Consider the following 110538-nt stretch of genomic DNA (forward strand, 5'->3'; position numbering starts at 1 on the left):
GTTGGTTCATCCATTCAATTCATTCATAGGAAAACTATTTCATGAGTTCTTACCACATGCTAGGTATTGTGCTCAGCCCTGAGGGCTACAATGAAGAAGACACTTGGGCTCAATACCACATGGTGGTTCAGAGTCTGGACTTGAAAGTCAGACTTGCCTGGGTTGGAATAAAATCACTTAACCCCTGAGCTTCAGTTACCTCAGCTGTAAAATGGGATGATGACTTCTCCTATCTCATACAATTGTTGTGAGGAGTATTTGCCCAGCACTCGGCACACTGTCTGGTCCACTCAGTGTAGTAGACTGTCTTACCACAGCACAGGGAGCTGCCAGGCTCTTCCTACAGCCTCAGCCTGGGTCTGGACCCATCTTGCTCTGCCCTACTAACCAGCAAGTGATCAAGACTAAGAATGGGGCAGATACAGAATCAGAGACAAGGTGAAGAAATAGAGGGAGAAAGGAAAAAACATCAGGTAGACTTAAGCAGATAGGAAGACCCACAGAGCAGGTAAGCAAAACAAAACTTCTCGGTGCTCAGAAACTCTACCAGTTGAAGCAGGTGGTCAGCTCAGCCTGCAGGACTCTGGAGCCATGGGGAAAGGGCTACTTATACTCTAGTCAAGGAGCCTCAGGTGATGCAAATGGCTAAGCGCTCAGCTACTAACTGAAAGGTTGGTGATTCTAATCTACCCAAAGGAGCCTTGGAAGAAAGGCCTGGCAATGTACTTCCAGATGATCACAGCCATCGAAAACCCTACGGAGCACAGTTCTACCGTGAAACACATGGGCTCGCCGTGAGTTGGAATCAACTCAACAGCAACTGGTTTTCCTGGTTTAATCTAGTCAGAGCCTCTTCCATGATCTTGCAACAATCGCCATCAACTTCTCTAGCCCCAGATGCCAGGATTTCAAGGGTGAGAATCACCACGAAGGGGACAAAGTGCTGGATTTCATGATGGGGGCAGACATGGTGGCTATGGTGGTACATTCCAGGCCTTTTGACTTATACCTTCATTACCAGGCACAGGCCCTTTCCCTTCCAGAATTGTCCAGGCCTTTCTTAGCTGCTGTTACATAGTTCAGAAGATCAGCCAGACCATAACAGCTTACCTGTTTCAGGGAGAACTCTTAAGGCCTCACAGAACAACTGTGGGAGAAAGAAAGCACAAGAGTGGCCGCTGTCACTAGAATGAGCAGGTGCCAGCTTACATATCTGAGTTCTGAGCATGGTAGGGGACTGTGTCAGGACTCACTCCAGCTTCACTTGAGAGAAAATCTACTTCACACAGAAATAGGAAAAGCAGGGTCTACTGGCTCAGGACACTGAATAAACCAAGGAAGACAGGGAATGGCAGAAGGAGGTTAAAAAGTAAATACAAAAAGACTTGCAGAGAGACTGAGAAGGGGATGAAAACACAAGCGGGTCGGCACATCCAGTCATCCCTGTTGGTCTGAGAGGAGAGGCACACAGAGAGAAAGAGAGAGAGCTGGGTGGGCAACCACTTCCCTCTTAAGCTTCCTCGGGCTTGAAGTTTTGATGTTTGTCCAGGTTGGATTCTTTCCCAGATAATTCTCTGTAATTATGGGAAGAATGAGAAAGGTGGTTCCCTTCATGGAAGAAGTCAGTAAAGAGGGAAGCTTAAAGAACCCAGGGATGGGTAGAACTAGGATCTGAGAGAATGGCAACAAATGTCTGAAGTATTTGAATTTGAATTAAAAATTTGACGATGAGAGCGTACAAGACCTCCTCACCTGGGAAATGATATATGGAGGTATGTGAGACCAGGATGTGTCTCACATATCTTCCTCAAGAGCTGAACATCTCCCAAAGAGAAAACGTCTGTTTACTCTATGACCAACAGAAATGAAGTTGCTACCTACCAATAAGAAAGTAGTTTGGGGACTTAACAGGACACATTGAAAAACAAACATGTCCTGTGTGGTGGTTGCACGGGTGTTTGCTCTGTAATTATTAATTAAATTAGACTCTTGGGAACATGGAGCGAAACAAGTCAATCACAAAAAAAACAAATACTGTATGCTCTCACTTTTATGAAATGGCACGAACAGGTAAGTATAGAGAAACCAATGTTCATTAGTGGTTACCAGGGATGCGGGGTGGAGACAGGGATTCACTGTCTAAGTAGTAGACACTTGTTATTTTTGGTGATGGGAATGAGGGTGAAGTGTACACATCTTGACAAAGGTAAACAATGCCCTAAAATGTACACAAGAGAAAAGGACCTATTGGTAATTGCTATAAAAAAAACCCTCTGCCGTCAAGTCAATTCTGACTCATAGTGACCCTACAGGACACAGTAGAACTGCCCCATAGAGTTTCTAAGGAGCGCTTGGTGGATTCGAACTGCCAACCTTTTGGTTAGCTGACGTAGCTCTTAACCACTATACCACCAGGGTTTCTGGTAATTGCTATGGCATATATAATTTTGAAACAACAGCAAAAACAAACCCCCCCCAAAAATGTGCAGGTATATGGGTACGGAGGCATATACGTGTTGTTTTTGTTAGGTGCCGTGGAGTCGGTTCCCACTCAGAGTGACTCTATGTACAACAGAACAAACCACTGCCTGGTCCTGCACCATTCTCACAATCGTTGCTATGTTTTAGCCCATTGTTGCAGCCACAGTGTCAATCCATCTCACTGAGGGTCTTCCTCTTTTTCGCTGACCCTCTACCAAGCATGACCTCCTTCTCCAGGGACTGGTCCCCCTGATAACATGTCCAAAGTACTTGAGGCAAAGTCTTGCCACTCTCGCTTCCAAGGAGCACTCTAGCTGTATTTCTTCCAAGACAGACTTGTTCATTCTTCTGGCAGTCCACGGTATATCCAATATTCTTCGCCAACACCGTAATTCAAAGGCATCAATTCTTCTTCAGTATCCCTTATTCATTGTCCAGCTTTTGCATGTATACGAGGCGATTGAAAATATCATGGCCTGAGCTGGGGCCACTTAGTCCTCAAAGTGACATCTTTGCTTTTTAAAACTTTAAAGAGCTCTTTTGCAGCAGATTTGCCCAATGCAATACATCGTTTGATTTCCTGACTGCTACTCCCATGGGCGTTGATTGTGGATCCAAGTAAAATGAAATCCTTGACAAAGTAAAAATATGTATATGTGAGTATTTATGTGTGTACATATAGTTGTATGCATATGTATACGTACCATATTTTTACACAAATAACACCCACCTTCTACTACATTTGTTTGCCAACTACTCTCTGCCATGGTTAGGTATTTTCATGAGCACGCTATGCAAAAAAAATTAGCATAGCATGCTTACAAAAATATCTTGCAGGGCTGGAGTGGTTGGCAAACAAACATAAAAGATGTGAATTATTTCAGTAAAAATATAATATATGCATCTGAGTGTATGCACATATATTCATACATATAATAAAGCACATAGGGGCACAGTCACAGACACTTCTTAGACGTAACCAAACACCTTGAAGGATTGGTTTTCTGCGTTTGAAGGATTAGGACCACACTCTCATGAGACATCTCAGTCAATTGGCATAATATAGTCCATAAAGTTATGTTCTACATCCTAGTTTGGTGAGTAGTGTCTGGGATCTTAAAAGCTTGTGAACTGCCATCTAAGATACAGCTATTGGTTACTACTCATCTGGAGCAAAAGAAAAAGAAGGAGGCCAAAGACTTAAAGAAAAAACTAGTCTACAGGACAAACAGTCTACACAAACCACGACTTCGTCTACCCTGAGACCAGAAGAACTAGATGGTGCCTGGCTACCACTACCTGCTGTTCTAATCAGGGCAACAACAGATGGACCCTGATAGAATGGGAGAAAAATGTAGAACAGACTCTCAAATTCCTAAAAAAAAAAAAAACAAAAAACTAGACTTAATAAACTGGTTAAGGCTGGGACTCCCCAAGACTATTGCCCTGAGATACTCTTCAAATCTTGAACCAAAGCCTGTAGCTAAAACCCCTGTAGGCACCTTGTAGCTAAATAACGGATGGGCTCAAGAAATAATGAATGTCACCCGTAAGTACCCTACTCCTTTAAAAAGTCACCTATATGACCAAATAGTCAACAATTACTTTAAAACAAAGATAAGAATGTAAGGGGGCAAGGAAATGAGATTAGTGGAAACAGAAAAAACGCAATAGAAATAATGAGAACATTCACACATTGTGAAGAATATAACCAATGTCACTGAACAATTTGTGTAGAAATTGTTGAATAAGAACCTAAAATGCTGTGTAAACCTTCACTGAAAACACAACAAGATATTATGTTAAAAAAAATTATACTTTTGTTTTATGTACTGGTACAAATGTCTTTTTTATTTTACAACTCTTAATTGTTGCAGGAAAAAATGAGTTTCAGAGAGTAAACGATTGTCAGCAATACTAGAGCCTATGGGAGAGGCCAAGAGAGAAAAACAGGAACTATCAGACTCTAGAATGCGATCACTTCTAGAGTGCAGGGGCCTCTAGAATACATCTAGGATCCAGTTCCCAGGCTCCATAGCCTGAGAAAACAACTTCCCATATTACCGGCTCCCAGTCCTTTTTTGGTTTTTTTGGAGTTCTTTTGGAGGTGCTCTGGTGGCGCAGTGGTTAAGCGCTCGGCTGCTAACTGAAAAGTTGGAGGTTCAAACCCAACAGCCACTCATTGGGAGACAGATGTGGCAATCTGCTTCTGTAAAGATTTACAGCCTTGGGAACCCTCTGGGGCAGTTCTACCCTGTCCTATAGGGTCTCTATGAGTTGGAATCAACTTGAGGCAATGGGTTTTTTTTTTTTTTTTTTTAACAAACTCTGTTTTGCTTTCTTTCTATGAATGTCATGAAAAGGGGATGTGACAAAAGATTTGTTATTAAAAAAAAAAAGAAAAGAAAGTCATTGGGTCTAATAGGGTTGAAAATCACTGGTCTGGATAATCCCTTCAGACCCTAGGAGGCACAAGTGGTTTGCAACCGGCTGCTAACCTAAAGGTTGGCAGTTTGAACTCACCCAGCAGCTCTGTGGAAGAAAGGCCTGGTGAACTGCTTCCATAAAGATTGTTGTTGTTGTTAGCTGTCCTCGAGCCAGCCCCAACTCATGGCAACCCCATGTGTTAGAGTAGAACTGCTTCATAGGGTCTTCTTGGCTTCAGTCTTTACAGATGCAGTTTGCCAGGCCTTCCTCTGTAAAGGTTACAGCCCAGGAAATTCTAGGGAGCAGTTCTACTCGGTAACACAAGGGCTTGCCTTGAGTCTCAATGGGCTCTATGGCAATAGGCTTTGTTTTGATTTGATTTGATTTTAGATAATCTCTGGAGGCCCTCTGACAATGACGCAAGTTTGGATTTGACTCTAGACACCAATCCCTCATCCACTCCCAACACACCCAGAGATATAACTAGGCCTACAGGGTCGCTATGAGTTGGAATCAACTCGACGGCTATGAGTTTTTGTTTTGTTTTGTTTTGGTATTTGAGAAATAAAGAAACAAAGGCTGTACAGAATAAGGATTGGCTCATTCAACGTCCATTCCAACTTTTTTTTTTTTTTAATTCATTTTGGCTGCCGTTGTAGTTGTTGAAAATATACACAGCACAACATGCACCAATTCAACAATTTCTACATGTAAATTCGGTGCCATCGATTATACTCTCCAAGTTGTAGAACCATTTTCACTCTCCTTTTCTGTCTTGTTCCTCCCCCATTAACATAAACTCACTGCCCGCTAAGTTTCCTGTCTTTGGAGTTGCTATCGTCAGTTTGATCCTATATACTGTAGATAGTTCTTAAACAAACACAATGTTCAAGGCAGACATTCTTTACTAATTAAGCTAAACTACTGTTTGCTTTTTAAGAAAACTTCAGGGGTTAATTATGGTTTAAGGTTTAAAGACTATCTCAGGGTTCAACTCTTTCGTGAGTCTCCCTATTTTCAGGAATGAAAGCTAAAAACTACATTTCCCAGACTCCCTGAAGCTAAGGCTTTGGTTGGGATCTGGGTCTCACCAATCAGATGCACTCTCACAGGTCTCACAGGAACTAAGTCAAGGAGGGCAGCAAGGTGTAAGCTACCTATTTTGTGGGTACAGACAGTGGCAGAGGCAGCATGGTCCTGCAGTCAGCAGCTTCCTGAATTGTGGCTTGTGGCCAAGGCAGTGTGACATGGGGAGGACATTTTTTCCCGGTGGCTCAGCTTAGAGTCTAATCCTCCATCCCTTCCAGTGATTTTGTAGACCATCTAATCCTGGCAATAAATCACGTCCTACTTAAACCAGCTAGAGTGGTTCCTGGTTTTGCAACTGAACCCTAACCAATACAGAGGATAAGAGAGATACGAGGACTTGCCTGAGGTCAAACAGCCAGCTGATGGCGAAGTAGACATTCAAACCCAAGACTCTTGAGGATATGACCTCTTGCTCCCCCACTCTCAAGCAGCCCTGGCTCCCAGGATCCCCGGTGAGGGGCCTGGGATAAAAGCACTTCTCCAATCAGCATAACACAGTTCATACTGAAAATGTCCTACAGGCTACTTTGCTGAGTAATGTTTGGGGTCTTAAAAGCTTCCAAGTGGCCATCGAAGATACATCCAGTCTGGAGCAAAGGAGAATGAAAAAAACCAAAGACACAAGGACAATATCAGTCCAAATGACTAAGGGACCACAAAAACCACAGTTTCCACCAGCCTGCACCCAGAAGAACTAGGTGGTGCTGGGTTACCACCAGGGACGGTTCTGACAGGGATCATAATAGAGGATCCTGAACAGAGCAGGAGAAAAATGTAGAACAAAATGCAAATTCACAGAAAAAAACCAGACTTATTGGTCTGACAGAGACCAGAGGAACCCCGAGATTACAGCCCCCAGAAACCCTGCTAACTCAGAACTGAAGCCACTCCTGAGGTCCACCTTTCAGCCAAAAATTAGACAGGTCTATAAAACACACATGAGGGACATCCTTCTAAGTTCAATCAAGTGTATGAGACCAAATGGGCAACATCTGCCCAAAAGCAAAGACAAGAAGGCAGAAAGGGACAGGAAAACTGGACGAATGGACACAGAGAACCCAGGGTGGAAGGGGGAAAGAGTGCTGACACGTCTTGGGGATTGCAACCAATGTCACAAAACAATTTGTGTATAAATTTTTGAATGAGAAAGTAGTTTGCCCTATAAACTTCCACCTAAAGCACAATAAAATGTTCTTTTTTAATCACGTTTCAAGGAGATTCTGTGGGCTCCTTGCCTAAAAATGGTTGAGGTGGTGGAACGTGGTGTTGAAGTATAGAAATGCCAGGCAGATGCTCTCCTTGAGGAACAAGCAGGCAGACAGCCTCCTATCCATGCCTGGGGTTCCAGAGGGCTGTGGTCATGAGTGGGTTGAGTGAGGTGAGCCTCCTCTGGATCTTTCACAGTGGGAATGTTACCAGAACAAGGTTCTTGCCTCTCACTGGTCAAGAATGAGCAGGTAAGGCACGTAGTTTTCCACACAAGCAAAGCTTTATTGAAGAGGCTTGCAAGCAGAGACGAGAAGGGCCTAGAGCAATGCCTGAGTTTTTAAAAGTTCTTGGGCAAGAAAAGATTCATGTTTATTCATAGGCACAGGCAGGGATATGTTAACTAAGGTGTGTGTGTAGCAGCTTTCCAAGATGGCCCCTGTCCTGGAGGCTTCTGGGGTTTGCAGCAGGACTTATTATGGGGTGTCACGCCTGTGCAGTCTCTCGCTCCCTGGGTTTGATTCCCCAGCTGGGGCTCTAGCCTCTCGCTGCCCCTGGTGAAAGGTCACACAGCGGTCACAGGTGGATGTTCTGCCCATGTCCCTGGGCCTGGTTTTCTCCAGCTGCTTCTGAAAGGCAACTTTAAAGAAGTTTGCAGGCTATTTTTAGATACCCTGCCCCACTGTTTTGTGGAATGGCTTTGTTTCTGCGCCCTGGCCCGTTTCTTGTTACTTTGTGTGCAGATTTGGGGGCCTCTCTGTTCCCTGTCTTACTAAGGCTCTAGGTTCCACTCTCAACCCCCTATTACCTCCCAGGTAGTATAGTCTATTTCTTTTACTTGCTTCTCCTCTAACCACACCAGTATCTTCACTACTTCTCAAACTTGCACCTTCTGATCTCAGGGCCTTTGCTCCCTGTCTTAGGAATACACCTTCCCAGACACACCCTGGCAGCACTAGAAGTTGCCTTATTGCTAGCCATCCTCACAATTGTTGGGGCCTGAGCTTCATATACTGGCATCACGACAGGAGAGAGCGAGGCTATAGCTCATCCCCTCACTGGGTTCCCGGTTGCTGCACTAGAGCTTGAGGGTTGCTTCGGGCCAGTTCTGGACTTTCCTGGCAAGATAATCCATAAATCTTTAGTCAGCTTCTGGTCTGTTTGCTTCCAGTCAATGCCGTGGACTCATTACCAAAAGCAAATATCTTCCCGTGTCATTGTCTTTGTTGATTTATACATCTTCTCAGCACTTCACGTATGCTTTCAACCTGAAAGCTCACTCACACCTCTCTGCAGTCCTGGAAAATTCTCCCCCATTATTTCTTTGAATATCTCTTTTCTGATTTTCTTTTCTCTCGTTCTAGAACTCCACCTGGATATAAGTCACACCCTTTTATTCTTTCCTCTGTGTCTCTGAAGTTCTCTGTTCTTATAAATCTTCGCCACATTCAGGAATAAATTCTTTAGAACTATCTGATTCATCGTCTTTTTTTTTTTTTTTTTTAGCATGGTCAATCTAGAGTCTATTCTGTCTACTGAATTTTTTATTCAATGACTGTAGTCTTTATTTTCTATAATTTTCATTTTTCAACATCCATCTGTTCTTGGTTCAAACTTGCCTCTTTTTTAATTTTATAACCTCTTGTTCTTTTTTGGTTTTTGCTACTGTTTTTTTTTAGTAACTGAATGGTGCGAATGGTTAACATCTGGCTGCTAACCAAAAAGTTGGAGGCTGGTGCCAACCCATAGGCAAGTCAGAAGAAAGTCATGGCAACCCACTTCCCAAAAATCAGCCATGGAAAACCTTATAGAACGGTTTTACTCTGACGCACATGGGGTCACCATGAATTGGGATCCACTTGATGGCAACGGTTTGTTTTCCTGTTGTTGTTGTTGCGCTCTTTGTATGGATAGCGTTGCTCTTATTTCCTTAAACCAAAACCAAACCAAACCCATTGCCGCTGAGTCGATTCTGACTCATAGAAACCCTATAGGACAGAGCAGAACCGTCCCATAAGGTTTCCAAGGTTAGCAGTCAAGCTCTTAACCACTGAGCTGCCAGGGCTCCTTTGCCTCCTTAAGGGTCTTAAGATACTTATGTCTAAGTGACATTAGGCTGAGATTAGGCTGTTATTTGTGTTTTGTTGGCTATCACTTCAAAATGCCTTTTATAAGCCCAGAATCAAAATGCCTTTTATAAGCCCAGAATCCTCTAACACAATAAAACCATTTTCCTCTCTATTGGTTAAAAAAAATTAAATTAATAGAGTATTACAATTAAGCAAGTTATACCAGGTTCCGCTCATAAATTTTATATGTTGCAACAAATAGAACAGGAAATAATTGCAAAGTACCCTTGAGAAACTCTCTGTGCAAATATCGCAGAGCAGAGAGGGCAGTGCCTGCGGAAACTCGCCTCAGGGAAGTGGTGGATTTAAAGTAAGTCTCCCCACAACCAATCATCTGTGCATCAAGAGAGGTTAGGAAAGAGGACAGAACATCTCCCTCTTTGAAGATAAAGTTATAAGAAAGCTCCACCATCACTACACCCCCACCCCCGTAAAGGTAGATTTTTTTTTTTTTAGTTCAGTTTTTTTGTGCCAGAAGGCTCAGAAATTCTTTTTTTGTGTTTTGATGGTAAGTAACATATCTTATACTGTGACAGTACAAACAAAACTATAACATAGTTTCAAGGTTTATATAGATGATTTCATATAGTCTTGATTATTATATAACCAAAGCCAGGTGCTGTCAAGTTGATTCTGACTCACGGCGACCCCGTGTGTTTCAGAGTAGAACTGTGCCCCACAGGGTTTTCAATGACTGTGATCTTTCAGAAGTAGATTGCCAGGATTTTCTTCTGAGGCACCTCTAAGTGACGTCAAACCACCTACGTTTTGGTCGGTCACCAAGTTTGCGCCACCCAGGGGCTCCTGATTATTATATGGTGTAACTAAAAGTTTTTGTCTTTCTCCCTGTTTGAAAAGTTGGCACGAGGGCATGTGCTTGCCTGTGCCCTCCGTCCACATAAGTTTATACCTTTCTTTTGTTTGTTTTAGAATTTATTTTATTTTTCTTATTATTTTTGAGGGTTTTGATTTTTTGAAAAGAAAAAGAAATTTCTCCAAACAAGGGCGGGAATCAAGGTAGTGATGATTAAATATTTTTGGGGGAACAAACTAAGAGGGCAGAAAAAAAGAAGTATTTAATTGGCCTCTAGATATCTCAGTGTTCTAAAACTTCAGTCTCGTGGCTGATGTTAAAATAACCAAAACTAGCCTTGGCTCAGGAAAAAAGAATCTCACTTCATTTTCTGTTCATCTTATTTTCATCCATACTCTTTCCCGTTTTAGAGCCCTGGTGGAGAAGTGGTTAAAGACCTGGGCTGCTAACCAAAAGGTCAGCAGTTCGAATCCACCATCCACTCCTTAGAAACCCTAAGGGGCAGTTCTACTCTGTCCTATAGGGTTGCTATGAGTCAGGATCAACTTGACAGCAATGGGTTTTTAGTTTTGGGGTTTCCCATTTTAGTTTGTGGACTTACCTACAATGGGAGGTATTTTTATTTCCCTTCTCTGTGCCCACCCTTCCTGGCCCATTCGTGGTTTTATGGTCTTCTTCCTCCAGCCCCCAAGGACCCTCCAGGCCAGAATCAGATTTTATATTAGCGTCTCAGAGCCATCTTGACCTGGTTACAGTTAGCTCTAAATCCTAAAAACCACAGTATGTTAGCCCCGGAAAGGGGCTATATATAGTCTCAGAGATCATCTTGGCTAAATCAACCATTGATCGGAGAAAGAACACTGTGTATCTGAGAAGAAGGGCCTTCCCCAGGGTCTCCCCACCATTTAGTTACCCCTCTATGATGATCCCTGGAAGTTGCTCTGGAAGGCCACACCCCTCCTGACCTTACCTGGCTCCTGGACTCCCAACTGAAGCTTCTCCATCAACTCCTCCTACGTCCTGTTTACTCACTCAATCTCTCAACTGCGCCTGCTGTGTGCCTGGCACTGTGCTAGAGCCTGAGACTAGAATAAGAAACTTATTGATGCAATGCAGCCAAGAGATGAACTTTGGAATTAGAATGACCCGAATTCAAAGTCTGACTCTGCAATTTATTTCCCGTGTGATCGCTGGCAAATCAGGAGACAGACCTCTGTTATTTTTGGCAACCTATGGAGTCTCTGGGTGGTCCAAATGGCAAATGCATCAGCTGCTGAACAAAAGGTTGGAGGTTCAAGTCCACCTAGAGGCTCCTCAGAATAAAGGCCTGGCGATTTACTTCCCAAAACATCACCATTGAAAACTCTATGGAGCGCAATTCTACTCTGACACACATGAGGTCACCATGAGTCAGAGTTGACTCAAGAGCAAAGGGCATATAAAGTGGACATAACCATGCATCCTTTGTTTAGGACTACTGAGAGGAACAAATGCCAGGACATCAAAGGGCACCCAGCACAGTGCCTGGCACACAGTGAATGTTCTAAAGTAGTAGCTGTTGTTACAGTTCCCTTCCTGCCCCCTGGAGCTCAGAGCGGACGTCAGGCTCTTCTGTTCTCAGAGGCTCCTCTGCGGGGAGGTCTTTCTCAGGCCAGCTGACCACCAGCCCAGTCTGACCCTGTTCTCTATGTCTGCAATTCTCCATCCACTGGCCTAGATGAAACCATCTTTAGCCTTGACTGGAGTCCCCCTATTTCCTTCCTCAGGCACCCCAGGCTCTCTGAACTGGCAGCCCAGATACTAGGGTTCTTGGGGCTTTGTCACTGGCCCACTGAGTAATCTAAGCCAAGGTACTGCCTGTCTCTGAGCCTCAATTTCCCATCTGTGCAAAGAGCATGTTGAGTTAGGTAAACAAGAGGGACTTACCCAGCACTTCCCAGGTTTCCAAGAAATGCCAAGCTCCCTGCTTCCTCCTAGGGCCTAGACTCAGGATTACAATCCCCCAGTGGAGGTGAGCCCTCATGCTCATGGACCTAGCTTAGCCACGTCCAGGTAGGTTTCTTAGGGGTGATGTGGGAGGAGGGCTCCTTCTTAAATGGAGCCATTCTACCTGCCCTCTGATTCCAATGGGCCCTGAGGCTCAATCCCTCTGCCAGGGTTTCTTTCGATGGGGCCATAGATCCCTAATGGGATTCATAAATTCCAGGGAATTATATGCAAAATATCATGTGCATTTTTAGGGGAGTAAGTACACACCCCTATATTGGAGTCTCAAAATGCTTTGGACCCCAAAAAGGTTATGACCCATTTCTGGGAGTCTAGCTTATGCCTCAGTCTGATCGGCTCTCTCTTAGCCCCTGCTCTACCATCCATCAGGAGGGCAGGGGGTGAAGGCTGATCACCTTGCTCCTTGTCTGTGTTGGGTGCTCCTCTGCTGTTCCCAAACTTTTCCCTTCTTTTTTGTTGTGTAATTACCTGTAAGCTTATATTTCCCTGCACTGAACTGAGAGCCCCTTGAGAATAGGGACTCTATTAAGTCTTGGTGGTGCTGTAGTTGTTGTTAGGTACCGTCGAGTCGGTTCCAACTTCTAGCGACTCTTTGTACAACACAATGAAACAGTGCCTAGTCCTGCACCATCCTCACAATCATTGTTACCCTTGAGCTCGTTGTTCCAGCTACTGTGTCAATCCATCTCCTTGAGGGTCTTCCTTTTTTTCACTGACCCTCTACTTTACCAAGCATGATGTCTTTCTCTAGGGACTGGTCCCTTCTGATAACATGCCCAAAATATGTGAGACAAAGTCTTGCCATCCTTGCATCTAAGGATCATTCTAGCTGTACTTCTTCCAAGACAGATGTGTTTGGCCTTCTGACAGTCCATGGTATATTCAATATTCTTTGCCAACACCAGGTACCCACTCAATAATTATAGATGTAGGTTCCCTTCATGTTTGATTCATGTCTTTATCTTAGGTGCAAGGCATGGGGCCTGACACATAGTAGGTGCAGAGAATAATTTGGGAAATGAATGAATGAGCAAATGAATGCACTCAGGAAGGACAGATCCACTCTCTATCTGTGCCTGTTCCTGGGCCACTAGACCTGGCCTAGGGTTTTCTGGTTTTCTTGGTTCTTTATTAGAAAAGGTCCTTGGAAAATGTTAACAATCAATATACTAGGCTAACGGGATTGGAAGATCCCTCCAGTCTGAGACTGAGGGAATGGCCAGATGCTTGCATGGTTGTGGTGGCCACAGTGAAGAAATTCCTGTTGAGCTGGACGAGAAAGTGAAAGATCAGGTCATTCAAATCCTGCCCGATAATGAATGGGTGGCAGACATGACTGCAAGGTCTCCTGCGCAGAAGACAATCAGCCACTCCCCCCTTGGGTTTCCTCACCTCAGCCATTTCTGACTTGCACGTTGAAAAAAAAAAATTTTTTTTTTAAACAACAATTAGATTTCCCAGGGTAAATTCTGTGGAGGCTGGTAAGAGGGTGCTTCCCCTCTCCCCCAGGGATGAAATCTCTACAGAGAGGGTTTAAGGTTTTAGGGAAGACCTGAGATCTGGGGACAAAGGTCTACCTCTCTGGCAGACGGGAGAGGGTGAATGCCTTCCCACCAACAACCCACCCAGAAATGATTTGTGAAGCTGTCAGAGATATACTAGAGCGTGGCTGGCCGTCCCTCAAGGGCTCAGAGGAAGACATCCCATTTACCAAATTGTTAATTAAGGAAGCTGCAACTTGTCATGAAGAAATGATGTGGGGTACCGACAAGACTTTGAGAAAAGATTTTCAGAGATGAAGCATCTGTCAACCAGAGCTGAACACTATCCCCTAGAGGGCCCTGGAGCCAGAGAGGGAGTCTCTCAACTATCAAAGAAAACGGGAATTGTTTTCAATCTGTTTAGTCTTTAGGTATAATTTACATTCAATAAAATGTGCAGATTTCAGGTGTACTATTTGATGAGTTTTGATAAATGTATACACACATGTAACTACTGCCCAAACAAGATAGAGAACATTTCTATCAACCCAGAAAGTTCCTTTATAACCAGCTTTCCCAGGCCTACACAGTCTCTGACCTACTTTCTTACACTATGGGTTATTTTTGCCTGTTATAGAATTTTCTGGAAATTGAATCATATAGGATGTAATCTTTTGTATTAGGCTTCTTTGGTTCAACAATGTTTTTGAGATTCATCTATGTTGTTTCCTGTATCAGTAATTTTCAGCTTTTTTATTGCTAAGTTGTATTCTCTTATGTGGCTATAGCACCATCTCTTTATCCATTTTCCTGTTAAATAGCATTTGGATTGCTTCCAGTTTGGGGCTGTTATGAATAGAACTGCTATGACGATTATTTTTCAAGTCTTTTTGTGGGCATATGTTCTCATTTCTCTTGAGTGCAATTGCTGGTCATAGGATAGGTGTATATTTAACTTTATTTGAAACTACCAGTTTTCCAAAGTGGTTGTACCATTTTGCTTTCCTACCTGAAGTGTGTAAGAATCCCAGTTGCTCCACATCCTCACCAACACCTGATATAATTGGTCTTTTTTATCTTAGTCACTTTAGCCGGCTGTTGTTTTTAGGTGCCGTAGATTTTGACTCATAGCAACCCCATGCGACAGAGTAGAACTGCCCCATAGGGTTTTCTAGGCTGTAATCCTTTTTTTTTTTTTTTAAATCTTTACAAGAGTATGAAGTGATATTTCATTGTGGTTTTAATTTGCATTTCCTTGGCCATTAATGATGTTGAGTATTCATGTGCTTATTGACAATTCACATATCTTCTTTTAGGAAATGCCTGCACAAGTCTTTTGCCCATTTTTATTAGGTTTTTTTCTTTGTATTATTGAGTTGTAGGTGCTCTTTATATATGTATCCTTTCCCAGATATATAATATTATTTTCTGGTACATATATTGTGATTATCTTCTTCCAGTCCCAGGATCTGACTTTTCATTTTATCAATAATTTCTTTTGATCTTTAAATGGGGAAGAGACAGTCTCTTCAACAAATGTAGCTGGCAAAACTGGATGTCCATGTGTAAAAAAAAAAAAAGAAAAAAAAATGAAACAAGACCCATACACAAAAACTATCTGAAATTGGATCAAAGACACAAATATAAAAGCTAAAACTGTAAAGATCATGGAGGAAAAAATAGGGAAAATGCTAGGGGCCCTAATATAAAAATATATATATATATGGCATAAATAGAATACTAAACATAACTAAGAATACACACACAGCACAAGATAAATTCGGTAAATGGGACCTCGTAAAAAATCAAACACTTACACTCAACAAAAACTTCTCCAAAAGAGAACCTACAGACTGGGGAAAAAATTTTGGCTACAACATATCCAACAAGGTACTAATCTCTACAATTTATAGAAAATGGCAACATCTCAACAATAAAAAGGCAAACAATCCAATTAAAAAATTGGCAGAGGGTATGAACAGACACTTCAAACGGCTAATAAAATATGAAGAAATGCTCATGACCATTAGCAATTAGAGAGATGCAAATCAAAACTCCAATAAGATAGCATCTCATCCCGACACTACAGAAAATAGCTGGGGACCGTGGTCTCGGGGGACATCTAGCTCAACTGGCATAACATAGTTTATTAAAAAATGTTCTACATCCTACTTTGGTGAGTAGCAGTTGGGGTCTTAAAAGCTTGTGAGCAGCCATCTAAGATACTCTCCTCGTCCCACCCCGACTGGAGCAAAAAAAAAATAAAGAAAACCGTAGACACAAGGGAAAGATGAGTCCAAAGGACTAATGGACCACAACTATCACAGCCTCCACCAAACTGAGTCCAGTACAATTAGATGGTACCCAGCTACCACCACCAACTGCTCTGACAAGAATCACAACACAGGATCCCAGACAGAGCTGGAGAAAAATGTAGAACAAAATTTAAACTCACAAAAAAAGGACCAGACTTACTGGTCTGGCAGAGACTGGAGAAACCTCAAGAGGATGACCTCTGGATACTCTTTTAATTCAGTACTGAGACTCTCCTGAGGTTTACTCATCAGTCAAAGATTAGACAGGCCTATAAAAACAAACAATAACACATGTAGTTCAACCACATATACAAGACTAAATAGACATGCCATACCAGGAGCAAAGACAAGAAAGCAGGAGGGTATAGGACAGCTGGACAAATGAAAATGGGGAACCTAGGGTCAAGAAGGGGAGAGTGTTCACACGCCGTGAGGTTGACAACCAGTGTCACAAAACAATTTGTGTATTAATTGTTTACTGAGAAACTAATTTGCTCTGTAAACTTTCACCTAAAAAACAATTAAAAATAAATAAACAGAAAATAACAAATGTTGGTGAGGTTTCAGGGAGATTGGAATTCTTACAGACTTTTGGTGGGAATGTAAAATGGTACAACCACTTTGGAAAACAGTACGGTGCTTCCTCAAAAAGCTAGAAATAGAAATACCGTGTGGTTGTTGTTAGGTGCCATCAAGTCACTTCTGACTCTTAGTGACCCTCTGTGCAACGGAACAAAACACTGTCCGGCTCTGCACCATCCTCACAATCATTGTTATGCTTGAGCCCATTGTTGTAGCCACTGTGTCCATCTATCTCACCCTCCACTTTACCAAACATGATGTTCTACTCCAGGGACTGGTCCCTCCTAGTAACATGTCCAAAGTCTGTGAGATGCAGTCCTCGCGTCTAAGGAGCATTCTGGCTGTACTTCTTCCAAGACAAATTTTTTCATTCTTCTGGCTGTCCGTGGTATATTCAATATTCTTCACCAACACCACAACTCAAAGGCATCGATTCTCCTTCAGGCTTCCTTATTCATTGTCCAGCTTTCACGTGCATATGAGGCAATTGAAAACAGCATGGCTTGGGCCAGGATACCATATGATCCAATAATCCCACTCCTAAGTATATACCCTAAAGAAATAAGAGCAGTGGCAAAATAGACATATACACACCATGTTCATTGCAGCATTATTCACAACAGCAAAAAGATGGAAACAACCTAAGAGCCCACCAATAGATGAATGGATTAATAAACTGTGGTACATACACACAATGGAATATGATACAATGATAAAGAATAATGACGAATCTGTAGAAACCTATCGCAACGCGGATGAATTTGGAGGACATTATGCTAAGTGAAGTAAGTCAATCACAAAAGGACAAATATTGTATGAGACCACTACTATACAGTAACAACAAAGGTTTACACAGGAAAAAACATTATTTGATGGTTACTAGGTGTTATGGATTGAATTGTGTCCCCCCAAATCTGTATAAATTTGGCTAGGTCACGATTCCCAGTATTATATGCTTGTCCACCGTTTTTTCATCTGATATAATTTTCCTATGTGTTGTAAATCTTACCTCTATGATGTTAACAAGGCAAGATTAGAGGCAGTTATGTTAATGAGTCAAGACTTAATCTACAAGATTAGGCTGTCTCTTGAGTCAATCTCTTTTGAAATATAAAAGAGAGAAGCGAGTCGAGAGATGGGGGACCTCATTACCACGAAAAAAAGAAGAGCCGGGAGCACGTATCCTTTGGACCTGCGCTCCCTGCACTGAGAAGCTCCTAGGCCAGGGGAAGACTGATGACAAGGACCTCCCTCCAGAGCAAACAGAGAGAAAAAGCCTTCCCCTGGAGCTGACACCCTGAATTTGGACTTCTAGCTACTAGACTGGGAGAGAAATGTTTGTTAAAGCTATCCACTTGTGGTATTTCTGTTATTGCAGCACTAGTTAACTAAGTCACCAGGGATGGGAGGGGGAGGGAGGGAAAATGATCAATTAGATAGAAGACACAAGTTAATATTGGTGAAAGGAAAGGCAATACATAATATGGGGGAGGTCAACACAACACGATCAAGGCAAGAGAGGACACTAAGAGGAACACAAGAATAAAAGTGGAACTACATTAACTACTATAGCTTAGACAATTCTGCAGCAATAGTATTAACAAACAATAATGTACGAATGAACAAATAGGTAGATATGCCAAGAGGTGTGGGAGGATGTAAGGAAACACACCCACCAGCAAATATAGGTTTGGTGGTGGATATTTCTACATAAATGACAGTAGGTGTGGCTCATATACAGCACACAAGGGATGTAGTCAGGGAAACTTCTTAGACATAACCAAACACCTCCCAGGATGAAGTTCCTAGGCTAGAAGACAAAGGGGGACTTGGGGGACGTCTATGTCAATTGGCACAGCATAGTACATAATGGCAGTGTTCTACATCCTACTTTGGTGAGTAGCATCTGGGTTCTTAAAAGCATGCAAGCAGTCATCTAAGATACAACTATTGGTCTCTTTCAATTTGGAGCAAAGGAGAGTGAAGAACACCAAAGATTCAGGGAACAATTAGTCCAAAGGACTAATGAACCATATGAACAACAGCTTACACAATCTGGAGACCAGAAGAACTAGATGGTGCTTGGCTACCACTACCAACTGCTCTGATTGGGATCACATCAGAGGGTCCTGGGCAGAGCAGGAGAAAATTGTAAAACAAAAAATCAAATTCACACACACACAAAAAAAAACAGACTTACTGGTCTGACAGAGACTGGAGGAACCCCCAAGACCATGGCCCTAAGACACCCTTCTGACCTGGAACTGAAGCCGCTCCTGGAAACCACCTCTCAGCCAAACAGTAGCAAAGCACATAAGATAAACAGTAACACCTGAAAGGAGCGTACTGTTTAGAACAATCAATTATATGAGATCAAAAGGCCATCACCTGCCCAAAAGCAAAGATGAGAAGGCAGGAAGGGGTAGAAAATCAGGAGGGAAAAAAATGGGGAACCTAGGGCAGAAATGGGGAGAGTGCTGACACATTGTGGGGAACAAAACCAAGGTCATGTACAAACTATAGAAAGGGAAGCTAATTTACTCTGTAAACGTTCACCTAACGCACAATTTAAAAAGAGGAATTTCTTCTGAAGATCAGAAGTTTTTCATTCATAAATCATTTTCAAGGCTCCACTGCAACTTGAAAAATAACAGCTACTGAGTCCATCCGACTGGCTGTCTTTGTTCCAATTATAAAAAAAGGATAAGTTCTGGGTTCAACTCCACATGCTGTCTCTCATTTAATCCTTGCAGTATTCTTATGAGTTACTAATGGTACTTTTATGGTCCCATTATATAGATGAGAAAACAAAGGCTAACAGGTATGTTCCCATACTGAATCCAAGAGATATCTTGGACGTGAGGGAGCAGTGAAGGTTTCTGTGGCCACATCAGTGGTCAAAGAAGAGGGCCAAGGGGAGGGGCACCATTGTAGTCTTCCTAAAGCAGATAATGAAGGGCTACACTTAACAGCTGCTGTGTGTGCGAAAAAAAAAAAAGCACTGGTGACCATTATGGGTGAAGGACCAGACTCCTTCTCTCTTTTGAGGGGTCCCAATAGCCTTGCTAGTGTTGTCATTAAGAGTTTGGCTGCAAACCAAAAGGTTGGCAGTTCAAATCCACCAGCTGCTCCTTGGAAACCCTATGGGGCAGTTCTACTCTATTCTATAGGGTCGCTATGAGTAGGAATCGACTTGATAGTAGTGAGTTTGTTTTCTGGTTTTAATAAGCCCTGAAGGGCCCTGGTGTGTGGTGGTTAAGTGCTCGGCTGCACACCCAAAGGTGGGCAATTCAAACCCACCAGCCACTCCTCGGCAGAAAGATGTAGCAGTCTGCTTCCATAAAGATTACTGCCTTGGAAACCCTCTGGGGCAGTTCTGCTCTACCCTATACGGCTCCTATGAGTAGGAATCGACTCAGTGGCACGGTTTGGTTTTTTTAATAAGCCTTGAGAGTCTTGTAGAAAAATCCAGTGCAAACGGGACGAAGGCTCAATGATATAAATGATTTATATATCCCACCAGTAGGTGGGACGAGGGATGAGAACCAGGTTTAATTTAATGTAGGAAAAAAAAATCAAATGAAACATTTCTCACATCTAGATATTTTAGGACAAATTCATACCATAGAACAAAGTGCTTATTTATAAGCCCTTTCCAATGCTATTACAAACTCCTCATAAACATCGCTTTTATGTCCACATGATAGAGCACGTGGTGAAAATACACACCATGGTTTACTTACCCAGCTTCCTATTGTTGGATGTTTACGTTGTTTCCAGTTTTCTCCAATTATAAACAATCCTGAGATGAATGTTATGCCCAAAACTTTTTTCCCTATTCTATATATTTCCATCTTTCCATACTTCCTGGGATAGATGCTCAGAAGTGAAATTATTGGGTCAGTGAATACCAACGTTTATAAAGTTATTGGTGCTTATTGCAAAATTGTTTTCCAGGAAAATTATTCTAATTTGCATTCCCATCTGCGTGCCTCAAAGAGACTGAGCAACATCCTTGGTAACTAGTTGGGTTTTATATGTCCCTTAATAGTAGGTAGCACAAGGGGCAGGCTCTAGACATCATACCTGAGTGTTGAGGGAACTGGCAAGGTAGCTCCTCCCTAGAACAAATTACATTATGTTCCAGACTCAGAAATCTCTCCAGTAGTGGTGAGAACTCCTAACTTTGGTTCTAGGCTCTACTCTGTCACCTGCTGGTTATGGGACCCTGAGAAAGTCACTTCTCCTCTCTCAACCTTCCTTTACTTACCTGCAAAATGGGAACAATAATGCCTACTTCTGGGGAGGACTGTGAAGAGCAATTGAGGTCATGTATGTTCTCAGTGTGTTATAAACTGTAAGCTCCTGGGTTGACTTCGCCCTGTCTTGTCTGTGTTTGGTTGATCCACTCAGTTCCTAGAACATAAACATCTCTGAGGAAGTTGATAAGATCAAGCTTGGGAACCAAAACAGATGAAGACTCTTAAAACCAAAAAATAGCTTAGCTTAATTAGTAAAGAAGGCGGTGCTCTTTTGAAGAACTATCTGTATGGGATCAAACTGACAACAGCAACTCCGAAAGGTTACCTAGTAAGCTTGGAGGGGCAGTGAGTTCATGTTAATGGGGGAGCAACAACTGGGAAAAGGAGGGTGAGAATGGTTGCACAACATGGAAAAAGTAATCAATGTCACTGAATTGTATGTGTAGAAATTGTTGAATTGGTGTGTGTTTTGCTGTGTATATTTTCAATAATTAAAAAATAAGTAATTTTTAAAAAGATGAAGACCTAACCCTAGACCCAAGGGTGACCCCAACAAAGGTCCAACACTTTATCAGTTTTGAGAACAAACACTCCAAAAGCCCGGGCCCTATGCTTCAACCCTGCAGTGATTCCAACCATTGCCCACCCCAGGCCCCACCCAGGATTCTCCGATAGGGCTTGTGATTTAGTGTTGGTACCTTTCCTCCATTTCAAATTGTGCCCCCTCAAGCCTGCTGGGAATGAGGAAAATGCCACTGCTAAGCCATATGCTCTTCCTAACAGAAGCCCATCCGCCTCAGTAAGACCCAGCCGGGAGATCTAAGATGAACTCTTTTACTAGCGCTTCCCCTCTGTGGTCTTCCTCACAAAAAGCCCTAAACCTGGGCTAATCAAGGGATGAAAACATCAGACGAATCCCAGCTGAGGGACAGTCTACAAAAGAGCTGACCCGTGCTCCTCAAAACTGTCAAGGTCACCAAAACAAGGCAAGTTTGAGACACTATCACCATCTAGAAGAGCCTGAGAAGTTGCGACAACTAGATTTGGTATCCTGGATGGGATCCAGGAACAGAAAAGGGACATTAGGTCAAAACTAAGGGAAAGGGGTGCTGAGATTCTGTTAAGGATGATGAAAACATTTGGGAATGGATAGTGGTAGTGGTTGCACAAAATGGTGCGTGTAATTAATGTCACTGAGTTGTACACATGAAAATGACTGAAAAAGCAAGTATCTTGAGGTATACGTATATATACATACATATCAGGGAAGTGAGAGAGCAGTGAAGGTTTCTGTGGCCAAAAAATAGGACCAAGGAGAAGCGCACCACTGTAGTCTTTCTGAAGCAGATAATGAAGGGTTACATTTGACAGCTGCAGTGTGTCCAGAAAAAAAAAAAGCAATGGTAACCATGGTGACCATCATGGTGACCATCATGGGCTAAGGATATATATATAAATAAAATAATCAGAACATGGAATGTATGAACATGTTCCTTACAAGCAAGGATGGCAAACTACGAGACTTCGTCCCACATACTTGGGATGTGTTATCAGGAGGGACCAGTCCCCAGAGAAGGACATTATGCTTGGTAAAGCAGAGGGTCAGCGAAAAAGAGGAAGACCCTCAACAAGATGGATTGACACAGTGGCTGCAGCAACAGGATCAAGCATAAAAACGATTGTGAGGATAGGGCAGGACTGGGCAGTGTTTTGTTCTGTTGTACATAGGGTCACTAGGAGTCAGAACCGACTCCATGATGTTAACCGGAATAAGGTTCTTGCCTCTCACTGGTCAAGAATTAGCAGGTAAGGCATGTAGTTTTCCACACAAGCAAAGCTTTATTGAAGAGGCTTGCAAGTGGAAACGAGGAGGGCCTAGAGCAATGCTTACCCTCATCTCACAGAACAAAAGACGGGGCCAAGTTTTTAAAAGTTCTTGGGCAGGAAAAGATTCATGTTATTCATAGGCACAGGCGGGGATATGTTAACTAAGGTGTGTGTAGCAGCTTTCCAAGATGGCTTCTGTCCTGGAGGCCTCTGGGATCCGTAGCAGGACTTATTATGGGGTGTCGCGCCTGTGCAGTCTCTCGCTCCCTGGGTTCAATTCCCCAGCTGCCCTTGGTGGAAGGTCACATAGTGGTCACAGGTGGATGTTCTGCCCATGTCCCTAGGCCTGGTTTTCTCCAGCTGCTTCTGAAAGGCAACTTTAAAGAAGTTTGCAGGCTAATTTTTTAGATACCCTGCCCCATTGTTTTGTGGGATGGCTTTGTTTCTGTGGCCCTGGCCCATTTCTTGTTACTTTGTGTGCAGATTTGGGGGCCCCTCTGTTCCTTGTCTTACTAAGTCTCTAGGTTCCACACTCAAGCCCCTATTACCTCCCTTATAACATAGTCTATTTCTCTTTTACTTGCTTCTCCCCTAACCACACCAGTCTCTTCGCTATTTTTCAAACAGGCACCCTCTGATCTCAGGGCCTTTGCTCCCTGTCTTAATGGCACCTAACAACAATTTTATATATATATATATATGTATATATCATGAAAATATTTTTTTTTTAACTAAGGAAAACTGAATAAGGCATGGACTTTGGTTATAATAGTGTATCAATACTGGTTCATTAATCATGACAAATGTGCCATACTAACATGTCAACATGTAAGATGTTAACAATAGGGAAATAAATGTGGGGTATATGAGAGCTCTCTGTACTGTCTTCACATCTCTGTAAATCTAAAACTATTCTAAAAAAAGAAGAAAAATTTTTTTTATTACCTCTTTACAGATTCAGAGCCCTGGCGGCACAGTGGTTGAGAGCTCAGCTGCTAACCAAAATGTCGGCAGTTCGAACACACCAGCCACTCCTTGGAAACCCTATGGGGCAGTTCTACTCTGTCCTGTAGGGTTGCTATTAGTCAGAATCGACTCGACAGCATCAGGTTTGGTTTTTTTGGTTTACAGATTTAGTTAAATTTCTTAGCCATGGAAACAAGTCTTTTGGAGCAGAACTCAAGAGAAGGGAACTCAGGGTTGAGAAGGGAGAGTGTTGACATGTCACGGGGTTGTTAACCAATGTCATACAACAATGTGTGTTCTAACTGTTTGATGAGAAACTAGTTTGTTCTGTAAACCTTCATCTAAAGCTCAATTAAAAAACAAAAACTCTCAAGAGACATGTCCATAAAAAAAAAAAAAGTCCATACCTACTACTAATTCCTTTCCTCCCATCCTCTCTGACATCTCCAATCAGTCTGCCCTCCACCACTGTCACATCAGTCCACTGACAGTGCGTTCTTGTCTAGGTCACCAGTGGTCTCCAGGGCACTAAACCTAACAGCCAGTTCTCAGCTGTCATCTTAGTTGACCCCTTAGCAGCATTTCCTTGATTTACTCCTTCACTTGGCTTCAGGACATCAAAATCTCTTGGTTTTTCTCCTTCCTCACTGTTCATTACTCAGTCTCCTTTCCTGGTCCCTCCTCTTCTCCCCAACCAATGAATATTGGAGGGCCCAGAGCTCAGTTCTTGGTCTTTTTCTTTCTTTTTATCCATTTTCTTTCTTTTGTGACCTCATCCAGTCTTATAGCTTTAAGTCCCAGCCAAATGCTGATGGGAGTCTCTGGGTGCTACAGTTAACACACTCAGCTGCTAACCAAAAGGTTCATAGTTGGGGTCTACCCGGATATGCCTCAGAAGAAAGGCCTGGTGATCTACTTCTGAAAAATCGACCATGGAAAACCCAGCGGAGCACAGTTCTACTCTGACACACATGGGGTCACCACGAGTCAGAGTCGCATCAACGGCAACTGGCTTTCCTAAATGCCGATGGCTCCCTAATTTCTATCTTCAGCCCAGACCTCTCTCCTAAATTCCAAACTCATATACCCAACTCCTCCCTGAGGTCTCACCTTAGATGCCTCATACACATCTCAAACTTAATAGGACTGAAGCTGAACTCTGATCCTAGCGGCCAAGCTGTGTCATCCCCAGTGATTCCCATCTCAGCAATGACGACTTCATTCTTCCAGTCATTCAGACCTTACTTTTACACCCTCTATCCAATCCATTAGGAAATTCAACGCATTCTACCTTCTAAATATGACTATGAAATTGTGTATAAGAAGTACCTGTCACTTACTAAATTATTAATTCACAGTGGGGGAGGGGTCCACCTTTCCTTCCACCTCTTAATATTAGGATTTGACACAGACTGACCCTGGATTCCATCCCAGTGAGGGCGCTGCTCCTTCCAGGTGCAGGGCTGCAGAATATTAGCCTCCAACTCTGAAAGCTCTACCTCTACCCCACCTAGTTCCTATTTTCTCTAAGCACTGTGATTTGGCCTCCATTCCAGCCTAGGGGTCCCCCTTCCCCTCTTGCCACTGCATCCCTGCTCCTTTCCTCTGGCCAACGCCGGCTCCCTCCTATCCCCACAGTGTGCATCTCTTCCTGTATACTTCACCTCTGGTGTAGGAAGTCCCCCCAGTCGGCCCCTAGTCCCAGGTTATATGTCAATCTGGACCAGCCTCCTTGCATCCTTCCCCATTGCAGGGTCCTAGAAAATCCCTCTTAAGATCCTATAAGCCATAGAGGCAGTCCCTGTCTGTTTTCCTATCTCACTACCATTTATTGAGGCAGCACTATGAAGTGCGTTCCCAGTCCTTACCTTCATCCCTTCCTGGCCGTCTGATGGGGAAAATAACACCTACTTCATGAGCCAGGGAGCCCTGGTGGAGCAGTGGTTAAGAACTAGTCTGCTAACAATAAAGGTCAGCAGTTCAAATCCACCAGCCGCTCCTTGGAAACTGTATGGTGCAGTTCTACTCTGTCCTAGAGGGATGCTATGAGTCAGAATAGGCTTAATGGCAGTGGGGTTTATGAACTAACTCAGAGGATTAAATAACATAATGAAGGTCAAGGGCGTGGCGTGTGGCAATCACGGAATAAGCCTTCGTTATTGTTACTCCTGCTCTCTGAACCGGCTTCACATGCGTACCCTCGTTTATTCCTTGCATGTGGGGCTGACTTGTACAAATAGGGATATGCCACCATGATCTCTAGGTGACAGGGTTTGCACTAAACTACTAACCTAAGGCGGCACAGTGGGTAAGAGCTCAGCGGCTAACCAAAAGGTTGGCAGTTCGAATGAATCCACCAGACGCTCCTTGGAAACCCTATGGGGCAGATCTACTTTGTCCTGTAGGCTCGCTATCCCTCAGAATGGACTCAACGGCAATGGGTCAACTAACCTAAAGGTTTGAACCCACCTAGCGGTGCCATGGAAGAAAGGCCTGTCGACACGCTTCCGTAAAGATTACAGCCGAGAAAACCCTATGGAGCGTTCCATTCCGTAACACTCCGGGTTTCCATGAGTCAGAACAGACTCTCCGGCAATAGGTTTGGTTTTTCTCTACTTTCTCACCCATTGTGTGTTTTCTGTGTCTGATATAAATATTTAAACAGGTAGGAGAAGGGTGGTACACACTAGGGATTCTGTAACCCTTGGCCCTGGTGCCCAGGGCCCAATTGCAGTCCCCGTCAGCGGCAATGCAAGCACATATTAGCTAGTGATTTTTTTTTAATTATTAGAGCAGTAATACAAGAACCTCTGATTACAGGTAGCCCCACCTTCCTCTCTGGAACCCACAGAAAACAAGAAAGGAAAAAAAAAGACAGCATTACATATTTAATGAAATTAGAAACAAGTGTCATTCCTGAGGCAATTGTTTTTGTTTTTATTTTTTTTTATGTGGCAGAGAAGGTGATGGGAAAAACAAAGCCCACCAGGAAGGGTTCAGTCCCAGCTTAAATGAAACCTACCTCCCAGCACAGATCCTAGCACATCATTGGTGTTCAACGGACATTATTCATGACGGAGACTTATTTTCTCCAGAGAGAACGGCTGCTAAACCTAGCCAGGCTGGGAGCCAGTGGGACAGGGGCATGAAGAAGAACCTGCATGAAAGGCACCCACGTGCCCCGGAGGGAAGGAGTCCGGTCCAAGTCAAAGCCATGGAATCAGATCCTGAAGCAGTATCAGCCACGGGTCAGCCAGGGGTGAGTGGTCAAGGGGACCCACAGGAGGCATGGCTAATTTGGGGGTTGGCCCCTCTTCCTCTGGCATCCCCAGCCCCCAGTCCAGACCCTCCGCCTGGTACCATCCTGAGATTGGAGAGGGTGGGGCAGAGCTGCAGTTCTGACAAAGTGCCATTCTGTCTGGCGACCAAATGGTCAGAACCCCACCTCATCCCTTCTCAGCTGCAAGAGCCCCAGCCAGGTGGCCGAGAGACCAGGGTCCTACCCAGCACTGTGGGTAACTCGACATCTCATCCTGGGCAAGTCACTTGCCCTCTGCAGCCCTGCATTTTCCCTGCTGTAAAATGGGAATGACCACTCCCCCTTGTCTGCCCTCTGCTGAGCTGTGAAAGATGGGAAGTTGCTTTGTGAGTCGCCCAAAGCCTGAGTCACGGTGACTATTAGTATCAGTACCATCATTATGGTTCTTCAATTCTCACATCAACTGTCGTGGACCGCCTCTCTGCCCGTGGCCTGGAATGCAGCTGAGCTGACACGGAAAGGCTCCCCAGCACCCACTCAGTCCTTCCCCAATTCCACTCCCCACCCAGACCCTCAGTCTTTTAACAGCTGGTGTTTGAGTCAAGGGAAGGCCCCCATTTTCACCTGGAACATTCTCATTACTGACCACCCTGATGAAGTGGAAGAGCCCTGGACACAGATGTGTTTGTTCACTGGGTGACTTTGGACACATCTCTTCCCCTCTCAGACCTCAGTTGCCTCATCTATAAAATGGACGTGATAATACTAACCTCACATGGTAGTGTAGGCTAAAGAGCCCATCTCAGTATGTGAAAAAAGGATAGGCTCAGTACATATACGTGGCCTCAGTGGCCTCAAATCCCACCAGGAATGATGCTCCCTTTGGGCTAACCTTTCTTCTCTTTCAGCAAAGCTTCTTTGAAAGTAAAGTATCCCTGGGCAGGGGACATAAGAGCCACTAGTCCTTCAAGGTACTGGGGAGGCCTTGCAGATGTTTCCTCCCATTCTGAAGTGAGATGATGAAGATCAACACTGTGAGGCAGGCCTGGCTTCAGAGGAGGGGGTTGCTGAGCAGGAGGGAAGCTGGCTGGCAGGCCCGACCCCGCCCTCCACCCCAGAGTCACCTACTCCTTCCTACCTGGCCCACTGAGCTCTCTTATTCTAAAACCTTTGGCCAATCCTGCTTTGTTCAAACAGAGGCTCACACCTGGCGCTGTTAGAAGCTGTGGATTTAGGCCACGCCCCATGCAGCTGTGTGCCTGCGGAGATGGGTGGAGCCAGAGGCTGGAGTCTTAGGGCTGGACAGTAGGCTCTGAGAAGCAGGTCATTATATCTTCTGGGGAGTGTAATTGAGCTGTAGATTGCCCAAATACCCATCAATTAAAAATAACACTTGCCATCATGTAGATTCCAATTCCTGGCGACTCCATGTGTGTCAGAGTAGAACTGGGTTCCACAGGGTTTTCAATGGCCGATTTTCAGAACCAGATCACCAGGCCTTTCTTCTGAGTGACTCGACCCTCTAATCTTTTGGTTAGCAGCCAAAGGTGTTAACTGTTTATACCACCCAGGGACTCTGGGATCAGATCTGGAATCCACTTACAAGCTCTGTGGCCTTGGGCAACTGGCCTCTTTGAATCTCGCTTTTCCCTTCTGTAGGTTGAGGGGATCGAAGAAGACAATGCAGTCCACAGCACACTGTAAAACCCGTTGCCGTCCAGTTGATTCCAACTCATGATGACCCTGTAGGACAGAGTTGAACTGCCCCATAGGGTTTCCAAGGCTGTAATCTTTGTGGAAGCAGACTGCCACATCTTTCTCCCACGAAGTGGCTGGTGGGTTCCAACCACCGACTTTTCAGTTAGCAGTGGAGCACTTAACCACTGTGCCACCAGCGTCTTCGCTCTCTTTTCTCACTATCCTGGGTCCAAAAAGCCCTTGGAGACGGCAACTGTGCCAGCTGGAGAACAGAAGGGCCGTAACTAAAGTAGCAGGGTGGAAAGGCCAAGAGGCATGGAGAAACTGAGTCAGAAAACAGGTGAAAATCCAGAAAGGAGGTTGAGGGGATTGGCTGAGGTTACAGGCCCTCTTGGCCCTTCTCTTTCCCAAGTCCATGTCCGATACACATTACCAAGTAAAAGACACAGTTCTATGAGTGACATCTCTGCAAACCACTGCTGAAGGTAGTTGCCCTTTTAATTACTCAAAATCTCCAAGAAATGAGGACTGACAGGGATTGGGGACACTACTCCCCTCTGCCTCCTCAGCCCCCTCCATGGAACCTGGAATCAAGACATCCCCTTCCCCAAAATGTAACTCCTCTGTGCCCAGTTGTGCAGAGTTCTGAAAGCCAGGTTCTCAGCATCCTTGGTGCAGGGCACCTGGGGGCTCTGGCCCAGCGTCTGTGCCCAGGCTCTGTGCCTTCTCTTGAGCAGAGCTTTCTTGGCCATGATACTCTCCTCCCACTGTTACAGAGGTTCTTACTTTCTGTTTGGGGGTTAATGGATGTTTGTTTTACTCAGTTGATGAGTACTTTGCAAGCCTTTTGTCCTTTGAAGGAGGGGTGGGGGAGTAAACAAAGAAGCAAAGACTAGCTGCCTTTAAGTAAGCCATGACTAGTGATCAGGAATTTTGTCTTACCCAAAAGGGTAAAGGGGGTAAGAGGAAAGGGGAATATATGAGAGAATCAGGGAATGGGCAAGGGAACCAGTATCTCGTCAACACCGACCCGCAGCTATTAAGTGGTAGAAAAAATATAAAACCCTGGAGCGTGCTGCCAATGCCCAGGGGCAGCAACAGCAGCTTCTAGCTTGGGATGGTAGAAGCTGCCAGAGTGTGGGGGCACAGGAAGGGGTGGGGAGGGATCTATATGGAGAAGGACCTGCCTAGCTCATCAGTCCAAGTGCCAGATGCCAAATACCAGAAATGGCTCTCTGGCATCTAGCTCCAAATCAGAGCTCCAGCGCCACCAAGTGGCTTCTACGGAGAGTGCAGGGAAAAAAGAGTAAGTGAGAAAACCAAAACCAAACCCGTTGCTGTGGAGTTGATTTCGAATTACAGTGACAGAGTAGATCTGCCCCACAGGGTTTCCGAGGAGTGCCTGTGGATTCGAACTGCCGACCTTTCGGTTAGCAGCTGTAGCTCTTAATCACTATGCCACCAGGGTTTCCAAGTGAGGCAGAGACCTCAAAGAAGGTGGTGCTGGTCACACCAGGGAGAGGGAAGGGAGAAGCCTCGCCTTTGCCCTCAGTGTCCCCCAACAGCTGAGGACTCTGTTCCAGTCAGACCTCCCAGACTGATGCCCGGTCCAGCCTCTGTTTTCTCACTGTGTAATCTTGGGCAGGCAACTCTGTCCTCTTGACCTGTTTCCCAACTGTAAAATGAAGGGGTTGGGCAAAGTGAGGTCACACCAGGCACTATGAGTAACACTTTAGCTCATCTGATCCTCACGTCCAGGTAAGATCTCAGTCATTCCTGTCTCCCACACCAGTCCCTCCTGGCCACACACATTTCTGCTTCACTCACCTGTAAAGTTCCCCATCGCCACCTGCAGAAATTTCAGCCACTGTTTAAGATTTGGCTCAAAGGTCACCTCCCCTGGGATTTCTCCCTCCTTATCTGCTCTCTGCTCTATCCTCTCATCTGAAGTTCCTTCTTTCTGCTAAAGGGACAGTCAGGGGTGCCTCACCCCTCCAGCCCTGAGCTCCCCAACTCTAGAGCTTTACTTAATCAAATGTTTCTCCTTCATCAAGGTGCAAGACATGGAAGTGCTTAAGCGGGCCTGCTCTAAAGTCAGTCGCTCAGGCTTCAAACCCTGTGTGGTACAGAATCACGGCCCCCCAAATATGTCCATGTCCTAATCCCTGGAACCTGCAGGTGTATTACCTCACATGACCAAGGGACTTTGACTGTGTGATCAAGGATCCTGAGATGGAGAGATTATCCTGGATTATCCCAGTCAGCCTTATATAATCACAAGGGTCCTTATAAGAGCCATACAGTAGCAACAGAACCTGAGAAGGAACTGTGACCATGCAAGCAGAGGTGGGAGTGATGCAGGACCACGAGCCAAGGGATTCAGGCAGCCTCTAGACAGTGGAAAAGGCAAAGAAGTGGAATCTGCCCTAAAGCCTCCAGAAGGAATGCAACCCTGCCAACCCATTAGAGATCTCTGACCTCCAGAACTGTAAAATGATAAATCTGTGTTGTTTTAAGCTGCTACATCTGTAGTACTTTGTTATGGCAGCTATAAGAAACCCAAACCCATTGCCATCGAGTCAACTCCCAGCGACCCTATAGGACTGAGTAGAACTGCCCCATAGGATTTCCAAGGCTGTAATCTTTATAGAGGAGCCCTGCTGGCATAGTGATTAACAGCTAGGCTGTTAACCAAAAGGTTGGCAGTTTGAATCCACCAGCCGCTCCTTAGAAGCCCTACGAGGCACTTCTACTCTGTTCTATAGGGTCACCCTGAGTTGGAATCGACTTGATGGCAATGAGTTTGATTTTGGTTTTTAATCTTCACAGAAACAGATTGCCACACCTTTCTCCTGAGGAGTGGCTGGTGGGTTCAAACCACTGACCTTTGGGTTAGCAGCCAAGTGCTTGACCACTGTGTAACCAACAGGGTTAAACTGTTCCCCCTCCTCCCATCACACTCAGGGTCTGTGAGTTCCTGATAAGGCACTCCGTGTAACAGTCCAAGGTCATCTTACCATTCCCCTGCTCAAGGCCACTCACTACCCACTGCCACCTTCCCCTCCATTCGGACACAAGCAATAAGCCACAAAGCTGTCCTCAGATAAACTCCATGAGTCATACCCCTAAAAAACACACGCCCCCAGCCACCGTACTGCATCCCCCCACTGCACCCCCATACATGTTAATTAGTTCTTGAAATTGCCTGCATATTCCCAGAAACTTCATGAATTGTGCTTAAGTTCCCTATCCAAACCCTATAACTGCCCTGGAATCCCCAACCTCAGGGAGCTTGATTTGAGATCCGTGCTTGACGTGCTTGCAACAAAGTCTACTTTCTCTTTCTCAAAGGCCTGGTGTCTCTCAAATGACTCAGGTCAGGCAAGGCAGGACCCACCCTCATCGGATTACAACCACATCACCAGGGGCTCCTTAAAGCAGCCATAGGAAGCTAATATTACACCCTGGTTCAGCTACATACTAGTTATGTGTCTTTGGAAAACTTACTTAAATCTCTCTATGCCTCAGTTTCCTCATCTGTAAAATGGAGGTGAAAAAGAAAGCAATTTCTATCTCACAAGGCTGTTGTAAGGATAAAATGAGAATGTCTGTAAATCACTTAGAATAAAGTTGAAGGCTAAATAAATATTAGCTATTGTTTTAAGAATAATTAATAAACCAAAAACCAAACCCACTGCCTCAAGTCAATTCCAACTCACAGCGACCCTACAGGACAGAGCAGAACCTCCCCATAGGGTTTCCAAGGTTGTAAATCTTTACAAAAGCAGACTGCCACATCTTTCTCCCCAGTAGCGGCAGTGGGTTCCAACCACCGACCTTTCGGTTAGCAGCCGAGGACTTAACCATTGTACCATCAGGGCTCCATCCATTATTTTTTTTAATAATTAATAGCTACCATGAATTGATGTACCATTAATATGTACCAGACAGTGTCAGATGCGTTAGAACAATTTCCTCAATTCTCACCATCATTCTTTGAAGTAACAATTTCAATTACCATTTTACAAGTGAGGAAACAGAGCCATAGAGTAATTTGCCCAATATCACTCTAGGATGGGAAGCATTTTAATTTGCAGTTTCTTGCAGACACCTAGGAAATAGAAGGGGCTTGTGTTCTCTGTTGATGAGTTTCTGGGGAGAGGGGAAGAGGTGGCCGAGGGAGGGGCACAGTCTGGGCAGGTAGAGACCCTTTGGGGTAGAGGTCCTGGCTGATATACCGTCTTCCCTTAGAGAGAAAATCCACGCGAAACTCACCAGCCCACGACCCCCATCCTCCATATAGGTGTTCAATTACTGCCTCCCATCTCCTGGCCAACTCCCCCCGCCCAGTTCTAGCAGCTTTTGAGCTAGGTTCAGGGGCACCAGGAAATAGGCATGGCTAGAAACTGAAGTGTTAAATTCGCTAAGCGGAGTGCGGGGCGCAGACTTGCTCAGACCCCCAAGGGGTCCTGTTGAGCCCCCTTCCTTCCAGCATCCTGCATAAGGAGCCATCTGTTTTCGGCTGAATAAACAAGGAGAGAGAAGCAGCGCCCAGGCCCCCTGTCCCCTCATCTCCCCCACCCACAGCGGGACCCCAGTACAAAGCGCCTTTCTCCGCGAAGACGCCGCCGGGCGCCGCCGGAGTGCGCTCCGTCTAGCCTCCCCTCCCCCTGGCGACACAGCAAGATCCACAACCCAACCAAGGAAACCAGAATTTTTTTTTTAAGAGAAAGAAACCCAACAAAGATCTTAGCGCAGCACGCGGCGAGGGCTTGCGGATCTAGCACTCCGCTCCTTTCCCCCCACGCCCACGCCCCGAATCCCTCGGTCCCCCGAAGTCCGGCTTGCGGACCAGGCGAGGCCAGCTCGAGCGCAGCGCCGGGAGCCCGCCAGCGCCTCCTCCCGACAGCCCAAGCCCGCGGGCCAGGCTCCGCTGGGCCTGGGCGCCCCGACGGCGCACGAGGGTACACGGTCCACGAGGCTGTGCCCAGCCTGGCTCCGGGCCACCCGCGGCTCTCACTTCTGGTTGGCCAGCTGGTTCTCCAGGGCCTCCAGGCGCGCGGTCAGCTGGGCCAGTGTGCGATTAAGGAAGCTGTTGGGATTCGCAAGGTCTCTCGCCTTCCCTCCAGCCCGCGCCCCCGGCCACAAAGGATATGGTTCTGGGTCAGACTGTCGAGCGCTCCTAGCGTGCGGCCCTGGAACTCCATGAGGCTTTCGCAGTCACACGGGCTCCGCAGCTCCGTCCCGGCGCTGATGCCCTCCTCTGCAAGCCAGGCATAGAGTCAACCCGTTGCCATCGAGCAGATTCTGACTCATAGCGACCCTACAGGACAGAGTGGAACTGCCCCATAGGGTTTCGAAGGAGCGCCTGTTGGATTCGAACTGCCGATCTGTTCGTTGGCAGCCAAGCTCTTCACCACTACGCCACCAGGCATAGAGTCAGGAGAACAGGAAATTGAGAAGGCGGCCAGCCCAGCCCTGGCAGGGCCATGATACACCCCACCCGCCTGTGGTTGAGTATGTGGGCTTTGGATTCGACAGACCTGGGCTGAGTCACAGCTCTGTTGTTGGAAAACTCACTTAACCTTTTTAACCCCAGTTTCCTCATCTGTAAAATGGATGCAATGAGAGTACCTATTCATTAAGGAGGTCACTATGAGTCAGAATTGACTCCATGGCAACTGGTTTGGTTTTGTTTGGTGGCACAACGTTTAATCTGTGGGCTGCTTTTCAGTTGGCAGTTTTATCCCACCCAGCAGCTGCACCGGAGAAAGGCCTGGTGAGCTGCTCCTGTAAAAATTAAAACCTAGAAAGCCCCATGGGGCAGTTCACCTCTGTCACACGGGTTGCTATCAGTCGAAAATCGACAGCACCTAACGAGAACCACCTATTCGTTGGGTTGTTGTGAGATTTTATTGTGTACGTGTGCATACACATCTCAGAAGTGTTTCCCAAACTTTAATGCTCACTGAAAGCACGGGGAAATCTTGTTAAAACAGAGATTCTGACTCAGAATGAGGCAGGAGCTGAGCGTCCTTGTTTCTAATAAGCCCCTGAGTGACGTTCATGCTGCTGATCCACGGGCCACATTTTGAGTCATAGGAGTCCACAGTCACACTCTCCAAACGAAACCTTCTGCAGCGGTAGAAACATTCTATGCATGCAACATGCAACATCGTGGCCACTAGTCACATGTGGCTATTTAACACTTGAAATGTGGCTAATGCAAGTAAGGAACTAAATTCTTGTATTTTAATTAATATAAATTTAAATAGCCACAGGTGGCTAGCAGATAGCTGTTTGGATAGCACAGCTGTAGAGCAGAGCCTTGCACACGTAAACCACTACATAGTGTTTTTCAACTAGTGGTTCTCAAAGTGTGGTCCCCAGACCAGCAGTATCAGCATCACCTGGGAATTTATTAGAGATGCAAACTACCAGGCCCCACTCCAGTCCTACTGAATCAGAAACTCTGGGGTTGGAGATCAATAGCCTGTTTTAACAAACCCTCCAAGTGATTGTAGTGCACACTAATCCTTAAGAACCACTGATGCATGTCTATTTCTCCCCACATTTCAAACATCACCTTACAATTAAATTTGGCACAATTAAATCTAACTACACATTTCTTTTCTTCGCAATATATAAAATAATGGTGCATTTTACAATGGTTGGTATATCAGATTCACTGAGATGCTGTAAATTTGTGCCACTTTTAATACTACAGGTAGTGAAGCACAAGGCATGGAAATGAGCCTTCCATAAAAAGCTGCTGTTATGATTTTAGAGTTATTTCTTAGCCTTGTATGTACCCTTAGCAAGCTGCTGTATGTACGGCTGGGTATAATAGCACTGGTAACAGTCCTGCAATGATCCCTAGTTTTACAGATGGGGAAACCAAGGGCCAGAGAGGGGGAGGATCTGCCCAAGGTCATGCAGCCAGTTGATGATGATTCAATGACAGAGCCCAGATTACTTCAGAATTCTCAAGCTAGAGGCAACCTTGAGCAGCCAACACCCTCCCTTTAGAGAAGACAAAAGTTAAGGTAGGGGTAGAGTTTAAATGTCTTGTCTGATGTCTGATGTCCTACATCAGAGTAAGACAAGAAGGGCCCAGAAAAGAGCTGCTAATCTAGTGCCTCCACAATTCCCTGGCTAATTACTAGAATTAGCCTATTTCTGTTGTTCTAACAACAGATTCCTCAGGCCCCAGCCCAGCCCAGCCCAGCCCAGCCCTACTGAACCTATCTCTGGAGATGGAGCCTGGTAATCAGAAAGAAGCATCGTATCTTAAACCTGGGTTAGAGTCTAAAGAATCCATGGTAAAAATTATCCTCGAGAAAGTCCCTCTATCACCTACCATGTACACACAACTCAGCAGCCCGTTTCTCCTGCAGAGAGAGAGTTGGTCCCTATTTCCTCAGCTGAGCACCCGATGAAGACAATGGACTGAATTTATGGGTTACGTTCTCCGAAACATACATGTCTTTGTGTATTTGAACCACACTCAGCCCCACCACTTTGCCAAGTCCTTAAAGCTGAATTCTAGCAAGTCAAAGGGACATAGGATGTGATTTCGCTGACGAATGAGGGGTTTGGTGTGCCTTTGAAAAAGTTCCCCCAAGTAATTCTGAACACCCACTAATTTGGGAGATAGCCTAGTCTAGTGCTTCTAAGGGAAACCCTAGTGGCGTAGTGGTTAAGACCCATGGCTGCTAACCAAAAGGTTGACAGTTCATATCCACCAGGTGCTCCTTGGAAACTCTATGGGGACAGTTCTACTCTGTCCCATAGGGTTGCTACAGGGTCACTAAGAGTCGGAATAGACTCGATGGCAGCGGCTGGGTTGGCTGGAGTGCTTCTAACACTTTAATATGCATAGGAATCACCTAAGGGTAAAATCCTGATGCTTTTGGTCTGGAGTTCCAACAAGCTACAGGTGATGGCCGTTCTGCTGTTCCGCAGACCACACTGATTAACAAGGCTGTCCAGAATCTATTCCCTGGCTGTAACTCCACAAACGCGGTGTGGGTGAACTGGAAGAGATGCACTTGGTGGGGTAGGATGGAAAGGCAGGGGTCCCGAGACAGATGTGCTCACCCGGACAGATGCTGCCTTTGAGGTTCTCCAGCAGGTGCGCCATGGTGCTGAAGTCCGGGGAGTAGGACACATGCAGCTCCGATGGCTCCGAGGCGATCTCCCGCAGCTCCTCCTCCACCGCCTTGCCCACGCCCACGGCGTACATGACAATGCCTGCCGGGTCCAGGGATTCAGGAGGCGCCCTGGCCCTGTGCGAAGCCACCTCCCCGCGCCCAACCAACTCCAGCCCGGTGCGTCCCGCGCCAAGCTCACCTTCCTCCTTGGCGCGCGCCGCCCACAAGGAGATGTCGTCCTGGGAGCGGCCATCCGTAAAGACCAGGCCGACGCGAGGCACGTTGAGGGCGCGGGGCCGTGCACCCTGCGCTTCGGAGAAGCTGTGCTCCACCAGGTGGCGCAGCGCCATGCCGGTCATAGTGCCGCGCTCCATGTACTCTATCGCCAGCACCGCCTGCTTCACCTCCGCCGCCGTCCCGTAGCGGCCCAAAGGGAACTCGGTGCGCACGCGGCTAGAGAACTGCACCAGCCCCACGCGCGTGCCCTCGGGGGACACGTCCAGGAAGTCCACGATCTGGTTCACGAAGCGCTTCACCAGCTCGAAGTTCTGCGGGCGCACGCTCTTGGAGCCATCGACGAGCAGAACCAGGTCCACATGGCCTTCCCGGCACCCTGCACGGCGAGGAGAAGGGCTTGGAGGCCGGGAGGTGATGGAGAAGAGGCCAGATCCTTGGCTGGCAGCAGCCATGTATCCATCTAGTCATTCATTCGGCAAACATTTATTATATGAGACACCATTATTGAATCCTGTTGTTCCAGGCACTGTGCTGAACACTTGGTGATGATGCCAGGCACTGTGCTAAGTGTGTGCTATTATTATAACTGTTATTATTACTACTACTATTATCACCATCATCTGTCATCGTGATATACCAAAAAAACCCACTGCTGTCAGTAGATTCTGATTCATAGCGACCCTATGAAGGGCGGCTGGTGGGTTCCAACCACCAACATTTTGGTAAGTGCCAAGCTCTTTTAATCACTGCACCACCAGGGCTCCTAGTCATCATTATAGCCTTTGCTATTTACTGAGTGTTTTTAAAAACTATTTTTTAAAATAATAATAATAGCCACCACAATAGCTGTATCATTTATTGACCATCTGCTATGTACCCGGATAAAGTTCTAAGCACTTTGCCAGTATTAGCAATGACAACAGCAACATTGTTTATTGACAGCTTACCATGTGCCAGGCACTGGGCTAGGTGATTTACAGATGTTTTCTCAGTACCCTTGGTATTATTCCCATTTCATAGAATCTGAGGTCCTGCAGGCAGAGGCATAGCTAAGGTATGGCAGGTGGGATGCATGCCCTGGGCGCCACTTGAGAAGGGGTGATAATGAGCAGCTTCTATTGGCCATGGACGTTTCCATCCACAGCTGTGAGAGATCATTCAGCAATTTAAAACTAATTGCCGTAGACACTATTTTCCATAGATAGGCCCCTGCCTGAAGTATAAAGTGATTTGCCCCAGATTTCATGGCTAGTAGTGGCTAAGATAGGATTTGAAGCCAGGTCTGTCTGACCCCAAAACCCGTACTTCCTAATTACTCCACAATGTTGCCTTCCCTATCCTGAGCCAGGGACTGTGCTTGGATCTGAAGGGGGCATAACAATAAAGAAAACATAATCCCGATCTATGAGAACTCAGGAGAGAGAGGAGCAGTCAGACGTGCCACATGCTTCAGTTGTGGAAAGTGCTTTATAAAACAGAGGGACATGCAGAGGTCCATGGGAGCCCAAAACGGGAGTAATTCATTCTTCCTGGAGAAGTCAAGGAAGACTGCATGGTGGTGGTGACATTGGATTTGGTCTTGAAGGGTGAGTAGGAGTTCTCCAAGGCAGAGAGGAACATTCTAGGATAGTGGGAGGCAGCATGTGCAAAGGCATGGAAGCTGGAAATCTCTCAACACCTTCAGGAACAGCGAGGCCAGTGTGGCTAAAATGTTAGAGTGTGGTGGCAGGAGACAGGCTGATGGGCTGGCCAAAGCAACATTGTGAGGAACTAAGGTCATGTGTTCAAACTTTTTTTTTTTATCTCAATCAACAGTAAAGATAATAATAACAGTAAAAATACATCATCACTCATTTCACACACTCATATTTAAAAAAAACAGTCTTGCAAAACAATCCTTACTCTTTCCATTTGCAGTAAATTCTATTTTCTCTTTCATTATTATTTTTTTTACTGCTGGTTGTAACCCACTAATCTGATTTCATTATCAACTAATCAGTTACCACTTGCCATGAAGTCAGTTCTGACTCCTGGCAACCCCACATACATCCGAGTAGAAATATGCTCCACGGAGTTTCCAATGTCTGAATTTTTGGATCACCAGGGCTTTCTTCCAAGGTGCATCTGGGTAGACTCAAACCTTCAACCTTTTGGTTAGCAGCCAAGCACCTTAGCCATTTGCACCACCCAGGGACTCCCATTATCCACTAAGTGTGGCTGAAACCCACAATTTGGCATTACTTGGTCTTTATTCTATAGGCATTGGTGAGCCACGGAAGATATCCGAGCAAGGAAGGAATATGATCAAATATGTATTTTTGAAATTAACCCTGGCAGCAGGGTAGAGGATTAAGGGAAAAGAGAAGGAGGCAGGGCAGAACACACTCTGTAACCCTCTACCCCAAACACACATAAAGACACTCACATCACAGGCTCAGGCCACAGCAAGGGCAAAGCCAAAGGCACTGAGAATGTCAGCAGTGGCAGACAGAACACCCTCCCACCAATAACTCACGGCTGCAACTCTTGCCATCTGCCTGGAGCTGCCGCCCCTCAGGGCACAGGCAGCGATAGGAGAGGCCATCACTCACACACCGGAATTCACAGCCATGGTCCACACCATTGCAAAGGTCCCGGGCTAAAAGGAGAGAGAGGTCAGGACAAGTGAGAGTGGGCCCTATCAGCTTAGGTCCCCCACCCCTCCGCACAAATGCAGGAGACCTCTCCTCACCCTGACAGCGCCTCCCATCGGACAGCAAATCATGGCCCTCTCTGCAGTGGCACCGTGGCCCACTGAGGGTGCTGACACACTCGTGCTGGCAGCTGTGGTTCCCGAAGCTGCAGTGGTCGATAGCTGGTAGAAGCAAGAGAGAATGAGGTGTCACCTCTGATTGGAGACAGGGTTCAGGGTGCTAGGTGAGGAGGCTCACTCACCTCTGCAGCTCCTTTGGTCCCGCTGGAGCACAAAGCCAGCTCGGCAGCGACAGGAATAGGAGCCCGGGGAGCTGACACAGTGGTGTGCACATCCGTGGGTCCCTTGGGCGCACAGGTCAACAGCTGAGGGAGAGGTGAGCTCAGCATATGCCCTGGAGCTGCTCTTCTCAGCTCTGACCACACAGCCACCTGAGAGCTTTTAAACAATACCTGTGCTGCCAGACACCCTTTAGGCTCAGTAATGAAGGCACTCCTGAGGTTCCCCCCTCAGCCAAAGATTACACAGGCCCATAAAACAAGACTAAAAGGGCACACCAGCCCTGGGGCAAGGACTAGAAGGCAGGAGGGGACAGGACAGTTGGTAATAGGGAACCCAAGGTTGAGAAGGGAGAGTGTTGACATGTCGTGGGATGGTTAACCAATGTCATAAAACAATATGTGTACTAACTGTTTAATGAGAAACTATTTGTTCTGTAAACCTTCATCTAAAGTACAATAAAAATTTAAAAAATACCTGTGCCCGGGCCCCAACTCCAGAGATCCTAATTTAATTAGCCTGGGGTTGTACCCAGTTTTGCTGTTAGGTGCCATGAAGTCGGTTTCTACTCCTAGCAACCTCATGTGACAAAGTTGAACTGTCCATAGGGTTTCTTATACGAGTTTCTTATTCGACTCGACGGCAACAGGTTAATCTTTACAGGAGCAGATTGCCAGGTGTTTCTCCCGTGGAGCTGCCAGTGAGTTCAAACCACCACCCTTTTGGTTGGCAGCCAAGAGCTGATCATTGTGCCACCAGGGCTCCTTGGGCAGTACCCAAGTATCTGCAATTTCTACATGCATAGACCTCCTTCCTACTGGGCCAGCTGACCCTCCCAAATCAAGCCGTAGGTGTATCCCAGACCCAGCGTGCCCACTATTGAGCCAGGCACAAGGAGAATCCACAGTTATATAAGACAAGCCCCTGTTCTTGACGTGTTCATTGACTTACAGAGGAGGACCAGGCTCTGCCACTTTACTTGTCTGAGCCTCCATTTCCCCATCTGAAAAATGGGAATACAGTGAAAGAGAGCAATTGCTATTCATAACTTCCTTGTGAGGAAGCAGGAGACCTGCTCCCCTGCCCAGCATTTTGCTGGTTTGAATGTGCAAGGATGACCTGAAGCTGAGAGAGGTGAAGTGTCCTGCATAAAAAAGTGAGAATAATTCTGGGTTCCTGGGAGAGAGATGAGGGATGGAGACAGGAAAAAAGAAGAGAGATGGTAGGAGGATTAGTAAACTGTGTGGGTGGAGGCTGCCAGTGAAAAATCCCCTTAACGGGGTGGCTGAGAACTTAAGAACAAGGGTGTCTGTGACACAATTATGATTAATGAGTTTTTCTCTTTAGTGTATATGTATGTATGCATGTTTGACTTTTCCTAGATGTAACTCATGCCCCTGTCCACCCCATCTTTAGCAAAATGAACATATGCACAGTTACATACACACACACACGCCCTAGTGTGCACAAATGTGTAAACCATGGAAGGGGCTCATTTACATGCATGGAACACCAACAGCCTGCGTGTGACTGCGAAATTGAAAGAGGATTCATAAACTGAACGAATTCAGCAGAATCTTGGAGCTAGAGGTGAGCACCAGAATGTAAGCCCTTGAGGAAGTCCCAGAGGCCATGGCAAGGCTTTGAATGTCCACAGGTCACCAAATGGGAGTTCAAGCCAATCTTTTCTAAGTTTCTAGACACAGGACGACCCCAGCTGCCATCTGGATTAGAGGAATAACAGTACCTTTTCTCCCAGGTTGTTGTGAGGCTGACTGATAATGTATGTAACTAGCACAACGTTTGATATTCATCTGGGACTCAGTAAATGCTAGGTATAGGAACCCTGGTGGCACAGTGGTTAAGCACTGGGCTGCTAAATGAAAGGTCAGCAGTTCAAACCCAGCAGCCACTCCACGGGAGAAAGATGTGGCAGTCTGCTTCTATAAAGACTTACAGCCTTGGAAACCCTATGGGGCAGCTCTACTCTGTCCTATAGGGTCACTATGAGTCAGAAACGACTCAATGGGAACAGGTTTCATTTGTTTGTTTGTTTTGGGGGGGTTAAATGGTAGCTGGAATTACAACCACCGGGGACGGATAAACATACACCTGAAAAAGAAAAACCCAGTTGTATAAGCAAGGCACTGTATGTCATAGCTTCTCAGAGTCAAAAATGAAGAACTAGGACTTGAAAGACTCAGAAAGGCAAAGAAGAACAGCCAGGGCAGCAGGTAAGGAGCAGAGGGGTGGAGACAGGGCTGAGCAGCATGGGGAGAGGGGCCTATACTGTACGTAGACCCACCAAACTGAAGGCCCCAGCAGAGTCTAAGTACCAGAAACTGTAGGAATGAGCCAGTGAGAAGACACAAACAAGTGTGAGCAGTCGACTGGAGTCGGGTGGGAGACTGGCCTGAAAGAGCAGAGAAAGTGAGTGTAGAAACAGGCCTAACTAGGGGTCAAGGTTTCTAGCCCTGGTCCCACCAAAGACAATGTAACCCCATGCAATCTCTTCTCTTTCTTAGGCCTGTAAAGTGAGAGAGCTGGGCTTTTACTTCCAAAGCCCCTTCTAAACTCGTTGGTTCAATATCGGGGCAATGGGGAGCCACAGAAGGCTCTGGAGCAGCAGGACTGTAGGGCAGGGGAAGCTCTCACCCAAACAGCTCTTGTTATCTGCTGCTAGCTGGTAGCCGGGGTTGCAGGTGCAGTGGTACATGTCCAGGGCGCTGACACATTGGTGTTGGCATCCATGTCCCCCCTCTGCACATAGATCCTTCCCTGAGGACACAACAGGACTAGAATCACCAGGGGACAGATGGGCAGGGCCCTTCAACAAAAGAGAGTTGGATAAGGATGGGTTCAGAGGCAGGCCTAGTCCTCAAGTTAGGATAAGACTTACTTGTGGGGGATGTGGGGGACAAATTCAGGTGGGAGCATTTAGGAAAAGAATAGGGCTTGAGTAGCTGGAAGGTATGTCACCAGTATTTCAAATACCAGCAGGATCACCCATGGTGGACAGGTTTCAGCAGCGCTTCTAAACTAAGACAGACTAGGAAAAAAGGCCTGGCGATCTACCTTGGAAAATTAGCCAGCGAAACCTCATGGATCACAACAGAATACTGCCCAATATTGTGCTGGACTGCGGTGTAGGACTGGGCAATGTTTCCTTCTGTTACACGTAAGGTTGCCACAAGTCAAAGCCAACTCAACGGGCAACTAATGAAAACAACAGCAGCCCCTGTGAACAGGTCACAGCAAGCGTACGTGGAGCTAGATGTGCCAATAGGATACAGGGGCGGAGTGGAGGTGCTAAACCCCGGTGGTGGGGAGAGGGGAAACCTGAAGACTGACTAGAACAGGTCTTCAGCATTGTGGGAGGAGCTAAAATGACAATAGCAGGAGCCATACCCATGTGTCATGACTCTTGGGAGTAGATTCTTGCTCTCAGGTTTGAGGGGTGGTGCTTGTGGGTGGAGCCTGGGCTGCGTTGGAACTTGAGCCCAGTCTTACGGCAAACCAGAACAGCCACAAGCTAAATTTTGCTCCTTGTGGGAGGAGCCTAAGCAAAAATGGACAGAGCTGCAATTCGACACATACCAAAAAAAAAGAAAAAAAAGACCATTTGCCATGGAGTCAATTCCAGCTCATCGCTATCCCATGTGCATCTGAGTAGAACTGTGCGCCATAGGGTTTTCAATGGCTGACTTTTCAGAAGTAGATCACCAGGCCTTTTTTCGGAGGTGCCTCTGGGTAGGTTCCAACACCAACCTTAGGGTTAGTTGCTGAGTGCTAAACCATTTGCACGACCCAAGGAATTTGACAGAAGCCTGTGAGTGTGGTAAAACGCTAACAACTCGATTCCATCTGGTGGGCGGGGCTGAAGCTGGAATAGGCGGGGCCACACTGGGAAGGGATGGAATTTACTGTCGCGGGAACCCGAATCCAAGCCACTGGAGAGTTCCAGGCTCGCTCCAGAGCTCCCCTGACTCACCGCACAGCCGGCCCTGGAACTGCAGCCCAAACTCTTGGATAAGATCGAAGGACTCGACAAGGAAGACATGCTCATTCAGCGGAGGCGACGCCATGGCGCGCAACGAGCCCACGTCGGCGCGCTGCACCCCTACAGCATAGATCTCAATGCCGCGGGCGCGCGCCTGAGCCGCCACCTCGGCCACGCGGTCCTGGGGCCGCCCGTCGGTCACGATGACGGCGACGCGCGGCACACGCGCCTCTGGCGGGCGCGCGCCCTCGGCCACGCTAAAGGCCACATTCATGGCGTACTGGATTGCCAGCCCAGTCATGGTGCCCTGGGCCAGCGGCACCAGGGCACGGATGGCGCGCTCCATGTCTTCGTGGCGGGAGAAGGCGCCAAGAGGGAAGACGCTCTGCACTTGACTCGAATACTGGATCACACCGACGCGCGTGGCGTTGGGCCCCACATCCAAGCCGCGCAGCAGGCCCACCAGGAACTGCCTCATGGTCTCGAACTCAAAAGGGCGTACGCTCCGGGAGCTGTCAATCACGAACACCAAATCTAGGGGGCCAGATCTGCACTTGGGACCTGCGGAGAGACCAGGGCAGGCGTCTTTCCTAGGTCAGCAAAGCCTCACCTCCCAGGACACCCCCAGGGAAACTCGGGGGGGAATGCTGCTATCCCCAGCATCACAGCGCCCATCACGGGCTTAACGGAGCAAATGCAGGTTAGATGCACTCAATTTATCCAGTGTTGGCTGAGGATAAATGAATTCTCTATCCCCCACCTCTGAGGGCTATTCTGAGGGGGCATTATCCATGGGAGGGGGGACTCAAATGCCTATAGGGGCCTAGCCAAAAAATACATATATATATATATATATATATTTATATTTATAGCTGTGGAGTTGATTCCAACTAATGGCTACCCCATATGTTACGGAGTAGAACTGCTCCATAGAGTTTTCTTGGCTGTAATCTTTACAGAAACAGATCGACAGGCCTTTGTTTCGCAGCACTGCTGGGTGGGTTCAAGCTGCCAGCCTTTTAGGTTAGCAGTCCAGTGCAGACTGTTTTCGCCACCCAGGGACCTCTAGGGGGCCAGGCAGGCAACACAGGTGAGTGAATTGGTTGGGTTAGGACAGTGGACACCCAGAGAGCCCAATGCCCTCCCAAAGTGGGCAGCTCCAGCTAAGTGTTGCCATGTGGGTGTGCGGACCCGGTGTCAGCAGATCTGTAGATTCTTTAAGACAAGTCCCAAATCAGGAATTTTATATGAAGTCTCCAGATTTTTTAATGTTTTCTACTAATTTTTAAAAAGTAAATGCCAAATAGGCATGAGCCCCACTTTGTGACATCTAAGCCACATCCTGGAGCCCTGGTGGCACAGTGGTTAAGAATTGACTGCTTACCAAAAGATTGGCAGTTTGAATCCACCAGTCCCCCCTTGGAAACTCTATGGGGCAGTTCTACTCTGTCCTCTCCGATGGCAACGGGTTTGGTTTCTATTTGTTGTTGTTTTTTTTTTTTTTTTTGGTTAAGCCACATTCGACAGATGGGGAAACTGAGGCCTAGCCAAGTGAAGCAGTGATCTAGAACCCAGCCCGGCATGATTGCAAAGCCTTTGCTTTTCTGTCTCCAGCAGGCCTAGCTGGCTGCAGCTGGAGAAGCTGCTTCGGCTCCCCTCCTCCAACTGGGAGGGGCTCACCTGTGAACTGGAGCTGAGTTTCCCAGGGCAGGAGGAGCAGCAACAGCAAGGGCAGTGGTGAGCACAGAAGGCCCCTCATGGCGCTGGGGGAACGGAGAACAGGTGTGTCAGAGCCTAGAGGGAGGAAGGGGAGTGGTAAAGCAATAGTATTTAAAGACTTCTTATTCTGGGTGATGGGCACTCAGGAGTTTATTTATTATTTGATTAGGGGTTTATTTTACTAATCTCTCTGCTTTTGTGTATATCTGAATTTTTTTCATGGTAAAAAAAGTTTCATCGCAGTATGATTGCTGGGAAACACAAGGAATTCCATTTTGTAGTACTGCAGAATATGCAAATAAGTAAAATTGATGTAGAGGTATACAAAATTTACAAAGAAAAGGGCCTTTACTATGTGCCAGCCAAAGTGTGAAAAGCTTTTCATGGAGTTTGGCGTTTCTAATTCTCTCAACAATTCAATGAGACTGAGACTGTTTTCGTCCCTACTGTACAGATGGGGAAATTGAAGCTCATAGAAGTTAAGCACTGGTACCCAAGTTCATACAGCGAGGAACTGCCTGTTCGGTCTGAGGACAAGGCGAGGCTGTCAGAGCCCCCTTCTCGATCCAGGCAAACCTCTGCAGACCTCAGCCCTACTCGCCTCCCCACACAAGTCCCCTCTGTGGGCCTGTTTTTACGACCACCCCCATCCCCATCCCCACACACACACCCCGCCCAAACACGGGCGGCCAGGCAGGGCCGCTCCCTTTCGCGGGGCTGAGTGAGGCTGGCCCGGGCTAGGGCCGGCTCTCAAGAGAGGCCGCCAGGGGGCGCTGCCCTGCTCTGGTAGCCTGGGAAGCCCACAGCTGCCCAGCAGGTGCCCCTGCCCAGAGCAAACAAAATGCCGGGAGCCCCAGGGCCTTGGAGATAAGGCCCCGGGCAGGATATATCCGGCGCAGGGGCCGAGGTGCAAGGGTTCTGGGAACGGCGGCACTGGCCAGAGGGCAGCGAGCAAGCGGCCAGGGCCTGGGAGCGCGGCCATGGACCCTGTGGGGGCAGCAGGTGAGCGCTCACCCTCCCGCGGCCCCCAGAGACGCCCCCTCAAAGTCACGAAGGACCCCCATTGTACGGATGGGAAAACTGAGGCTCAAGAAGGAGGAGCTCAGAGCTGTAAAGGCAGAACTAGGACCTGGAACTCTTGGCTCCCCTACTTTTCCCTCCTTAGTTACGTGGCGCCTGTTGTTACGTGCGGTCGAGTTGAGTTTCGACTCAGAACAACCCATGTGTTAGAGAGTACAACTGCCCTATAGGGTTTTTTTGGCCGTAATCTTTAGGAAAGCAGATCACCAGGTCTTTCTCCCGCAGCGCCGCTGGGTGGGTACGCTCTGCCAACCTTTTGGTTAGCAGCCAAGCGCTTAACCGTTGCAACACTAACCCTCTTTTCCTTCCATTCACTCCCTCCCTCCCACCTCACTACACTCCCTCGTCCCCTTTCCCCACCCCAGCCTCCACCCTGAGGCTGCTTTAGCCATTTTCCTGCTGCAGTTTCTTGGCAGAAGGGGCCCACCGCCCCTAACCCAACCGCAGCCGCGCCCCACCCCCAACTCCGTGAATGGGCCTATTCTGAGCAGGGTCGGGCCTGCAGCTCACTCCAGGCGGCCTTCCCGTCTGGGTTCTGCTCCACCTCTTTTGTCTTCCAGGCCTAGTCCAGGGACAAAAATCCCTCTGGGCAGGCTGAGGGCGACTGAAGGCAGATGTGCCAGCTGCTGGGAACACCTTCTCCAGCTTGGACCAGAGCCGAGGCCAGCACCCCCAGGAGCATGGGGGTCAAGGCACAGGGGTCTTTCACACTGCCCCATCATCTCCCACCTGCAGAAGCCTCTGAGCCCCCAAACCTCTTGGCCTGAGCCAACATCACGCCTGGCGCCGCACCCCACCCTAGGAATCCTAGAAAGTCAAAATACCAACTGCCTCAAAGGGCATCACTTTCCAATCCCCTTATTCTACAGAGGAGGAAACTAGGTCCAGAAAGGGAGTGTCTCAGCCAAGGTCACACAGCGACTTGGTGGCAAGGCTGAAAAGAGACCCGGGGGCTCCTCTGAGGGGTTAATCCTGGCATTAAAGTGAAAGACTTAGAGATGTCCTTAGGGTGGAGGGGAGGTCCTTAGGGAGGGAGGGAAGGGGAGGTCTGTAACTAATTCCTCAAGAGTTGTCCGAGCAATAAACTCCTTGGAGACGTTCTAGGGGTTCCTAGAGGGACGAGATTAGGGAAGGAGCCCCCAATTTGGGCGGCCTTGCTGGTGGGGACTCAATGTGGAAAGGTCCTTACAGAAGTGGGAAAAGCGCTACAGCGAATGAGGGCACCGTAAATACGGTCACCAGGTCTGGCTTGACGCCTGATCCACCACAGGTCCTCCAGCGCCCCCCGGCCCTTTGACTCACCTGAACCTGCCTGACAGCTCCGAGGCGCGGCCGCAGAGCGGGGCCGACGGGCGGAGCCTCCCGGGCACTTGGACCAGGTAACGGCGCGGGCGGCGGACCCGGGGTGGAGACTGCCAGGCAGCTGGAGCGGGCGGAGGCAGCGGCCGCATTTAACCCAGGCTGGCGGATGAGGAGGGGGAGCGCGGGACTGCGACCCCTCCCACTGCAGGGAGCGACCCCCGCCCTTCCTCGGAGGCCCGGGGCGGAGCGAGCACCGTGGCCCTGGCTCGCCACCCTCCGGGCAGCAGACACGCGTCGCGCGGCCGGAATCCAGCTGCAGCGCGAGGCTGGGGCGGCGACACTTTCTGCAGCCGGAATGCGCTGGAAGCCTCGGAGGCGCTTCCCTGAGGAGAGCCCCAAGGGGCGGAGCAGGGTCTGGCTCCGGCGCCCGCCGCCTGGCCCCGACTCCCAGGGAGCGCGCAGCTCTGGCTGCAGCTGCCCCCTCCAGGAGTGAGGAGGGGGCCCGGGCCCGGGTGTGGGTCTTGCCAAGGCAGCCTTGAGGTTCCAGGCTGTCCCCGGGCCCACCTGCTGGTCCCCTCAGTCTCTCGCATCACAGACTCCTTACATGTTTTCTGCAGTGACTTAGGCCTTGAGCCCACTGGATCCCACCCATCAAAACCTCCAAGCTGAGACGCCACCAGCCCTAGGCTCTTGCCTGGTTCAGTCCGCCCGGCCGGAGGAGGCCCCACGGCCAAGGGAAGCAGAGCCGACACAGCAACTGGCTCCTTCTCATCGAGGGAGGGGGACTCTTAGACCCCCAAACCAAAACCAAACCAATTGCTGTCAAGTCTGTTCCGATTCACAGCGGCCCTATAGGGCAGAATAGAACTTGCCCCATAGGGTTTTCAAGGAGTGGCTGGTGGATTTAACTGCTGACCTTCTGGTTAACAGCCGTAGCACTTCACCACTGTGCCACCAGGGCTCCTCTTTGACCCCAGAAGGGCTCAAATGTTCGGGGACCCTCCAGGTTTAGAGGCATTTGCCAGAGGCGAGCGCGCGCTGGGCTGGGCGTCCTGCCAAGGCGCTTCCCGCCCTGAGTCAAGACTTTTCAGGGGTGAAGTTTAACCTCCAACAACCCTGTACCTTCAAGGTGTAAGGATATCGTGTGCCCTCACATACCCCGCCCCATCCGAGGCTCCCATCCCTCCACAAGTGCGGCCTTTGTACCCTGAGCCAGGCTGTAACTGGCTCGGAGCCAGACCCACGGGGAGGCACCTGGGTGGTCCAGGTGGGCTCCATGCAGGCCTCACTGAGCCCCGCGCAGCCCAAATATTTAGAACATGACTTGCCACCCAAGTCCCCTGCCTTGCTTACACTTCCTCTTACTGCCCCTGCGGGAGCAGAAAATAGAGCATCCCACCGCCCCCAGCTTCATTTCATTCAACCCCTGCGCTTAGGACGCGGTGCCTCCTCGCCCCGGACGCTCCTGTGCCCACTCCCAGGTCATCCCCAGAGCATGCCACTGTCCTGCGGGAAGGCGTGCGTCGATGCCTGCAACAACAGTGTGAGCAGACAGTGCGGATCCTGCACGCCAAGGTAGCCCAGAAATCGTACGGAAACGAGAAGCGGTAGGTGCCTGGGACCCCCCTCCCAGGTCCGCAGCCCCCAGCCCTATGCCTCCTGGGTGTTCAGTGCCTTTTAGACCGCAGGAGTGCCTGGGGACCAAGGCCTTAGCTACTGGCCTTTCTGATCATCACCTCTAGCCCTCCCCACTTTGGTCTATAATAGAACCTCCCTGCGAATCTCTAGTCCCCATTCACTCATTCATTTGTTCATTCCTTCATTCAACAACTACTCACTGGGTGCTTATGATGTACAGGCACTGTGAACACTTTGGGGCACAGTGGGTATAGCTGAGCAAAACAGACACAGTGCCCACTCATAAGAGCACTTTAATTTTAGTGTGGGAGAAACAGACAAGAAACTCCCCACAAATGGTACCCAAGGAGCCCTTGGTGGCACATGGTTAAGCACTCGCTGCTAACCAAAAGGTCAGTGGTTTGAACCCTTCCAGAGGCTCCAAGGGACAAAGACCCGGCAATCTGCTCCCGTAAAGGTTTCAGACTAGGAAACCCTATGGGGCAGTTCTATTCTGTTCTATAAGTTGGAATCGGCTTGACAGCAAGCAACAACAACAACAAATTAGTAAACGAGAAACTTGCAAAGTGTGACGAGAGCTAGAAAGGAAACAGAAGAGGGAAATGTGATAGAAACCTGGGGGGCAGGGGGACATAGGTTAGCTAGAAAAGTCACCTTTTAGGAGGTGACATTTGAGCTGAGACTTGAAAGTTAAAATAGAGCCAGATATGGAGAAATCTGGGGAGTGTTCCAAGCAGAAGAGACAGAAAATCCAAAGACCTTGAGGTTGTCCCAGCTTGGCCTGCTTGAGGTACCAAAAAAGTCAGGGTGGCTGGAATTGATGAAAAGGGATGAGTTGTAGGAAATGAATTTGGAGAAGTAAGCAGGGGTCGGACTTTGAATTTTAAGCCATTGGAGGATTTTAGGAAGGAGAACAGGATTTGATTTGTGCTTTTAAAAGGCATTCTGACTGCTACATGAAAAATAGATGGAGGGAGGAAGGACAAATAGTGTATGGTTCCTCTTATACAAAATAGCTAGGACAGGCAAATGTGTAGAGACCAAAGTTTATTAGTGGTCACCAGGGGTAGTAGGGAGGCAGAAAGACAGTCACTGCTTAGGGTGCACTGAGCTGCTGTTGAGGGCGAAAGAAACATTTGGAAAAGGACAGCGGTGATGGCTGCTCAACATAATGAATGATATTACTGTCTCTGAATTACACATGTAAAAAATGTATACATTTGTTTGTTGCTGTTAATTGCCAGCGGAGGCAGTTGTAACTTATGGCAACCCCATGTGTTACAGAGTAGAATTGCTCCATTGGGTTCTCCTGGCTGTAATCTTATTGGAAGCAAAATGCGAGGCCTTTTCTTCCGCTTTTTACTGGGTGGGTTCGAACTGCCCACCTTTAGGTTAGCAGTGGAGCACAGTTTGTGCCACCTAGGGCTATCTATCTATCTACCTATATTTACTATTAAAAAAAAAAAAGGTTAAGAAAAAGGTGATGGAGATTCTGAGACAGGGGTGTGAAGAAGCCAATGGATTCTGAATACATTTTGATTGTGGAGCGGGCAGGACTTACCAATGGGCTGAATGAGAGGTGTGAAAAACTCTCGGTGAATATGAGTGGGGTTTACTATCTTAGAGAAGCCTGGTGGTGGGAGTAAAAGGGGAATCCAGGGTTCTGCTGGGCTCTGCTACCTTTGAGATGCTTGCAAGACAGCCAAGTGAAGATGGATACTTGAGTCCAGTGCTCACCTGTCTCCGCAGGTTCTTCTGCCCCCCGCCCTGTGTCTACCTCGCAGGTCCCGGCTGGAGGGTGAAGCCAGGGCAAGGCCAAGGTGAGGGCAGAAGGAGCCTGAAGTGCTGCAGGCCTCCTCCCTCTGTAGGGAGACCCACGCACTCAGGCCTGGGAGCCGGGCGGTTCGCAGGCGCAGGCTCGAGCGCCCTCTGGTGGGCAGAACTAAGCTTTGCTGACACCTGCGTCCTCTGAGCCAGCTGGTGTCCCTTTCCAGCCCAGCAGGCAGGGGAAACCGGGCCCACGGTCTGCGGCTACATGGGGCTGGATGGTGCGTCAGGCAGCGCCGCCGAGACCCAGAAGTTGAATTTCGAGGAGCAGCCGGACTCCAGGGTGAGAGCGCCTGGGACCCATGTCTCTCCCTTCAATGGGAGGGTCAAGAGATGATAGAAAGAGAGAAGTAGCGAGGCTTAGGTCGCGGCGCTTCTTGTCACCTTCGATGGAACGGACGTCAGCTCACCGGGAGAGGTTGGTTCACCCTCCGGGGGGGGGCTGGAATGAGCCGGCCTCTCCCCCCGAGCCCAATAGGAATTCGGCTGCGCCAAGACCCTGTTCATCTCGGACGCCGACAAGAGGAAGCACTTCCGGCTGGTGTTGCGGCTGGTGCTCCGAGGGGGCCGGGAGCTGGGCACTTTCCACAGCCGCCTCATCAAGGTCATCTCCAAGCCCTCGCAGAAGAAACAGTCGCTGAAGAACACGGACCGTGAGCGGGGGCGGAGGCGGGGCGCTGGACTCAGACCCGGGCCTTCAAGTTTGGAAGAGGGGGAAGGTCTGGGCCGTGGGGTGGGGTCCAGGAGAGCTGGCACGAGGCTGAGCCCAGGGAGAGGCCGAGACTGGTGAGGGTGTATGGGACTTGAGGGTGGGAATTTGGGGACCCAGAGCAGACAAAACGGCTGGCAGGTAGTGGGCTAGGGACAGATTTAGAAGTGATGACAAGAGGGCAGGGGAAATTCCGTGTAAACTATTTATTAAGTGCCTCCTATATGCCTGGCTCTGTGCTAGGCGCTGGCTCGTATAAAATAGGAGCAGGTGTCTGTTCTAGAGGAGCGGACAGCCCAGCCGGGGAGAGAGACACACCTAACTGATCAGAGACAGTCTGCGATAAGTACTGTTCTGACTGTCAAGTGGCAAATCCCAAGGCTTGGAGCTTTAAGAATGCACAAAAAGAAATATGTCAGAATAACAAGGACAACCTCACCACTGCCATCACTGGGGGTGGGAGGAGGGTGCTCTCCTGTCAGACACATAACATGCACTGTCCTATATGATGTTCACCATGTCTATGTCTAGGTACTAGATACTAGCATTGTGCTTATTTTATAGATGAGGAAAGTGAGGTTCGGGACCTCCATCCATTCATTTAAGAAACATTTATTGAGTGCCTATCACATTCTGGAAGCCTTGCCTAGGATTGCCTAGGTAGGAAGTGGCCAAGCCAGGATGTGAACTTGGGTGATGGGCTTCTGGGGCCCAGCTTCTTCCCCTCCACCACACTTACTTTCTGTCTATTAAAAGCCCGTTATAGAATGCCTCTGATCCAGGCAGTGCTCTCACTGGCCCTTGGTGTCAATGCGATGGTTCGGAGTGCAGATGCCAGAGCCAGGCGGCCTGGGTTTGAGTCCCGGCTCTGCCACTTGCTAGCTGTGTGATCTTGAGCAAGTTGACCCCTGTTTAGCAGGGCTAATATTATCTATCTCAGAGGGTTGTTGAGCAAATCAAATGAGTTAATACATAGAAAGCATTTGAAACAGTACCTGGCACACAATAAATGTTAGCAATCGTTATTCAGTGGATGGGAACTTGGCTAAGCATGAGTTGAGCACCTATAGTATGACTAGCACAATGAGGGGAGAGAGGGAGAAAACCCAGTGCTTTCTCCCCAAGTGATCACAGTATAATCAGAAAACTAAACTGTGGCTGTGAGTATGCATGATAGACTGGAAGAGAGACAAACGTCAAGCCTGAGTAATATTGTACTGCTGTTTCACACTGCCTGCCTATTCTCTTCCGTAACTCCTTACCAACTTCATGACTCAGCTGAATCACCTCCTCCAGGAAGCCCTCCTAGGTTATCAGCCCTTATCACATCATATTGAAATTTTATATTTATGTTCCTATCTCCCTCCAAGACAGTAAACTCTTCCAGAGAAAAGCTGGGTCTAATTCACCCTTTGGTGCTCAGTATCCAGGTCAATGCCTGCCACAAAGTAGGCATTTAGCGAATACTTGATAAAAGGCTGTTTGTTGAACTGAAGGATACCCAGGGAGCCAAAAGGAACAGACAAAGGTATGGAAGCAGGGTTGCAAACGTACCGAATAAATAGCTTTGGAATATGAGTACCCAGTGGGTCTAGGCCAGTTAGGACTATTAGCCAGGCTGACCCAGAGAATCAGAAATTGTCTGGCGAGTTCAAGGGACCAAGCCAGCCAGGGGCACTGATTCTGCTTCCCTTCACAGTGTGCATCTCCTCGGGCTCTAAGGTCTCCCTCTTCAACCGCCTGCGTTCCCAGACGGTCTCCACACGCTACCTCTCGGTAGAGGATGGGGCCTTTGTGGCCAGTGCACGCCAGTGGGCTGCCTTCACACTGCACCTGGGTAATGGTAGCAGCAGGCGCTGGACAGGGCGCCTTAGCCTTACCTGCATTAGCTTATTTAATCTTCACCACAACTCCTCAAGGAAGGTAAACTTGGCCCCATGTGACTGAGGCTCAGCAATGCAAACAGACTGGCCAAAGGTCCAGGGCAGCCAGTGACTGACTCCAACAGCCGTGCCCTGTCCCCTACTCTCAACTCAGCTGCCTGTCCCCAGCCCCCCTCCAAAAGGCAGACATTTATGGGGATGGCCATAAATGACCTCTCCAGGATTATTAGAACCTTCAGTGCTAGCTTCTTCTCTGCGTGCCAGACCTAAGCAGAAGGCCAATGTGTGTGTGATGTATGTGGGCCCAGAGGCAGGAGGGGCCGAGTTTAGAGCAGAAGCCCGGGCCCTCTGGAATCCTCCTCCCCTCCTTTCTTTCATTCTCAGCTGATGAGAACTATCCCCAAGGGGACTTCCCGCCTCGAGAGGGCTACGTCCGCTATGGCTCCCTGGTGCAGCTCGTCTGCACTGTCACTGGCGTCACACTACCTCCTATGGTATGGGAAGAGGGGTTGTCCTGGGAGGCTCCTCCAGATTCACGCCCCACATGGGCAGGACTGGAGGGTAGGGACCCAAGGCAAGAAGACACCTTAACACTCTGGGGATACTCAGGGCTTTGTGGGGCTGGGTGGAGGAAGAGGGGCAGGGGGATTCGCCCAGTGCCTGAAAAGCTATCAGAGTAGCAGAGAGCTGGCTGGGAGGGCAGCCTGTGGGCACCTGGACCCCTTGGTACTACGCTTCCTGCAACCTTTCTGTGCAGATCGTCCGCAAAGTAGCCAAACAGTGTGCGCTCCTCGATGTGGACGAGCCCATCTCCCAACTGCATAAGTGTGCATTCCAGTTCCCAGGGGGTCCTTCAGGAGGGGCGGGCACCTACCTATGCCTCGCCACAGAGAAGGTGGTGCAATTCCAGGTGAGAAACAGAACGTCAGCACCAAGCATCTTAGAAAATCAGACCGCAGGGAGAACCATAGAACCTCAGGTCCGCAACACATCAACATAGCTGCTACTTACTGGGCCATACTGCCTCCCATGGAGTGTTGGGATCATAGACTCTAGGGACAGAATTGTAGCATGTAGAAAAAATAGTGATAATTAATATGATCGAGCAATATGCCTCTCCAGAGAATATTAGAATGTTGGAACATAGAATTGTAGAGTGTAAATAAAAATAACAATAAGTAGTATTATTGAGTAAAGAATATTAGGTTAGAATCATAGAATGTTAGGACATAGAATTGTAGAATGTAGAAAATAATTATAATTATTGAGCAATATGTCTCCCCAAAGAATAGGGAGTCACAGAATGTTAAGAGAAAGAATCATAATATATAGAAAATAAAAATTATTATTGGGCAGTACTCCTTCCCAAAGAAAATTAAAATTGTAGAATGTTAAGAGGTAGAATTGGGCAATGTTAAAAATAGAACTCTAAAATCCAAAGAAAATAGGCCCTTCAGAAACCTGCTCCTGCAGCCAGCTTATTTGACTTAGAGTCAAAGAAATTAAGCTGCTAAATTGGCTCCCCCACCCACCGCTGATGGCCACCACCTGAAGCTTCTGCCCCATCCCCTTGGGTCTCCTCCCAGGCCTCCCCCTGCCCCAAGGAGGCAAACCGAGAGCTGCTCAATGACAGCTCCTGCTGGACCATCATCGGTACCGAATCGGTAGAATTCTCCTTCAGCACCAGCCTGGCCTGCACGCGGGAGCCTGTCACTCCGGTGCCCCTCATCAGCACCCTCGAGGTGAATCTGGGCGCTAGGGGGTGTGGGCCCTGCCAATGCTGGGGGCGCGGGTGCCGGTGAGGGAGGCCGGCGGGCTTCTGACCCTACCCTTCCCCCCTCCCCCGACCATGTGGCACTTCTTCCCCAGCTGAGCGGCGGGGGCGATGTGGCCACGCTGGAGCTCCAGGGTGAGAACTTCCACGCGGGGCTGAAGGTGTGGTTCGGGGATGTGGAGGCTGAAACTATGTACAGGTATAGGGGTGGGTGGCAGCCTACCTTGTCCCCGGGGGCAAGGGTCTTACATGTCGCCAGGGGATCACTGCAGCCCTAACCCCGTGCCCAACCCCCAGGAGCCCAAGGTCCCTGGTGTGCGTGGTGCCCGACGTGGCCGCCTTCGGAAGTGACTGGCGCTGGCTGCGCACGCCCATCACAGTGCCGGTGAGCCTGGTGCGCGCAGACAGGCTCTTCTATGGCAGCGCCTTCTCCTTCACCTACACCCCCGAGTACAGCGCGGGGCCCCCGGGCGCCCCCGAGCCGGACGCTGACGCAGATGCGCTCCTGGAGAGCATCCACCACGAGTTCACGCGCACCAACTTCCACCTCTTCATCCAGACCTAGGCGTCCTGGACGCCCCACTGCCCGCCCCGCTGAAGCCTGTGCCCAGGCCTGTGTAGGGTGGCGTTTCTGGGTCTTAGGCTTAGTGCACTGCCCCTTTGTTGTCCAGGTGAAGCCAGAAGCCTGGGCAGAAGAAGACTCCCCCCATAGAAAGCAGGCCCTGCTGGTCCTACACAGTCACTCTCTCTTCCCCTTATACAGAGGCCAAGACACAGGCTCAAGATGCTCTTTGTGTCCAGTGTGGTGGCGCTCCCATTTTGACTCTGTCTCACTTTCTCTCTCTCACCTCTCTTTCTGCCTCAGTAACTTTGTAACTCTCTTTCTGTTTCTGTGTCTGTCACTGCTCCTCCATCTTTGTCTATCTCTGTCTCTCCCTGTGTCTTACACACTATTTCACACACATTGAGGAGCCATGCCTGGGACATTGACTCTGAGGCATGTGTTGGTTCCCACATGCCATCATGAAGCACAGGCTGGGACACATGGCTGGCATGGCCTGGAGTGCCAGGTCCTACCTAGACACTGGGTCCCACCTGGAGCACTGGGTCCTGCTGGGAGCACTAGGTCTTGCCTGGAGCATTGGTTCTCCCCTAGAGTAGCAGGTGCCACCTGGGACACCGTGTGGCGTACTGGGTCCCTCTTGCAGCACGGGGGTCTTTCCCTGGAGCACAAGACCCACCTCACCCTGCACTCCCTCTGGCTGGAGCCAGCACAGTGTCCTGTATCTACGTTTGCTCTCTGGCCCACGGTTTTGGTGGCTGGGCAGGTGGCTGGGACAGTGGTCAGGTCTTGCTGTCTAACTATCCACCAGGCACTTTTCCCCCAGGCCCATAGACTGCCAGACTGAGGATCAGGGATACCTCTGGTGACTGCACTCAACACCATCCAAGGCAGTAGCTAACCTGTGTGGCCCCCATCCTCAAGGAGAGTGGTTCCCCAGCACACACCTCCCCACCCTCTCTACCATCCCCCGCTCACCCCTCCTCCCCCAGAGAAAAACGGACCACAAGTCTATGGAGCAGAGAACCTACCTTTTCAATTTTTCAACTCCTTCTGGAGGAGGAAGCAGGTTCAGAACCAGCTAGCGTCCCTGAGCCTCTGTTCCTGCCCTTGGGGCCACCTGTCAGCTCTGGGAGTGAGTTAGCCCACCAGCTCCCCCTCCATCCCAAGCAGGGATGTACCCCAGGCCCAGAGGCCAACCCAAGACTCCTTCAGAACAAAGCTTCCCCAGGACAATCCCAGGCAAAACCCCTGGGATTAACTGGGCGACAGCCTGGCTGAGAGAAGGGCTTCTCTGCATGGGACCCAGGTATGGGGTCACAATCCTCCCTGCCTAGACTGCTTTACGGGGCAGCAAAGAAATCCACAAGGTCCTGGCTTGGGTTGCTGGAAACAAGATTATGCTGCCGCTGGTGCCAGCTGCCTGTACCAGCCCCTGGAGCTGCTGTATGGAAGGAGCTGGTCTGAAATGTGGAGTCAGCGCTTTAGCCCCCTGGGCCTTCCTTGACCTCTGAGGAAGGGCTCATTTCCTGTAAATCTCCTCCCCCAGAACACGGAAAGCCCCACGACAAAGAGGAAGCTGATGTTTCCCAGAAGGGATGAAATGCGGTTTGCTCTTTAGGTTCCCCAAAGTCTCAACTCAGTTCTGTCACCTGCCATCAGCAGGCTGAAAGCCAAGGCGAGGGGTAAGGGAGAGCCTTGTTCAAAGGCCCTCATGCCCCTGAAGGTGGATTCTGGCTGAAGAATGAAGCAAACGAGTTGAGAAATGTCCCCCAAATGAGTGCCTACCACAGGAGAGCATTAGCCCACTGTCCCCTGGTAGTGTTCGAGCAAGGAACCACTTGTAGGGAAGCTAGAGGGGTTTCCTAGCACATCATATGGAGAGCTGGGAACTCAGAGCCCCATTTAGCCCTGCCCTCAAGAAGCTCCTCTGCCATTGCACAGGGCGGGAGTCCTGGACACCAAGAGCCTGGCCTGGCACCAAAGCCTAGGCCCATCTGTGCAGCTCTGTTTCCTTCTGCATGCCCTCAGAGGACCCTACACCCTTGGCCAGAGGAGAGGACCTAGGTGTACATTCCTAGTCCCTTCCTATGCACCCACCTGCAAGCCTGTGACCCCAGAGCCCCAACCCTAGCCTGTCTCCTGAGTTCCAGCTGCTGGACCTGCTCTTGGTCATCCTCCTTGCATCTTGGCCTGAGTCCACCTAATGTCAAGGCCATCTTCTCCCCTCTCCTCTCTACCCCTTCCTTCACAGCACCTGATCTAGCTCCTTCCCTCCACCACTCAGTCACCATGACCTGAGCACCCCTCTCCTCCTTCTGCACTGGGATGTGTTGCCTCCTCTCCTCTCCCTCCACCACTGCCTCGCCTTCCACACCTGATCAGATGTCACCTCCTCCAAGATTTCCCCAACTACCCCAGGCGGGACCTGCTATGTAGTTTGTGGGGGCCAGTGCAAAATGAAAATGCAGGGTCCCTCGTTCAAAATTTACTAGGAATTTCAAGATAGCAACAGCAGAGCATTAAACCAAGTGTGGGGTCCTTCTGAACATAGGGCGCAAATGACCGCTCAGATCGCCCATGAAGCTGGCCAGGCCCCAGGCTCCCACCCTGTGTTCCCTGGGACCATGTCACGGCCTACCTGGATCACAGGACTTTATGTACATGCCCATTGTCCCCTCTAGACTGTGTGCTCCAGGTGGAAAGAAGCTGTCACCTCTGCATGTCCTAGACCACCCATCACAATGCCTTGCACATTGAGTTGGCATTCAAAAAATAACACATTGCATTCCATCTGCAGATACTTGGATATTGCAAATGCAAAGTGAAACCAGCAGGTGGCACTCTTCCCTTCCCAATAATTGGGTTTTCAGTTTATTTATTTATAATATATATTTGGAGCCCTGGTGGCACAATGTTAACCAGAGCTTGGCTGCTAACCAAAAAGATCAGCAGTTCGAATACACCAGCTGCTCCTTGGAAACCTCATGGGGGCAGTTCTACTCTGTCTGTAGGGTCATTTATTTAGAAGCGAGAATGGCAATTTGTCTCAAGTACTTTGGACTTGTTATCAGGAGGGACCAGTCTCTGAAGAAGGACATTGTGCTTGGTAAAGTAGAGGGTCAGCAAAAAAGAAGACCCTCAACAAGATGGATTGACACGGTGGCTGCAAAAGTGGGCCCAAACGTAGCAACAACTGTGAGCATGGTGCAGGAGCAGGCAGTGTTTCATTCTGTTGTACGCAGGGTGGCCGTGAGCCAGAACCGACTCGACAGCACCTAGCAACAATAACAACATTTATTTTAAAGAATTGCTAGCGCTTTTAAAGAGAATCATAACTTTTTTTATGGTCTCAGGGTTTACAAACACAATTTGTATATTTCCAGGGAGTTTCAAACACTCTAAAACCCCATGTATGGGCTAGTTTAGTCCTCTTCTTTCTAGAATCATCTGCCAGTTACCAGCTGTCCTCGAGTCAGTTCTGACTTATGACAACCCTACTCATGTCAGAATTGAACTATGCTCCATAGGGTTTTCAACTACTGATCTTCTGGCAGGAGATCGCAAGGCCTTTCTTCCACAGCACCTCCGGGTGAACTCATGCCTCCAACGTTTTGGTTAGCAGCCTTGCACTTAAGCCCTGGGACTCCAGAATCACTCACGGAGGTATAAAAATTACAAATATTCAGGCCATAGATTGGATTAGACTCTGAGGGAGGAACTCAGTACCTGTATTGTTTGGAAACTCTCCCAAGTGATTCCAACAAGCAGCCAGGGCTGAGAATCCATTGCTCTAGTTCATATTCCTCCTCATCTTACAGAAGGGAAACTGAGGCTCAGGGAGGGGCAGGGACTAGGCTAGGTCTCACATCCAGTTGATGGCAGAGCCAGATTAGGTTTTTTTTTTTTTTTTAATTGAACTTTAGATGAAGGTTTACAACCCCACGACTTGTCAACACTCTCCCTTCTCAACCCTGGGTTCCCTATTACTAGCTGTCCTGATCCCTCCTACCTTCCAGTCCCTGCCCCAGGGCTGGTGTAGTCCTTTAGTCTTGTTTTGTTCCATGGAATTGTTCAATCTTTGGCTGAAGGGTGAACCTCAGGAGTGGCCTCATTACTGAGCTGAAAGGGTGTCCGGGGGCCATACTCTCAGGGTTTCTCCTGTCTCTGTCAGGCCAGCAAGTCTGGTCTTTCTTTCTGAGTTAGAATTTTGTTCTACATGTTTCTCCAGCTCTGTCTGGGACCTTCTATTGTGATCCCTGTCAGAGCAGTCAGTGGTGGTAGCCGGTCACCATCTAGTTGTACTGGACTCAGTCTGGTGGAGGCTGTGGTAGATGTGGTCTGTTAGTCCTTTGGACTAATCTTTCCCTTGTATCTTTACTTTTCTTCATTCTTTCTTGCTCCCGAAGGGGTGAGACCAGTCGAGTATCCTAGATGGCCGCTCACAGGCTTTTAAAACCCCAGACGCTACCCACCAAAGTAGAATGTAGAACATATCTTTATAAACTGTTATGCCAATTGAGCTAGATGTTCCCTGAGACCATGGTCCCCCACAGCCCCCAGCCCAGCAATTTAGTCCCTCAGGTCCATGTGTCTATGGAGCTACCATGGCCTTGCCTTGAACAGGTTGTGCTGGCTTCCCCAGTATTGTGTACTGTCTTACCCTTCACCAAAGTTACCACTTATCTATTGACTATTAGGTGTTTTTGCATCCCCACCCCTCCCCCCCATAACCATCAAATATTGTTTCTTTTTGTATGTAAACTTCTTCATGAGTCTTTACGGTAGTGGTCTCATACAATTTTTGTCCTTTTGTGACTGACTTATTTCACTCAGCATAATGCCCTCCAGATGCATCCATGTTATGAGATGCTTCACAGATTCATTGTTGTTCTTCAGCATTGCGTAATGCTCCATAGTGTGTATATACCACAGTTTGTTTATCCATTCATCTGTTGATGAGCATCTAGGCTGTTTTCATCTTTTGCTATTGTGAACAATGCAGCCATGAACATGGGTATACATATATCTATTCAGGTGATGACTCTTATTTCTCTAGGTTATACTCCTAGGACTGGGATCGCTGGATCAAATGGTATTTCTATTTCTAGCTTTCTAAGGAAGCTCCATATCATTTTCCAAAAATGTTGTATCATTTTGCGTTCCCACCAGCAGTGCAAAGAGTGCCAGTAATGCCGAGAGTGATATGGTGTCTCGTTGTGGTCTTGATTTGCATTTCTCTGATGGCTAGAGATCGTGAGCATTTCCTCATGTGTCTGTTGGCCACCTGAATGTCTTCTTTGGTGAAGTGTCTGTTCATTCCTTTGCCTGTTTTTTAATTGGATTATTTGTCTTTTTGTTGTAGAGGTGTTGGATTTTCTTGTAAATTTTAGAGATTAGACCTTTGTCGGATTTGTAATAGCCAAAATTATTCCCCAGTCTCTAGATTCTCTTTTTACTCTTTTGGCGAAGCCTCTTGATGAGTGTAAGTGTTCAATTTTTAGAAGATCCCAGTTATCTACCTTATCCTCTGGAGCTTCTGTTTGTCGGTTGTGATTTGTATCCTGTTAATACCGTGTATTAGGGCCTCTAGTGTTGATCCTAGTTTTTCTTCTAAGAACTTCATGGTTTCTGGCTTTATACTTAGGTGCAGAGTCAGCTTTGAATCCTGTGCTCTTGCCGCCAGGTCTGAGCCTCTCAGAGCTCTTTTAATCGCATTGCCACACTGAGTGTCGGTGGAGTGTGTGTTTTGGGAAGCGGGTCCATAACGAAGATAAGGCCGAAATCTGCTTCCAAATCTCCCCGTCCGCCTGCTCTCACGCTGCCTGCAATGCCAACCTTAACAAGCTAGTCTTCAGGTTTCAGCGTTAAGCTTTGGTTTCTCTCACTCTTTTTTCTTTTAAGTTCCTTTATAAAGAGAAGCTGGTTATAACCACAGCGTGGGTAAAATTCTCAGACACCTCCCTGGGGAGGGCTCAGACAGCTGCAGGCACCGGCTGTGAAGACGGCAGGGGAGAAGAAGTTGCTTCGAGGGAAGTGAAGCCAATGAGTTAATGTCTACAAAGTTTACACAGGGAGGACGCTAACCGTACTCACCTAAAGCAGCCCCCCGCCCCGTCAGGCTTGGCTCTGTGCCCAATCACAAAGGACAAAGGCAGGTGGGGCAGGGGTGGCACCATAATGCTTTCCATGAATAAGGCGGTGAACACCTGCTGTAGTTGGCCGCTGGCCACCGGGATATGGGGTGGGGGGACTGGAGGGGCAGGCAAAGTTCTGGAGAAATCAGAGCCTTTGACCAAGTTCTCTTTAACCAGACACACCCTGGTTAAAGAGTGTTGTACCTGTCTGATTCAAAAACATCCACTTCGCCAACCCCGGCTGATGTCTGAAATTTCACTACTAGCGCCTCTCTCTGGGTGGGAGTATTGTAGACTTGGCTTCAGTCCTGGTTCGGTCACTTACTGACTGTTTGACCTGAGGCAAGTCATATCACCTTTGTTGTTATTGTTGGGTCCTGTTGAGCCGATTCTAACTCATACAGACCCCGTGTGATTGAGTAGAACTGCCCCTTAGGGTTTTCTAGGTGGTAATCGTTACAGGAGCAGGTGGCCAGATCTTTCTCCCACAGAGCCTCCGGATGGATTTTAACTGCCAACCTTTCGGTCAGCAGCTGAACGCTTAACGTGCCACCAGGGTTCCTTACATCACTTGTAAGCTTCAATTGCCCTGTATCTAAAATGGGCATTATCATAAAACACTACACATATATTCTAATAATGATGAACATAAATGGTCCAATTTTGTCAGAACCCATTTTGCATCCCCCATAGTATTATCTCCTTAGAAATAATCAGACTAAATCAAATTCCACTGAGTTAGCTCACCAGATAAATTAACCCATGTCCAGGGTTGGCTGGTAATAGGGCTATAGTAAGCTTCTAGGCCTCTAAGATGGATTCCAATGAGCCTTGCCTTCTGGTATTCCTGCCCTTGTGTAGTCCCCTCTCACGATGAGTAGGGCAGACCTCTGTGACAAATAGGATGTTGCGAAAGTGAAGATATGTAACTTCCGAGGCTAGATCTTAAAAAGCATTGTAACTTCCACTTTGTTCTCTTGGGTCCCTTACTCTCTCGAAGAAGTCGGTCGCCATGTCATGACACTGAAATAACCCTATGGGCGTCCACGTGGTAAGGAACTGAGGCCTTCGGCCAACAGCCAGCATCAACCTGCCAGACATGTAAGTGAGCCTTCTGGAAGGAGACCTTCCACCCCAGTCAAGCTTACAGATGACTTCAGCCCCAGCCAATATCTTGACTGCACACATCTAAGACCCCTAGCCAGAACCACTTACATGAGCTGCTCCCAAATTCCTGACCCACAGAAACTGTGATAATAAATATTTATGTCTTTATAAGCCCCTAAGTTTGGGGGTAATTTTACACAGCAATAGATAACTAATATAGGACCGTCTGGAGCTAATACCTTACCCAAAAGATGGTGCTACTGATAAGAATGAAGTACCATTTATTTAGCACTTACTATGTGCCAGGCAGAGCCCTGGTAGCATAGTAGTTAAGCGCTTGGCTGCTAACCAAAGGTAGGCAGTTTGAATCTACCAGCCATTCCTTGGAAGCCCTATGGTGGAGTTTCTACTTTGTCCCATAGGCTGTTGTTGGAGCACAAGGTAGAAGTTAAAGGTGAGATCAGAATCCACAAGTCCTGACCCATCTCACACCATCCAACACAACACTAATAGAAACTTCTAATAGAAGTTCATGTGATAATGAAAATGTTCTGTATCTATGCTGCCTAATCACAGTAGCCACTAATCACATGTGGGCATTGAGCACTTGAAATGTGGCTAGTGTGACTAAAGAACTGAATTTTCATTTCTATTTTAACTAATTTAAATTTGAATAGCCACATGTGGTTAGTAGCTACTGTGTTTGATAGCACAGCTCTAATAGATGCCAGAACCTTCTGCAAGTCACAATTTATGAGGAACAGAAACCCACTCAAGGCTCCTGGAACTCAGCAAAAATGCAGAAAGGACCTTGGTAGGGATTTGAGCTAAGAGACTAGACTTGCCACTTCACAGTAGCCCCCAGAGAAGGGGAGACAGTCAGTGTGGTTATGAGCAGACTCTGAAGCCTGACTTCCTGGGTTCAAAGTCCCCTCTATTGCTTGTAAACTGTGTAGTTTTAGGCAAGTTATTTAATCTCTTAGCTGCAGCCTCCCCATCTGTAAAATGGGAATACTGATAGCACCTGTAGGTAATGGTGATTCAGTGGTTGAATTTTCACCTTCCGTTCAGGAAACCTAGGTTCGGTTCCCAGCCAATGCACCTCGTGTGTAGCCACCACCCATCTGTCAATGGGGCTCAAATGTTGCTATGATGCTGAACAAGCTTCAGCAGAGCTCCCAGGCTAAGATAGACTAAGAAGAAAATCTCGGATAACTACTTCCAAAAATCAGCCCATGAAAACCCTATTGATCACAATGGCTTGATCCACAGCTGATCATGGGGATGGGGCAGGACCTGGTGGCGTTTGGTTCCATTGGACACAGGGTTGCCACAAGTCAGGGGGCAACTCGATGGCAGCTAATGATAGCACCTACTTCGTAGAGTTGTTTTGATGATTAAATGGGTTCATGTGTAAAGCATTTGAAATGGGTTCCTGGCCCACGGGGTGACGTGAGAGTTTGCTGTGACAACTACCAACTCTTTTGTGTCTTTCTCTCCACCCCAGTGAAGCACTGGGCAACACGGTGCCAAGCAAGAACCACCAAAGTCCAAGGACCTGGGATTTAGGTTCAACTCTGCACAGACAAGCTGTGGGTAGATGGGCTGGCCTTACTCACTCACAGGTTTGTTTTTAGAACAAGAGAGCCCATCAGTGTTGCCTGCAAGCTACAGTGTCTGCAGAGGCCAAGCAGACAACAGGAGGGAAGCAGGAGATGGAGACTGTGGAAAGGCAGAGTCCCTGTCTTGATGGGCCACCGCCTCTCAGCAACTCTCACAGGTGGCTGTTGAGCACATGTATTATTGTCATGGCCCTAGGTGGTTCAGTTTGCGCTCAATTGCTAACCTAAAGGTTAGCAGTTTAAACCCAGCCAGTGGTCCCACGGAAGAAAGTCCTGGAGATCTGCTTCTATAAAGCTTACAGTCAAGAAAACCCTACAGAGCAGCTCTACTCTGACTCACATGGGGCCACCATGAGTCAGAATCGACTTGATGGCAACAGGTTTTTTTGTTTCGTTTCGGTTTTATTGTTGATATGCGGTACTGTGGTTAGGAGACTGGCTGCAGACCTTTCAACAGCTGTTCTTTGGAAACCCTATGGGGCAGTTCTGCTCTGTCCTCCAGGGTCCCCATGAGTCCGAATTGACTCAACAGCACCAGGTTTTGGTTTTTTTTTTTTTTTGTATGCAGACTCTAGGGCACCTAACGACAATGCAGGCCAAGAGCTGCCAGATCTTATTTTCTGTTTTTCCTAAGTGGAGATTCTGGATTCTTTCGAGAAATGTACTGACTTTTATAGTTGGCAACTCATTCAAAGATTTTTGTTTTATAAACAGTGCAAGCTAAACAGAACACTGAGGTAGGCACGATACGCCCCCCAGGCCACCAGTGTGCACGTTCTGACTTCTCCCCATCCTCTCTTAGCTGCCTAGATCCCTCGCCCCCGCCCCCTGGAGGCGGCTTGGTGGGGGGAATCCTATTCTGCTCCACTGAGATCAAGGGGTACAGAGTCTGCAGAGGATGACTTGTTATGAGTCTTAAAATGACAGAGGCACTTAGCTTAATTAGTACTGAATGCCTGCCTCGAGCATTATGCTCTTTTAAAGAACCGTATGGGAGCAAACTGACAATAGCAACTGAGATCAGATGGGAAGCTTGGGGGACTGAGTGTGTGTCACTCACAATTCAGAAAACAAGGGTGAGAAGGGTTGCACAACTTGAAGAATGTCATCCATGTCACTGATTGTACATGAAGAAACAGTTGAATTCATGTATGTTTTGCTGTGTATATTTTCAACAACAAAAAAGATGAAAAAAAGAGGCAATCCAGAAAGTATCAGGTTTTATTATCTTTTTATCAAAAAATCAGTAACAGACAAGTATGAAAGGTGGCTGCAGAAAAGGTATTTGCACCCATAATCGCCCAAGGGAAAGGGCCTGGGGGGCGGAAGGGGACCCAGCCAGCTGGGACTCTGGGTTGGGGCAGTGAAGGAGCTCATTAATGGCCACTGGGTGTGTGTGTGGGGAGCGGGGGCAGTAAGGTGATCCCCTGACTCCAGCCAGTGGGGTCAAGGAAAGACATGGTCTGCCCAGGCCAGGCCACCAGGCCTCTCCTCTCCGAGAAGGAGGATCCCAGATGATGGGCTCCAGCTGGAGCCTAATCAGTCCCCCCCGTCAAACCCAGCACCCTCCACCCTTGCCCAGGGAGACAAGGGTCACCCAGGGAACGCCAGAGCTGTGACTTGTTAAGCCAGCTTAGTCCTCTAAGCAGCGCTGTCCAATAGGTGGAAGTGTTCCATCTGCACATCCAGTGCAGTAGACACTGGCCCCATGTGGCGACTGAGCACATGAAATGTAGCTAGTGTGGCCAAGGAATGAATCTTGAACTTCAAGCAATTTTAATTTATTTAAATTTAAATAGCCACATGTGGCCCAGGGTTACCATATTGGACAGTGCAGTCTAGAGCTGGGAGAAAGGAACACCAGCGGGACCCAAAGCAGAAAATACAAAGAGGAGAGGAACCATCGACTCTCAACTGTTCCAGCCCAATCAAAAAAATGCACGAGAAACGGGCAAGAGTAACAGGCAAAAACCCACCCAGCCACACAGAAGCCACTCACTCAACACCCAGCCAACTTTCAACTGGAACGATCTCACTATTTCCTGAAAAAATATATTTATCTATTTTTCTAGAACCCAGGAAGAATAATAATATATTACAAGAGACACAAATATCCCACTATCCTCTGCATTATATTTTGGGATCTGCTGGAAAATTATATTTTAGCAAAAGCTACTTCTTAGAAGAAGCAGCCTCAGAAAGGGCCGAGGTCATAGATGGGAGAATGTCAAAAAAAAAAAAAAAAAAAAAGATGGGAGAGAAAATTTAGAGAGAAGGAGAGGCCCTATCTGAAGCTATAAATAATAAAAAAAATATTAATAAAAATCATATCTCCGGCTCTTTTTCAAGAAACAAACAAAAACAAAACACCATTAAATAAAGACTCAGCACACTCTTGCCCAGGCAGAAAGAGACTCTGCGTGAAGGAATGAACCGTTTAAAAAACAAACAAACCCTACTAAAAATAGGTTTACAACTATTCTACAAATCCATGTCAGTATGAAATTTCGGCTCTTCCTCCTCACCCTCCCTCCCTCCTCTCCCCCAGTAAAAAATGCTGATTTCCAGAAGTCACTTGAAAGAGCCCAGAACAGCCTAAGATATACCACAGAGAATCCTGTAGTGTGATGGAGACCTTCCCATGGACAGACACATCTCAGGGCGCAGTTGGTTCTGGTTCCTTCTCCCAATTCCTAGCAGAGACGGGCTGTGAAAAGGAGTAACTGGGTGGCAGACCTCCAGCCAGGATCCAAGCAACCCCCCTTGGACCCTCGGTTTCTGAGGGCTCTGGGTGGGGTATGATTCAGGCTAGGTTCTAAGCTGGTCTTAGGTCCTAGGCTCTAAGCTGGAAGGTTAAGAAATGATCCAGTCCTCAGGCTGCCTTCAGAAAGGGCAAGTTCAACCCCCATTTTTCTGCTGGGGCAACTGAGGCCCAGAGAATCGAGAAGAGCCAGGCAAGAACAATAGAAGATGATGTCTCATCTTCTGACATTTAAACATGGTCAGAGCTGGAGATACTGATAGGTCAGTATTGGGTTGCCCTCCCCCGACAGCCCAAGCCTGTGCCCGTGGGAAGTTTCACGCGTAGAACTCGTTGGTGGGGGCTTTTTTGTAGATGGGCTTCTTGCCCAGGTCGTAGCTCCCTTCGTCCTTCTTCTTCATGCGGTATACCAGCAGCAGGACCAGGAACGTGGCAAAGAGGATCCCCACGACACCGCCCACAATCAGAGCTGGAGAGGAGAGAGGGGAGGTGAGCGTGAAAGCCGTTTAGTGGGACCCTGGGCACCCCATCATGGACTGAATTGCGTTCCCCAAAATACACGTTGTAAATCTCAACCCCTACAGCCAGAAACTCACAGGCTGTGGAAATGCCTCTAGACATACTTATCCTGCAGACCTTAGCAGCGTGGTGCCCTCTGTGTGCATACATATCCAATGCAGGCCTTCGCTTCTATATATACACAGGCATACGCTACCATACACATATATAGCATACTAATATATACATGCTACGTTACTGTGCTAAAGATGGAGTCCCTGGGTGGTGGTGCCAATGGTTAACGTACTCAGCTGCTAAGTCCACCCAGAGGTGCCTTGAAAAAAAGACCTGGCAAGGTACTTCTGAAAAATCAGCTATTGAAAACTCTCTGGAACACAGTTCTATCTGGTACACATGGGGTCACCATGAGTCAGAATCACTCAATGGCAACCGTGTTTGATGTTATAGATAATGATATACAGTGGTTCACATTCCCACATATAGCTCTGCAGCTAAGGTCTAGTTTTATCCATCCCCTCCGTCCCCCCAGCCCCCACCTTATTGACTGTGATCTTGGGCAAGTTCCTTCAGCTCTCTCATTGTGAAATGGAAATATCTATTCTCATAGGCTTAAGGATGAAACAAGTGAATCCATTTAAAGTACTCAGCATAGTCCCCACCGCATAGCATATGCTCATTCATTGTAAACCTCTGTAGTTTATCTGTGTTCCTAGCACCCTGAAAGGAGCCCTGGTGGTACGATGGTTAAGCACTCAGCTGTTAACCTAAAGCTCAGCAGTTAGAACCCACCCAGCAGTTCTGCTAAAGAAAGATATGACCATCCGCTCCCATAAATATTACAGCCTAGAAAACCCTATGGGGCAATTCTACTCTAGTCATACGGGGTCGCTATGAGCCGGAATCAACTCAACAGCACCCAGCAACAATAACAGCACCCTGAATTGGGCTTGGCACAACAGCTATTGCTTAATAAAACACTAACAACTGGGCTCAGAGGAGCACCGTCCAAGGGCACCAGCTAGTGTGGGGCAGATGTGGGCTTCTAACCTCAGATGTCTTTAGCACAACATCTATTCCCTCTCTATTACGGCAGGTGGCCTGAATGGCTCACTCCTGTGTGTTGAGGGGGCAGGGATGTCTCACAGGATCCTTTCTGTGGCAGACTGAGTCCCCTAATACGGTCTTACTCAGGCTAAGAAGATTATTTTTCCAGCCCTGCACACATTCCAAATCTATATACAGAATGGGGGCAGACTGGCACAAAGGAGCCAGGAAGGTTCCTTCTGGCCTACAAGTCCTATGAAGAAGCAGCAACCAAGGGCCCCTGAAGTGCCCCAGGAGTTGCTAGTAAAAGCACAGGGAACATCAGGCCTCACCTCCATTCCTGTTTCCATCCCCTTCCGCTCCTTGGCAACCCCAGCTCCTCTGTTAGGCCCTTGGTCTGTGCTGGGATTGCCTAGAGGGTCCGGGTGAAAGCGCAGCCTCAGAGTGACCCTGGTCCTAGGTTCAGACACCAGGTCTACCATGTCCTGGCTTTGTGACCTTGGTCAAGTTATTTATTCAGCTTCCTTATCTATAAGAGCATAGATAACCATACCCACCTGATAAGGTTGTTGTGGGGACCTGATAACACGCAAGCACCTGATAACTCCCAGGTGCTGTTTAGAAGCTAGTGGAATGGAGGCCCCACTTCAGCTGGCTGAGGATACAACTTTTCACTTGAGGACCTTATATTTGTATAATTCTCAACCAGGAAGATCGAAGCAATGACCTGGCTAAATTCAGGGCAGATTTTCCAAGAAGCAAGGTACACAGAGGTCCAATTGTGCCCTCCCACCAACCCGCAGGGCACATTTTCACCCGTCCTACAGCACGTGAAAGATGTGGTGACACCCATGCGAAATTGCTCACCACGGATTAGCAAGTAAACACAATTAAGCCCATCTGTACCTTGCTCACTCGTTAATCCGACCTTGCCTGGCTTCCATTCTGCCTCCTGCTATGTGACTCACAGCAAGTGGTTTGCTTTCTCTGGGCCTCAGTCTCCCTATTACAAGGAACAGTTGCTTAGACTAGATCAATGGTTTTTAAATTTTCCTTTAAAAGCAGCAGAAACACTTCTTGGTTGAAGCAAAACCTCGTGCAAATCCCAAATATGCCAGCTAACAGCAAGACTATGGTTGAAGAAAGACAGGAATGGCTTTACCCCTAGGAGACCTTGTAGGTTTGAAACCTACAAGACTTGTTGTTAGGTGCTGAGTCAGTTTCGACTCATGGTGAACCTATGTGACAGAGGAGAACTGCTCACAGGGTTTTCCTGGCTGTCATCTTTACAGAAGCAGATTGCCAGGTCTTTCTTCTGCTGAGACACTGGGTGGGTTTGAACTGCTGATCTTTCGGTTAGCTGTCAAGCACTGAACAATGTGCACCACCAGGACTCCTACCTACAAGACTATATGGTCTCGCTGACACATTCGGGGATTTGCAACCAATGTCACGAAACAAGCTGTGTATAAACCGTTGATTGGGAAACTAATTTGATCTGTAAGTTTTTACCTAAACCACAATATAATGTACCCCCGCTCCCGGCAAAAAAAAAAAAAAATTATATGGCCTCTAAGAGTCTCTCCAGGTCTGACAGCACCCCCACCCCACCCCACACTGCACAGGTAGTGAAGGAAGAAGAAAGCCAAAAAGAACACTGGCTCATGTTCTGGAGGCTGGGTTCAAGGCTGAACTGGGCATGTGTCACTTGGGGCCAAAATCCCAGTAAGCCTCATTGGCAAGAAGCAGACAAGATCCTTTATCTGTCTTGGCTGAAGGTTAGTTAGCACAGGGCTCTCTCCCTACATCTCTCAGCAGCTCCTCCAGCTGCTGGTTCAGCTGGTTCCCAGGGCTCATGATACACACCCACTAGGCCAGTTTATCCGGACAGGCCAGCTGTGGTGCGCCTGTAAAACCTGGCCAGGAAGGGAGCTCCCTGTGACAACCCCCAGCCTTGGAGGCCACACCCACCTCTAGGGCTGCCAGAGCCAGTCACCGCCTCAGCTAAAGTCCCCCCAGCCAGGCTGGACCAAGCTGCTCCTGACAGAGCTTTCCCCTGGTATAAAACGATCAATAGCACTGGGGCCAAACATTTAACCTCTTTTTAACATTCAATTTCTTAATCTGTCACATGAAGATACCCTGCGACCCAGCTACAAAGGTCAACAAGGATTAAATGACAGATACTAGCAAATCAAAGCAGCTCTTTATGGTTTGGAAAGCTGTCTCACATTCTATTTTTCATGGAGTTATGACATCAGCCAAGGAAGGTATCACTGTACCCATTTTACAGATGAGGAAACAGAGGCCCATGGAGATCAAAAGGCTCTCAGCCAAGGTCACAAGGCTAGCAAGTGATAGAGCCTGCTAACCCATTGCCACTGAGTCGATTCTGACTCATAGTGACCCTATAGGACAGAGTAGAACTGGCCCGTAGGGTTTGCAAGGAGCACCTGGTGGACTTGAACTGCCGACCTTTTGGATAGCAGCCAAACTCTTAACCACTATGCCACCAGGGTTTCCGAGAGCCTGCTAGGGGAAGCCAACTCTATCTTAAGGAACCTCCAGGCTTTCAAAGGAAGTTACTTTTCATGATTAACTTCCCGGATGCCAAACCCAGCCTGAGAAAGTGCTTTGAAAAACAAGCAAAAAAGGCTTAATGCAAGTGAATGGCTCCTGCCTAGTCTTTAGAAGCTTTTTGATTTGCGATTCTTTCTCCTCCTCCACCAGGCTGCACCCAGCCAGTTGTTGTTGCCCTTAAGTAGGTTCTGACTCTTGGCAACCTCTTATGTGCAGAGTGGAACTGCTCCACAGCAGTGGAGTACTTAACTGTTCGCCCCACCCAGGGACTCAGAATCTAACCAGCCAGAGCTACCCCATCAGAGTGGTTATAGTCCTTGACCGCCCCAGCGTGCCCCGACAGGGGGTGAAGGTGGCTGCATCAAAGGGAAGGGGCAAGAAGGAGCCTTATGGGCCAGGGCCATCTCTGCCAAGGGGCATCACCCCCACAGCCCTCTTCCCCCTTCAAGGTAATGGAACAGGACCTTACCTGCCAGGACCTCTGTCCTCTCAAAGATGCCACTGCCCTGGGTAGTGCTGGACATGGACACCCTGTTGGACACGTCCTCATTCCCTTCAAAGGGCGAGATCCTCTTGGGGATGACCTCATTCTCCTCCAGCTCCTTGGGCTCGGAAGGGACCCGGTTCACAGGCCCTGCCCTCTCAGGAATGTGGTTATCTAGAGGCACCTGGATGGAGCAAAGGAGGAGAGCAGATAAACCCTGAGCCCAGTTTGGGGAGTAACTCATGGCAGGGGACAGGGACTTTCAGCCAGGTGGAGAAACTACCATCTCTTGGGCTAAGCCATGTGGTCCTAGAGTAGAAACCAAAAACCACCTCTCAAAAATTATGCTGTCAAATCCTTAACCTGAACTGTTCGAGTAAATCTCCCCCAAATGGGCAATGAACAGTGTGAGCCAGGGTTCAGAGGTTCCCGCTCACTGTTGGTCAATGGGTATCCCAGAGAAACCACTTGGGAGGGCAGTGTGGCAAAACCCTCAAACTTGCTTCTCTTTCAGGCAGCAATTTTGCTTCTGGGATACTGTCCTAAGCAGTTAATCAGAGATATATGTGTAAAAGATGCTTGCTGCTGTGTTATAATTTTAAAATGTCAAAAAAACTATAAAAAACACTTCCACCAATAAGGTGAACTAAATGTAGCCTATAAAAATGAATAAAAACATTTAATAAAGTGAGGAAATCCTTATGGGCACATTAAGTGAAGAATATAGTACACAGAACTATATATACAATTTGTTATCAATGCTGGGAAATAGCTACAAATACTCAGATAAGGGGCTGGATGCCTATCCCCGGGGGGTGGGCAGCGAGGAGGGGAACAGACTACCTCTGACCTGCAGCATGCCCACCCCAAAATGAGCCCAGAGTCACAGACAAAAGCTTTCATGCTGAGTGGGGTCAGATCCCCATGTACTCTACCTATATGGGGGCTGTATTTCCTGCCTCTCTCAACAGGTGTGTTATAGTGGAGCAAGGGGATAGAGGAGGCAAAAGCATGTAGCTACTTACTAAGGGATGGATGACTTCAGGGAAGATCCTGGGGTCCTCCGAGTCATCTGCAGGGTCAAAAAGGCTGTGTGTCAGGTCGGTTACCCCAGATGACGACTCCTTCAGCCATGGCTGGGGTGAACCAACCCCCAAATGCTCGATGTTCAGTGAGAGACCATTCCCACCCCAAACCAGCCTCAGTTGCAGTGGCATCATTAGGGTTGGTGTCACCCAGTAGAGTACTCATGGTGTCAACCCCACTCCACCCCCACAGACCTCCTCCCGTACCAGACCCTACAGACTCCTTAATAATGTTTTTTGTACTAATGCTACTCATCAATTATAATTCCCGTATATCACTCTTTCTTTCCTTTTAATTAGTGTCCTGATGGCACAGTGGTTAAGAGCTCGGCTACAAACCAAAAGGTTGGCAGTTCAATCCACCAGCTGTTCCTTGAAAACCCTATGGGGTAGTTCTACTCCATCCTATAGGTATGAGTTGGTCAGAATCAATTCGCTGGGAATGGGTTTTCCTTTAATTACTACTTCGTTCTCAAAAAATTATACTAATTACCACAATACTGTAGCTAAAAAAAACACCAGAAACGGACAAAACTGATGACTATAAAAACATTGGCAGCCATGAGAGCAACAGCGCGTGCTTGTAGCACCTGCAGACGAAACCACGTGATTTGAAGCATCATTATAATTGGGTAATGACAGCTCTGACCAGAAAGCATTACCAGAAAAACCAAACCCATTGCCGTTAGTCGATTTTGACTCGTAGCAACCCTATAGGACAGAGTAGAACTGCCCCATAGAGTTTCCAAGGGGCACCTGGTGGATTTGAATTGCCAACCTGTTGATTAGCAGCCATAGCACTTAACCACTACACCACAGGTTTTCCCAGAATGCATTAGAAGGTTCAAAAAGTAAATTAGCATAGAGTTTTAACTCTGTAGGTATATTGTAGGTGTAACTCTGTAGGTATATTGTAGGTATAACTCTGTAGGTATACCTGTCTCCAGGGATCAGTCCCTGGAGAAGGACATCACGCTTGGCAGAGTACAGGGTCAGCGGAAAAGAGGAAGACCCTCGACGAGGTGGATGGACACAGTGGCTGCAACAATGACCTCAAGCTTAACTATTGTAAGGATGGCACAGGACCGGGCAGTGTTTCGTTCTGTTGTGCACAGAGTCACTGTGAGTCGGAACCAACTCGATGGCACCTAACAACAACAACAACAGGTATATTGATACATGTAAGCTAGGCTTAAAAAAATGTTTTTGTTGTTATAACTACAGGGATATTTTTATAAAAAATAATGTCTGTTGAAACAATGCAAAAAAATTTTAGTCATTTTGGTGTCACCTTCTCTGACGGTGTCACCCAGTGTGCCTGCACCCCCCTAGTGATGCCACTGCTCAGTTGCTTCATTAGTAAAACAGGGCTCCTATGACTTGCCTCTGTGGCTCTTTTAGGGAAAGGGAATCTGTAAGCTGGTAGTGGGGCAGCTGTTTTGCCAACTCCACACACTCCCGCTCTATAGTGGATCCAGTATCATAGTATCACTGGGCGCTGGTTAGAAATGTAGAATTTCAGGGTCTACTGAATCATAATCTGCGTTAAGAAGACCCCCAAATGGATTGAAGTTTGAGAAGCACGGCTTTAAATTACCATCATTATTTTAAAACATTTACTGTGTGTTTGGTATGTGCTGAGAGCTTTAACTCAGTTCAGACCACACCACACTGATGGTACTATCATTATTACTCCCGTTTTATAGATTAGGAAACTGAGGCTCAGCAGTCACAGGAGCAGAGGTTTGAACTCAGGACTGTGTCACTCCAAATCTGAAACTCTGAACCATTACACCACTCTGCCCATGGGAGGCGGATTCTCAGTAGCTCTTTCTGGCCATAAAACCAGGGACAGGCAGTCACAGAAAGACCTAGAAAGGTCCCTTCCCCCAGGTCTGGCCTACCCTCACCTCCTACTGAAGCAGGGGATGGTTCTTCGTTCCCCACCCCCACCACTGCCCACACACACCCCCTGGCTCCTCAGCTGGTTCCTCCAAAGGCAGAAAACAATACCCTCATCCTGTTCTCCCACCCCACCTTGTTCTCAAGCCAAAACAAGGAGGCTACCAGGCCAGGTTCAGGCTGATGCTCGAAAACCCCAGAGCTACAAACCAACCCAAAACAAACAACTTGACCTGGGAGGGTCTCAAGAATAGAAAATGTTAATCCAGTTCCTTTGGTTTCCCCTTGTTTGGAGGAAAATCCCCACCTTAAGTCTCAAGGTGTGAACACCCTCCTAGGAGGTGAGGATACCATTCCTCCAGCCCTGTGCCCTGCCCACACACCCTCTCCATACCCAGATCTCCAGAGCCAGACAGCTCAAAGTCATCGAGGTCTTCCCCGGGGCCCCCCACATCCTCATCGTCCGGCAGAGCTCCAGAAAAGTACCGGCCTGCTAGGAGGTCCTGGGGGTTAATGACTTCTGTCTCTCGGATCTAGGGGTGAAAAAAGAGACACATCAGCCAACAGCCCTCTGATTTCTACAACATCCCCTGAACCCCAAAAGGGAGTGGAGCAGGCAAGCTGGAGATAACCCAGGGTGGTAGAAGGTGAACCTAGAGTGGAAGACAGCCAGGGCAGAATCCACAGGACTGGGCCCTGACCTGGCTCTGCCCCTAACTTGCTGTATGACCTAAGGCAGTATCTTTCTTCCCATTTTAGGCTAATTAAAAATAATCAAAACCAAAACCAAAGCCACAGTGACCCTATAGAACAGAGCAGAACTGCCCCATAGGACTTCCAAGGCTGTAAATCTTTGCAAAAGCAGACTGCCTCGTCTTTCTCCCCAGGAGTGGCTGGTGAGTTCAAACTGCCAACTTTTTGGTTGGAAGCTGAGAGCTTTAACCACTGCACCACCAGGTCTCCCCAATAAAAATAACTGAGATGGTAATAATCAAAATTATGAAGATGGTAATAATCAAAAATATTGATATGACTAGGTACTATTTATTGAGCACTTGCTATCTGCCAGCCTCTAAATAACTCTGAAGGTGTTTAACCCTATTTACGGCCAAGGAAACTGGGCATTAAATACATGACATCGTGTTGGTGACACAACTAGAAAACACAGGAACAAGTACCTGGGGCTGCCTGACTCCAGAGCCACACAGGCCAGCTTGAGGAACGACACTCAAGGGTTCTATGCTGCGGTCACAATTAATTCTTACACAGCAGGCAGAGGGCTGCTGACTTCGGCCTTGCCAAGCCCAGGACACCTGTCCCGGCTGAGTCAGACTGGGATGGGACAGAAAGGGCTAGCTCACCCACGTTCCAGGACAACCCCAGGTCAGGGTGGGGCCCAAGCCTGGTGACTCAAGAGTGCCTAAGCACACCGTGGATCAAAACAAATTATGGATAACAATATGAAGAACGGGAATTCCAGAACACTTAATGGTGCTCATGTGGAAGCTGTACGTAGATGAAAGAGGAAGTCATTCCAACAGAACAGGGGGATACTGCGTGGTTTAAAATCAGGAAAGGCGTGTCAGGGTTGTATCCTTTCACCACACTTATTCAATCTGTATGCTAAACAAATAATCTGAAAAACTGGACTATATGAAGAAGAACGTGGCATCAGAATTGGAAAAAGACTCGTTAACAACCTGCGTTATACAGATGACACAACCTTGCTTGCTGAAAGTGAGGAGGACCTGAAGCACTTACTGATGAAGATCAAAGACCACAGCCTTCAGTATGGATTACACCTCAACATAAGGAAAACAAAAATGCTCACAACTGGGCCAATAAGCAACTCACGATAAACAGGGAAAAGATGGAATTGTCAAGGATTTCATTTTACTTGGATCCACAATCAAGGACGGTGGATGCGGCAGTCAAGAAATCAAATAACATTGCATTGGGCAAATTTGCTGCAGAAGACTTCCTTAAGTGTTAAAAAGCAAAGATGTCACTTTGAGGACTAAGGTGCTTCTGACCCAAACCATGGTATTTTCAATAGCCTTGTACGCCTACAAAAGCTAGACAATGAAAAAGGAGGACCGAAGAAGAATTGATGCCTTTGAATTGTGGTGCTGGTGAAGAATATTGAATATACCGTGGACTGCCAGAAGAACATATCTGTCTCGGAAGAAGTACAGCCAGAATGCTGCTTAGAAGCGAGGATGGTGAGACTTCAAGGACGGTGAGACTTCGTCTCAGGTACTTTGGACGTGTTATCAGGAGGGACCAGTCCCTGGAGAATGACATCATGCTTGATAAAGTAGAGGGTCATCGAAACAAAAAGAGGAAGATCTTCAATGAGATGGATTGACACAATGGCTGCAACAAGGGGCTTACGCACAGAAATGACTGTGAGGATGGAGCTGGGCTGGGCAGTGTTTCGTTCTGTTGTACACAGGTTCACTGTGAGTCGGAACCTACTCAACGGCACCTAACACACACGCACACGAGCACACTCTGGTAATGCAGTCTTTTGAACATCTATTCAAACATGGACAAGTCACAGAGCAAGTTAGCCACACAGCTAAAGTCAAAAGAGCCTGGGTCTCCGTTTCTGACTAGCCCTGTGTCTGACACTCATGTGCCTGCCAGTGTGATGGGGGGAGTCTAGAAGAAATATCTGTTCCTAGGACAAAGTTATCATTGTGGGAGAGGCCCAGGAAAGGCCACTTCCGGGCCAGGTTCCTCCTGCACTACCCCGCCCCTGGCTTCCGGGGAGAGGGGGCTGACGAAACCTGACTATCTTGCCCTCTTCCACCTCCAGGAGGGCAGGATGCTGGATTCCTGGAAGGGAGCCGGAAGGCAGTGGGCAGTACCCCCCTGCCCCTGGGCCAGGGAAATCTGCTGAAAGCTTGGCACCCGTAGGGGTGTGGAGCCAGCAGGGGTTAAGGCCCAGTTAGGGATGACTTCACAACTCGGGAATCAGGAGCTGTTGGGCTGCTGGCGCTGGAATTCCAGCCCCCGCACACAGCCTGTATCTGTGGCTTTGGTTTGGCAGCATGGAAGGAAGGCTCTTCCGTGGTTGCGTAATCTGAGTTACCTAGGGCGGGGTCCCTAGGCTCTGACCCCATCTCCTGCTGCAGAGTCCCTCGGGGCCCAGAATCTAAAACTGCAGGACCTCTGTGGCTTTCCAAGCACTTAGCACTAAGTAAAAAACCCACTAAGTAGGAACTCTTAACAGACCTGTTTTGTAGAGGTAGAGTGTGCCCTGCTGGCACAGTGGCTAAATACTGGGCTGCTAACTGAAAGTCTGGCAGTTCGAACTCACCCAGTGGCTCCATGAAAGAAAGACCTGGAAATCTGCTCCTTTTAAAAATTCCAAAAAAAAGCAAAACCAAATCCATCGCGGTCGAGTTGATTCCGGCTCATAAACAACCTTTTAGGACAGAGTAGAACTGCTCTATAAGGTTTCCAAAGAGTGGCTGGTGGGTTTGAACCACTGACCTTTTGGTTAACAGCCATAGATCTTACGCACTGTGACACCCACCCCCACCTTCCCTGTAAAGACTGCTGCCTAGAAAATCCTATGGGGCAGTTCTACTCTGTCACAATCAACTGAAGGCACCTAACAACAATGTAAGTGTTGGAAAGGCTCAGAAAGGTCAAGTCACTTGCCCAAGGTCACACAGGAGGTAGAAAGTGGCCATGCTGGACCAGAACTCAAGCCTGGGTCACCCCTGTGCTTTTAACCGCATGCACATAAATCCATGCATGAGCACTTGTACCCAGGGCTGCCATCCTGCCCCAGGCCCTGTTCAGTGGAGTTGCGTCCAGCCGAGAGGGAAAGTAGAAACTCTGGCCACTTGTTGGCCAGGCCTACAGACCAGACTGCTGTAGAAGTCAGAGCTCAAAGTTCTCAAGGCAGGGGCTAGGGTTCCAGCACTGGGTTCTTCTCAGAAGAGACCCTCCCCACCTGTCCCTGTCCCCAGGAGCCTGGAATGTTGTTTGCAAATCCTGCCTCTTTTAGTGTGTGAAAGTGATAAGGGATGTTTCAAAAAGACTGATTGGCTGATTGTAATTACCTCCCTTTCAGGTCAGTGAAATGAGGGCTCAGAAAGGAAGAGCCTTGTGAAGAGCAAGCAGCCCAGTCAGTAGCAACATAGAAACCGAAACCAAGATTTTTTATATGGGGTTCATCAGAGAGGACAAATGACTTGTTTAAGGTCTCACTGGGGGCCAGAGGCATGGCCAGGATTAGATCTCCATCAGACAACCATTCCAGGGCTCTAAAGGACCAAAAAACGATACAGACACACACACACAAAAAAACCCATTGCTGTCGAGCTGATACCGACTCATGGCAACCTCATGTGTTACAGCGTAGGAATACCCCTACGGAAGCAGATCACCAAGGCTTTCTTCCGCAGCACCGCTGGGTGGGTTTGAACCACTAACCTTTAGGTTAGTAGTGGAGTTCAAACCTAGGAACCTTCTAAAAGGCCTACTTCAAAGGTTGCATTATCTGTGCCTAGGAGGTTTACCCAGGAGGCTTTGAAGAAGTTTTGCGAGGCAGTGCTGATGGGGGGACATAGGAAATTAAATCTTTCCTGAGCTCCAGGGGCACCCTCTCTGCCCACAATCCCTGCCAAGAGAGGAAACTCTTAAGTGAGTAGGAGCCCTTTAAGACTAGGCCAGCAAGACAGGGCCAAGCCCCATGGGATTATGGGAATGCATCCCTTTTTGTAAGAGAAGGCCAGTAGTCCTCCCCTCCCTCGCCCTCTTCAGACAAGGCCCATTCAGTCTGGGGTGGCTTTGAAGAGCCAGGCCACCCAGCAGCCAGACCCAGTCCTGACCAGGGAGGGATCCCACCCTGCTCCTGGCTAAGGATGTGGTCTGTTCTCAGTTCACCCCACCCCTGCCTGGGCACGTGTGTTCACATATGTGTGCACACCCAGGCACCTTATCTGGGCCCTCATGTCTCCCTGTATCTTTGTCCTTTGCACAGACACATGACAGAAATCACCAGCTAAATAAGGCAGTGGGCCTGAGTCCCATAGACCCTGCCGACCCCCATGGCTGGTGGGCACCTGGGATTGGTACCTGGGAGGTCAGTGATTCTGGATGCTTCCTGAACTAGCAAGAAGTAGGTGCTGTTTTGTTCCATGGGGACTAACACCTGCCAAAAGAAGGTATCTGAGGCCAGAGAGCCCAGCCCTCTCGTTTTATAACCGAACAGACTAGACAAGGGACTTTGCCAAGGTCACCCAACGGCTGGCTGCAGAGCTGGACTTGGAACCTAGGTCTCCTGGCTCCTAGGCTGGAACTGTCTTCCCTCCCCTTCAAGGGTCTTGGCTGCCCCTAAGGGTCCTAACAAATACACAGGCAGCAGCCCTCACTCTAAACACACTCCCCCATCTAGTCCTTAGATTATATGAATGGAACTGGGAAGAGGTTACCAACCCTACCCTGAAGTCCTACAGCTCAGTCACCCCAGGAAAGTACGGGGGTTGGGGTGACCAACACAAGTATCCATTGTCTTGGTCTCTTTCTCCATATGAGCTCATTTAATTGGCTTAATAGCCTCGGAAAGAGCTCTCACCATTTGCAGATGAGGAAACTGAGGCTCAGTTGAGTCACTCACCTAAAGTGTCCCAGGTAGAAAGCAACAGAGCTGGAATTCAAAGCTACATCTTTCTCAAGTGCACACGCTGACCACAACCAGGGTTCTCACTGCCGCTCACTCTTCACCTCCCCACCCTACTAACCCCACAGCGCACAACACTCACTGCCAGGGCTCCAGGTCACCCTTTCCCCTGGCCTAGGAGTAAACCTAGGTTAAACGAGTATTGCGTAAACAAAGGAACAGAAACTTGGCTGAGGCACCAGGGTTCAGGGTCAGGGCTTGATTGACTGTGAACTGGTGGGAGGAGAGGAGGGAGAGGGCAAGAGAGCCTTCCCCCAAGCTGGCTCCTCTCCAGGGGAGGTAGGGTCAAGGACACATTTGACTCTGGCTTCTTTCAGGAGGGGACACTTGCAGGGTAACTGGGCAAGGCAAACAGGCGGGGACAGGGGTATAAATACTCTGGGTTCCCACTGCTGAACTCACCAGAGTGATTCTAGAAGGAGATCACCAACAGGAGCCACTGGCATAATCATCCTTCTTCCCTACTTCCCTTCTCAAGGGTCAGACTTCCCCCATAATGAGTAAAAACTAGGGCCCATACATCTGGTGGGAAATGAAGCTTCCACCACCACAGTGTTTCCATATAAAGGCAGATCCACACGCAAACCAGTCCTGCCACTTCCTAACCATAACCTGTTGCCTTCGAGTAAATTCTGACTCATAGCGACCCTATAGGATGGAGTAGAACTGCCCCATAGGGTTTCCAAGGCTGTAAATCTTTATGGAAGCAGACTGCCACATCTTTCTCCCCAGTGCGGCTGGTGGGTTTGAAATGCTGACCCTTTGGGTTAGCAGCTGAGCGCTTAACCACTGCGTCCCCAGAGCTCCTTACCTAAGAATAGAAGCCTGGGAATTTATTTCACATCCTGAAGCCTTGGTTTCTTCTTCCTAACCAAGGCTGATTACACAACCAAGGCTGATTACACCTGCAGGATGAGTGAGGATTAAATGAATGAAATGCATTGCTGTGGGTGTGGCCTGGTATACAGCAGGCGCTCAATGAATAGTGGCTATTATTAACCCCCACCTGCCCTCTCTCAGGAGCCCTGGGGGTGCAGTGGTTAAAGTAGTCCGAGGTTCGATCCCACCAGCCACTCCACTGGAGAAAGATGTGGCAGTCTGCTTCCATAAAGATTATAGCCCTGAAAACCCTATGTGGTAGTTCTACTCTGTCCTCCAAGGTTGCTATGAGTCAGAATCAGTTCGAAGGTAGTGGGTTTGGTTTTTTTTGTTTACCTTCCTTCTGCTTCCTGGCTAAAGGGGTCAATGTTATAAGGGTAGGAGACCTGGGAAAAGTTATAGACAGAGTTCTATTGCTGGAAAGAAGCTGACTGGTGGGTGGCAAGGTGCCTGGCAAACTGTAAAGGGACATACCCTATCAAGAGTTATTATTTTGCTTCTGAGACCAGAGACTTTTCAACAACCAATCAGGTCCATTCAGACTGTACAAAAGAACAGACTCAGAGATGGGCAGAGACCTGTTCAAGGTCACACAGCTTTGAGCACCTGTCCTAACCAGAAAGAGACACAGGAAAGACCCCTGTACCTTTATAGAAGGAGCAAGCAGCAGTGAGTGACCAGTGACACCCGAAATTCTGCTTGGGGACCTGCACCCCCAGGGTATTTCCTGGTCTGCCTTGGGGACAAAAAACACTCTAGCCTGGTACCTGAAGGGTTAAGCCAGGTCTGGGGTGGGATTCGAATGGCAGGCTCTGCCTACTCCAAGGTCAGGTTACTTTGGACATGATCACTCTGGAGAGAGCCAGACCTGGCACAGTGAGAAGCCAATTTTTCACTACCCAACCCCCCAGGGCAGCCCATTCCCACAACAGAGGCTCTGGGGTCCTGGGGTGCCAGCTAGGAATAGACACTGAGAGCTTCTGGAGCCTCTGGACATCCCCCTGCCAGGAGGGGATCCAGCACCCTTGCCACAGTCCTGGGGTGACTTTGGGAGATTCCCTCCTGGGCCTCACTTTCCCCACCTGGACATGGGTGTTCTCAAATAGACAAGCCTCCTTCTGTCTCCAGGCCCTGTAACCAAGCTGGGCGCTGCTCTGATTACCGGTGGAGACAGCCGGGAGGGGACTGGCTCCCTCAGGGCGGCACAGACAGAGGTGCATTGAAGCTGGGGCTTGTAATCTAGGCAGTAGATCCGAAATCCCTGCTGGATCTGAGGGCTGGGAGGCTCTTGGGACATAAACAAGCCTCGTGTGTTCTCAAGAGCAGTCGACAGCCTCCACAGCCTCCTCCAGGACGATTAGATCAGCCCTGGGTGTTGGCTTCCTGCCCCTTCCCAGCCTCTGCCATCACCCGGGGAAGTCACTGCTCCAGACAGGGTCAGTCTGTCCCACAGACATTTCCCGGCTGGGTTTCCCTAGGGTCAGGAGTGTCCCAACTGTGGTGACCACTCAGCCATTTGCCACCCCTGCCCCCGCGCCCCAAGGTTGGAGTGGTACAGCCAGTCCTTGCAGATCCACCGGCCCTCTCCACCAAGTCATAGTTTCCACACATACCAGCCGCTCCCTGCCTCCCCTTTCCATTACCCCAGGTGTCACCTGACTAGCAGCCTCTTCCACTCTGTGCCAGAGAAAACTGGGGCAGCCGAGCTCCCTGGTCCTTCAGGGGTGCTGGGAAAGGGGGGGCTGAGTAGCAGGGCCTGGCCGGATGGTGGGAAAGCGACTGGGGCGGGGGGGGTTGCAGAGGAGAGTGGGGGCAGCTGGGAATAGAAAGGGTGGATGGCAACAGTAGAATATCAAAATTGGAGCAACTGTTAAGATCACAGAGTGGATCCTTTGGGGGAGTCCTGGAGCCCTCTGAGAAGGTCTCAACCTCAAGAACTATAACCATCGGTTTTTATTTTCAAGGCCAGCAGACACCATTCCCCTGAAGCCAACCCCTATGGCCAGGCTAAGAGCGCTTATCTAGCTGCTAATAAACAACTGAACTTAAGCCAGCACTTTTGTTGCCGTTGTTGTTAGGTGGCGATTCATAGCAAGCCCATGTGACAGAGTAGGAAATGCTTCATTGGGTTTTCTAGGCTGTAATCTTTATGGGATCGGAGCACCAGGTCTCTGTCCCGCAGAGCCACTGGATGCGTTTGAACTGCCAACCTTTCAGTTAGCATCGGGGTGCTTAACTGTTGCGCCAAGCCAGCACTGTCTGGTTTGCCAAATACCAGTTACGATCCTTGAGTGGCACAGGTGTCAGCATCCGTGTTTTAGAGGACACTTGGGCCTCCCACCCTGCAAAGTGACTTATTACCAGGTAAGCAGCAGGACTGGAATGGGACTCGGGTTTTCCTGGGTGTGAAACTTGCCCACTTTCCAGGGAGAGAAGGGCTCTGAGAGCTGCAGGAATGTGTCCAAAGGTCACCAGACCCAGAAGTCAGGCTTCTTGCTCTCAGGGTTAAGTCAGGCACCCACTGTTGACATAAGCCTTCTCCTCCCTCTCCAGGGCACCATGCAATGAATACTGGCTTTTCTGAAAGACTGCACCTTTTCTATCCTTACCCCTCCCCCTGCCCCAAAGTCCAGAGTGGTATTTGCAATTCCCTCCGCCTACTTAAGGCAAGCTCTGCCTCTCCTCGTACAGAACACTGCCCCCAACACAGGAGGGTGGCCCCGGTCCTGGGCAGTGTCCTGGGTGGTCCTGAACCCTTGCAAACCTTCGGCCCCCTTCTCCTTCCAGGCTGCAAATGGCTCAGCTCAGCGTGGGGTTCCTGCTGATGCTGGCAGGAGGGGTGGGGCTGCCAGGAACTAGTTCTTGTTTAAATATAAACCCGTCTGATAATTAGCAAACAGCCCACTTCTAAGATAAACAAGTGGGAGATTTAGGCTCCAACAGCCCCACCCCATACACCTCCCAGCTGTGGGGAAGATAGGGAGGAGGAGGAGAAAGGGAGGAGGGGACAAGGCTTTCCAGAGGCCCTGGGGGTGGAATCCTCAAATGTGCAGGACCACCAGGCATCAAGGTAGCCTGGGGCAAGGAACGAAGCTATCTCTAAGGGACACCCCCTCCCTACCAGGCATAGTACAGTTGTTAGGTACGATTTCAGGTATAACTGCCCCATTTAGAGTAGAACTGCCCCATAGGGTTTTCTAGGCTGTTAAAAAAAATTTTTTTTTTTTTTTTTTTAATCTTTATGGGAGCAGATTGCCAGGTCTTTCTCCCACAGAGCCATTGGGTGGGTTCAAACTGCCAACCTTCTGGTTAGCAGCCAAGCGCTTATCCACTGCACCACCAGAGCTCCCAGCACAGTAAACACACACACACACACACACACACACACACACACACAACTTGTCGATTCTGACTCATAGCAGCCGTATAGGACAGAGTAGAACTGACCCATAGAGCTCCCAAGGACCAGCTGGTGGGTTTGAACTGCCAACCTTTTGGTTAGCAGCTGAGTTCTTAACCACTGTGCTACCAGGGCTCCGGCATAGTACTAGGTGCCTTTATTTGCAACCTTGTAATCTTTAACCTCACCACAACTGTACTATGATCTTCTGAGAGACAAGGAAGCTGAGACTCCCGGAGGGTGAGTACATGTCCAAAGTCATGCAGCTAGTAAGAGGCGGACTCGACAGGTCTGCGAACTCCAAACCACTAAGTTTCTGTGCCAACCCCAGGAAGTTAAGGAGGGGACATCAGAAAAACCAGGGTCAAATCAAATCTGAACCGTACCAGCTGGGCCCTATAACTCACACCAGTTGCAGCCTCAGTTTTGCTTTAAAAGAAAAAAGAAAAAAAAGGTGCTCCCTGTTCCGCAGAGGCCTAGAGACTGATTTTGAGGACCAGTCAAAGTCCAAACACAGGCAAGTGGCTGTGAAGGTTTGGGGCCTAGAATTTCCCTTATTTCTCAAGGCCCTGGACACTGAGATGCTGACACTATCTTTAATAGGCTCCCAAAGGGCAAGGCAAGACTCTTGAGCCCAGTCCAACACCCCCACCCCAGAGCCATCCTATTAGCCAAGAGGTTGAAAGGAAATGGGTGACTCAGGCAGGCAAGCTACCGCTCTCTTTCTCCAGTGACTCATGAAGCCCTATCAGCCCCTTACCTCAATTTTAAGTGTTCTCTGGAAATCACACCCACCCACCAGTCTAGTCCAAGAGGCTGAAGACAGCTAGAAGCCAGTTTCTCTGTGAAGGAGCTGGGGCTGGGAGCCCAGCCTGGCTTCCCCAACTCCTCATTCAGGCTGCCGGCTCAGCACTCCACGTCCTTGGAAAAGCTCACGGTTTCTAGGAGCTGGGGATGGCAGGAGCCGAATGCCCCCCTCCCTTTCTTTTCTGAGACTGGGACTTGTTTAGACTCATTTCTAAGGAGGGTGAGAATGCGCCCTCCCTCCATGAACAGGCTCTCAGAGCTGGAGCGACCCTTAGAGGGCATCGGTCCAACCTCATTTTAGAGTTGGAAGCAGTGAGGCCCAAACATGCTCAAGGTCACCCAGCAACTCAGAGGTAGGATCCAAGGCACTGAACTTCAAACCTAGCACATTTCTTCATCTGGAATGTTCTCTGAGGACACTTAAGCCAGACATCTTGCACGATCAGTCAGACCTGGTTCTGACCTTGGACAAGCCACTACATTCCTCTGAGCATCAGTTTTCTGTAAAATGGAGATAATGATACCTACCTCACATACATCATTGGAAGGCATTTATGTTAGAAATAATCTCAACACACCTTCAGAATGAAATTACACGCGTGAATTTGTTCATTCATACAAACATTCCCCAGCACTAAAACTATGGGCCAGGTATTTCACTAAACACAGATAGAGCAGAGTTCTGCCCTGGGTATGTGGGCAGGGGGACTCGGAATTTTGATAGGTTTCCCTCATAAACCATGAATTTCTTCCTGGAAGGGAATGCCTTAGTGTCTTTATAGTTTCCATAACCCTTTGCACATCGCATCATACGTATTTAATTATTAACTACTAACGGAAACCCTGGTGGCGTAGTGGTTAAATGCTACAGCTGCTAACCAAGAGGTTGGCAGTTCGAATCCGCCAGGCGCTCCTTGGAAACTCTATCGGGCAGTTCTACTCTATAGGATAGGATCGCTATGAGTTGGAATCGACTCGACGGCAGTGGGTTTGTTTTTTTTTGGAATAGAACGTCTAGCAACCCAGTTAGCGCAACGGTTAGGCACTCGGCTGCTAACTGAAAGGTTGGTGGTTAGAACCCACCCAACGGAAAGGCCTGTGGGGTAGTTCTACTGCCACATGGGGTTGCTATGAGTCAAAATCAACTCAACAGCACCCAACAACAACAATGTTGCAGCTGGGAAGAGCTCTTGAGTTCAAATCCCTCCTTTTACAGACGGGGGATGCAGCCCAAGAGGGAAAGTGATCTCCTCCCAACCTCATGGAGCTCTTCATTCAAAGTGTTGCCCAGATATTTCCTGGGAATTTGGTAACTCTGGGATCCCAAGAGGTCCCAAGAGCTCTCACTGGCCACTCAAGGGTCCTAGAAACTCCTGGGCTTCCGCTTCCACCCCCACTTCTGTGCAATCGAGGAGCAAACCCTCAATCAGACCAGAAATATCCTTAAGCTCAAGTATACCTGGTGGGCGGGGGACACCTCCCCAGAACTGCCTGGGCCTAGTGCCAAGTCGGTGGGCTATGCCCCTGGGCAGAACAGCTCTGGAGGGGGGCTCAGCTCCCAAAACAAGGCGGCCTTTAAGGGGCCAGGGAGGGAGTGGTAGGAATAGATCAGGGGAATGCTCCCAGCTGGACAGGAAGAACTGGTTTAGGATGGCAGCCACCACGAAACAGAGAAGAGGGCGGCTGGGCGCTCAGCCTGGGCTCTCTTCCCCAAACCTGTGGCACCAGGGGGGTAGGACACCACCCAGGGAGAGGGCAGGCCTTTAGATTAAACCTCAAATGTAAGCAGGGGCCCCAACAGCATTGTTGAGGAGGGGGACTACTGGACAGAGATGCTGGTCCCAAGCGGTACCCATTTTACCTCTCAGTTTCCTCATCTGTAAAGTTGCCTAATACAATTCCTGCACTCGTTTTTTTTTGCAAGGATAAAATACATCAGACCTGACATATAGGAAACACTCAATATATTATAACTGCTATCGGCAAAACTTTTCTCCCTGGGCCTCCATTTTTCTCCACCTGTAAAATGAAACGTCAGACCAGATCATCTCTATAGTCTAACAGCTGTGACTAGATCTGATTTTTCCAGCCATAACCTAAGAAGGAAGGGGGGAAGGGTAAGAGGGGAAACCCTAAGACCCAATTAGAAGCGGAAGGTCTGTGGTTATTCACCACAGATAAGACAGAGGGACACCTCTCAGGAAGCAGCTGCCCAGGGCTGACTTCTCCCCCAGCTGTTCAGTAACCATACACAGGAATGACACAACCCCATTCTCCAAACCACAACCTTCTGACAGCCCTGGGCCATGGTCATCTGCTCCTCACCCCAAAGCACCTGCAGGCTCAGCAGCCTGGGAGCTAGACTGGCATGTGACTGTCCATCACGGTGACCTCAGCAGCCTCCTGGGTCTTTTCCTTTTTTTCCCCACACCGCCTGGATCGACAGTCCAATATCCAATGGATGGCTCCCCAACCACTCAAATTCAATGCATCCTTCAGGCCTAGTTTAGGGCACTCCACCAAACCCTCTGCTATTGACTCGACACATAGCGACCCTATAGGAAAGAGTAGAACTGCTCCGTAGGGTTTCCAAGGCTGTAAATCTTTAGGAAGCAGACTACCACATTTCTCTCCAGCTGAGTAGCTGGTGGGTTTGAACCACCAACCTTTTGGTTAGTTTAACCATTATATCACCAAGGCCCCCTCCTTGAGTACTCCACGGAGGGGGTGGGGGTGGGGGGAAGACTTGGGTTCTATCTAGTCCAGGCTCAGCGGCTAACCTTTTGGCATGGCTGCCCTTGGCTTGGGGACATCATCACCCTACACTGGGCCTCTGCTCCCCTCCACCTCAGAATTCTTTGAGGCCTTCCAGGCCCAAATCTCAACAGATTCCAAGGTGCCCGAAATGGGACCCCACAGCAGCCATACACAGAGAAGCCAAGAGGACTAAGAGTTGGAGCAAGGACTTGGAAGCCTGGCTGCCTAAATTTGAATCCTGCTCTGCCACTATTGGAGCCCTGGTGGCACAGTGGTTAAGACAGCTGCTGCTAACTAGCTAACCAGAAGGTTAGCAGTTCAAATCCACCAACCGCTCCTCGGAAACCCTATGAGGCAGTTCTACTCTGTCCTATAGGGTCGTTAAGGAGTTGGAATTGACTCAACAGCAAAGGGTTTGGTTTGGTTTCTGCCCCTATTAGCTGCATCACCGTGGGCAAGTTACTTAACTTCTCTTGCTGCAGGAGTTTAGACTAGTAAACAGGGTTGTCGTGGAAATTAAGCAAGCTGATCTATGTAAGGCCCTTAGAACAGGGCCAGGCACAGAGTTAGCACTATATGTTTGTTATCACTGCTACCTGCCTGGAACTGTGCCTGGAACAGCCCTGAGGGCTATTGCTCAGGGTCTCATTCATTCCCCAACAGTAGCCTTTCAGGCAGAAAGGACTTTCCCCTAAGTGAGCTCAGGGAAGTAGGAGCCTCAGGGCTTTCAAAGGAATTAACATTAATGATTAAACTCCGGGGACTCACTCCCCCTAGAAGCCAGAACTAAAGGACAGGAAGGGGACACAAGGACCAGGTTCCTGGGAGGCAGGTCGCCTCTCTCAGCAATTCCCATGCCCCCAACTTCCTAAATGAGATTGCTTCCCTCGTCCCCAGCCGGCTGGCTGCTGGGGTAAATGGAGCTTCTCCGGGTACAGAGCTTTGTAAAGTAGGAGGGAACCAGTGGGGAGTGACAAGGCCTTCTCTCCCCAGCCTGCTTCACTCCACTCAAGGCGGGCGCTTCAGTCTCTCCATCTGCAGTTCAGCAAAAACAAACTCTTCGTGCAAAATGCAAAGGCTCAACTCTTGGGGAATCCTAAACCAGACCTTCCATGAGCACTCTAAGGATCAGAGTCCCAACTTAGTTAAAAAAAAAAAAAAAAAAAAAACCCAAGTCCACTGCGGTGCTGTCGATTTTGACTCATAGTGATCCTACAGAACAGGGTAGAACTGTCCCATACGGTTTCCAAAGAGTTCTTGGTGGATTCGAACTGCCAACCTTGTGGTTAGCAGCGGTAGCTCCTAACCACTAGGCAACCAGGATCTAAGTAAGCCCTAATCACCTCCTCTCTTTTGTGCAGATGGGGAAACTGAGACGCAGAAAGGGCAGAGCCCTTTCCTAAGTCACAAGTCAGTCAGTGGCAGGACTAGGGCGAGGGCTAAGGTCACGGCTCCGTCTTCCACTCCCCCGTGTGTGAAGCAGCGCCCCATCGAACCCTTCCCTTCCCCTCTTCCCAGGCCAGGTCGGGCTCCGAGGCTACCCACGCTGAGCGCCCGCAGGATGTGAAGAGGTGGCTCGAGGCTTCGAGCCTACCCCAGGATCGTAACGAGGCAAGGGGCGCGTGTGGGGGGAGAAGAGATGACACCGGCTTGGTCACGTCCGAGCCTGGAGCCCGCGGCGGGGCTGAGGCCAGGGCAGGCGGGAGGAGCAACAGGCTGGGGGCGCACAGCGCACGGAGGAGCCAGCCTCGGAGCCCCGGGTCCCAGAGCCAAGTTTCTAACCAAGTTTCCCCGGCCTCTGCACCTAGTTGGAGGCGGGGCGCGCAGTCCCCCGAACGCCCCCATCCCCGGCTCCCAGGAACAAAGGAGGCGCCGCCGCGGCGGTCGCCCCCCGGGTACCTCCAAGCACCTACCGACTCCGCAGCGGCGGCGGCGACGCTCACGAGGAGCAGCAGCGCGAGCTGGCAGGAGGGGACCATAGTTCCGGGGCAGAGGGCGCGGGCGGCGGCGAGTGGCCCCAGGCGGCCGAGAGGCCGGTCTTATAGGCGGCGCGGCCCCGCCCCGGCCCGCCCCCGCCGCCGCCGCCGCCGCCGCCGCCGCCCGCGCCTGGCCCGGAATTCCCCGCGAAAGCTGGGCCTCCGGGGCGCTGCGACCCGCGATCGAGGTGGAAACCCCGAGGGACCCGCCGCGCACCCGGGCCGGTTCCCAGTCAACCCCCACCGGCAGCTCCAGCCCCCAGAACGCTTGCGTCTCAGCCCATTTTATAGCTGAGGAGACTGAGGCCCAGGGACGCGAAGGACTTGCCCAGCGTCTTCCGTTTAGACCAGCGCTTTTTAAACTGGGTGCATTACCTTCTGGGGGTACTGAAGACTTTCCAAAACGGACAGGGACATGGGTAGTTATACAGAGGGGGTCAGCGAACTTCTTTTGTGAAGGGCTAAATAATTTAGGTTTGGGGGGTCATGCGGTCTCCCAAACTACTCAAACTCTGTTGTTGTAGCTCAAAATCGGCCATAGACAATGCTTAAAGGAATGAGTGCGGCTGTGTTCGGTAAAGCATTATTTATGGACACTGAAATTTGAATTTCATACCATTTTCACGTGTCACAAAATGTTCTTTTGATTTTTTCAACCATTTAAAAATGTAAAGACCATCCTTACTTGTCAAGTGACCCATACAAAAATAGGTGCCGGGCAGACTTCGGTCACAGGGTGGCTGATCCCTATTTTAAAGGGATTCGTTTTCTAGATTTTTAACTTCCTAAAAAGTTTAATCTCTCTGAGAAATGGCCTGTAAGTTTATCTCCATTGGCAAGTCCACTTACACCCTTTATAAAAGAAAGGTCTGGGTGAATCTTCCCATGGCCCACCGTGTCAAAGGGGGGTGGGATGGAGAGGTGGGAAAAGGCTCTGGGGTCCGAAGTACAGGTATGGTTGGAATTACTAGTCGGATGATAATCAATGGTTGGAATAATTAGTCCTGTGATAATTCATGTACTAAAGCTGCCCATTCTTGCCTCTCCCTGACTTACATATATTTCCAGGGGATGAAGCATGGCTTTAGAACCAGGGTATTTTGGCATTGGCTGGGATATTGTGAATTTATATACTTTGTAGAGTGGACAGGTGGGAGTGACTTCCCTCTTCTAGCCTCTGATTATCATCACAGAATGCAAGAGCCTGGACAATAAAGCATGCTTCAAATGCCAGCTCACGTTTTTCCCATACATGTAAAGGCAAACAGTTATTTTCAGGTATTCCAACTACTCCCTAGGACTTGGAAAGGAAAAACAAAAACAGAAATTGAGAAAATGAATTGATCTCTTGTCAGGATAACAAATCCTTTTGCAAGTCAGATGGTTTGGATCTTTGCTTTCTACAAAGTCGAAGGAAAAAAAAAAACAAATCCTTTTGCAAGTCAGATGGTTTGGATCTTTGCTTTCTACAAAGTCGAAGGAAAAAAAAAAAAACAAATCCTTTTGCAAGTCAGATGGTTCGGATCTTTGCTTTCTACAAAGTCGAAGGAGGGCCTATTAATTGTCAGTAGATAGATCATGAAAAGCAACTACCTATCATCACATTGCTATAACAAAGTCCTTCCCTTCCCTTCCCACCAACTTCCTTAAGGGAAGAAGATTTCTCAACACTTAAAGCGAGTGGTGTGCTGGTAAATGTTTTAACAACTGACTGGAGGGTGTGGAGAGTACTAATTTGTAGCATTGCCAATTTCTATGGTGTAAAAACTCCCTCCATGGCTGATTTCAAGCTAACCAGTGCGATGTCATTGAACGTGGAGTTGGAAAGAAATGAGCAGTACTTGTACCACACAGATAAAAAAAAAGAGTGGGCATAAATAACCTCAAGAGCATAGATAACAATAAAATGTAGTGAAACGATTAGGAAGTGATGAGCTTTGAGTATTTATTTTCTATGTTTTTAATACAATTTAAATGTGAATATATATAACTTAATTTTTAGTGATAGTTATGTTTAACAGTCAGCTCACAAAATTGCTAAAAATTGGCTATCATGAACCTGTATCTGCTGACATCAGCACACCAGTGCTTGACAGCTATAAAAAATGGAAAATAGGAACAGCTATAAAAAATGAAAAATTATCACTACAACCTATCTCATTCTAGCACAAGCGATGTTCATCCAGAGGTATGTGAACTAACTGGGAGAAGAAATTACTCCATCCACCTCATTAAGACAGGCATTTCCAACAACATTTTACTTTTTCTGTTTATCAAAGTTTGTACAACTGATTTCATGGGTGTGTGTTGTTGTTGTTAGGTGCCATCGAGTCAGCTCCAACTCGTAGCCACCCTGTTTACAGTAGAACACAACAACTCTCAGTCCTGCACCATCCTTACAATCATTTCCATGCCTGAGCCCATTGTTGCAGCTGCTGCGTCAATCCATCTCATTGAGGTCCTTCCTCTTTTTTGCTGACCCTCTACCAAACATGATGTCCTTCTCCAGGAACTGGTCCCTCCTGATAACATGTCCAAAGTAGATGAGACAAAGTCTCACCGTCCTCCCTTCTAAGGAGCATTCTGGCTGTACTTCTTCCAAAACAGACTTGTTTGTTCTTCTGGCAGTATAAAAACCCAAAAAAACCAAACCCAGTGCCACTGAGTCGATTCCGACTCATAGCAACCCTACAGGACAGAGTAGAACTGCCCCATAGAGTTTCCAAGGAGTGCCTGGTGGATTTGAACTGCCAACCCTTTGGTTAGCAGCTGTAGCACTTAACCACTACGCCACCAGGGTTTCCTCTGGCAGTGTGTGTGTGTGTGTATATATATATATGTCATAATTAGCAAATCGTATACTTTAAACATGTGTAGTTTATTTTAGGTCAATTATATTTCAGTTGGAGCCCTGGTGGCATAGTGGTTAAGAGCTTGGCTGCTAACTAAAAGGCGGGCAGTTCAAATCCACCAGCTGCTCCTTGAAAACCCTATGGGGCAGTTCTTCTCCGTCCTAGAGGGTCGCTGTGGGTCAGAACTGACAGCAATGGGTTTGGGTTTTTAGTTGTTTAAAATGTTGGTAGATGTTGTAAAAACTATAATGTTTTTGTGCACTGTTTAAATGTATTATTTAATAATAATTGTAATGATAACAATTTTAACACCCAGGCTTATGGTCATAAAAAGTAAAATAATAATTCGATTTACATATGTATTTTTAGGCAGAGAAGTATGATAGGGTCACCGATAAGCCTTTAAGCATAAAATATAATACACTATGGAACATGGCATGGAAACTCGAGTTCAAGGAGGAAAAGCAATGATGTAAAATTTCTTACTGTTAGAGAGGAGGCCTGTTCATGTATTTTTTAAATGGATGGTTGTAAGTATCAAATTGCTAGGGTATTTAACTCAACTGGATACGTTTAAAAGAATGATGTAACCGTTTTATTTTTAAGTAGATGAACTTACAATATACAGGAAATCACAACTTTTGCAACTTTCTAAACTTTTGATGAAAAGTGTTAAATGTCAACTAAAAAATGTGCCAGGGAGTAGTGTTTCAGTAATCATTTTGAGAGTACACTAGGAAAAAAAAGAGTGAAGACTGTTAGTAGAAGTTCTTCTATAAAACTATGCCAACCTTCTAGAATTAAGGAATTAATTTCTACCTCAAATTCTGAGGATCTCTCCAAAGTTATTTAACAGCGTTTGAGTAAGGTTGTTCGTGGATTTGTGGGTTTTTAACCCCAGGCTTCTTAGACCGAGGGCAGGGAGGGGAATGTATGAACCACAGGATATTATATGCCAAACGGAGGAAGCTTATGTAAGGTGCGTGTCTCTTTGTAAATTTTTCTTGGTCAAGGAACTTCAGATACTCTCCTCAGATCTTCAGAGAAGTCCTGACCCCCAAAAGGTTAAAAAACAATTGGTCCAGACCCTAAGGTTCTTGGAGGAGTCCTAATAGGTTCATCTTTGGCTCCCAGAAAGCAAAACGCAGTAATCAAAGGTTTGTAGGATTGAAGTCTTCAATTCTCTGCATGGGACTGAAATTAACACACACATATACACAGATATATACATGCACGCCAAAACCAAATCCTTTGCCATCGAGTCAATTCCAACTCATACCCACCCTATAGGACAGGGTAGAACTGCCCCACAGGGTTTCCAAGGCTGTAATCTTTATCGAAGCAGACTGCCACAACTTTCTCCCTCCGAGTGGCTGGTGGGCTCAAACTGCTGACTTTTCCATTAGCAGTTAAGTGCTTTAACCACTGTACCATCAGGGTTGGATGGGATCTCATAAGTCACAAATCAATACCAAAAACAAAATCAACAACAAAAAGGAGCTGAGACCCAGCCTACGAAGGTGGCACTGCCCCTTCTCCCTTTCTCAGCCCTCCTAGGCCAGAGGTAACCAAGGCTGGGTGCACACCTGGCCATCCAGAAACACCAAGTCCAAGGTGCTACGGCAAATCCTGTCTTTAAAGGCCCAGTTCAAATAATACCTCCTCCTGGAAGCCTTCTCGAACCTCTTGCCTTCTCATTCTACCTCTCATCTCTCCCTCCCTGGAGGCCCTTAATACTCCATCTGTCTCTCTCTTCTGTTAAAGAGTATAGGCTCTGGTGTCAGAGAGGTCTGGGCTGTCATCCTGGCTGTGCATCCTGAAGCAAGACACTTTTCCTCTGTGTGTCTCAGTTTCCTCGTTTGTAACTTCGGGGTCATTACAACTCTTATATTGTGAGGGTGTTGAGAGTATGGTGCTTTGCACAATACCTAGCACGTACATGTTATCCATTATTATAATCACAGCCATCTCCCCTGTATGAGTCTTGAATTTTTTCCCTCCCCAACAGCTCCTCACACACAGTACACGCCAGGAAAACACATCATTATTTCCAGAAGATGAGGAATTGGGCCATGGATCTCTGTCTCCCAGAATGGCACCAACCCTCTCTGATCCTCCTTGCTCCATGCAAATCTCTCTCCTGTTCTAGATAATGACAGACTGGAGTTTCCAGAGGCTGTGGAATGTCTAGCCACTGCCTTGCATAACCACAGAAGCTGGGAACACTGGTCTCAGAAGAGCCCTCCCAGACCACTCGCTCCAACAGCACTATATTGTAGGATAGGCAAACCAAGGCCCACACGGTGAGTTAGTATCTACTAGAGGGATGCTGAAGAATTCTAAAAATAGCCCCCGCCTCCTCCAGCGGGGGAGGATTATCCAATAGGCAAGATAAGCACAGTACTTACCTTGCTTATCAGATCATCTGTAGTGAACAATTCCACTACAGATTAGTAAGTAAGCACAAGTAAGCCCGTGCTTGCTTACCTTGGTTGCTTACTGGGTCATCTGCCCATCAGGGGCTGTAAATTTGAAAAGAGGCTCTGATTCTGTAGGAAAGTGCTGTGGCTTTGGGACAGAGAGTCAGATGCCAGCCGTACCTAGAAGCAGAATCTTTGATGTGATGAAAAACTGTGAAGTGGTTGACTTTGGATGATCTGGTAAGCAAGGTACAGTGCCGTGCTCACCTTCCTATTGGACGATCCACCCTGTCCTCTACTCTTTCCCCTTGCTTTGCTCTATTGTTTGTCTTAACACTTTCCTTATCTGACATCATGTATTTATTTCTTGTTTCTCATCTGCTTCTCTGTAAAATGGCGGAGAAGGCGTCTGACCTCTAACTTCACCAAGTGGGGAGAGAATTATTAGCAGCAGCTAAAGCCTGAGGCTGATTCCTTTGAAGCTGAGGTCAGGCATGCCTTCTCTATGCAAACTTTTTAGCCATTCTGGCACTGCATTTCCCCACCAGATGTAAGTTCCAGGAGGGCTGGGACATTGTCTTCCTCATGGATGCATCCCTGGCACCTCGCCCAAGGTCTGGCACAGGTGGATGTTCAGTAAATATTTGCTGCATGGATACATGGATGAATGCCATTTGGCTGGTTTTCCTTAGGGCTCGACTTAGCAATTCACTCATTTGGTCATTTATACAACAAACATTTGATGAACTATCTTTGATGTGAGAGGTTTGTCTTAGTTATTTAATGCTGCTGTAACAGAAATAGCACAAGTGGGCGACCTTAACAAACAGAAATTTATTTCCTTACAGTTTAGAAGGCTAGAAGTCTAAATTCAGGGTACCGGCTCTAGTGGGTTTTTTCTCTCTGTCGGCTCTGGTGGAAGGTCCTTGTTTCTTTTCAGCTTCTGTTCCTTAAGTCCTTGGAGATCTTCCTGTGGAATGGCATCTGTCTTCCCCATCTCTGCTTGCCTCTCTGTGCCTAATCTACTCGTTTTAAATCTCAATTTGATTGGCTTAAGACATACCCTACACTGGTATGGGTTCATTAACATAACAAAGAAAACCCTATGCCCGAAAGGATTATATACAAAAATACAAGGGTTAGGATTTACAACACATATTTTTGGGAAACACAATTCAATCTATACAAGGCCTCTTGATAAATGCCGGTGAACAAGATGCTGTCCTGGCTCTCAAGCAGCTCCTTGATTAGTGGGGAAAAGGACACTACCCACCAGTGGTTAAAGATCTACTGAATGCCGAACTCTGGGCGGGCAACTTTACATGCATCTTCTCTTGTTACAGCAGCTCTTGCAGTTTCAAGGAGCCGTGCTTCACTCAGAACTCTTAGAAAAAAAGGATTTAGGGGTGTCTCTTAGTTATCTAGTGCTGCTATAACAGAAATACCACAAGTGGATGGCTTTAACAAACAAAATTTTATTCTCTCGTGGTTTAGGAGGCTAAAAGTCTGAATTCAGGGCACCAGCTTCAGGGGAAGACTTTCTCTCTCTGTCGCCTCTGGGGGAAGGTCCTTGTCATCAGTCTCCCCCTGGTCTAGGAGTTTCTCAGTGCAGAGACCCCAGGTCCAAAGGACCCGGTCAGCTCCTGGTTTTTCTTGCTTTGTGGTTATGAGGTCCCCTCTCCTCTCTGCTCACTTATCTCTTTTATATCTCAAAAGAGATTGACTCAGTATATAACCTAATCCTGTAGATTGTGTCCTCCTGCATCATTAACATAACTGCCTCTAGTCCTGCCTTATTAACCATCATACCAAAAAAATCAAACTCTTTGCCTTCCAATCTATTCCAACTCATATTGAGTAGAACTGCCCCATAGGGTTTCCAAGAGGCAGCTGATGGATTCGGACTGCCAACCTTTGAATTAGCAGCCAAGTTGACACACATTCTTGGGGGACACAGTTCAATCCGTAACAGGTTATTAGAAGGACACAGGAGGGCTAAAGACTAAAACTGAAAGGAAGCCATCAAGAACTGAAATGATTTCAGGGACTGCAGTACTTAATTCCAGCTCTTGGCCTACATGATCTTTATTTGAAGACATCTCAACTTCTTCCTAGATATGTGCCTCTCTCTTTTTTACTGACTTACTGACTGTATGTTCTAGTCTGAATTTTGGGTGCAGCTAGACTGACGTGTCTGTCAGTTCCCCACATGTCTGTTAGTCCCCCACGTGTCTGTTAGTTTGTCATTGTGGGGACCTGCATGTTGCTGTGATGCTGGAAGCTATGCCACTGGTATTCAGATACTAATAGGGTCACCCATGGTGGACAGGTTTCAGTTGAACTTCCAGACTAAGACAGACTAGGAAGAAGGACCCAGCAGTCTACTTCTGAAAAGAACTAGCTAGTGAAAATCTTATGAATAGCAGTGGAACATTGTCTAATATAGTGCCGGAAGATGAGCCCCCCAGGTTGGAAGGCACTCAAAAGATGACTGGGAAAGAGCTGCCTCCTCAGAATAGAGTCGACCTTAATGACGTGGATGGAGTCAAGCTTTCGGGACCTACATTTGCTGATGTGGCATGACTCAAAATGAGAAGAAACATTTGCAAACATCCATTAATCACTGGAGCCTGGAACATATGAAGTGTAAATCTAGGAAAATTAAAAACCGTCAGAAATGAAATGGAACACATAAACATCGATATCCTAGGCATTAGTGAACTGAAATGGACTAGTATTGGCCATTTTGAATTGGATAATCATATAGTCTGATATGCTGGGAATGACAACTTGAAGAGAAAGGGCATTGCATTCATTGTCAAAAAGAACATTTCAAGATCTATCCTGAAATACAATGCTGTCACTGATAGGATAATATCCATATGCCTGCAAGGAAAACCAGTCAATACGACTATTATTCAAATTTATGCACTAACCACTAAACCCAAAGATGAAGAAATTGAAGATTTTTACTAACTTCTGCAGCCCGAAATTGACTGAACATGCAGTCAGGATGCATTGATAATTACTGGTGATTGGAATGCAAAAGTTGGAAACCAAAAAGAAGGATAAATAGTTGGAAAATATGGCCTTGATGATAGAAACAATGCTGGAGATCACATGATAGAATTCTGCAAGATCAACGACTTCTTCATGCAAATATCTTTTTCACCAACATAAATGGCGACTATACACATGGACCTCGCCAGATGGAATGCACGGGAATCAAATCGACTACATCTGTGGAAAGAGATGATGGAAAAGCTCAATATCATCAGTCAGAACGAGGCCAAGGGCTGACTGCGGAACAGAGCATCAGTTGCTCTCATGCAAGTTCAAGTTGAAACTGAAGAAAATTAGAATAAATCCATGAGAACCACAGTAGGACATTGTGTATATCCCACCTAAGTTTAGAGTCCATCTCAAGAATAAATTTGACGTGTTGAACACTAGTGACCAAAGACCAGACGAGCTGTGGGATGACATCAAGGACATCAGACACGAACCAAGCAAGAGGTCATTAAAAAGGACGGGAAAGAAAGAAAAGACCAAAATGATGTCAGAAGAGACTCTGAAACTTGCTCTGGAACATCGAGTAGCTAAAACAAAAGGAAGAAATGATGAAGTAAAAGAACTGAACGGAAGATTTCAAAAGGTGGCTCAAGAAAACAAAGTAAAGCATTAAAATGACATGCGCAGATAGAAAACCAAAAGGGAAGAACATGCTCGGTGTTTCTCAAGCTGAAAGAACTGAAGAAAAAATTCAAGCCTCGAGTTGCAATAGTGAAGGATTCTATGGGGAAAATATTAAACGACCCAGGAAGCATCAAAAGAAGATGAAAACAAAACACAGAATCATTATACCAAAAAGAAGTGGTCAACATTCAACCTTTTCAAGAGGCGGCGTATGATCAGGAACCGATGGTAACGAAGGCAAAAGTCCAAGCTGCACTGAAGGCAATGGCAAAAAACAAGGCTCCAGGAACTGGCAGAATATCAATTGAGATGTTTCAACAAATGGATGCAGCGCTGGAGGTGCTCACTCGTCTATGACAACGGTGATCTAACCAAATGCAGAAATTATCAAACAATATCATTAATATCCCATGCAAGTAAAATTTTGCTGAAGATCATTCAAAAGCGGCTGCAGGCAACTGCCAGAAATTCAGGCCAATTCGGAAGAGGAAGTGGAACCAGGGATATCATTGCTGATGTCAGATGGATCCTGGCTGAAAGCAGAGAATACCAGAAACAGGTTTACCTGAGTTTTATTGACTACGCAAAGGCATTTGACTGTGTGGATCATAACAAATTATGTATGACATTGCGAAGAATGGGAATCCAGAACACTTAATTGTGCTCACGAGGAACCTTTACATAGATCAAGAGGCAGTTGTTCAGACAGAACATGGGGATACTGTGTGGTTTAAAGCCAGAAAAGGTATGCATTAGGGTTGTATCCTTTCACCATACTTACTCAATCTGTATGCTGACCAAAAAATCCAAGAAGCTGGACTATGTGAAGAAGAACGAGGCATCAGGATTGGTGGAAGACTCATTTACAACCTGCGTTATGCAGATGGCACAACCTTGCTTGATGAAAGTGAAGAGGACTTGAAGCACTTATTAATGAAGATCAAAGACCACAGCCTTCAGTACGGATTGCACCTCAACATAAAGAAAACAAAAATCCTCACAACTGGTCCAATAAGCAACATCACGATAAATGGAGAAAAGACTGAAGTTGTCAAGAATTTTCTTTTACTTGGATCCACCGTCAACACCCATAGAAGCAGCAGTCAAGAAATCAAAAGACGCAACACATGGGGCAAATTGGCTGCAAAAGACCTTTTGAAATGTTGAAAAGCAAAGGTGTCACCTTGAAGACTAAGGTGCTCCTGACTCAAGCCATGGTATTTTCAATTGCATTGTATGCATGCGAAAGCTGGGCAGTGAATAAGGAAGGCAGAAATAGAACTGATGCCTTTGAGTTGTGGTGTTGAAGATGAATATTGAATATACCGTGGACTGCCAAAAGAACAAACAAATCTGTCTTGGAAGAAGTACAGCCAGAATGCTCCTTACAAGCAAGGATGGTGAGAGTATGTCTTACATACTTTGGACATGTTGTCAGGAGAGATCAGTCCCTGGAGAAGGACATTGCGCTTGCTAAAGTAGAGGGTCAGTGAAAAAGAGGCAGACCCTCAGCAAGATGGATTGACATAGTGGCTACAACAATTGGCTCAAGCCTAAGAACGATTGTGGGCATGGCGCAGGACCAGGCAGTGTCTTGCTTTGCTGTACATGGGGTCGCTATCAGTCGGAACCAACTCGACGGCACCTAACAACAACAGCAACAGACTGATTGAGGAGTCCCTGGGTGGCACAAATGGTTAAGTGCTCGATGACTTATTGAAAGGATGGGGGTTTGAACCCACCCAAAGGCACTTCAGAAGACAGGCCTGGCAATCTGCTTCCAAAAGATCACAGCCTTGAAAACCCCAGGGAGCAGTTCTACTCTGCACACATGGGATCACCATGAGTTGGAATCGACTTGCCGACAACTAACAAAAAGAAGAAGACTGACTGGCTTGGCCAACGACCTTCATTTCTCCTGGAGTGCGAGCCTTCAGACCAAACCACTTCTTGGACCAGTAGTTGGCCTTGAGGGTGAGCATCTTGTAGTTTCTGTAATACACTGAGCAGAGGGTATGTTTTGTTAGAAGTGAATCTTGAACCTCATCTTCACTCTGACCCTGTGAAGTCAGTAGTATTATCCCTATTTTACATATGATAAAGCTAAGGCTCAAAGAGAACTAATGACAGCAAAACTGTAAAAACACGGACTAGCTGACCTGCAAACTCATGACTGAGAATGTGCTATTGTTGTTTGCCACTGAGACTCGAGGTTGGTTGTTACACAGCCAAAGCTGACTGATACAGGATTCAAACTCGGGTTTCTTTGATTCCATCTACCTTGCCATGCTGACCCACGGACCTTACAGCCCTGATTCCAGCTCTCCACACAAACATTTTTCAAGTGTCCTGTCCCCAAAGGAGCAGAGAAGAAGGTTCTGGAGAAAAGGATGAGGGATGTGTCCATGAGAGCCTCCTGAACAATTCTCACATTCCCCGTCAGTCCCCTACATTGGCAGCTGGAGAAAGGCACAGATAATAATAATTCCAACCATTCACAGAGTGCTATACAGTTCTCCAACGAGATTTCATCTATGTTATTGCATTTGTACACCCCAAATCGTCCCAGAGGGTAGCCAGGACTGGTGCTATTACAACCATCTTATAGTTGAAGAAACTAAAGCTCAGAGAGATGAAGTGACTTGTCCAGGGTTACAGAGCTTTAACTAAACCCAGATCCCTTGGTTTCTAGTCCTAGGCTCTTTCCACAACACTCAATTTCCCTTGATTCCTTGATCGAAGCCACCATCTGAGCACTCAGTATGTGGTAGGCACAGCACCATGTGATTTACACGCCACAGCTCCTGGGGCCCGAGTATAGCAAGCAGGACACTTTGAACCTCTGTCCACTGCCACACTTTACTAGTTCACCATCTGATCTTTCCCCAGCCTCAGTCCAACATCTCTGGTCAAGGTGGAGATCATGCAGCTGTTTTCCAGATGCCACAGTATCAGCTATTTGCAAACAGCAAACGCTATTGGTACAGCAGAAAAGCAACAGGGTGGTGACGTGAACCACCTAGGTTGCAGCCTGGCTCTGCCATTTGATTTACGTGCATCTGTGGGCCTTTCATTTTCATGTCCCCAATCTGTTTTCTAAATGAGAATCACCACGCGATGACAGAAAGGATGTTACATTCCCTGTCTCTTTAGCCTGAGCCCTCCCCTTCCACAAACTCCACTCATCTTTAAAGTTTCAGCTTGAATGCTATGTCCTTAGAGAGGCCTTCTTCTGAGCCCAAACTGTGTTTCTGCCAAAATCCTTTTCCATAGCTTCCTTCACAGACTTCCCCAAGATTTATACAATTCTTTCTTTCTTTTCATGCCTATTGTGTATTTCCCGTACTGGACCCTAAGCTCCCTAGAGTAGAGAACATGTCTGTGTTTTCATCACTGTATACCCAGAGCCTAGCACAGTGCCTGCTACAGAGTAAGTAAGCACTTAATAAATATTTGCTGGGCAAGTGAATGAATGAATAAACCTGGCCCTGCTCGTCACCCAAGGGCAATGAATAAGGAAGGCAGAAATAGAACTGATGCCTTTGAATTGTGGTGTTGAAGAAGGATATTGAATATACCGTGGACTGCCAAAAGAACAAACAAATCTGTCTTGGAAGAAGTACAGCCAGAATGCTCCTTACAAGCAAGGATGGTGAGAGTATGTCTTACATACTTTGGACATGGTGTTGTAAGGTGAAGCTAGAAATTGTTGAGCCAGGGTTGATGGCCATAGCCTCCACTCCTCCCTTTGCCATTCAACTGCCACATTTGCCACACTGGCCTCCTTGCTATTTCATGAATATGCCGATCTCATTTCTGCCTCAGGGCCTGTGCACTTGCTTTCTCTTCCTGGAATGGTCTTCCCAGATATCCAGTTGGCGCAATCCTGCACTTCACTCAGATCTCTGTTCAGATGCTGCCTCTGCAGGGAGATCTTTGCTGAACATCATTTCGGAAGTGATTCTCTCTCACCCTCCACCCTTTTCCATCCCTTCCTCTGTTCTATTTTTCTTCATAGCACGTCTCACTACCATACTGTACCCGTCGCCGTTGAGTCGATTCCAACTCATAGTGACCCTACAGGACAGAGTAGAACTGCCCTGTAGGGTTTCCAAGGAGCAGCTGATGGGTTCGAACTGCTGAACTTTTGCTTAGCAGCCAAGCTCTTAATCACCATTGCGACACCAGGGCTCCAATGTCTCACTACTTGAAGTTAAATTTTACATTGTTGATGATTTGTTTACTGTCTGTCTCCTTCTCAAGAATATAAGCTCTGTGAGGTCAGAGTTCTTGTCTTTATTCGCTCTGCTCATTTATATCAGTACCACCCAGCTGAACTCATGGCACACAGTACACAATCAATGAATGTTTATGAAACAAGTAAATGAATGACTGAAGGATGAGAAAAAGGAGGGGGAAGAGAAGGAACAGTTTTTTTTCTTAAAATAAAGCACTGAATCCTCAAGAGCAAGGCATAATTTCCAGGGAGAGGAAAAAATAGTACATGATGGGATTAGGAATCAAGATAAGAAAACCTGAAAGGGGGTGAGGCAACTATTTTAGAAAACTTCATCTCTCTCCTTCCTCTTCAGGGAGTCTTAGGCCAGAGACACCAAAACCTGAAAAAGAGGCTTTTATTCGAGAGAAAGAACACCCTCTGCTCAGAGGCCAGCCACTCACTGGCACACCTGGCATCATTCACCCTCCACAGAGAACTGGTTTGCAGAAAACCACTGACTGATGGGCACAGACCACAGAAAACCAGTTCCCTGGCCCCCTCTGGTGTAAGGGAAAGAGCAAGGAGGTTGGAGCAGAAAGAGAAAAATTCGAGAGGTTTCTTAACTTTGATTATTCCAGCTGACAAGACCCACCATGCCCCAGCTGTGTACTGAGTGTGAGTCACTTCTTTCTCTGAGCCTCAGTTTTCTCATCTGTAAAATGGGGAAAACGTCCGTACCTACGTCTAGAGGATTGCGCTAGAGGTAATGAGTTCCTTTATGTGGTCTTTTGCTTTGGTTTTTTGGAAAAACAGCTTGAGAGATTTTTTTTCCCCCTAAGCCTCCAGGAGTTACCTTTGCCCTAGTTTTCTACTCCAGAGGATCTGTTACTTTTGTCCAGGTTGAGTGACACTTCCTGCATAAACTGTAAACAACCTGATTTGATACTTTTTGTCTGGTCCTAGGCTGCAGTCTGCCCTGTGATTTGTATCGTTGCAGGTTATTGATTGATAGACTATGCAAATGAGATAACTACAGCCTACTATGCAAATGAAGGGTCTGTGACCTACTGAGAAGGGATTGGTCAACTTGTGCCCTCCAAGGGCCATGCCTTGAAATTAACAATGAGTTGTGTATATAACCAGCCAACCCCACAGAGGTTCTTGAGACAGGGTAGAAAGAAGGAAGAAGCAGAGAAAGAGAGAAGGCAAAGAATCTCCTAAAAAAGTTGTAACAGTTCATGGGCTGTAACACTGAAGACAGTAACAGGCCCAGAAGGGCCCAGCTACAGAGCTGATATTGATAAATGCCAGGACCCAGAGGAGCCTGTCCTCAGGGGGCCAAGAGGAGCCTTGCACAGCCAAGAGGATCTGAGAGAGCTGTCCTGCACGGAAGAAGGGAGATTTTCCTACATGCTTCCTGATCCTGAGTTGTAGCCTGTTGATCTTGATCCCAAGTTGTACCATTACTTACTTAATAAATCACTTAATTATAAGCATGGTCAGTGGCCATTGCAATGGATTAACGAACCTGGAAAAGAAGTAGAAAGTGCTGCGGGAGGGATGGCTGGTGTCAGAGTTGGTAAAAAGGTTGGGAAAAAAAAAAGCAAACCCACTGCTGGCCAGTCAATTCTGACTCACAGCGACCCTATAGGACAGAGTAGAACTGCCCCATAAGGTTTCCGAGGAGTGCCTGGTAGATTCGAACTGCTGACCTTTTTGGTTAGCAGCTGTAGCTCTTAACCACTACACCAAAAGGTTGGAGGGTGGAGGTATGTCTGCTCTCCACCTCATGGAAATCAGCTTTGGGCTGATCCTGGTCATTATCCCCTGTGAAGTTAGACAGGTCCTGACGTTACTACTACTTCCACCATTTTACAGGGCTCTTGGGAGGAGAAAATGAGGTCACGTAGGTGAAAGCTCTGTGTAAAATGTAATGCCCTGTGCACTTTTTCCTGTGCATTGGGAGGAGGTCCTGTGTGGAGTCAGACTGACCTGGGTTGGAGTTCCAGCTCTATCACTCACTGGTAATGTGACTTTGGGTCAATCATGTACCTTCTCCGAGCCTCAGGCTCATCTGTTAAGTGTATATATTATTAACACTATCTACAACTCATAGAAGGAGCCCTGGTGGTGGGTGGCAGATAGAGAGATTGGCAGTTCGAATCTACCGGGGGCTCCAAGGGAGAAAAGATCTGGCAACCTGGTCCTATAAAGATTATAGCCTGGGAAATCTTTTGGGGCAGCTCTACTCTGTCCTACAGTGTCTCTATGAGTCAGAACCGACTCAACGGCACACAATAAGCAACAACAACTCATAGGCTTGCTGTAGAAATTGAATAAGAATTAAAAGAGGTAATGTAAGTGTCTGATACAGAGTAAATGTTCAGTAAACATTCTTCCTGAAACACAGACACACACATAGCCTTTAGAGCCATGGCTGACACAGTTTTTAGTCTCAAGGAGAAAAAGGTAGCCAATGGGCCCTCTCTCTGGTTTCCCTTCTAAGTAAGGAGCTCAGTGGCCAGAGTCCAAGATGGTCACCAATACATATGGAGGGCAGGCAGCCAAATGCTAGCCTCCCACGGGGAGTTTCCAAAAAGTGTAAGCACAGAGTTGCACAACCTGCCCCTAAGACGTGAGTTTGCTTAAGTGTTTTCATCAAACATTCCCTGAAAGGAAAGTGAGCAGGGTGATGGGGCTGCCTGGAGGAGGAAGAAGAGGAAAAGGGAGGGAGCTGGGAGAATTTAGACATGGGCATGGGATTAGAAAAGGATGCTACCACACTTATGGAGTTCCTACTATGTACCAGGCACCCAGCTGAGCTCACTCGTCTGCTATCTAGTTAGATCCTTGCCAAAAATCAGGGAGATCGGGTATTGCCCCCCCGCCCCCGCCCAGTCCGAGAGAGGACGTAGTAAAAATACTTAATATTGCTTGATGGCGCACAACAATGTTTCTACAGCACTGTGTATCAGGCAGTGGGGTAAGTATACGTTTGATCCTCAGGACAGCCCATGACTTGGGTACTATTCTGATTCCCATTTTATAGAAAAGGAAACCACCCAAGGCTGAGAGGAATGAGGTGACTTGCCCAAGGTTACCCAAAGCCCGTGAGACATTTCCCAAGGGACTTATGGGGGTGGATCCGGAAAGTGACCCCAATAGGGGTTGTCTTTACATGCCCACAGTAGCCCAGTGTAAGTGTGACGCAAGTGACCAGAGCACTGCCCTTCCTTTCACCCAGAGGACAGTTTGTCCTGGTTTGTGGCTGTTCCTCACTCTGCCACTGACCTAAAGTTTAAAATTTCATTCATAAGTTTGGAACCACAGACTTGGCAGCGTGGGAAAGGCCCTTGGAGACCATTTATTCTAGTCCAACACCCTCATATTAAAAAAATATTACAGATGGAAAAAAACCCTGGGGCCCAAAGAGAGCCACAGACACTCCAAGGTCACACAGCAATTTTCTGTTAGACAGAAGAGTCAGCTTGGGGTCAATTACAGATCACCTCCTTCTGTAGTTGCCAAATGTGAATCAGTTGGGGAGCTGTACAAATATGCAGATTTCTGCACTCTGCTTCTGGATATTTAGAACAAGATTTGCAACAAGGCCTGGGAATCTGAGTATGCAGTACACTCCTCAGGTGATTCAGATGGCCCAGGGTCACCAACAACATTTGGAAGTTGGAGTCCAATGCCCCGCTTTCATTTTATAATTAGGGATACTAAGACTCAGCCAGAGGAGCCCTGGTGGTGCAATAGTTAAGTTCTGGGCTGCTAACTGAAATGTCTGCGGTTCAAATCCACCCAGCAGCTTTGCAGAAGAAACCACCTGCCAATGTGTTCCCATAAAGATTTACAGCCTAGAATACCCTACGGGGCAGATCTACTCTGTCTTACAGGTTCGTTAGGAGTTGGAATCCACTGGACAGCACACAACAACAAACAACAAAACCCAGCCACGGACCTGCCCAAGGTTCCACAGCAAGTCTGTGGGCCTTTATCTCTGACTGTGGTCTGAACTCTGTGGTCTGAACTCACAGCTCATTCTCATTCTGGAGGCTGTCCGAGGTCAATTCTCAAAGTGGGTCAAGGAGGCTGGCCAAGCTGTCATGGCTTTCCCCAACTCCTGGTTTCCTGACTGGACTCAAGACACACGATGTTGCCCATTTCCGGGTCTCGGAATGGTGGAAATTCAAGAGCTGAAACCCGAAAGGGAAAAGGAAACGGCAGGACGCTGGCCTGCTGGACCATGGGGTTTTCCCAGAGGCGAGATCTCTACTCCGGGGATGACAGCAGACACCAGCTACCCAGTCCACCCTAAAGCCGCCCCGCAGGTTCCAGGCTACCTGCGGTTTTCCGTTTCAGGAAAGGTAGGGAGGGCCTCCCCTTTGCGGAGAAGACTGGGGTGGGGCGGGGGGGACAGCCGTGACGTGAGGGGGCGGACACCAGGAAGAGCCTCGCATTCCAGCACCTGGCCGGAAGAGTGAGCTGCTCTAGGACTAAGTCGACCTCTCAAGCATGTTTCCTGAGCTTCTCCGCCTACGTCGTCGTCTTAATCCTTCACCCCCGGGGCTACCCTGGGTGAGGGATTCACTGCTCCTTTTCCACTTCCCCACCACCGGCCCACCACCTGTGTCACTGTCCTTTTCCTTCCTTTGTTTTCTTTTTTTCCTGCAGTGGCATTTTGGTATTTAGAGCCAGATTCCTGGGTGTGAATCTCAGCTCAGCTTTCTGTAAGCATACTGAGCTAGGTAGAGTCACGCCCCCTGTCTGAGCCTCCATTGCCTCTCCTGTTTACAAAAAAAAAAAAAAAAAAAACTTGCTTGGATTCTGACTCTTAGGGATTCACACATACTCTAACCTACGTGTGTCAGAACAGAACTGCTCCATATAGACTTCTTGGTAGTCTTTACGGAAGCAGATCACCACGTCTTTCTTCTGTGGTGCCACTGGGCGAGCTCGGTTAGCAGGTGAGCTCTTAACCACTGTGCCACCAAGGCTCCTTTAGGTTAGTAGTTGAGTGCAAACAGTCGCACCACCCAGGGACCTCTGCGCCTATAAAAAGGATTAATATCTACCTTCTCGAATTGTGAGGACTATATAAGATCATGAAGGCACTTAATAAACAGATGTTTTCTCAGAAACACTGAGGGGTCTGAATATACTCGGTTTGCTGACCTGAATTGAGGTGGTTACAAGAATGGTGGAGCTGGAAAGCACCTCAGAAATCTTGGGCCCTAATGACTCCCAAACTGGAGCTGGAGTGAACTGTTTACGGTATTTTCAAATGATGAGGGAAATCATATACTCTTGATAAAATTTCAAGTTTCTTTACTTTTATCTGGAATTGTAGCAACTCAAGGTGCTAACAAAGTTATCACGTGCCGTTCAGGAGTTTGATTGGCAGTTAGAGGTGTCTGATAAGTTTTATTTTTAATGGGAAAATAATTAGTGGAGATGGTTTAAATGTTGGAAAACGTTAATCTTGTCCAACTCCTTATTTAATAAACAGGGAAGCTGAGGTTTAAAGAAGGAAGTGGCTTGCTCAGTCACACAGCTAGTAAGTGATAGAGCTGGCTCTAAACTCAAGCTCTTTTTGTGCAACCAGTTACTTCCTCTCTTTCCACTCCAGAGAAGGGAAATCTAGGATCAACGAAGCTGAGCAGTTTTGGTCCGCTGGGTCAGGAATGAAAATGACTCATCAACTTGCTGTCTCTCTGTTCTGACTCATACAGCAAATATTTACTGACTGTCCACACAATTTGGACCCAGAGGAGAAGGCAGAGATAAGACAGTCACGGCCACACACAGGCAGTCAGGATTTGCACCCAGTTTTATTACTTCAGAACCTGAGCTTTTTCTACCACTCTGACTTCTAATATATCTAGATTGTGAACAGTGTCTGAAGGGAGGGGCTGTCCCATTCGTATGTGTCCTATCCCTCCTGGCACCCAGTAAGCGCAAAATCATTGCTGGGAAAACCACTATGGTGTTGGAAACACCTGAATTCGATTTTTACTTTGCCACTAACTCTACGTCTTTGAGATAAATTTGTTGCTTTCTTTCTCTAGCCTTTAGTTTAATAGTCGTCAAAGAGGAACAGTAGTGAAATCACGTATGAAAGAAATCATGAGAGAGCTTGTTGGTTCAAGTTGTCCTAGAAGAAAACATTGTGAACCTAGGTTGAAA

The 110538-nt window shown here is 47.7% G+C and overlaps 3 protein-coding genes across 6 annotated transcripts; 1 reads left to right on the forward strand and 2 right to left on the reverse strand.

The window, feature by feature from the left end:
* Positions 1–33523: 33523 nt before the first annotated feature.
* MATN4 (matrilin 4) lies at positions 33524–46271 on the reverse strand. 4 transcript variants are annotated; one of them, XM_003411730.3, is made up of 9 exons: positions 45585–46271; positions 43896–44465; positions 39868–39990; positions 39665–39787; positions 39449–39571; positions 36896–37309; positions 36644–36796; positions 33699–33806; positions 33560–33618 (listed from the first exon to the last, which is right to left on the reverse strand). In XM_003411730.3, exons 1-9 carry the CDS (start codon positions 45661–45663, stop codon positions 33560–33562), a joined length of 1752 nt encoding a protein of 583 aa, XP_003411778.1. In that variant the 5' UTR covers positions 45664–46271. The 4 variants fall into 4 exon arrangements, with proteins under 4 accessions (XP_064132198.1, XP_003411778.1, XP_003411779.1 ...); XM_064276128.1 differs by having other exon boundaries at positions 33524–33806; XM_003411731.3 differs by lacking the exon at positions 39868–39990.
* Positions 46272–46603: 332 nt separating this feature from the next.
* RBPJL (recombination signal binding protein for immunoglobulin kappa J region like) lies at positions 46604–57005 on the forward strand. Its single transcript, XM_064276431.1, has 12 exons — positions 46604–46625; positions 48023–48494; positions 49487–49612; positions 51428–51463; positions 51621–51753; positions 51949–52123; positions 53879–54016; positions 54447–54556; positions 54820–54972; positions 55649–55804; positions 55932–56047; positions 56137–57005. The coding sequence occupies exons 1-12, from the start codon at positions 46604–46606 to the stop codon at positions 56399–56401; spliced, it is 1902 nt and encodes a 633-aa protein (XP_064132501.1). The 3' UTR covers positions 56402–57005.
* Positions 57006–66467: 9462 nt separating this feature from the next.
* On the reverse strand, positions 66468–91190 carry SDC4 (syndecan 4). Its single transcript, XM_010591718.3, has 5 exons — positions 91097–91190; positions 76034–76172; positions 73678–73724; positions 72638–72836; positions 66468–68494 (listed from the first exon to the last, which is right to left on the reverse strand). Exons 1-5 carry the CDS (start codon positions 91160–91162, stop codon positions 68343–68345), a joined length of 603 nt encoding a protein of 200 aa, XP_010590020.1. The 5' UTR covers positions 91163–91190; the 3' UTR covers positions 66468–68342.
* Positions 91191–110538: the final 19348 nt, after the last annotated feature.

Source organism: Loxodonta africana, chromosome 24 (genome assembly GCF_030014295.1).
Source record: "Loxodonta africana isolate mLoxAfr1 chromosome 24, mLoxAfr1.hap2, whole genome shotgun sequence".
Taxonomy (NCBI): domain Eukaryota; kingdom Metazoa; phylum Chordata; class Mammalia; order Proboscidea; family Elephantidae; genus Loxodonta; species Loxodonta africana.

What these genes read in the sequence shown, in the direction of transcription:
- MATN4 (XM_064276128.1), bottom strand. Translation starts at nt 45,663, where the DNA reads ATGAGGGGCCTTCTGTGCTCACCACTGCCCTTGCTGTTGCTGCTCCTC. An exon ending in AGATGGCAAGAGTTGCAGCC is followed by an intron (nt 37,310 to 39,448) that starts GTGAGTTATTGG and finishes CTCGCCGTGCAG; the next exon opens with GGTGCCGGGAAGGCCATGTG. An exon ending in GGCGCGCGCCAAGGAGGAAG is followed by an intron (nt 36,797 to 36,895) that starts GTGAGCTTGGCG and finishes TGGACCCGGCAG; the next exon opens with GCATTGTCATGTACGCCGTG.
- RBPJL (XM_064276431.1), top strand. Translation starts at nt 46,604, where the DNA reads ATGGACCCTGTGGGGGCAGCAG. An exon ending in GCGTCACACTACCTCCTATG is followed by an intron (nt 54,557 to 54,819) that starts GTATGGGAAGAG and finishes CTTTCTGTGCAG; the next exon opens with ATCGTCCGCAAAGTAGCCAA. An exon ending in AGAAGGTGGTGCAATTCCAG is followed by an intron (nt 54,973 to 55,648) that starts GTGAGAAACAGA and finishes GTCTCCTCCCAG; the next exon opens with GCCTCCCCCTGCCCCAAGGA.
- SDC4 (XM_010591718.3), bottom strand. Translation starts at nt 91,162, where the DNA reads ATGGTCCCCTCCTGCCAGCTCGCGCTGCTGCTCCTCGTGAGCGTCGCC. An exon ending in CCGCCGCCGCTGCGGAGTCG is followed by an intron (nt 76,173 to 91,096) that starts GTAGGTGCTTGG and finishes TTTCACCCCTAG; the next exon opens with ATCCGAGAGACAGAAGTCAT. An exon ending in GAGGACAGAGGTCCTGGCAG is followed by an intron (nt 68,495 to 72,637) that starts GTAAGGTCCTGT and finishes TCTCCTCTCCAG; the next exon opens with CTCTGATTGTGGGCGGTGTC.